The following is a 144,179-nucleotide window of genomic DNA, read 5'->3' on the forward strand; positions in this document are numbered from 1 at the left end:
GCAGAGCCTCTTTGTCTGCATGTCCGCTCGAGCGGGGAAAGCCACGCTCGAGTGAGACCCTTATTTTCAGAAAATTTTGAAAAGTGTTTTAAAGTACATTTTTGCATCCTCATTCCATCTTAGGCATTCCTAGGCCAAGTTTAAGGCATCTTAATGAGAATAATGTTATAGAACCACACCAAGTCAAGTTAAGGGGCTAAGTTATTAATCTCAAGTGTGTAACTTAGTGTGTGTGTGTTCGTTCTGTAACTGTGTAGGGTTAGCACCCGAGGATGCTGACTAGCCTGTCTATAGCCCAGTACTCTGTGAGTAACAATGTTGTAAAGATACATTCAATTATAATTATTTATGAACGATTGATTGTACTGCTTTCTGAAATGATATTGTTTACTGAATGAATGTTTGTCCTATTTGTAAACTGTATTCATGGCATCCATAGCAACTTACTGTTACTGTACTGTTATTGCTACTGTTATAGAGATCTCTGTCAGTTCCAATGTTTGGAACTACTGCTGTTTACTATTTTGATGGCCATCAACTGACTGTTCGGTCTATTAAGACCTACTGTACTGTTTTGCTATTGGACGACGTACCACGTATGACTGTTATGATTTCTAAATGACTGATATGGCATGAAATATGAGCCACTAATTGAATAACTGATTTACTGATGCAAACGACTGTTTTAATTAATGAAAGGACATTCATTCTCAACCCCTTTACGCATTTTTTATTCACTGGGCTTTAGCTCACTGTTTATATTTATATGTAGGTGTCCAGGCACCAGACCGAAGCTAGGAGCATCAAGTTAAGCTCTCGTTTTGTCGAGCCAACCATTGTGCCTCACTTCGAGGTTCCGAGTTCGTTCAAGCTAAGGCTGTTTTGGGGTGTTTCCGATTCACCCTTTTGTCTCTGTTTTGTATTGAGTGAATAAGACTTGACTATACAGTTATGGTGAAGGGATTTGGTCCCTAACCTGGATGTTTGTATATAGATGTTTTGGTTATGAATGTGGCTTGTTCATAAAAGTCTTTTTGCATTTAGATTTTCACAGCTCATTGGACATCTTTTTATTACTGTTTGGCTTCCGCCTGCCCCTTACTCTGTATTACTGTCATTACTGTTAAGCAGGCCTTTGATAATCACGGATTACTGGCTGGTTGTGATGCTAAATCCATAGATGTGGGTTTGGGTTGTGACAGAGTGGTATCAGAGCATGAGTTATACAGCACACACGTGTCCAAATGAGCTATAGGATGTCCTAGAAAAGTAATTAGGGCATTGTATGAGCATGGGAAAGTGTGTGTGGCCATGACATGAATATATGTGCTAATGTGCTAATGTGCTTAAGTCAGCAACTTTCTATGTTTATTATTACCATATTGCCTATAGTGAAATGGAGAATACAAGAAATGCCGATAAATCTGAATCATCTGAGGCAAGAATGGCAAGGTTCGAAAAAACAGTTGAACTGTTGACTGAGGCCTTAAGGCAACAACAGAAACAACAGCCCCCACCTCCTCTAGTACAACCCGAACCGAATGTTCATGATGATGTAATTGCGTTGACACAAAAGTTCAACAAAATGAAACCACCATCATTCGAAGGAGACCTTGAACCATTAAAGGTCGAAGCATGGGTTCTAGAAACTGAAAAATTGTTCGAAGTGTTTCCTTGTTCGGAGGCACACAAGGTATTACTAGCTACCTTTACTTTACAAGAAGAAACCAGACGGTGGTGGATGCACGTCTGTGACACCAACAATGCTATGACTTGGGCTCAGTTTAAAGAATCATTTTTTGAAAAATACTTTCCCCAGTGTGTCTGAGACTGCAAGGTAATTGAATTTGAACAGTTGAAACAAGGTACCATGTCAGTAGCAGAATATGAATCTAAGTTCACTGAACTCGCCTGATATGCACCACACATGGTTGATACTGATTACAAAAAGGCCAGAAAATTTGAAGGCGGGCTTAATGTAGAAATACTTGATCGAATCAATGTTCTGAAATTACTTAAATATGTGGATATCCTTGACCGAGCAATTATGGTTGAGGCAAATGTCACTGTATTGCAACAGGCTAAGGCACCGGTAACCGAATGGCGGGGTAAGAGCCGAGGCTTCAATTTCAAAAAGAGCCGAAATAACTCATTGAATAAAAAGCAAAACACAGGGTTAACAAGTAGCTCCAGTTAGGGAAATAGTTCCATACTACCCTGCTCCAAATGCGGCAAAAGGCATAAAGGGGTTTGCTACAAAATTTCTAGTGCTTGTTACAGGTGTGGCAAGGTGGGCCACATGGTCAAAGATTGCCCTTCCACGTCTCGAGGCAATAATAAGGTTGTAGCTAGTGTCGCAACATTAACTATTACACCGAAACCCAATCCCAAAGCTACTGGAAAGGAGCCTTTAAGGCAAGGCCGGGTGTTTGCACTCATATCGGGAGACGTGCAGAACACCGAGACAGTTGTATCAGGTATACTCTCAATTTATGCCCAAAATGCTTATATTCTGATTGATTCGGGGTCTACACATTCGTTTGTCTCGCATGCTTTTTCACAAAAATTAAATAGACCACCGGAACCCATGAACTATTTGTTAGCAGTATCTTCACCTGCTGGGGGATCCATGACTTGTGCTTATGTGTATCCTGCATGTGAGATTGTTATTGGGGATGTACTTTTGTATATTGTTTTACTGTCTTTGAATATTGATTATTTCGATGTAATTTTGGGAATGGACTAGTTAGCAAAATATCATGCTACCATAGACTGTGTAACGAAACAAGTTGTTTTTCGTCCACCTGGATTGACTGAATTTGTATTTAACACAGTTGGTGTAGTACCTCCCCCATATCTGATTTCGTCCATGAAAGCATTCAAATTAATCAAAAAGGGGTGTAAATGGTATTTATGTTGTATATTGATTGTACCTACTGATACTAAAGCTGATGTGGACAGTATTCCTATAGTCAGAGAATTTCCAGATGTTTTTCCAGATGACTTTCCAGGGAATTTGATTGATAGGGAGATTGAGTTCACTATTGAAGTGTTACCGGGTACACAGCCAGTTTCTAAAGCTCCGTACAGAATGGCACCTACCGAATTGAAAGAATTGAAAATTCAGCTGCAAGAATTGTTGGATAAGAAGTCCATTAGGCCCAGTATTTCACCGCGGGGCACGCCAGTTTTATTTGTGAAAAAGAAAGACGGCTCACTAAGACTCTGCATTGACTACCATGAATTGAACAAGGTAACAGTGAAAAACAAATACCCACTGCCTCGTATTGATGATTTATTTGACTAGTTGCAAGGTGCTCAGGTTTTCTTCAAAATTGACCTTAGATCCGGATATCACCAGCTGAAAGTCAAAACAAAGGACATTGAAAAGACTGTCTTTCGAACGAGGTACGGACATTTTGAATTTCTTGTTATGCCTTTCGAAGTTTATAATACGCCTGCTGCATTTATGGACCTTATGAACATAATTTTCAAACCATTCCTCGATGAACTTGTGGTTGTTTTTATAGATGACATTTTGATTTATTCCAAGAGTAAGGAAGAACATGAACGTCATTTGAGAATTGCTTTGCAGACCTTAAGAGAACAGAAACTCTATGCAAAACTAACAAAGTGTGGATTTTGGCTTGATAGTGTTATGTTTTTGGGGCATGTGATTAGTAAGGATGGCATCTCAGTTGACCCACAAAAGATTGAAGCAGTAGTGAATTGGCCTAGACCGACTAATGTTACTGAAGTCCAAAGTTTCTTGGGCTTAGCCGGGTACTACAGAAGGTTTGTGAAAGATTTCTCCAAAATTGCTCTACCATTGACTCAATTGACTCAAAAGGGAATATCATTTGACTAGACCGATCAGAGAGAATCAGCTTTCCAAGAGTTAAAGACTCGACTTGTGACTGCACCGATTCTTACCCAACCCTCAGGTACGGATGGATTTACTATTTTTAGTGATGCTTCTTATAAGGGTTTGGGATGTATATTAATGCAGAATGGTAAAATTATTGCGTATGCTTCCTGACAACTGTGACTACATGAAAAGAATTACCCAACTCATGACTTAGAACTTGCCGCAATGGTATTTGCATTGAAAATTTGGCACCACTACCTATATGGTGCAACATGTGAAGTGTACACAAATCACAAGAGTTTGAAATATTTCTTTACACAGAAAAAGTTGAACATGCGGCAGCGGAGATGGTTAGAACTGATAAAAGACTATGACTTGCAAATTTTGTACCATCTGGGAAAAGCTAACACCGTTGCTGATGCACTTAGTCGGAAATCAATTGGGAATTTGGCCTGTTTACTCACTGGACAGAAAGAACTGCTATGTGATCTTGAGAAATTTGAAGTTGAGATTGTTTTACGAGAACAAGGTGGGACATTGGCTACTATTTCTGCTCAACCAGCACTTATTGAAGAGATTAAAGAGAAACAACCCCTAGATGACTTTTTGAAGAAGGTCGTTGATGAACGAGAATCCAAACCAAGGCCGGACTTTAAACTTGAAAACAATGTGTTGAAATTTCAGGGAAGGTTGTGTGTACCAAATGATTCCGAACTGAAAATGAGAATTTTGCAAGAAAGCCACAATTCAAAACTTTCCATCCATCCAGGAAATACAAAACTGTACCAAGACTTGAAACTTAATTTCTGGTGGCTGAGAATGAAGAAAGAGATTGCTGACTTTGTGTCAAAATGTCTACATTGCCAACAAGTTAAAACTGAACACCAACGACCCGCAGGCTTACTTCAGCCCTTACCGATACCCAAGTGGAAATAGAAACATATTACTATGGACTTCATTGTCGGATTACCTCACTCCAGTAAAGGTATGGACTCAATTTGGGTTATTGTTGATCGATTGACTAAATCTGCTCACTTTTTACCTGTCAAAACAATTTATAATGCAGATAAATTGGCTACAATTTATATTGATGAGATTGTCAAATTGCATGGAGTGCCTGTATCTATTGTTTCTGATAGGGACTCGAAGTTTACATCGAGATTTTGGCAAAGTCTGCAAACAACATTGGGTACCGAATTGAGACTGAGTAGAGCATGCCATCCTCAGACAGATGGTCAATCAGAAAGAACCATCCAGACTCTGGAAGACTTACTGCATATGTGTGTTCTTGATTTCCAAGGAAATTGGAAAAGTCATTTACCTTTAGCTGAATTCGCCTACAACAATAGTTTTCACTCGAGCATTGGTATGGCACCTTTCGAGGCTTTCTATGGCAAAAAATGCTGAACTCCTATTTGCTGGGCAGAAGTTGGAGACGGGCCTTTGATTGGGCTCAAGATCGTACACGAGACCACAGAAAAGGTGAAACTGATTCAACAAAGATTGAAACCACACAAAGCCGACAGAAAAGTTATGCGGATATCCGAAGGCAAGACAGGGAGTATGAAGTGCGTGATCATGTTTTTGTTAAAGTGACACCAATGAAAGGACAGACTCGTTTTGGGGCCAAGGGTAAGCTAGCACCGAGATATGTTGGGCCGTATGAAATCATTGAAAAGATTAATCCAGTGGCGTACCAAATAGTGCTTCCTCCTGAAATGGAGCATATGCATAATGTCTTCCATATTTCAATGTTGACGGATTATCTTCGGGATCCCTTCCATGTTATTAAGCCTACCCGTGTAGTGCTAAGTGATGACTACACTTATAAAGAACGGCCTATTCAGGTTGTAAACCGACGAATCAAGAAGTTGAGAAATAAAGAAATTTCGTTAGTAAAAGTGGACTAGCAAAACCATGGTGGCGTTTATGCCACTTGGGAAAGGAAAGACGATATGATGAAAAGATATCCTGAATTGTTCCCCCTGGATCAAGTATTCTTCCAAAATAAAGGTAATCCGAGTTTAAAGAACCAAACTCTTTTAAGGAAGGAAGACTGTGACAGCCCTCACCTCTGATTAGTGTTAAACTGTGATTGAGCATGATAAGTAATTGATTTGAATGAAATCTTAATCTGTTTGTATGAGTGTGTTGCTTAAATTGCATTTCTATCTGTTTGTCGTAGAATGACCTATTCATGTTTTACTTTCGAACTGCGAATTGAAAGCCTTATCGGCGACTGATTCAGAAATTGATTAGTGTTATATGCTAATTAGGATTTATGTGATTTTATGGTAGGTTTAATTAAAATTCAATTTGGGATGATTAAATTAGAATTATTAATGTTAAATTAAATGAGCCTAGTTAATTACAATAGTGCCATTAAGTGGGCCACCTTTACAAACATTGTTTGGGGCTTGATTTATGCATTTGTTACATCATCTCATCCACCTCCAAGACCAAACCGAGAGAGAGAGAGAGGGAGAGTAGCAGAAAAGAATTGATTCAACAAGATTTGGCTTGGAAAATTAGAGGAATTGAAGAGAATTTGCAAAATTTAGTTAGCATACTTGGAATTCAAGACCTAAGGTAAGAAATTCACCCTCTTGAACATGAATTTGAGTTGTTTCTTGCATGGTTCATGGAAATATTGGAGATTAGAGTCAAGTTATAGCCTAAGAGTTAAATTGAGGAGCAGTGTGTGCATGCATGTCCATATCATTGAGTTTTGAGATCATTTACATGAGAATTTCCACATACATGGCCATATTTTGGTTGTAATCCATGAATTCACCATGTTTTAGAGTTCAATCTTGCATTTGACCATGTTTTGGAGCATTGGAATTCATAAGAACTCATGCATGTTATGTTTTTACATAGTTCATGAAAGTTTCTTTGAAATTGGTGTTCAATTGGCAAACCTTTGGACTTGATTTTATAAAATGATCTTTGAAACATGTTGTATTATAGGTTTCTAAGTGTTTTCCAGAAAATTAGCCCAGAAAAATCGAATTTGAAGCTTTTGAGGTTGAGTTTTGTGCTTGATTTATCAATTTGGAAATTCCAGATTTTTGATCCACACTCGAGCGGAGGACTTCACGCTCGAGCGTACACTCTGAGTACATGCACTTCCGCTTGAGCGTCGAGGGTCACGATCGAGCATGAAATGCATATGCCCAGAAGTTCATGTGTTTTGCAGTCCGCTCGAGTGAGGTAATCTGTGCTCGAGCGAGGGTCTGAGTCTCACGCTCGAACGCGGGTCGAGCGTCCATCGAGCGTGAAAAACGTGCAGCCAGTACTTTTTCATGAGTTTACCGTCCGCTCGAGCGAGGAAAGTCACGCTCGAGCGGAGCCTCTTTGTCTGCATGTCCGCTCGAGCGGGGAAAGCCACGCTCGAGCAAGACCCCTATTTTTAGCAAATTTTGAAAAGTGTTTTAAAGTACATTTTTGCATCATCATTCCATCCTAGGCATTCCTAGGCCAAGTTTAAGGCATCTTAATGAGGATAATGTTATAGAACCACACCAAGTCAAGTTAAGGGGCTAAGTTATTAATCTCAAGTGTGTTCGTTCTGCAACTGTGTAGGGTTGGCACCCGAGGACGCTGACTAGCCTGTCTATAACCCAGTACTCTGTGAGTAACAATGTTGTAAAGATACGTTCAATTATAATTATTTCTGAACGATTGATTGTATTACTTTCTGAAATGACATTGTTTCTTAAATGAATGTTTGTCCTATTTGTAAACTGTATTCGTGGCATCCATAGAAACTTACTGTTACTATACTGTTACTGCTACTGTTACAGAGATCTCTGTCAGTTCCAATGTTTGGAACTACTACTGTTTACTGTTTTGATGGCCATCAACTGACTGTTCGGTCTTTTAAGACCTACTGTACTGTTTTGCTATTGGACGTACCACGTATGACTGTTATGATTTCTAAATGACTGATATGGAATGAAATATGAGCCACTAATTGAATAACTGATTTACTGATGCAAACGACTATTTTAATTAATGAAAGGACATTCATTCTTAACCCCTTTACGCATTTGTTATTCACTGGACTTTAGCTCACTGTTTATATTTATATGTAGGTGTCCAGGCACCGGACCGAAGCTAGGAGCTTTGACTGAATAAGACTTGACTGTACAGTTATGGTGAAGGGATTTGGTCCCTAACCTGGATGTTTATATATATATGTTTTGGTTATGAATGTGGCTTGTTCATAAAAGTCTTTTTGCATTTAGATTTTCACAGCTTATTGGACATCTTTTTATTACTGTTTGGCTTCCGCCAGCCCCTTACTCTGTATTACTGTCATTACTGTTAAGCAGGCCTTTGGTGATCATGGATTACTGGCCGGTTGCAATGCTAAACCCATAGGGGCGAGTTTGAGTTGTGACAAAAATCTTGAAGTTATTGTTTCATTCAAAGTAATTGTACACAACACCCAGCGGCGGCAATGTATTCTGCTTCAGCAGTTGACAGAGCCACTGAGTTTTGTTTTTTGCAGAACCAAGAAATGAGAAAGTGTCCAAGAAAATAACAACTGCCACTAATACTTTTTCGGTCAAGTCTACATCCCGCAAACTCGGTATTTGAGTAACCAAAAAATTCAAAAGTGATTCCCTTGGGATACCATGATCCCAAATTTGGAGTGCCGACAAGATATCTGGAAATACGTTTGACTGCGGTGATGTGTGACTCTTTCTGTGCGGATTGAAAACGTGCACACATACAAATACTAAACATTATATCGAGTTTACTTGCAGTAAGATAGAGTAGGGAACCAATCATACCTCAGTATTTCTTTTCATCTACAGGTTTACCTTACTCATCTTTGTCGATTTTTATTGATGTGCTCATTGGAGTTGCTGCAAGCTTTGATGATTCCATTTCAAACCTTTTGAGTAGATCCTTGATATATTTCGTTTGATTTAAATGAATTCCAATATTAGTTTGTTTAATTTGTAGACCAGGGAAGTAATTTAACTCCCCCATCATACTCATTTCAAATTCATCCTGCATATCTTTTGCAAATTCTTTGCATAAGTTTTCATTAGTAGCATAAAAAATGATGTCATCAACATAAATTTGAACAATTAGCACATCTTCCTTTTTTATTTTTATAAAAAGTGTTGTATCAGTTTTTCCTCTAGAAAAACCTTTGTCAAGTAGAAAATTACTTAATCTTTCATACCAAGCTCTAGGAGCTTATTTTAAGCTGTATAAGGCTTTTGAAAGTTTGAAAACATGATCCATGTATTTATGATTTTCAAAATCGGGAAGTTATTCAACATAAACTTCCTCCGAAATGCACCCATTTAAAAAAGCACTTTTAACATTCATTTGATATAATTTAAAATCTTTAAAACATGCAAAAATAAGTAACATTCTAATAGCTTCAAGTCTAGCAACTAGTGCAAAAGTTTCATTAAAATCAATGCCCTCTTCTTGATTATAACCTTGAGCTACTAATCTAACTTTATTTCTAGTAACAACTCCGGATTCATCCATTTTATTTTGAAAAATCCATTTTGTACCAATAACGGGATGATCCTTTGGTTGAAGAGTTAAAAACCAAACTTCACTCCTTTCAAATTGATTTAATTCTTCTTGCATTGCTAAAATTCAGTTTTCATCATTTTCAGCTTCTAAAAACGATTTTGGTTCAATTTGTGAAACAAACGCTAAGTTACCACAAACATTTTTAACAGAGGAATGAGTTTTTATACCTTCCGCCGCATCACCTATGATGAGGTCTTTAGGGTGGCCATGAGCATACTTTCATTCTTTTGGTAGATTTGAATCATTTTCTGGAATAGCATATATTTCTTAAAGTTTCTCCATTGTCATTTCTTCCTCATGTTCGCATAATGGATTTTCTTCATTTTCTTTTATGTAAATCCTCTCCATGCTTGGTTAATTTTCTACAATATCATTACTTACAAGATTCTTGGAAATAATGTTGCTAGATTCATCAAAAACAACATGCACAGATTCTTCAACAAGTAGAGTTCTTTTATTGAATACTCTATAAGCTTTACTGGAAATTGAATAACCAAGAAACATAGTTTCATCCGATTTAGCATCAAATTTTCTTAAGTTATCTTTATTGTTATTCAATACAAAGCATTTACAACCAAATGCATGCAAGTGACTAATATTAGGTTTTCTACCTTTCCAAATTTCATAAGGGGTTTTCTTAAGAATAGGTATAATCATAGCTTGGTTTACAACATAGCATGCAGTGTTAACGGCTTCTGCCCAAAAATATTTAAGCAAATTATTTTTACAAATCTTAATACGAGCTATTTCTTCTAGAGTTCTATTTTTTCTTTTAAGTATACCATTTTGTTGAGGAGTTCTAGGCGCAAAAAAATTATGATCAATTCCAAACTCATCACAAAACATGATAAAATCATTATTTTCAAATTCTCTACCATAATCACTTCTAATACTACAAATATTAAGATTTTTCATTTTGAATTCTTTTACAAAGTCTTGAGAAATTATAAAAAGCTTCATTTTTGTGTGATAAAAATAATATTCATGTATATCTAGTATAATCATCAACACAAACAAGAGTATACGATTTTCCTCCTAAACTTAATGTTCTAGATGGTCCGAATAAATCAATATGCAAGACTTAAAGCGGTTTAGTAGTTGAAACGATATTTTGGAATTTAAAAGAAATTCTAGTTTGTTTTCCAAATTGACATGCATCACAAAGTTTGTCTTTTTCAAAAATAATTTTTGGTAAATCAATGACTAACTCATTTTTTGAAAGTTTGGAAATTAAATCAAAATGAGCTTGTCCTAATTTTCTATGCCAAAGTCAACCATTATCATTTATAGCAAATAAACATTTAATATTAAAATGAGAAGACAAATTATGCAAATCAAACACATATACATTCTCATGTCTATAACCTACAAATAAAGTTTTGTCTTCTAGGGTGTTCTTAATAGTGCAATGAGTTTTTTCAAAAATAACTCTATACCCTTTATCACATAATTGACTAATACTAAGCAAGTTATGCTTTAAACCTTCAACAAATAAAACATTTTCAATAATAGGAGAAGGATTTTTACCAATACTTCCTACAACAATGATTTACCCTTGCTATTGTCGCCGAAAGTGACATATCTGCCATCCTTTGGTTGGAGTGTGACGAACATAGCTTTATTTCTGTTGAGATACCATCTATCATTACTGGATTTTGTCTTAAACCATGCCTACAAAAATTTGATTTTTTCTATTGGTACCCATATTTTCTTAAGTCCACAAAAGTTAGAATTTGACACTCTTGAAATGTCTTTACGGATCCACATCTTTTTTTATTTTAACAAAAGGAATTCTTTTAACAGGACATGAAGGTGAAATATGATCTTTTGTACCACAAAAATGACATGTGAGATGAGAGTGACTAGAAGATGCATGCACAAAACCATTTTGGGGAGTCTTTACGTTTGAAAAAGGTTTATAATCAATTCCGGCTCTATCAAATGTACGATTTTGATTTTTAAGAATTTTATCTAAAGTCTCTCTATCTTGAGTGAATTTTGAGAGAATATTTTTCAAGTCTTCAATATTTTCTTTCAAAACAATTTACTCTTTTTTTTAAAGATTCATTTTCTTCTTGTAATACAGCTAATTGTTTCTTAGAAATTGAAAACTCTTTTCGAGTTAAAATCTCATTTTCCTTTTTTATTTTCATGGCTTCATTTTTTAAAGTATTTATCTTGGAAGTTAAGGATTCATTTTCTTTTGATAAATTTGAAATCACTTTTTTTTTACAGTTACTTTTCAAACTAAGTTTCATAAATTCAGCATGTAATTCATCAGAAGCTGAATGTAATTCATTAAACATAAAAGATTTTTCGTTTGCCTCATCTGCGTTTCCAAGTGCCATTAAGCATAGGTTATCAACCTTATTTTTACAAACTTCAGTTTCTGAGTTGCTTTCATCACTACTCTGCCTATGCTGCAATCATGGCTTTCTTCTTGTCTTTCTTAAATTGTTTCTTAAGTTTCGGACATTCTGATTTGTAATGTCTAGGTTTATTGCATTCATAGCAGGTAACTTCATATTCTTTTTTATTTTCTCCCCTTTGAAAATCTCTCTTGTTGAAATCTTTTATGAAAAGTTTTCGCACACCTTGTTTCTTTTTCACAAACCTTTTGAACGTCCTAGTGATAAATGTCATTTCCTTATCATCATCTAAATCATCTTCCTCATCCTCTTGATGTTTCGAGGTGGATTTGAAAACTATTCCTTTCTTCTTGTTGTTGTCCTCCTCTTCTTTTTATTCTTGCATTATGAGCTCATGAGTTAAAAGAGATCTCATTAACTCATCTAGACTTAGCTTTGATAAATTATTGGCTTCGGTAATGGCAATGACTTTTTTGTCTCCCAACTTTTTGGCAATGACCTAAGCACTTTTCTTTCAATTTCAGCATTAGTATATATTTTGCTAAGAGAAGTTAAACCATTAATAATATCAATAAAGCAAGTAAACATTTGAGGAATAGTTTCATCATGCTTCATTTTAAAGAGTTCATAATTATGGACTAGTAAACTGACTATAGATTCTTTAACTTGTTCGGTTCCCTCATGAGTCACTATAAGCTTATCCCAAATTTCTTTTGTAGTTTTACATGTGAAAATTTTATTCAATTCATTGGCATCTAGGGCGCAATACAACATGTTTGTGGCTCTGACATTAATTTGAGCTATTCTAGTATCTGATTCATTCCACTCATCTTTAGGTTTTGGTACCTTAAGGCCATCTACGATTTTGGTAGAAATTTTTGGACCATTGCAAATAATTTTCCAACATTCATAATCATTAGATTATACATGTATGATCATCCTAGTTTTTCAATAGCTAAAATTTGTGCCGCTAAACAGTAGTGGCCTATTGGATGCTTGTCCTTCATGTAAGGAATAACTAGGGTTGCCATGATCTACTCTAAGACGGTTAAGTCACACAAACTAAAGTCTTGGCTCTGATACTAATTGTTATCCAGGTAGGCAACCCAAGAGGAGGGTGAATTGGGTTATTAAAAATTTTTACAATATTAAAATTTATAAACACAATATTCAAAACTTTAACAAATAAAAAACAGAATAATAATTATCCATATAAAAGTAAGAGAGAGATAGGAGAAAAAATCAAACACTGAGATTTATAGTAGTTCGGCACGCCAGGCCTACGTCCACTCCTCAAGGAACCTCCTTGAGATTTTCTTTACTATCAAATCGAATTAATACACCACCAAGTCTTCACTAAGCTTGTGGATTTTGCATAGGACTTACTCTTATCTATTGAGCCTCACACAACAATAAATGTCTTACTCTTACAAAAATCTCTCACAAAAATAATAAATAAAAATAAGTGGTACTTAAACAATAATTCTCTCACAAAGAGTAAATATGAAAGTGTAAGAACAAAGGCTACACTTAGATCTGAAAGTAAAAGAGCAAAATACAATATACTCAAAATTTTGGAGCACACAGGAATTTTTTTCTCTTCAAGTTCTTGATTTTTCTCTATACAAAACACCTCTATTTATATACCAAAATATACCCGTTAGGAGGGAGAGACGCTCTTTGCTGACGCAAGACCCACGCTTCTCTTTGACAGCTTAAATCACTCCAAATCATCTCAGGTAGGCACATGGTTACAAAATGATGAATGCAAACTTCTTTTTCAAAACTAGCACAATATTTTTTAATCCAAATCATCTCAGGTAGGCACATGGCTACAAAATGATGAATGCGAACTTCTTTTTCAAAATTAGCACAATACTTTTTAATAAAATATTTGAATGAATAGTAAAATATCTTTATTTAAAAATATATATATATATACTGTAGGAACCCACACTTTATGTCCTCATCATGTTCATGAGCATCGGTATGATTATGACTTGTTTAGCTTGCATGTGTATGTTGTGATTTGTTTCGCTTGAGCTAATGCGATCCATGTCTTGATTTGAAGCCTTGTGATTTGTCTAAGTGTAGTATGCTTGTCTTATTCCTTCCTTGATGTGAAACTTAGGTTACGCCTTGCCTGAGTTATGCTAGCCGACGTTATTCCAATGCCGAGGTCATCCTTAGTCTAGCATTAGTATCTTGAAACCCCTTGTCGACCTCAGTCCTTGCCTTGACCACATTAGCCAAGATGTTACCTTGCACCCAAGTGATCTCGTCCTGGAAGTGGTATGACCTAGGCCGAGGTGTGGCGCATCTAGGCCAAGATGTGGCACAGCTTAGTCAAGTGTTGTCCTTCCTAGCCGAGGTCATTGTCACCTTAGTCGCCGAAGTCTTTGTTAGCCGATGTCACCCCTTGCCGGAGTGCCACTCCGTGTAGCTTGTTAGATATGCCTTGTTGTTAGCCGATGTCATAGTCTGTCAGAAAGCCCATACCGCTTTGCTTGTTGAACACCCTTCCACCATGCTTTGTCTGGCCTGTCAGCCACCTTTTCAGGATGAACCCAACCAGTCGCCGCCACGTGTCTCAGCAGAGGGTTAACCCCAGAACCGGGTATAGAAAACTATCATTTGGTATCATAAACGTGCCTTGTAGAGAGAGAGAAGCTCTAGAAGAGGGAGAAGAGTTCTTGAGAGAGAAGTAGATCTTCAAGCTTGATTCCTAGAGATCGAACCGTTAGATCCGTGTTCTAAGGTTAGATTCTTGATCCGCTCATGATGTTCTTTATGTTTATGTTATTGCATTGCATGATTGAAAATGATTTGTAAGCCATGCATCGTTTTGAAGCTCGATTCTAGAAAGAGAAAATGACATTCATGTGTTCTTCAAGAAAGTCTTGTTTTGATCCGAAAGCTTTTCGCCTAGACTCAAGTTTTGTGTTTGTTCTTGCATGATTTTCAACTACGGGTACCCAGGTCCATGTTTTCAAACTCATAGCACGAAAATCCCAGATTTGTGATGGCAGATTATGATCAAACATTCGTATTTTTCATGTTTTCACACTCATGTTCTTCATGTTCATCAACAGAGGGAAACCCAGAGTTTCCCGACCTCTTTTCCTTGCATGTGGCCCTCGGGAACACACCTCGGCAAGGAGGTGTGGAACCTCGGCCTAGACCTGGTTGGTGCCCAGCATGTTTTCCGAAAACATTTGTGTACATGAGAGACTTGTTTGAAAGCGCATTCAATAGGCTTTGCCATGTGTTGTAGGACTTGGGCTTGTCTCGACCCCGACGTGTGAAGAAACGATGTGAGTGGTATTTCTAATAAAGCTATGTTACACTTGTTTTGATAAATCTTGTTTTGCCTTGTCTTGAAAAGTATTTGATTTAGCATGAATGACTATCCCTACTTGCATATTAAACACTATCTTGCTTTGATGACATGTCTTGACAGTCCTTAGTGCTAGAGGACTATAAACTTTCGCAGCACAGCTTGTCTTGACAGTCCTTAGTGCTAGAGGACTATAAACTTTCGCAGCACAGCTTGTCTTGAAAGTCCTTAGTTGCAGGGGACTATAATGCAACTGCACTCTTGTCTTGGGAATGTCATCACCCTCTTGTATTAAGTAGATGTAATAACATCCAAAGAACTTGAAAGGCCGGCAATGAACTTGATTTCCCTCTTGATTGTAAAGTATGCTATGTATTGTTTTGAAAGAAATCTTGGATATCAATCATGCAAACCTTTATTTCTAATATCATTCACTGAGTATCCAAGCTCACCCTCTCTATATATATATGTAGGTGATGAACAAGAAGGCATTGAGGCCTAGACGTGATTGCCGACGTGTTTTGGGCGCATAGCCGACATGTTTTGGATTTGTGTTTTGCATCGTCTTGAAGATCATGCTTCTCAGCTTATTTTTCATTTGCACTTGTATATGTCGGCTTGAGAAGCCTTTTGGTCAAGATGTGTTTTGTATTTCATTTCATTCTTGTATTTAAGTTGTAAGACTTGTAAAGATGTTTGATGTATGACATTCTACTGGACTTACGCACGGCTCTCATGGACTATTTAGATTTTGTATATGTATATATATTGCTTCCGCACTTGTAAGCCCCATATTTTATACTCTGATTGTGTGTGATTTTTGTAAGACGGCCTTCGGTAACCTCGGGTTACTGGCCATCACGGCACCAAACTACTAGGGGCGGTTTAGGGGCGTGACATATACTCCATTTAAAATTTTTGTGGCTATTATAGAGATTTTGGATGAAAATAACCCACGACCCCATGTGGGTATATTAATTTTGTCAAAAGAAGACAACTCATTAAAATCACATTTGTCAAAATGATATAACTAATCAATTTTAATTTTTCAAAAAGTGAATAGTGACCAGCCAACCAATTAATCAATTTTGTCAAAATAATACAATTAATCAATTTTAAATTTGTCAAAAAGTGAATAGTGATTAGCCGAATTTTTTCAAAATCATTAATAGTAATACTTTTAAAATATTTCTATTTAAATTAAATTTGTAACAAATATGTGACGACCAAAAAATAAATAAATAAATAAATAAAATCATCCCACTAATAAAAGAGAATCTGGGGGAGATGGCTAAAAAGCGACCAAACCTCTCTCTCTCTCGTAAAGGAATATAAAAATAAAAGAGAGTGGATGCGTTATCATGAAAGGGGAGTGGGGTTCTATAGATGTAAAGAATATTTTCTAGAAAGAGAGAGATGGGTCTGATTGTTCTCAATAACTATGGGTTATCTCAATTCGGTTTTGTCATCTGCTGGCCAAGTTTATGCTGATGATGCACCTGCCAACGGTGGTGGTCTCAGTCAGAATGGAAAGTTCATTTTCGGGTCATGGCATTCATAAGGATAGGGGTGTGCATAATACCGCTGAAACCGTCAAAATCGTACCGAATCGCACCGTCAAGGTAAATTCGTTATTATTTACCAATCGAATTGCCGATTTTTGGTAAGAAAAATGGAAAATTCTAGTGACACTTTTATCAATCCGCCGGTTTCTATTTTTCTTCCAAACAGCACCGACCCGCACCGCTATTAAATCATGTTTTATAAGATTCTAAAATTTTTTTTTTACTTAAGTTTGCTTGTTGTTCTATACCTTAGAATATAGTATTACATTACTGCTCGAGGAAAATTCAAGATGTCAGTAGTCCAAAGTAAATTTGGATTCCAATTCACTTTTCAATCTTTTTTTTTTTTTTTCTGGCCATGGTGCAAACTTGCATCAGCTCACTTTTCAATCTAAATACTTTTCAACAGTAAACATTTTCAATATATTGTAAACCCTGAATGATGTTAATTTTATGTATTGTATTTGATCATTGTAGCTTCCATAGATGCTTGTAATGAACTGATGGCAAAGTCGTTAATATTATCATATTGTTGCTACATTAGCTGCATTAGAAGAAAGCTTCGCAAGATGCTTAACATCACGGTATCTTTCGTCTTTTTTTTACTCTTTGATTTAAGTTTTGTAATTTGAATTATATTTTTTATAAACCGCCAAGGCAAATCCGTCATTATTTGCCAACTGAACTGCCGGTTTTTGATAAGAAAAATGACAAATTCTAGTGACATTTTTATCAATCCGCCACCCGCCATACGATTTCTATTTTTCTCTCAAACCGCACCGACCCGCACCATACACACCCCTACATAAGGGGACGGTGAAGGTAGATCGGCCGGTCTCTGCTCCGTCGCATCTCCGAACTTCTTTTTCCTTCAAATCCAAACTTCCTGTCCACCGCAGCAGCCCTTCCTCTCTTGGCGGAGCCACCAAGGACAACGCCTCCGTTTCTAGAAGAGTAAGAGTGGCTGTAAGATTTCGACCCCAAAATGTTGAGGAGTCGGTGGTAGATACAGATTTTGCAGACAGTGTGGAATTGCAGCCAAAGCTTAAAAGGTCGTTCTTCGACTTTATCCGTAGACAGGAGTTCTGGTTTGTCTGGTCGCAGAAAGTGGGAACACCGCAGACTCAGGATTCTCGTTTCATTATGCTTCTGCAGGTGGAGATCAAAGCTGGTGATGATGTGAGGTTGGATCTTAGGGGTCACCGAGTTCGAAGTCTCAATTCTAGTGGGTTGAACTTGTCACCTAATTTGGAGGTAATACACGTGTGTGCATGGAAAATACTTGTTTACTTGCTAATATTCCCACGTACAAGGAAGTCTTTCCTGGTCTGGAGAGTTGGCAAGCTGGAAAGGTTGCATCTTGGCACAACCTTGAAGGGCACTCTATACAATGGTTATGTGTATTATGCATAGATAGAAAAGGTATGATGGCTGACATCACAACAGCATTGGCCACTGTAGATGTTACGATATGTGCTTGTGTGGTAAGTAGTTGAAAGAGATCAATCTACATGGCAACCTCTATTTTCTTGGCAGGTGATTGTTAAGTATATTTTATATATATTTATAACTTTAGTGGTGGGCCTTGTTTGCATAGGTGGTATTTGGCCCATATATCTGTTGTAAGATTGTGTTATGGGCCGTGAAATTTGCGTCCAGATCCTCTAGAGTTAGTCTCTAGAGTGATCTCCTGAAGTGGATGATCAAACGGCTGTGCTTCAGCCTCACCAAAACGACGTCGTTTTGGTGAGGATTTTCCAAAAAAAAAAAAAAAAAAAAAAAAATCATATTTTCGATTTCAAAATTCCCCCAGGCTGAAGAACGCGAACACAGATGGCGGGAAGAAGCAGAGCCGTGAAAGAAGGAGAGAGGGAAGAAGACTGAGAGAGCCTGCTACTTCGTGCATCCCGTCGCTCCACCGTCGCGTTGCCACTGTCCTGCCGCCGCCGTGGCCGTCGCCCCTGTTCCAACCGTGTGAAGAAAATATAGGTATTTAGAATGTTTAAATATATGTTTTAAGTTCAATTTTTTTTTTTCTGGTCTCCTCCAAATCAATCCCAGATGATAGGCCTATGGTTGAGAACATAAATTTTTTTTGCAATATCTGTGTTGTGCTGAATATTGTTCAATCCGTGGATTAAATCCATTAAATCTATTCATTTCAAATCCATGTATCGAAATGGAGCCTCAAGTGGTAGGGGGTTTGAACTATGAAGATATATGCCAATGTTGAGTTCTGGGTTAGGTGGACCAAAACAGGACCTGATCCTATACTTGAAGCTGGATTCTTACTTGTTGACAGACGAAGCAATATCTGTGTTGATTATTTAGAAAAATAGTTTAGATATATATATATATATATATATATAGATAGATTTAGAACAGTGAACAGTGGAGATTAAAAACTTCCAAATCCAGCTTCTTATAGTATTCTTATGCAACTAATTAAATTTCCACAATCCAATCAAAGCCCCCTTGTTGCTTGATATCCTTTAAAACTTGGCTTACTAAAACGGCATTCATGAATTAAATTTTAGCAATCCTTAGGGATTTGATATTAATTCCTCAATCATGCAAAACACAAAATTAGACTGATCAATGCTGCAAAGCAAGTAACCCAGGGCTTTGTATTATTGTACAGTCATAAGAACACAAGGTCACAAATTAAAATTGACAAAATATTACCTAAGAGTGCAAATGCTAGATGGTCATGTATATTAAGCAACATATAGTGCATGAATGCTTCAAAGGACTCATTTATATTTTTTTCTTTTGAATACCTGCTGTAGTGCACATCTTAAAACCACACTGTGGTACATAACAAAGACCATAATTTAGTTTGTATTATTCAGTTTGTTTTTCGTTGATTATCTTATTCAGTTTGTATTATTTTGCAAACATAATGTACAGTTTTTGTGCTAATATTGAGCACTTCTTTATTTTTTAAGTGACTTGCCACATTGATATGGAACCTAACAATCATGAGAATGACGGGGGTCAGTGTGATTGGAAGCCTAGAGTTCGCATGACATTTGATACAAAACAAGAAGTATATGATTTCTATAATAGTTATGGAGGAAGGTTGGGCTTCAGTATTAGAAGGGGTTATGTAAACAAGAGCAAAGAGGGGCAAATCACTTCAAGGAAATTTGTTTGTAATAAGGAGGGATTTCGGGTTGTCGACAAGCGAGATTCATTAACAAAAAATCCTAGGCAGGAAGTGAGGACTGGTTGTCAAGCCCGACTTGTTATTAAGTGGGATAGGAACATACAGAAATTTTTTGTTAGTGATTTTGTTGAACAACATAATCATATCTTTGTACCAACAGAATGTACGCATATGTTACCATCCCAAAGGAAGATATCTGCATCACAGGCAACCGAAATAGATTTAGCTGAAAAATCTGGAATCCGTCTTAATGCTGCATTTGAGCTCATGGGTAATGAAGTTGGTGGAAGGGAGTCACTTGGGTTCACAAAACTAGACCAAAAAAATTATTTGAGAACGAAGAGGCAAAACAGTTTAGCATATGGGGAGGCAGGTAGCATTTTGCAATATTTTCGTGACAAATCATTAGAGAATCCATCTTTTTTTTACTCGGTCCAATTAGATAACGAGGAGCAGATTACAAACATATTTTGGGCCGATGCTCAGATGATCATGGATTATGGCCAATTTGGTGATGTTGTGACTTTCGACACTACTTACAAGTTAAATAGTGCACATAGACCATTTGCGTCTTTTGTTGGATTTAACCATCATAGGGAAACTGTGATATTTGGTGCAGCTTTGATGTATGATGAGACCGCCGATTCTTTTGTATGGCTTTTTAGAAGATTCTTGGAGGCAATGTCAAGTAAGGCTCCAAAAATAATTTTTACAGATCAGGATGCTGCAATGGCTAAGGCCATACCTGTTGTCATGCCTAACACAACCCACCGCCTTTGCACTTGGCATTTGATGCAAAATGCATTAAGGCATGCGAATTCTATCTTCAAGGATAAGGCGACGGTGAAGGATAAGGGGATCAAGAGTGTTTTATCCACGTTTATGTACGACATTGAGGATGAGGAAGAGTTTACGTTAAAATGGGAGGAAATGCTTGACAAGTATGAAGTAAGAGATAATCATTGGTTGAAGTTAACATTTGGGGTGAAGGAAAAGTGGGGTTGGCCATATGTTAGAAATGCATGGGGTGCGGGCATGAGTAGCACCCAACTTAGTGAATCCTTTAATGCTTTCTTGAAGGATTTCATTCAGTCTGATCATAACTTAATGCAATTTTTCATGCATTTTGATCGAGTTCTATCTGAGAAGAGGTACAAAGAGTTACAAGCCGAATATGCTCTATGCCAAAAGTTGCCAAGGGTGAATATTAAGGTGAAGATTATGGAGCAAGCTGCAGATGTTTACACAAATAAAATTTTTGAAGAATTTCAGGATGAGTATGTCAAGTCCCTTGAAGTAAACATTGAAGAAATTGAAAATGATGGTGATAGTACCGTTTATACGGTTCTTGATAGTGATGGTATAAAGGTGAGGAAGGTGAGACAGGAGTGTGATGATTTAGTCACTTGCAGTTGTAGAAAGTTTGAAATGAAGGGCATTTTGTGTAGTCATTGTTTGAAGATCCTTAGAGAAAGACTCAAATTCAAAGAGATTCCTTCACAATATATTCTGAAGAGATGGACTAAAAAAGCAAGATCTGAAAATGTGAAAGATAGGTGTGGACATGATATTCAAGTTGATGTAAGATTGCATCAAACTTCACGTTATAGGTCATTGATGGCAATATTCAGATCAGTAGCGTGTAGAGCTTCGGAAAGTGAGGAAACATATAATTTGACGGTTGAGAAAGCGGATGAATTAATTGCAGACATTGAAACCATGTTAAGCGCAAAATTCAACATGCCTTGTTCAGATACTATTCAAGAAAGCCCCCCCGAAAGCTTTGAAGTGGATGGTGTAGCGGATAACAATGTAGTTCAAGCAAAAGGACTCAAGAGAAGAGAGTGCACTAGCAAGGGACGAAGGCGGATAAAAGGTGGTTTGGAGCTTGCGTTGGCAAAGAAAAATAAAACAAGTTCATATAATGCTTCTCAAACTTCCATGTCTGTTACTCCTCAAACTCCTCCCTTATTTTCGGCAAGTGCTCCTGAAGCACCTCCCTTATTTCATCAGTCGGCTCCTTTATTTTCAAGTGCTCCTCAACTTCCTCCATTCTCGCCGAGTGTTCCTGAAGTTAGAGTTTCTTCGTCTCAATTTATGTATCCCGCCTATGATGTAAGTTAGTTTAATAAGAAGTTTTCGTACAGATTTGTAGGTGACTATTATCATTTGAAATTGATATGTGTTTGTTATTGTTGCAGCCAAGTTTTCCTCATCACAATATGCATTTTTCCATGCCATCAATGTATTCCGTCCATGGAACCTATCAAGCATTGCTTAACAATGCAAGTAGTTATCACTCGCAAGCCTCAAATAGTCCCGCATGTAGTGAAGTAATTTATTTTTCACCTTTCCTCTTTTATTTTGTCTTCCATTCATTTAAAGTTACAATTTATTTTATGGTTCCTTTGATGTAATATTATTTTATTTTTTTTTAGGTACTATATGCTCGTGGTCGTGGTCGTGGGCGTGGGCGTGGGCATGGGCATGGGCATATGGATCACACGTCAACATCTTAGCATTCTTTTGTTTTGGGAATTTTTGTGAATTTTTTGTTGGATATGTAATATTGAAAACCTTTCATGAAACTGTTGCTGAAATGTTGCTGTAATGGAGTTTAAATGCTCCTGAATTTGTTGCTGAAATAGAGTTGAAATATTGCTGAAATGTTGCTGTAATGGAGTTTAAATGTTCCTGAATTAAATGTTCCTGAATATTGCTGAAATGTTGCTGTTATGGAGTTAAAATGTTGCTGAAATGTTGCTGTAATGGAGGTAGCATGTTGCTGAATTTGTTGCTGAAATGTTGCTGTAATGGAGTTAAAATGTTGCTGAATTTGTTGCTGAAAAATTGCTAAAATAGAGTTCAAATGTTGCAGATTTTTTGGTTGAATAATGCTCAAATGTTGCTGGTTGCCTAACCTGATGGAACCTTAGAAGATATGATAAAGCAGTTCACATATGCATGCTGTATATATATAAAAAGGCGATGAAATCTGGTTATATATATATTGGTGGCAGGAGTATATTGTTGGCAGTTCACAGTTCACATATATTGGTGGCAGTTCACAGTTCACATATGCATGCTATATATATATATTGGTGGCAGGAGTATATTGTTCTCCTTTCTCTTAATTACAGTTTTACAAACCATTATGATTCCTGTATGTTCTGCCCATGAAATCTGGTTACAATAATACAAAAGAAAGAGCATTGAGGAATTTTCTTGCTCATCCTTGAGCAATAGATGGCTTAAAGGATTAATGTGTTTTTAATAACTAGTGTATTATAAACAGAACGCCAAAAATGGGGCGAAACATTTGCACACCCAAAATCCTGAATCCTATAAGCTATACAACCACTGGCATATACATATCTCTAATAAACAGAATTGAACTCAATCAGCGTTTCTCTCATCCAATTACGTAGGGTTGGGTACGTAGATCTATTTCCTCCATTTGGTTGTTTCACAATCATATCCTCAGTTTACTTCAACATAGTAATGTTTGTTCTTATCACCTCAATTAATAGGACTGGAAAGTGGTCAAAAATTGATCTAGGAAATCCCCATTGTTTGAAAGAAAACTCCTCGACCCAGCTACTATCCAATAGGAATATGTCTATCCTACTACATCTCTCCCCATCTTGTGCATTACACTAGGTAAAGCTTCTACCCCTCATTGGCAAATCAACTAGGCTCAGTTGATCAATCATATCATTCAAGTCATTCATGCCTCTCTCCCTTCTTCAGCATCCCTTCATTTCACTTAGAAATCTAATTTTGTTGAAATCTCCACCTATGCACCATGGATTAGGAAAGGAAAGTTCAATCTCCTTAATACTTCCCAAAGCTGCCTTCTCTTGCTAACATCACTTGGAGCATAGACATTCACCACATAACACTCAAAAGATACACCAGCATACCATGTCATTATCTTCATAAACAGATCTGTATAACACCCATACTCCTCCATTGGTAGTTCAGACTTCAGCTACCCGTGCGCCTGCAGCAATCCTCTCCAAATTACTACATTCTAGCTGGATTATCTTCTCTACCACGTTAGCCTCATTTCCACCAAAATCTATTCTAAGTGATTTCCCCATCTGGACAGTTGCTTTTGCCTCCTTAATCAGCCTTCCCCTTCTTCTATTCGATTCATTATTAAATGATAATGAATTTGAGATTGTAGCAGTAGTTGCTCTAAAGATGGGAAAATTCTATGAAGTAGTAGAACAACTGAGATGGGAACAGAAGAGTTCATTTAACAGCTAATGGACTAGAACAAATAGTGAAAGTAAGATACGATTGGGCGTGATGTGTGCACAGTTCGAAGGAGCAAATTATCAAACAGTTGGTGTGTGAACATTCCAACTGAGTGAGTAAGACAACAATGTTGGTGTTTCCCTTCTTTTTTTTCGTTTTCCAGGTAACCAAACAGAAATAAAGGGTGCAAATCAATGAACAAACTCATATACCATTTTCGAGAGATTATTGAGTGTAAAATCTACAAGCAAAACTGAAATAAGATTGAAATACATATATATGTGTATAAAGGGTGCAAATCAACGATTTAAGCAATACATGAAATACAAAACCCTAACTTCTTAGCAAGATGGGGCGACGGGATAGGGAATGAAATGAGGGACCGAAGCTTACGGCAGAGAGAGAGAACGAAGCTTACGGCAGGACAGTGGCGACTGCGACGGTGGGGCGACGGGACGACTGCGGGACGGCTAGAGGATCCGGACGCGCCTCTCTCAGTCTTCTTCCCTCTCTCCTTTAACGGCTCTGCTTCTTCCCGTTCGTCTGATATACCTCTTCAGCCTGGGGGGGAATTTTGAAATCGAAAATATGATTTTTTTTTTTTTTTTTTTTTTTTTTTTGGAAAATCCTCACCAAAACGACGTCGTTTTGGTGAGGCTGATGCACAGCCGTTCGATCATCCACTTCAGGAGATCACTCTAGAGACTAACTCTAGAGGATCCGGACGCGTGAAATTTGGTAGTTGAAGTGGACCCCACGTGCATTGGCTGCTAGTCTTGCATGATCTTGGACCTGGAGATATTATATGGGCCAAACTTACTGTGTCAGCTATGTTAGATGCAGAGTATGTGTGTAAGTGATTGTTTCATCTCCCCAGCCCCGAGGACAAAGGTTCTGCTGGGGTCGTAAATTGTAGTGCTTTGGATTAAAATGTAGATAGTGAAAAAAGTGTCGTTTGACTCTAAAAAAATTTAATTTCTATTGTCGAAAAATTTGAAAACTTCTTGGCTTGAGGTAGGGATTTTCTTTGAATTATATATATGTTTTTGCAAGATCTAGATGATTTTCAAAATCATCCTTTGATTAGTTTTGAAAATTTGATTATTGATTCAAGAAGATGAGTGATTTTGAAAGTGGGTTTACTTCATTTTCCTTTAAAAATAGAAACTGAGGGTTTTTGAACTATGTTGATGAAAGAAAGATGTTTTTGGTGAGATGTTCTCAAATATTTGCAGATGAATGATTTTTGGTGAGAAAACCTAAAAATTGAGGATTTTTAAAAAAGATGTTAAAAATCTTTAGAATATGTTGTTATATTTATTTTGTGTGCTAAAATAAATGATTTTGAAAATTGTTTATTTATTACATATAAATGATGGTTTTCCATGGAATAAGATAATTGTTGAAATTTTGGAAATTGTTGCTTAAAAGTGTTGATATAGTTTTGAAATGACTAAATTGTTGGAAATGCTTGAAATGCGGGAATTTTGTTATCCCTTGGATGAATTGAAATGAAAGTATTTATTCATCTTGTGAAATTGCATTGGCATATCAATTCATTTGATAACGAAGAGCTTTGAAATTTGATTTGAAAACTTTGCATTTAGAAAAGAATGTTGATAAACAAGTTTTCATGAAATGGTTTTGGGGTAAATACGGTGGTAAGTCTTGGCAGGTGGTGTAAAGGATAAGAGTCAAGCCTTCCAGTTAATATCGGTAAAAATGACAAATTGGTTGTACTTGTATAGTCTACTTGCAGACACCAGCGTAGAGATTGAAATGTGGTGTAGATGATAACTGTCGAGCCTTCCGGTTGATACCGGTAAAAATGATAAATTGGTAGTACTTGTATAGTCTACTTGCAGACACTGACCTAGAGATTGCCAGAGTTGTATTTACCGCCCCCTGAATTAAATTGATAAATTTTGAACAGTTGAAGTTACATAACATCATTAAGCATGATGGTTTTCAAAAGATGAAAATGTGTTTTATTTTCAAAAAGGCATGGCATGGCATGTGTATTCATCTCTTGAAACTTGTGTAAAATGTATATACTTTATTAAGAATTATCTACCAGGCTTTATGCTCACCTTACGGGATTTTTGTGCATGAAAAGATGTGGTGGTTCCACCTAACTGAAGGCATGGAAGTGTGTGTAGAGAGCATAATGTGCCCATTTACTGTGACTCTGATTGTAAGCCAAGGGCTTTGTATGTATGGGTTTGAATAACCATTTTGTGTAACCAGGCTCAAGCCTTGGAAACTTGTAAACCCTTGGGGATATTTGTTGTTTAATTAATTATTGTTGAATTAATTATATTATCGCATGAAGGCTATTTACATCATGTAATACAAGTATGAGGATTTATGATCAGTTTTACTTTAAAGAGCCATGATTATTGTATTACCATTTGGGCATGAAAATGGGGGCGTTATAAAATATATCATACAACTTATATTTTAAACATATAATATTTTGTGTCAAATAACATAAAATGCGTATATTAAAAATCCAAAATTTTCAAATAATATTTTAGACATCATCAAAATTAAACAATATGATTAACAATTTTAATTCTTATATATTATTCAATCATAGATATGGATTCACAACAAGATGGTTACTTTACCAATCTTTTACAAGAAAGGCCCAACATTGATGAACATTATCTGATGGAATCTCAATATTTGAATCAAAATACTCAAGTCTTTGCCCAAGAGTCTCAATTTAATGCTAAAATTGAATCTTTGTCGAAGAAACCTCAACGTGGAGGAAACTTCACAATAGAAGAAGACAAACTCCTTGTATCGGCTTGGCTTAATATTAGTTTAGATGTGGTACATGGGAATGAGCAAAAACGCTCTACCTATTGGAAAAGAGTGGAATTTTTTTCCATGAGCACAAGAAATTTGAATCTAATCGAAATGAGAATTCTCTTATGAATCGATGGTTAACCATTCAACTTGCCATAAATAAGTTTTGTAGGTGCTATGCCCAAATTGAATCATTGCATCAAAGTGACATAAATGAGGATGACAATGTATTGAATATTGTACATTTACAATTATTATTATTGTGAAGTTGCTAATTATTATTTATTTATTTAATTTTCAGATTTCCAAGGTGAAAATTATGTACAAGGAACTTAAGAAATCTACATTCCAATTCGAATACTGTTGGATTATGTTAAGGGATCAACCAAAATGGGTGGTAGAGTCTGAGAAGAAAAAGCAACCAAAAAGACCAAGAATAGGGACAACCTCTTCTCCTTATACTCTGAATTCGATAAATCTAGGGGAAGACGATGTCTCACCTAATGCTTTTGTAGACTTAGAGAGACCAACCAGTAGGAGGCTGAAAATGAGCGATTGAATAAACGAAAGAACAAAGAAAGTGTACATTCGAGTATTACAAAGACTTTGGAGGACATCAAGGAAGACAAAGAAAATTATTGACAAGAAAATTGAAATGATTGACAAAGTATACGTTCAAGAGCAAGTGAAACTTCGTGTCATGCAAGAAAAACATGAGGTGGAACTTGAAAAGCATGAAATGGAACTTTTCAAAGAAGACGAAGGAGTTATTTTGATGGATCTTAGTGGCTTGCCAAAAATTCAACGAGAATTTTATCGTGCTTGGCAGATGGAAATCATTAAGAAAAGAAGAATGAATTAGTATTCATTCTCTCTTTGCTCCTTATGATATTTGGGCTTTTGTCTAGTAGGCTAAAAACTTGATATTTGGGCTTTTGTCTAGGATAGATGTTGAACTTAGCAATGTTTTGGTACACAATGTAGGAACCTATGTTACACGGACTCGTTCATTTTTGAGAGGTACCCGTGTCGACACGACACGACACGGGTACGAGTACGGGATACGGCCAAATGAAAACGGATACGGCTGATTGTTTTCTATAATATTTTTGTTACAAAATTTCTTTTTTGTTCTTCATTTGAACAAGAAGAGGGTAAGATCAGAAGAAACAAACCAACAAAATACAAAACTTCACAACATGATTTCAATGGAAAGGAAAAGAAACCTGAAATGTTGAAGCAAAGTTGAAGGCAGAGCTCACCAGAAAGCTGAAGAGTTGAAGTCGCCGGTGGCTTAGTTCAACCTTTTCTATTTCGTCAATGCATTCCCATGATTTTTGCTGGGTCTTCTGTCATTCCGATGCATCTTCTGGTGCATATGTTCAGAAGCTTGATGAACGTCTCTTCCGATGAATTTGTGGTGTTCCTCCCTCTGTTTTTTCTTTTTTTTGAACTGGTTCATCTTCCTCTGGGCTGATTCATCTTCCCTGAAAATACTTTATTGTTTTGAATGGAAAATGGATGAAAACTTGTATTGGAACTTGTAGATAGAGAGAGACAGCTGGCAGGCAGGCACCACTTTATACCTATAATGTTATATAATAATATTTGAATAATGTTATATACATGTTATATACTATAATGTTATATATTAATATTTGAATATATAATATATTTGAATAATGTTATATACATGTTATATATTAATATTAATATTTGAATAATGATATATACATCAATTGATATACGTGTATTAACAAATTAATGTGATATAATTTTAAATTTTTTTAAATATTTATAATTTGTATAATGGATAAAATTAGTAATAATGTTATAATATATATTGATACATTAATTAGTATGCCAATTAATATATGTAACTCGTTAGCATTTTATGAAGTTGTTTGGGTGCATAAAAAAGTGTAATTTTTTATTTTTTTATATTTTTATGTCATTTTATTTTTTTATTTTTTGTATATTTTTTTTAAAAGTTAAAAAATATATTTATTTAGATTATTCTAAATAATCTCTAAATATTACATATTTTTTTAATAGAGTTGTAGTAATTTTATAATTTAAAACTAATGAGTGTGTTTGGTTTCAATTTTTTAAATTCAGTTTTGTGAAAATTGAGATTTTTATTTTTTCATATTTTTTTATTTTTAGTGAATATTTTTAAAATTTTAAGTATTTTTTTTTACTTTTTAGATGCACCTTACTTAGATGTATCTAAAAAGTAAAATATTTGTGAAAAAATATTTTAAAAAATAAATAAATACATAAAAATATAAAAAAAAATATACTAAATTTTTATAATTTTTTTATATTTTTGGTATTTAATGAATTTTTTAAAGATTTTTTTCACAAAAATTATACTTTTTAAGTGTATTTATGTTAGGTGTATCTAAAAATTTAAAAAAAAAAAATTGCTTAAAATGTTAAAAAAAAATTAGTAAAAACAAAAAAAATACAAAAAACAATAAAGAAGAATTTTCCAAAAAGTAAATTCTAAAAGTTAAAATCAAACAAAGTGATTTACCTTGTTTAGTTCTAATTTTTTGAATTTAATTTTTAAAAAATTGAATTTTTATTTTTAGTGAATTTTTTAAATATTTTAAACAAATTTTTTACTCTTTATATGTACCTTAATTTTTTAAAAATTAAATTCAGAAAAATGGAACCATATGAAGCCAAACAAGATTATTTTTTTATAATGTTACATGTTTTGTATTTAAATATTTTTAACCATAATATGTGTAACATCACTATAAAAATACGTAATAGTACAATAAAAATATATTTAATATGTTTTATAAAAAAATGATTCATCCTTTAATTTTTTATCCCTCTAAATCTCCTTAAATGATGTGCCAAGTGCATGGTCCAATAGCAATTGATATATTTGAAGAGATATGTTATCTTTATACTTTTTGAGTCATAATTATAAATTAAAATAAAAAATCATAACTAAATACTATATGAAATATAACCAAATATCTCATAAGTCATAATTATAATATTATCATAATTTAAAAAAATAATAATCATACCTAAAACACAAAATAACATAACTAAGATGAGGTGATCTAAATTTTCATTAAAAAAATTTCAATTTTTATTTACTTAATGAGGTGATCTAAATTTTTAAATAATAAACAAAACAATAAATCAATCAACATAAATTATTTTCATCAAATTTTATGAAAGAAATCATCTAATATCATTCATCTTTTTAAAATTTCATCAAATCGCCGACATGAGTTTGAATTAGCCCACAAATTGGACCTTGCAATACCATGCAAAACTGAAAGAAGCTGTCTAAAATATAAATACTAACACCGTCACTGTCAACCAACAACACTACCTCCACCAGTCTACTATTGCTATCACTACCACTAGTTCCACTATACTATTAACACCACCATCACTAGCTTGGTCATCCTAAAATCATCACCAATTTCATTGTCCTACCCTACCACCACCACCAGTTCCAACCACCTCTCACATTCTTCCTTTACTACCACCACAACCACTACCACCACTAGATCCACCACCCCCCAACTTTCATCACTATACTACCAACACTATTACTGCCATCTCCACCACCACCACCAATTCCAACCACCTCTCCCATTCTACTCTTACTACCACCACAACCATCTATACCACCATCACCACTAGATCCACCACCCCCTAACTTCCATCACTACACTACCAACACTATTACTGCCATCTCCACCATTACCACCAATTCCAACCATCTCCCATTCTACTTTTACTACCACCACAACCATCTATACCACCATCACCACTAGATCCACCACCCCCTAACTTCCATCACTATACTACCAACACTATTACTGCCATCTCCACCACCACCACCAGTTCCAACCATCTCTCCCATTCTACGTTTACTACCACCACAACCACCTATACCACTACCACCACTAGATCCACCACCCCCTAACTTCCATCACTATACTACCAACACTGTTATTGCCATCTCTACCACCACTACCAGTTCCATCCATCTCTCCCATTCTACTTTTACTACCACCACAACCGCCTATACCACTACCACCACTAGATCCACCACCCCCTAACTTCCATCACTATACTACCAACACTATCACTACCATATCCACCACCCTATAACCTTCACGACCTCCACTACCCTATTACCAATGAATTGGATATATATATATATATATATATATTAAAGTAATGAGCAAATGACTAATTCAATATTTTTATGTATATTATTAAGTGTATGCAAACTTAACCAATATTATCAAGTCAATAAAAAATTTCATGTAAACTCGAATATTTCCAAATTGATTACATCTTAAAATTCAATTTTTATTTATTTTCAATTCAAAAATCAAAGCAAGTTAGTTGTTTTAATATTATTGTAAAAAAACGTGAATTACATATATATTAAAATACAACAATCACATTGATACGTATATATTTTAATAGTCACATATCTTTTGTTTTAAATACATCTAATCCAAGCAGACATAAATAGTGCATAATTTGTCTATCTAGATTAAATAAATTTTAAAAATAACAAATTGTTTAAAAAATAAAAAATACAATTTTAAAAAAATTGTAACCAAACAAGATACTAACTTTATTGCCAACAAGATGCTAACACTTTTTTTTTTTGGTTGAACTGGAACAAGGTACAAACTTGATTGCCGGTTATTTGCTATTGTACTTCAATTATAAAAATTTCATTTCTTTGTTGTCATCTACAGACAGTCACCAACAATAACATTGAAATATATTAATTAGTATATCAATTAATGTATAATTTGATGACAAGTCATCGTGGAATAACATTGAAATGTATTAATTAGTATCAATTAATGTATTAATTAGTATATCAAGTAATTAAATAAATTATCAACGTAAGAAATGATTTATCAAAAATTCTTAGGCTATGTATGGTTTGATTTTTAAAAATTAAAAATAAATTTGATTAAGAAATAAAAAATAAAAAACAAATAACATTAAAATGTATTAATTAATATATCAATTAATGTACCAATTTATAATATTATTATTTTAAAATTATTATCACATTTATTATATAAATTATAAAGACTTAAAATTTTTAAAATTATACCCACATCATCTATTAATACACTAATTAATATATCAATTAATACATATAATAGTATTTAAATAAAATACAATCATTGTATCTACACCTTTTGTTCCATCAATTGCTTTCCTTCCTTGGGAAGTTTATTTGCCAGCCACAAACTTCAAATCACTCTGATAAACAGCCCCCAAGAGTACAAACAAACCAACCAACCCCCGCGAGTACAAAGAATTGCCAAGAATACAAACAAGACTTCACCTTTTCACCTTCCACTCGATATATGTTTTTTTTGCATATAGCAGTTTAGCCCTCCAAAAAACAGAGGCTTCGGCTGTATGTATCTTTAGCCCCCAAAGAATCTGTCAAAACTTCCTTCCATTATTAATTTCATCTACAGGGGAAATGTCTTCCTCCTAATCTTCAGCCAAGCAAAAGCAAACCTTGCGTCCAGCAGCATGTCAAGGAGCAGAGTTTGATGACAAGCTATTGTGGAATCATGTGAAGGTTCTCAATGTCACTTCAGGTGGAGGTGGAAATAGAACCTGGTCCTGTAATTACTGCAGCAAAAAAGTAACTGGGTCATATACAAAGGTGAAAGCTCATCTGTTGAAGCTTTCAAATCATGGAGTTGAACCTTGCAAATCCATAAGAGATGGTGTTGTTGAAGCTATAAGGAAGGAGCATGATGGTGCTGAAGTGAGAAAAGCTCAGCAAGCATTAAATGCAAGAAAAAAAGCAGAATATGTCACTTTACCAGAAGGCTCAGACTTGCTGCAACAGAAAAAACGCAAGGGAATGGCTCTACCAGGTGCTTTGCAAAAGTCATTTAATGTTGCTCAAAGAGATATTGCTGACAAAGATTGTGCTCGAATGTTCTATGCAAGTGGCTTACCTTTCAACCTAACAAGGTCACCTTACTTTCGGACGTATTCTCAATCTTTAGCAAATAGCAGCTTGATGGGCTACACTCCTCCTTCATATGATAGGCTACGTACCACATTATTATCCCAAGAAAAAGCGCATGTTAGTAGGCTACTGCAACCTATTAGAGATTCATGGAACAAGAAAGGGGTCTCATTACTCTCTGATGGGTGGTTAGATAGGCAACGACGCCCTCTTATCAATGTTATGGCATCATCCGCAGGAGGAGCAATGTTTGTCAAAGCTATTGATTCAAGTGGAATTGTAAAAGATGGAGAATATGTTGCAAGTTTGTTCATTAAAGCCATCAAAGAGGTCAAAGAAGCAAATGTTGTTCAGATTGTAACTGATAACACATCCAACTACAAAGCTGCTGGGTTGAGCATCGAAAACAAATATCCACATATTTTCTGGACTCCATGTGTGGTGCATAGTTTGAATTTGGCATTGAAGAGCATATGTACCCCACCAGATAAATCAGCTCAATATGATCAATGTAAGTGGATTTCAGATTTAGTTTCTCAAGTGCAGAATATTCGTAATTTTATTCTCAACCATAGCATGGCATTGTCTATTTTCAATGAATATTCTACTTTGAGATTGTTAAGTGTAGCAGAAACCAGGTTTGCATCCAACATCATCATGGCTATACGTTTGAGGGAAGTTAAGACATCCCTTGAGAAAATGGTGATGGATGCAAACTAGAAAATTTATAGGGAAGATGGCAAAGTGTGGCTGAAGCTCGTGAGGTAAAACAATGTATTGTGGATGACTCATGGTGGGATAGCATAGATTACCTTAAGCTTTACTAAACCTATCATTGACATGTTAAGGCAAGCAGACACAGACTCTCCTGTTTTACATCTGGTATATGACATGTGGGATACCATGATTGAAAGTGTGAAAAAAATCATCTTTGACCATGAAGAAAAAGACATAATTGTTGGTCAATCAACCTTCTTTAATGTCATTCACTAAATTTTGGAGAGTAGATGGAACAAAAGTAATACTCCTTTACATTGTATGGCCCATTCATTGGTTCCAAAATACTACTGTCATGCTTGGCTCCAAGATAGTAGTAATGGAATTCCAAGAATATCACCACATGAGGATCATGAACTCTCCATGAATAGAAACAAATGTTTGAAGAGGTTGTTTCCTAATCAAACTGATTTAAGGAGAGTTTATGCTGAATATGGAGCATTTTCTAGTGGGTCAGACTATTTCAATCAGCCTCATGTCATTGATGCAAGAATGTTTGAGGAACCTCTTTCATGGTGGGCCAATCATGGTGCTTCTGCACCATTACTACAAGCATTGGCTTTTAAATTGCTTGTGCAGCTAGGATCTTCCTCTTGTTGCGAGAAAAATTGGAGTACATATTCTCTAATTCAAAGCGTTAAGAGAAACTGACTAGCAACAAGTAGAGCTGAAGACTTGGTGTTTGTGCATTGCAATCTTCGCCTTTTGTCAAGGAAGAGCAAGGAGTATAAAGAAGGACCCACAAAATATTGGGACATATGTAAGTTAACTCACTTTCAATTCAATAAATAGTAATAAAAGTATTATTTATGACTAGCTAAAAATAATTTTTCTATGTTTTTTTTTCCCTTACAGGTGGAGATTTGTTTGATATAGAAGGGCATGACATAATGGAGCTAGCACAAATTTCCCTTGATGATCCAGAGATGCAGACCATGACTTTTGATGATGACAATGAAAGTCAGCAAGTTGTTGAAGATTAAACCAATTGAAGAAGAGTGACAGTCAGCTAGTGTTTTTTTTTTTTTTTTTGGATAAATAGTTAACTATTTTTTTGTAGTCATCTATTCTTGGTTTAAGAGTTGAAGACTTCAAAGAAATTGTATTTTTTCATTTCAAGAACTATGCAGGACAGGACCTTTAAGGATATTATGTTTTTTGGATAATTTATTTTGGTATATGTTTTTTGGATAATTTATTTTTGTGACATGTAATGAAATTACATTTGCTAGATGTTTTATGAATTATCTATTTGGTTGGCACATGATTTTAGAGTTGATTTTATTTTACAATTTAAATAAATTTATACTAATTTTTGTTTAGCCGTATCCACGTATCCATATCTAATTTTTGGGTACTTTTTAGACGTACCCGCATATTCCTCATTTAGGAATTTGACGAGTTTGACTCTTAGATACATACCCGCACCCGACACCTGTATCCGAGTCCGTGTAACGTAGGTAGGAACAGGGTATAATGGGGTACCTGGCACGAATGATGGCAGTATTAGTTGTCTAATCTAATGTTTCTTTGGAGGATTTAGATCTTTTCGCAGAAAATTCAAGTTTATTTGTAGTAGCAATTTCATCGGTACTACTTTTATGGATTTATGGTAGTTGCAGTTGTCTAGCCCTCATGAAGAATTACTTTAAACATGGTGGTGACCAGAAGGGTGATGGTCCTTTTTCCTAGAGACATTACTTGTGGTTTGGCATGTTCCTTCATATGTTGCTGCCAGTATTTTTCAAGCTTTTCAAATTTAAAAGTTGTACTGAGTGTTATTTACAGCACACTAACCAGCTAGAGATGCCACTACAATTTTATATATATCTTAGTGACTATAGATGCCTGTTGGTGAAAATATCAGAAATTAAACTATATTATTGATAAATGATGCAAAGAAAATGAGATACAAATAGATCAGGCTGAGGCACGGATATCTCGTTTTCTTTAAGGAGATCAAGCCCACTGCGGTAGGAAGAATCCAAATACCGATGCAGCAGTCACAACACTATGACTTGTCTCCTCCAGGACACAACAGCCCGACCACTTGTCGTATGGTTCAGGCCAACTCTGCACAAGATGGTGAACCCAAAGCTCCACCAATAAAACACCATTCTTTGCTAGTAATCTCTCTTGTATAGAAAATAGTTTCTTTTTATAGATAGAAAAGAGTAGACTATATATAGGCTATAAGGACCTTACAGTTACACCAAAATAATGACCATTAACCAAGTTCATGAATTCTATTTAACCTCCATTTATGACCAAGAGGTTACCAAAGTAATAAAACCCCATTTATGAAAAAGATAAACCAATAAATAAATATAAGATATTAAAATGGTCCAACAATGTCCAAATTCACAAAGCCTTTTTATATATATCTTAGTGACTATAGATCAAGATTTTAAAAAGCGGCCGCAACCGTTACGTAACGCCGTTACGTAATGGTTGTGGTGATTGCCGCCACCCGTTTTGACCGCTTTTGCGATGTGATTGAGATTCACAGGTGTGTCGGCTATAGCGGCTGCCGTAGCAGTCGTAACGGTGTTGTAACGGCCGTAACGGTCTGTTATACACCGTTATATAACAGTTCCGAACGCCTTCTTTTGAAAAAAAGAAGAAGCTAAAAATGGAAGAAGAGGGAAGATTGAAGAGTAAGAGATGGAGAGAAGAGAGAAGATGAAGAGCATGTTATTGATTTGTTGAAGCTATAAGACCTATACTATTCTATTCAGCTGCTATCACTTAACCATTTTGTTTGTGTGTGTCTATCTATATATTGTTTAATAATAATAATAATAATAATAATAATAATAATAATAAGTGTGGTCATTATCTATTTAGTTTGATTAAAATATATATATATATATATATATATATATATAGGCTCTTATTTATTCTCTTATTTTTGTCACTGTTTATCTTATATATAATAATTAGTGATTGATTTTTTTTTGTAAAATATCTAGAAAACATAACACCTATAATTATATATTAATACATCTTGTATACATGCCAATACTTTTTGATTAGTTTATTTTATTTTTATTTACAGGTTATCTAAAAAGAGAATGAATATTCAAGTGATTCAAAAAAAAATCTTTATAATTTATTTTTTTAATTTTTATATGATTACATTAGAATGTATAATTTATTTTTTAAAACTATTCAATTCTACAAGTATGATAAATAATAATTACAAAAATAATTTTATACATCTAACTCCAATAATTTTTTTTGGTTGCCACAAGCATAATATGAATTTATGACATATAAAGTCATTAATTATTAAAATCAAATGTAAAAAACTCAGTTTATAGTTATTTAAAAATATAAAATATATTGAATCATATTTAAAAATTTACAAAAATTGATCAATATTTATTTTAAAACCCAATAAATGTGATTATGAAAAAAAAAATATGCGTATCGGTAAGTTTTTTTCAAATTGTGCGAGAAATAAAAAAATTCACGGTTCCGGTTACCGCAACCGTTACGCTACGACCTTTACACCCCGCAACCGCAACTACAACCGCAACCGTGCCACCGCCACCGTTACGACAACCGCAACTACTTTTCAGAACCTTGCTATAGATATTCAAATTCACAAAGCCTCTGCAGTACTCTGTAAAATTATATTTTACTAACTGTGTAACCATTTTTTCCCCTCTCTTTAATCTCCTTTGAGGAGTTTGACTGAAGTACTTCTACCTATTTTTTATCACTTGCCAAGGTTGAAACATTAACACCATATTTCCATTTCAGAAGTTTGAGCAGGATGTTGATTATATTCCAATGCCAATTGTTCAAATAGACCACTATTCAGATTCTGATGCAACAATTGTGCAAGTTAGCTTTGGAGACCACTGTTAGAAAAATACGACTGTTTGAAAAATACAATAATAGAAAAATGTAACTTTCATAAAAATATAATTATATTTAAAATAATGAAAATAATAATAATTTGAAAGAAGTTAGTTTTTTTTTTTTAGATGGGAAAGAAGGTAGTTGAAGTATAAAACCATTTTAATAGAAGATACTTAAAGTAGATGGCCTTATTAGAGTATATATTAAAAAAATAAATAGCAAAAATAATAAAGTAAAATTTTAAATAACTATTTTGATTACCCTTTCAAGAGATGCTCTAAGTCTCCATAATGAACGTGGATTTGAACCCAAATTAAATTGGACCCCAAACCAAAGAAGCCCACAAAAACAAACTGGGCCTCTGAATTTTCAGCCCATTTCAAACCGTACTCTTCTATTAGCTTCTTCTTGTCCTGCCTTCACCATCATCAGGGTTTTACACTCTCTCTCTCTCTCTCTCTCTCTCTCTGTAAAACACCGCCATAAACCCTAAACATGGAGTGTGTAGCTAAAGTCCACCGTCGTTGCCAACCACTCCACCTCTCCCTTCATCACCACCGCCCATCATTCTCCAGACCCATTTCTTCACTCTCCTTCAGAACCCCATCACCATCATCATCATCATCTTCACTCTCAATCAGAGCATCTTCATCACCATCACCATCACCATCACCATCATCTTCATTCTCAGACCCAAATCTCAAAAACCCTAAAGCCACCCAATTCACCCCAAACCCTTTCCCTTTCTCTCTCCTAAAAACCACCGCCATCGCGGCGGTCGCCGCCGCCGCCGTCCTCTTCGCCCGCTTCAACCTCAAACCCCTCGTTTCTTTCGCTGCCATTTCTCCGCCGGTCTCCGCCGCCGAAACGGCGGCGAGGGAAGCTGGTTCGGACGAAGAGAAAGAGCGAACCCTAGAAGAGTACGCGAGTTCTCATCCCGACGATGTTCAAGCCCTCCGGAGCTTAATGGAAGCGAAGATCAAGAATCGAAAGGTCGACGAAGCGATTGCCATTGTCGAACAGTTGATTGGACTCGAACCCGAAGACGTCGAGTGGCCATTGTTGAAAGGCCACTTGCATCGTTACAATGGAGATCTCGAGATGGCGAAATTAGGGTTCAATGAGATACTCGAGAAAGACCCTTTTCGTGTGGAGGCTTATCACGGGCTTGTGATGACAGTGTCGGAGGCCGATTCGGATTTCCAATTGAAGGAGATTGAGAAGAGGCTTGTGGAGGCAATGGAGAGGTGCAAGAGGGAGAAGAAAAAGGATGACTTGAGGGACTTGAAGCTCTTGATTGCGCAAATTCGGGTTATCGAAGGGAATTACAGTGATGCTTTGAAGATTTATCAAGAGCTTGTGAGGGAAGAACCGAGGGACTTTCGACCACATTTGTGTCAAGGAATTATATACACTTTGTTGAGGAAGAAAGATGAGGCAGAGAAGCATTTTCAAAAGTATCGGAGGCTCGTTCCGAAGGAGCACCCCTATGCTCAGTATTTCGATGATAATATGATTGCAACCAAGGTTTTTGCACAGAAGGTGGAAAATGAGAGAATGACTTCAAAAAGTTGAAGGGAAATGGGTTGTCAAATTCTATGTGGTGGATCGCATACGAATGAGGTTCTTCTCTGTTACTCTGCTCTGGTTTCTCTTTTTGTTTATGTTTTTATATAGCTGTTTGTTTCTTGAAGTGTAGCTAGGAAGGTTATCACAAACCACAGAGAAACTCAGTGGAAAGTTGTGGTTGGTTGAGTGGTTACATGGGTGTCAAAATTTTAGCAGACCAACTACTTAGGAGAGTATGTATACCAGTTTTTCTGATGAGGAAATGGTTAACTTATTGCTTCCTTGTTTTTTCTCTGGTGACATGCTTTAATTTTTGTTTTTTGATCCAGTATATTGAGGATGAATCAATGTGTCGTTGTGTTGTTCAAATTTAGTCAATTATGGATATTTGTATGGTTCATCGGAGTTAAATTGCCTTTTGGTTCTATGTATATAATTATGTATTCATACAAAGCGTCATGAATGGTGGGTTTATATAGAATGGAATAATTTTGACAGATGGTAGAAGTTTAAAATGTGAAACCGCTGCATCTTATGCTTCCAAAGTTGGTTATATAGGGTCTATACAATCAAAAGGGTTGACAGGTCTAGTTTAGTTTGATAGCCTTGTTCCGCTTAGACTGCTTTTTTGAGACGTGTCGGTAGTTTCTGTATAGACAACTTGTACTGAGTCTTCCACTGGAAAGCTGTGAGAGATACAGGACTCTCTGAGCTGAGTAGCATTCTCGTTTCCTTTGGCTTTACTCTTGCCAGAAGCTCCTAGCTGCCCCGTATCTGTAGTCTCTTTGTAAAAAGGGGCAGTTACTGGCTGGTCCTGTGGACCGGACTATTTACTAACTTTCAATGATAAATTTGTCACTATAAAAACATTTAAAAAAAATACAATTCAACCACTTACATTTCTTGCATCATATTTCAATATAAACTAATACAAATAAATTAAAAATAATTCAAAACTTACAAACAAAAGCAAAAATGTACCTATCATTTAAGCCGTGAAAGTTTTTGCTTTGGTCTTTCAAGATCATTTTTGTGATAGTGGAAGTCTATCTCTATCTTTAGGCACAGAGAAATTTTTGTCCCGAGCTAGTTAAAAAAAAATTAAAAAATTAATTAGGTGTATCATGAGAAAAAAATAATATTTTATTTTAAAATTTAATACATTATACTTATTAATAAATTTATATTAGACTATAATACGAACTAAAATTTTTAAATTTTAATTGCACGTACTAAGTTATTATTTGAGTGCAAATAGAATCACCCGACTTATGAGTAATTTGCCACTCAATCAATGATAAAAGGGTAAACAACTAATAAATCCTAATAATTGGACTTAATTCCTATTAAGTCCTATTGAAAATAAATCTTAGTAAAATTATTGCTAAAAATAATTTTTTTTAACGATTTTTTACATATGTCATTAAAAATTAACAATTAATGACTTTTTTTGTTACAATTTTTATAAATTGTCACTAAAATTTATAATTAGTGACGGTTTTCTGTAATGAAATTTTTTAAACTATTACTGAAAGTTGAAAATTAGTGACAATTTTTTTAAATTATCGTTAAAACTTATAATTAATGATATTTTTATGTGACAATTTTTAAACTGTCGCTGAAAATTAATAATAAGTGACTTTTTTTAATAGTGTTTGATGACAAACACCATTAATTATCACATGACCTATTAGACAATAAGTCCATCTGTTAAGACCTACTCTAAGCCCCTATGATAAAATGTGGATGTGGACCTAAATTAAATTGGACCCCCAAACCAAAGAAGCCCACAAATAGAAGCCCATTTCAAACCATACTCTTCTCTTAGCTTCTTGTCTTGCGTTGCCTTCACCATCATTAGGGTTTTACTCTGTGTGTGTGTGTGTGTGTGTGTAAAACACTGCCATAAACCCTAAACATGGAGTGTGTAGCTAAAGTCCAACATCGTTGCCAACTACTCCACCTCTCCCTCCATCACCACCGTCCGTTATTCTCCGAACCCATTTCTTCACTTTCCTTCAGAACCCCACCACCACCATCATCATCTTCACTCAAATCATCACTCTCAATCATAGAATCTTTATCACCATCATCTTCATTCTCAAACACAAATCTCAAAAACCCTAAACCCCAATTAACCCCAAACCTTTTCCGTTTCTCTCTCCTCAAAGCCACCGCCATCGTGGCAGTCACTGCCGCCACCGTACTTTTTGCTCACTTTAACCTCAAACCCTTTATTTCTTTCGCTGCCATTTCTGCGCTGGTCGCCACCGCCGAGGGAAGCTGGTTTGGACGAAGAGAAAGAGCGAACCCTAGAAGCATACATGAGTTCTCATCCTAACGATGTTCAAGCCTTTCGCAGCTTAATGGAAGCAAAGATCAAGAATCGAAAGGTCGATGAAGCAATTGCCATTGTCGAACAATTTATTGGACTCGAACCCGAAGATGTCGAGTCGCCATTGTTGAAAGCTCATTTGCATCGTTACGATGGAGACCTCAGGATGGTGAAATTAGGGTTCAATGAGATACTCAAGAAAGACCCTTTTTCGTGTGGAGGCTTATCATGGGCTTGTGATGACTGTGTTAGAGGCTGATTCGGAGTTCCAATTGAAGGAGATTGAGAAGAGGCTTGCGGAGGCAATGGAGAGGAGCTAGAGGGAGAAGAAAATGGATGACTTGAGGGATTTGAAGCTCTTGATTGCACAAATTTGGGTTATCGAAGGGAATTATAGTGATGCTTTGAAGATTTATCAAGAGCTTGTATGCAGTGTTATTAAAGGCGCGCCTAGATATGCGCCTAGGCCCAAGGCTCATCCAGGCCTAAGGTTTGCACCTTGTAGGGTTTCAAGTCAGGTGACTTCGATAAGGTATGCCTAGGCGTGCGCCTTGGCCCAAGCCCCATCCAAGCCCAAGGTTTGTGCCTTGTGATGTTCCAAGCCAGGCGACTTCGATAAGTAGCCTGACTGGTCCAAGGCGCAATAAGGCCCAAGACTTGTGTGTTGAGGGATTTTTTTATTGTTGCTTTAATTGGTTTTGTTTAAAATCTGACCATTGATTTAATATGGTAAAGTTATAAAAGATCTCTACTCTTATTACAGATGCTAATACAGATCTCTACTCCCAAATCAATGATAGAAAAAAAATTAGTCCTAATTCCTAATCTCCGAAGAACACTAAATGTTTAACGTTTCATTTTGTTTGGAGTTGCCCTATCTGTGCTAATTATAAGGCTGTAGTTTCACTCTCTTTAAAACCTGGGTTTTAAGGAGAAGTGTGGGTTAAGCTTTTCAACTTGGTATCAGAGTTTGGTTGGGCTTGTGCCTGGTGGGCTATTTGTCCAGCTAGTGTGTGTTGTGGTCCAAGAGGGTGTGTTGGAATGTGACCCACATCGCTTGGAGTTGTCCCATCTGTGCTAGTTATAAAGTTTTAGTTTTTCTCTCCTTAATATCTAGGCTTTAAGGATCAATGTGGGCTGGGTTTTTCAACTATGTTGAAGTTGAACCCTAAATTATTTACTTATATTATTTTTTATTTTTTATTTTTTTTTCCTTTTCCGTATAAGGTGCGCCTCGCTTCAGTGAAACTTACGCCTCGCCTTACACCTTGAGCCTAGACCCCAAGAGACCTTGGCGCCTTATGCACCTATCACCTTTAATAACACTGCATGTAAGGGAAGAACAAAGGGATTTATCAAGATTTAACCATTGGTTCAATGGTTAAGACTTGGCCTAATTGGGAATTAAGGGGTGACCATTGGTTCAAGTCCGGGACCACCACTTTGTGCATTATGCCAAAGGTTAGGTGTATACTCAATCTTTCCCCTCCCAAACACACATTAACATGTACTAATTGGGCGTTGTTTTTTTGTGAGGGAAGAGCTGAGGGATTTTCGACCGTATTTGTGTCATGGAATTATATACACTTTGTTGAGGAAGAAAGGTGAGGCAGAGAAGCATTTTCAAAAGTATTGGAGGCTCATTCCAAACGAGCACCGTATGCTCAGTACTTCGATGATAATATGATTGCAACCAAGGTTTTTGCACAGAAGGTGGAAAATGAGAGAATGGCTTCGAAAAATTGAAGGGAAAAATGGGTTATCAAATTCTATGAATGGCTTGCTGGGAGTGCAGTGATTGGATCATGTACAAATGAGGTTCTTCTTTGTTACTCTGCTCTGGTTTCTCTTTTTGTTTATGTTAATGTACACCTAAACCTACTCCACTACACACTCCACTTCACCTACTCCACTACACCACTACACCACTCCACCTCCACTTCACCTACTCCACTACACACTCCACTTCACCTACTCCACTACACCACTCCACCTCCACTTCACATCTCCTATATAATGTACATACAATACACAATCAGAAACATTACATCAATCAATAATACATACAATTTATTCTCTCTCTATCAATTTATTTTTACATGGTATCAGAGCAAACATCCTCACCTTACCCATTGCATAAGCATTGACAACAGCATTTTGAAGCTTTTGTTCTCCGCAAGCTGCAGTGTACTGCTGCAATATATATTGAGCAGAGGATGATTCAATGGGGGTGTCTTTGATGCTAAGATGAGGCAAAGGGTCATTGTTGCTAACGTGCACCGGAGCCAAAGGCGCACCCAAAACACTGAGCAGCAACCTCAGATCGGACCGTTGATAGGCAGAGACCGAGCTGGCCCTTCATCCAGTGGCCCCACCTCTCCATCCTGGAATCCCCACCGTCCGATTCATCAGGATCAGGCCCTTCCATTAACGGCGACAACGCCTCTGCAAGCCTCAAGCTCTCGGATCTCGAAATGAACACGTCCGGGCCCGCCACGTGGTGGCCGGCGGCGGGTCTCCTCCGGCGCAGAAGACCCGACCCGGGAGAAACACTCCTGGATGGACTCCTCCCCCTAGACCTCCCCGGAGACAGGCCCCTGCCGACTTCGTCTTTCAAAGTCGAGAAAAATCCTTGTTTTCTCTCCATCTTTTGGTCTCCCTCAAACAGCAACAAAACTCAGCGGGCACTATAAAAAGAGGTGTAAAAAAAAAAAAAAAAAAAAAACGAATCTGGCACTCACGCTCACTGCACTGTTCTTTCTTAAAAAAAAAAAAAAAAAAAAAAAAAAAAAAAAAAAAAAAAAAAAAAAACAAATATTTGCACATATTAATTTCCTGAAATCAAATTAATATATCTTTCACTTTGCTTAAAAGCAGGCACTCACTGCACTGCACCTATTCTCTCTCACTTTACTTTTTTCATCACCCATGTGACCCATTCTACAAAACTATATCTTTTGCCGGAGCAACCTGTACTCTTTTTTTCCTGAAATCCCCTTTCTTTTCTTTTCTTTATTTTCCACTTTCAAACCCTTTATTTTTTTATTCTCTTTAATCACCCCCATGGCTGACCCAACACCACTCTTCTATTATTTCACATTTTTTCTTTTATTTTAAGATATATATATATCTATATTTTTTATTATACTATATTTCTCCTATCCCTACTTTTATTTTATTTTTTTTATCTTTCTTTTTCCCTTATCTTATTATTATTTTTTATATTCCACAAAAAAAAAAACAAAAAAACAAGAGAGGAAGAAGACGAACTGCACACCATCTTATTTTATTCATGTCGGGGCTCACCCCGATCACAATTTTACACAAAAAAAAACAACAACAACAACAACAACAGCAGCTTTGTTTTCTTTTCTGCAGCCGGCCACCAACCGACCTCCCTTCTTCGCCTATTCCGCCGGTCTTTTCTTTTTGCCTCCGTCCTGGACGGCCCTTGATGGTACTGCCTCCGTGTTTTCCAATCCACTGAGCACGTTCACTCCCCCCTGTTCCTCCACTGCAGCATATGGCGGCCCTCCAAATCGGAACATCACGGTGGCCTTCCGCTTCAGCTCCTTATTTTCCGCCTTTAGCACACTTATCTCTGCTCGCGCATCCTTATACATGCGTTGGAGCAGAGCCAGCTGGGAGTTTAACTGCTGTACCTCATTTGCCCTACTCTGCAGCCGGTTCGACAAGTTTGTAACCGCAGTCATGGTTTCCACACATGACTTCAATGTATACTGATTGGCCTCCACATCTGACTGCACTGCCATTCTTTGCTCCACAGACCGCATAGGAAAGTTCAACGGAGCAAACTCCGGGGCGCTTGGTTGAGGTTCCAGTGCCACCGCACCAGTTATCTCTCTTGTTGACTCGTTGAGGTCGGGAAAGAGGGTGAGCAGCCCGCGGGAAGACGAAGCCATTTTTCTGGGCAATCGAGTGTTACAGAGTATCTTTCTCAGCAAAACAAAGAATTTTTCAGAGGTTTTTCTCAGTTTTTCTGTCTCAGCTTCTGCCTCAGCCTCAGCCTCCGTCTTGGTTAAATAGCCGAGGCAGCCACGCGTATCGCGCGCCACTTGACGCCAGACGACAAACGGGGGCGCCAGCCAAGGCACTCACGTGCCTCGCCATCATATCTGGCACGCCTTTTTATGGAATGGGCACGCCTTTTTATGGCACGCCTTTTGATAGATTGGGCACGCCTTTTGAGGGTGCAACTTTTTAGGGGTCCGACAAGACTCTGTAAACTGTCCCGACATTGATTCCGGTTAGCTCCTTCAAGGGTTCGACAAGACTTTGTAAACTGTCCCAACATTGATTCCGGTTAGTTCCTTCATGGGTCCGACAAGACTCTGTAAACTGTCCCGACATTGATTTCGATTAGTTTCTACAAGGGTCCGGCAAGACTCCGTAAACTGTCACAACAACTATCACAACATTGTCTGCTACAACGGTCCGACATGACCCCATAAACTGTCTGCTACATCGGTCTGACACGACCATACCGTGTCTCCTATCCTGTTTTATTTTATTTATCAGTTTACTTTCCTGTTTTGTTACTCTCTTCAAACTCAAGTTGGTTAGTTCCTATCCTCCTTGAGTTTGAGGGGGGCTGTTAATGTACACCTAAACCTACTCCACTACACACTCCACTTCACCTACTCCACTACACCACTCCACCTCCACTTCACCTACTCTACTACACACTCCACTTCACCTACTCCACTACACCACTCTACCTCCACTTCACATCTCCTATATAATGTACATACAATACACAATCAGAAACATTACATCAATCAATAATACATACAATTTATTCTCTCTCTATCAATTTATTTTTACAGTTTTTATATAGCAGTTTGTTTCTTGAAGTGTAGCTAGGAAGGTTAGCACAAACCACAGAGAAAGTCAGTGGAAAGTTGTGGTTGGTTGAGTGGTTACATGGGTGTCAAAATTTTAGCAGACCAACTGCTTAGGAGTGTATGTATACTAGTTTTTCTGATGAGGAAATAGTTAACTTATTGCTTCCTTGTTTTTTCTCTTGTGACATGCTTTAATTTTTGTTTTTTGATCCAGTATATTGAGGATGAATCAATGTGTCGTTGTGTTGTTCAAATTTAGTCAATTATGGATATTTGTATGGTTCGTCGGAGTTGAATTGCCTTTTGGTTCTAGGTATATAATTATGTATCCGTACAAATCGTCATGAATGGTGGGATTAAATAGAATGGAATAATTTTGACAGATGGTAGTAGTTTAAAACGCAAAACAGCTGCATCTTATGCTTCCAAAGTTGGTTATATAGGGCCTATACAATCAAAAGGGTTGACAGATCTAATTTAGTTTGATAACCTTATTCCGCTTACACTGCTTTTTTGAGACGTGTTGATAGTAGTGTCTATATATAGACAACTTGTACAGAGTCTTCCACTGAAAGCTGTGAGAGATACAGGACCCTCTGAGCTGAGTAGCCCTCTATGTTCTATTTGTAAAAAGGGGCAGTTATGGGCTGGTCCTGTGGACCAGACTATTTACTAACTTTCAATGATAAATTTGTCACTATAAAAACATCTTTAAAAAATACAATTCAACTACTTACATTTCTTGCATCATATTTCAATATAAACTAACACAAATAAATTAAAAATAATTCAAAACTTACAAACAAGAGCAAAAATGAATCTATGATTTATCCCTTCGATAAATTTCTTAGTATCATTACTAGTACCAAATGATCATTCCACAAACACAAACATACATTTGAAATGTGTCAAAATTTTATCATTATCAAAAGGAGGGCAAATACAAAAAGAATAAAAAAAAATTTACTCACAACTTATGAGTAAATAAGTCCGGTCCATAACCCTGCTGGTAGTTATCCCTTGTAAAAATTGGTTGGCCCAAGCAATTTAGACACAGTTCACTATATAACTTCATGCACGGTGTCTCTCTTAGTACCTGACTGCCTGCTTTCTCAAATCCTGAAGAGTGATGACATTCAGCAGACTCATTTTCCCTTCTCCTTATTCTTAAAGCCCAACTGGATTTTCATTCTTGCCTTGTTCCTTTTTTAGGTAACTAGAAACCCCTTCTCTCCTCTCGTTGGTCTATATAGTACTTGGACGTTACAAAGAGAGGAAGGATTGCATGAAAGTGCGTACTTTTTTTCCCTGCAGATACTAAGCCACTAAGCTTCTCAGTGGAGTTGGGGTTTATTTGCTTCACATAGCAATGCTTGTTGATAGTCAAAATTTAGATTTCTTCTGTGGGCAAGTGAGATTTTGTTACACTTGCTATCTCTAGTGGTGCAACCTGGAATGCATACAAGACTGAGTACATTCATTGTAATTATTAAGGAGGATTATAAAAATTTTATCAGCATATGTAGAAGGCTGATCGAGGAGTTTCTCTTTATGGAATGTTTCAATTTTTGTGGATCCAATTTATTGAGAAGAATCAATTTGTCATTGTGGTTTTTAAATTGAGTTAATTAGGGATATTTGTATGGTCCACTAGGGTTGAATTGTCTTTTTGGTTCTATTATGCGTGTAATTCTGCATTCAAACCTAGTGTCTTGAATGAGTTCTAGTTTATATAGAATGGTATAATTTTCACATATGGTTGTTAAAATGTGAAATAGCAAAACAGCTGCATCTTATGCTCCTAAAGTTGGTTATACAATCTAAAGAGCCAATGGATCTAATTTAATTTGATTACCTTGTTCCACAGACTTCGTGGTTGAGACCTGTCAAGAGGTCCCATATATAGGCACCTTGTGCATAGTCTTCTACTTTTTGTTACTCAAAAACACTAATACCCTAACAATTTACGAGATGGAACGCACGTTTTGAGACATTGTACATTTTTGTTTCAAAACACAAAATTTAGCAATCCAAAGCAAGTTTAAATTTTTTCCATTATATCTTGAAGTTTCCTATAAAAGGAATAAAAATCAAATATAATGAACTAAAATTTAGAGAAAATGGAGTTTTTGCATGATCAAATATAAGACAAATGAACCACAATACTTCTAGAATTGTGTTTTTACATGATTAATTTATAACAATATTTTATTGAATGTCTAACTATTAGAATATAGTAGCTGTTATATATAGTAGTCACTTTAAATTCTAGTAGCGTGATTTATACAACTCTATCTCCATCATACCATATTTTAGAGCATGTGGTGTATTTTGTTTTCATTCCTATTCCTCATACCAAAACAATCTGTGTCTTGAGGTAACGTAGCTTCTACTAAAGCTGTGAGAGATTATATATTAATAAAAGAAGAGAAATACAAAAGAAGCTCCAAGAACAACGGGGACAAGATGTTTACTGAAAAAACAAAAGAAAATACAAGAAACAGAACTAGCTACATACAAAACTCCAATCCCTAAAAATAAAAATAAAAAATAAGGGAATCAGTGTTTTATTATATTTTAAGTTTAATGTATGTAACACAGGCCATAGTCTCCACTCCCCAGATCTATGTTTCTTTTGTAAAAATTGGTTGGCCTAAGCAATTTTGACAGTGCACAATATGACTTCAAGCATCAGCTCTATTTGATCGAGTTTATGATTGATTGTCAAAAACTAGTCTGGTAAAAAAAATGAAAAAAAAAAACACTCATTATTTTCAGATAGTTCTCTTTTTGGGGGAAGAAATCATTTTTGAAAATTTTAAAATATTTTTTTTAATATTTATTTTTGTCAAACTAGTTTCTTACTTTTCAAAAAAAAAAAAAAAATTCAGAAAACAAGTTTTGAAAACTCAACCAAACTGCCTGCTTTCCCAAAATTATCTACTCTCTTGAAGGGTATAATGCCTCCGTTTGGAAAGTGGGTTGGGTTTTTGACTTTTTGGTTTTTTTGGTTATTTTAGCCTGGGCTTAAAAGCTTGGTTTGTGAAGGGTTTTTGGCTTTTTGGTTTTTTTGAGTTTTTTTGTGAGAGAAAAATGTAATGATTATGGGTTGGATGTGATGTTTTGTTTGTTATGGCTAAAATAACCTATTTTGTTTTTTGTGACTAAAATAGCCAAAAAAAGCCCAAACTATGGCTTCCCAAACGAAGCCAATAACATTCTGCAACACTATCTCACAACCAACTTGCCACCCTTGATTTGATGGCCCATGGTTCTTCTCTCTTAAAGCCTAACTGGTTTTTCTTTCATTGTTGCCTCTGTTCCTTTTTAAGCAACTTGAAAGAAACCCCTTCTCTGTTGTTGGACCTCTCACTACAAGTGGCTCTTACAAGGAGAGGGAGGATTGTATGAGAGAATATACATTCTCTCCTGATACTAAAGCCACTAAAATCCTCAAGGAAGTTGAGTTTCGTTAGTTTCATGTATTAATTGTTGTTGGTTAAGTGATGCAACTTTGAATGCATACGAAACTAAGAACATTAAATTGTAAATATTAAGAAGTATTGTGGAAATCTTATCATCATATGTAGAAGGTTTCTGGCCAATTTATCAATGTCTTAGATTTAACTTCTAACTGGCAAATGTAAAATGCTAGGTGGGTAATGATATTTACAACTTTGTGACCACATAGCCCAGCACTTGCTGATCCTCTTAAGCATTTTGGGTCTTGTATTGTACGCCCTTGTTCATTTCTAGATAAATTTGATTTGTTAATATTTGAGTTATTCCCAGATTTCTTACACCACCAAGTTCCGTCCTTAATTAGAAGCCTTGTTGTTGGGACAAAGGCTTAGTTTGATTTTGTTATTGCTCACTTGGTTATGCGGGTTCAACACAACTAATTTGTAACGCGGTTATGCCAAGTTACTATAAGGTATGTTTTCAAAACATTCAGGCATGAAACAAATTTGAATCACATCGCTACCAATCATGTAAAATTTAGATTCAGATGTATAGCAGTTCTTTGGTTTTGCTTTTACCAATGGATTGTTGAGTTGGTGAGGCACATTCTATTTGGTTTGGATTCTCATAAATGTAATGGATATAATTTTTTTATTTTTTTAATTAAATTTTGTATGCTTGACCCAATTTTGTTTCCATCATTATTTATAATTCTTGAATATTTCTAATCGTAATTTTTCATCTATGTCTATGTTGGTTAGTGGTTTGGTATGGTTGGAAGAATTGGGCCTCTTTTTTTTTGAATGAAAAAAAAAAAATGTCTATGTTGGTTAGTGGTTTGGTATGGTTGGAAGAATTGGGCCTCTTTTTTTTTGAATGAAAAAAAAAAAAAATGTTATGAGATGTCATCACTGCATTCGTGGGCCTAGGTTTGGCCCCAAGTAGCCCAAGGCATGCAAGCCACTAATAGCCAGCAAATGGCAAAGCCACAGCCCATGCCAATAGCCAACCAGCACTGCCAGCAGCAGCAAACAGGGCTGCTAGCAGCAGCAAAATACAGCAGTAGCAGCCAATAGTGCAGAACTTTGGCGCGTCGTTTCGGCATTCAAACGAAGGAGTTTCGGGCTGAAATTTTTACTGGAGATAGGTCTTAGGGGAAGTGTTTTCCCGACCAAGTTTCGTGATTTTTCTCAACTTGTAGAATTTATGAAAAATCATTATGACTCCTCGGACATGTATGATGTTTCCTCCTGCCAGAGGGCAAATTGCTTAACAAGCATAGAGAAAGTATCCTTCTCTACCGGCGTGACTCAAGTTTGATTCCGGAGGAAGGGGGGAATTTGCTGTTTTTCAGCTGGCTTTCTACTAAGATCTCGTCGTGTACTCCGATCGAAACCTAAGCTCGTCTATGGCGTGTGGTTGAGCTCCATTGGTGTCTCGGTGGTAGGTCCTTTCTTATAGGTTGAGTCAAATCAGGCCAACAACCGGAAGAATTGAGCATTTGATTGATTATTATTGTGGTAAAATATGATTGTCAAATATGACAAAAATTAAAATAGGATAAACACAACCACATTTACGTGGTTTGGTTATAAATCTTTATCTACTAAGTCTTCGTTTGGTATGTGAGTTGATTTTTTAACTATTTTAGTCTGAAGTTAAAAAATTTTATTTGGGATGGGTTTTTTAGCTCTTTTTTTTTTATTTTTATGAGAGAAAAAATAAAATGATTATGATTTAGATGTAATATTTTGTCTTATTGATTTTTTAGCCTATTTTTCTATTTATAATTATTTTAGCCTAAAAAATTTATGCCAAACATAACTTAAGTTTCATTATGAATTAGAGATTACAATGAATCTATCACGTTTCATTATGTATTAGAGAGTAAAGAGTCGGCTATTTCTCTCAACAACTATCTCCTTAAAGCTCACAATATTATAATAATCTTGGATTCTCAAAATAAGCTTATATGGGTTCAACTTCTCTCCAATTGGTGATCGAATTGGAGCATGTTGTTGGGCTTGTGGGGGTTATCACAAGTCTCGTTTCGATAATCTGAACCAACCAATGTGTAGAACTCGTCGATTATTTTATCCTGGTAAAACCTTACATTGATTAGATATCGATAGTTACTTGATTGAATCAGATTTCTGTCAAAGGTAAATATAATTTTCAAAATAAATTATTGATAAAAATCTGATACAATCAAGTAACTATTGGTATTCGATCAATATAATTTTTTACAAAAATAAAATATTCAACAAATTTTACATACTAACAATTCGGATCATCGAACCAGGACTCGTCATCAGGGTCCAACACCACTCTCTAGTCCACAAAGACAAGCTGCCCCTATCGTATATATACAAGGATCTGAAAGTAATAAACCAAGTGAACATTGACTCTTTTAATAACGAGTATATGTTTGGTTATGTTGAAGACATCAATTATTTGCTCATGTCTTATATCATTCCTCTCAAAAAGTTTGCCAAAAATAATACAAAAGGCTCATCTAACGCTTGAAAGATAATAAAAGAGGGTTGATGGTCATTAAGAAAACAAAAATGATATATGTAAGGTTGATGATATAATGTTATTTTTGTAATTATGAATTAAATTGATAAATATTTTTATTTTTATTAAATAATGTAAATGAGATACATCATTAAATGTGATTTTTTCTTTTTATCTATAAATTTTGTTTTGTGTTTTCTTTATAATCTTATTCCACCCAAACTCTCCGTTTGTTTCCAGAGATGGAATGGAGGGGATTGATAGTGAGGGGATTAATAGTGAGGGGATTGTTAGTGAGGGTCGTTTGTTTTCAGAGATAGAATGAAGGGGATTGATAGTGAGAGGATTGATAATGAGGGGATTGTTAGTGAGGGGATTGATAGTGAGGGGATTAGTAGTGAGGGGATTGATAGTGAGGGGATTAGTAGTGAGGAATTGTTAAATTATTTTTATATAAAATAATAAAATAAATAAAAAAATATAAAAAATTAAAAATTATATTTTAAAAAAAATTTCCAATATATAAAAAATAAAAAAAATAAAAAATTTCTAATCTCCTTACTATTTTTCTAATACCATCTCTACCTCCTCACTATGAATCCCCTCCCCAAGGGTATTAGTAATACCAAGGTATTAGGAATACCCTCCCTATCTCTCAAAACAAACAAGGTATTAGTAATACCAAGGTATTAGTTAGTCCCAAGGTATTAATAGTCCCAAGGCTATCTCTCAAAACAAACACCCCATATACTAATCCCAAGGTACTAGTAATCCTAATCCCCTTGCTATAACCCAAAACAAACGGGGCCAAATTGTCATATTATATGATCATCCTCAAGTCCTTGTCAGTCATTCATCAAATTGATTTATGACAGAAATTTTTAGCTTATCACAATATGAATTCTTTAGTGGTTCATTTATTTATTTTTTTCTTTTTTGGGTGTGCCTTGAGAAAATGGGTTTTTTTTCTTCTTAGGTTAAGTTTGGGAAGTTTAAAATAATCTATCTTTTTTCTATCACATCACCTCTTTATTTTTCTACACATCTTTTTATAAAAAGACAAAAAGTACATTTATTTATATCATCCCAAACAACCCCTTAATTTTTAAAATGAAAATTGGTTTTAGTTCTTTATAAATTTTTATTACATGACACCCGTAACTGAAAATGTTAATGGTTTTTTGACTTAACAAGTTTGTAGGCTATTGATATTTTAATTTAATTTTTTTTTATAAATAATCTATTTCACAAATCTTAGCCGATGATTGATTCAGAGTTATTTTGAAAAGATAGTTAAAAGTCATCTTTTAACTTTTAAATCATTTTAAATGACATCATCTCTCATATTTTTTATACATTTTTTCAAAAGAAAGTTAAACAAATAAAAAATTAACTTTTAATCATATTCCTAAAATAAAACTCAATATATTAAAATAGAGTTTGACTTTGGTCCAGTCCACCATCAGACTGGACCGTGCTGTTGGGCCCGTGGAGGCCCACCATGGGTCCCGTTTTAAAAATCTGAACCGTTCAATGTGTAGAACTCTTCGAGTATTATACGCCCGTAAAAAATCACGTTGATCGGATATTGATAACTATGTGATCAAATTAGTTTTGTATAAAAAAAAATAGACGGTGAATAAATTAACGGTTGACAAAAAAATGATTAGATCACGTAGCTATCGATATTCGATCAACGTAATTTTTTACAGGCATATAATACTCGAAGAATTCTACATATTAAACAGTTCAAATTTTCAAAACAAAACCCGTAATAAATCTCCATAAATCTAACAATATAATTCAATCTGATGATAGACTGGACCAAAGCCAACCCCATTAAAATAAACCTACTAAAACGCAAAAATCGTTGCGTTAAAACCCAAGTGGAGGCCTGCCTATACTTGTCTAGGCCTTTTTAAAATGTCTTAGGAGTTGAAATTTCTTAATTTTCTTTTACTGACAGGATACTAAACCTACCCCATGGTTTCCCCTACTATGCCTCAATTATTAGGGGTTATAGTCTACTGTCGTTTTGCCATCTAATTTAAAAAGTTATATTTTTAAAATTTTTTAATAAAAACTTTTAATAATTTTTTAAAAAGTTTGTATCAATTTTTTTTTTCCCTTTCTACATTTGTCTAGTTTTGAATGATTTAAAAAGTAAAAAACAAAATTGAATTTTTTAAAAAAATACTAAAGTTAAAAAGTTCTAAAAAAAAAACGCCCTGTTTTGTTAGTCTTTAGTCAATTTTTTTTCTTAAATTTTTATTACTTTTTGATTCGTAAACCTTAAAAGTATAATTTTTTTTATTTATAAAATTCTAAACAAAATTCAGTGAAAGTAAAAACAAAAAAAAACGCTAAAAAGTAATTCCGGACACAAGATTGACACACGTCCAAGTGGCCATAATTGTGGATATGGACCCCCAAACACACTAGTTAAAATGATTTGTTTTTTATTTTTTAAAATATTTTTTCTTTAAGAGTTTTGTTAACAACCGCTCATTCAACAGTTATTGTGGACTAAATAATATTAAAAAATAATATGAATAATGCTTGGGACCTCCTTTTGGGGCCACCCCTCACCCCCTTTGTCACGTGGTGGGTGGTGATTGAAGGAGTAGGAAAAAAAAAAAAAAAAAAAGAAAATGTAACCAATGAGAGAGAGGGGGTCAAAGGGGGTGGGGGAAAAGGAGGAATGAATCATTGTTGAAATAATATTTTCATACCTATTTTATGTATTTTCACATATTTTTATATATTTTTAATAATTTTTTACGTAATTTTATATTTTTTTTACAACAATGATAGAGACCACTAATTTTGGAACTCTAAAAAGACCACTAATGACATGACACTCAATAAAAAAAGAAAAAAAATACAACACCAAAGTCAAAATATCACATCATTCATGGTGAAATCCACTACCACATCATTAGTGATAACACTAATTAGTACTCTCACTCATTTTTTTTTTTTTTTTATGTACATATGGTGGTGGTTTGCATTTCCCTTTCTTTAACTACAATTATTAGCTTAAGTGGTTCCATCCTCTCCACGTAATTAATCACTTTTTTACCCCAACTTTTTCTTTAGCTTGCAGGAAAATATTGTATGATGTGACAGACCATGCATTGGGAATTGTTAGATTATTGAGGACAAATGCATGAAATTTGGGGATGTTGATTTTGATGTGTTTACCTTGATTTAGGTCTCGTTTCAGAATAGTTTTTTTTTTAATTTTTTAGTTAAAATATGAAGTAAAAAAAAATATGTTTGGAATGATTTTTAAATTTTTTATGAAAAGATGTGCAAAAAGTAAAAGAAAAATAAAATCTTTAATTTTTTGATATGAATTGTTGACTTTTTAATTTTTTTAATAACTTTTTGATTTTTTTAACTAAAAATGATAGTTGCCAAACAAGACCTAGTCCAATGTGCAATGGTCACAATTTGATTCATGAGGATGGGATTAAGGGGATTTGAGAGATGATGAAGGACTTGTAATGAAAAAAAATGCACAAGAAGTTGAACGGTAAAGAAATTTGTTTTAAGATGAACAATAAATTCAGACATCTTAAATTTAACTTTTTTATTTTGATCTTTATTGATTTACACGTGATTTGTGGGCAATAGAATGTATTTGGAGTGATAGATGATCGTGGCGTAGTGGTGCTCGGCGACAGATGACTGACAATTAGAGTTATAGATGAAAGAGAAAGAAAGAGGGAAAAGAAGAGAAGAATAGGGATGACAAATTGGGAAAATGAAGTTATAGATGAAAGAGAAAGAAAGAGGGAAGAGAAGAGAAGAGAAGAATATGGATGACAGATAGGGGAAATGGCTAGGGTTGGTTTTGTAACTTTACGAATGAATATACTAACAAAAATTAGAATATAATAATGATTGATAATTAGGTCAAGTTTGGCTACAAAGAAAAAAGTACACTTATTTCATCTTTTTATCTTTTTTGGGTCACATCAATCAACATCTCCTCTTTATTTTTTGTACACATAATACAAAAAAAGTCAAAAAGTGCACTTATTTAGTCTTCCCAAACTAGGCCTTAATGAGAATTAAAAGTTACATGCGAAATAAATAAATAGCAAAAATAATTTTAAATATAATATTTTATTGTTTTAATCTTATTATACTAAAAAAATATAATTACACATATGTATATTCAATAAATAAAATTGGGGGGATAGATAGAATGGAGAGGGAAAGCAAAATCTATTCTCATTCTACTTCTTTATCAAGGAATGAAAAATCCAGATGGGATGGAGTAAGGGGTGTCGAAGGGGAGGGAAGTTGCCATCCTAGAAGAGAAGGAACAATTTGATAAATTCAAGATAAATTCCAGCCAACATAATTAGTCTGTTTGACCAAAACTCTTGAATAAAAGGTTAGCAATTCAAATCTTTTTATTTGTGTGTGAGTCGTATTTTTCAGTATTTTGTTGAGTTTTTCTCTCCCACTTGATAGTTTCTTTGTTTATTAATTATTTGTTAAATTTAATCTTCATAACAAACATAATTCACAAGGCTTCATTGTAATGCCAAATATATTAATAAACAAAAAACAAAAAGAAATTTTTTTAATTCAGTGTAATCAGACCAGACCAAACCAAACCAAATCAAACCTTAAGTTTCATTAAATGGAATCAGTTACATAAATCCTTCTTTTTCACTCGACTCTATCCAAGGTCATTTCGTTAGTCAAATTAAGGAGATTCATATCTCTATTTACTACACTAGTACACATCAATTTAGGTCTATACCCCTTATCCTAATACTACCATCTACTGTTACTGTATCCCATCTCTTCACTACGATCTCTGTTGGTCTCCGTTGTATATGACTAAATCATCTCAACTCATTCTCTCTCAACTTATCTTCTATCGGTACTATTCTTACCCATTCTCAAATATACTCATTCCTAACTCTGTCTTTTCTAATTTTGTCACGCATCCACCTTAACATGTTCATTTCGGTAACACTCATCTTATCTACATGTTATTTTTTAGTTGCTTAACAGTTCATCCCATACAACATCGCTAGTTTAATTATTAATATTGATGAAATTTACCGTTAGTCTATAATTTTTTAATACAATGATCTACAATTCCCCCACTCCCTCCCTCCTAACAAAACAAAACAAAACAGAGAGAGAGAGAGATTTCCATCCATTTTCTAATCTTGCCACACATCCACCTTAACATGCTCATCTCAGTAACACTCATTTTATCTACATGTTATTTTTTAATTGCTTAACAGTTCATCCCATACAATATTGCTAGTTTAATTATTAATATTGATGAAATTTACCATTAGTCTATAATTTTTTAATACATTAATCTACAATTTCCTCCGCCCTCCCTCCTAAAAAAACAAAACAAAAAAAGAGAGAGATTTCCATCCATTTGTAATTTTTTTTTCTTCCCTTCCCACCTCTATTATAATTTAGAAAAAATAAAAATAAAAATCTACCAAAATTCTTTTCTGTACTTTCATTGAATTGTAACTTTTTCATTAAATTATTTGAATATATGTACAATGTCCTTTTTTTTTTGTTTTTTTATTTGAATATATGTACAATGCCCTTGTTCCAATATGTTTCACCCATTATGGAAATGGTACAATCCGACAATCTTTAATATTTGTAAAACATAAAATATTTGCCAAAATAAATCAGGTTTTCCAATTACCAAAAAAACCACAAAATCTGATTTAATAATTATTACATACAATTTTCACTGCTCAGACATTTTCCTTCACTTTGGCATTTTACCACACACGGGGTACCTTTGTTCAAAAAGCAATTGAGAAAATAACTCATCAAAGCTTCGTTTGGTATTTGATTTTATGTTAAAAAAAACATAAAAAGATAAAATTAATTACTTAAATTAATAAGATAAAATATCACATTCAAACTATAATCATTATATATTGTCGTGTTTTGAAAAGTTGGTAAAAGTTGATTTTTTTGGTTTTTTTAGTCTATTTTGTCTTTTTGTGGATAAAAAATATAAGAGGTGATGTGACTCAAAATTGGTAAAAAACTAAAAGCTAAGCTTTCTAAAACCCTTTTATCTCTCACAAAAGTCAAAAAAATAAAACCGAACGGGGCTAAAAAGCCAAGTTAAAAATGTCTCAACACAAAAAAATCAACTAAAAAAATCAATACCAAAGGAAGATTAGCTATTCATTTTATGAGAGCCATTGGAAGTCTAAGAGCATTTTCAAGAGTATTTTACTTATTTATTTATAAAATATTATAAATTATATTTTACCTAACTTTTGAAGACAATCTACATTTATTTACCTTCCGTTTATTTGGATAGAAAATATTTTTTGTATTTTTTTGACATTTGATATAATAAAAAATAAAAGTCAAATGAAAACATTTTTCATGGTTAACGGAAAATAAGTTTACTTGGGTAAAAAATGTTTCTCATCTTTAAAAGCGAAAAATATTCTCCGGATTAAAATCTTACCAATTTCACCACACTATCACTACTACTCTCACCTCCAGCACCACACCACCATCGCCGTGACCACCGCCACCATCACCGTCGCCATCATTGTCACCACTACCACCCGACCGCGCTACCACCTCCAACTTTGTCCCTCTACCACTACTACAAAACATAGCAAAATGTTTTCTCTGAAAAGCATTTTCCACCCAAATAAATGGAGCGTTAGTGAATTTAGGTTAAGAAAAAATGGTTAGATTTTCTATAATCTGACTTTGTCTGTCATGTTCGAGAGGCTCATAGTGCTTACCACATAACCCATTTTGATGAACCGAACAATTCATTTGTAGGGTCTTTGCATATCATTCGCGTAAAAAATTAGATCGATCTAATAATTATAATATTTTCATTATATCTCGTTTGTTTATTAAAAAATAAACAATAAGGCTATGTTTGGCATAGGATTTTTTGGCAATTTTAGTCAAAAAAAAATAAAATAGATTAAAAAGTCAATAAGACAAAATATTACATCTATACCATAATCATTGCATTTTTTATTTTATAAAAGTCAAAAAAAACTCATTTCAAATGAGACTTTTTAGCTTATACCCAAAAATTAAAAAATCAACCCACATTTCAAACGAAGGCTAAGTATATTTTTGCACCGAAAGCACTTAATAATTTCTGGTATAAATTATTGTCGTGTTTCTACCTATAATATATATATATATATATATATATATCCATGTACGACCAAGCAGTAATGGTGAAATTGATTACACCATTATACGGTGTTCATGGCTTTTCTACATGGACTCAACAGCTGTCTCTAAAGTTGTTGCTCTTTGTGTAGTCGGTTAGGTGCTTCATTTTTAGGTGCTTCATTTTGAAGAACACCCAAAATTGATGACTTTCCATACTTGAATCGGGTTGAAGCTTGTTTTAGGATGATAGGAATGAGCCTATCTTTTGTCAAAAATTGGTAAAGCTAAGCTAGCCATGAAGTACACTCTACAATTTGGCATTTGATTTGGTTAATTTTGACACAGTGACAACTGAAAGGACACTACCCACATGCAACTTGTCTACATCTACAATAGTCTTTCTGATTTCAGATTTTAGGCCAAATGTTGTACAATTTTTGTTAATCTTTTATTTTAAATTTTTATAACACGACTTGTACCTTTGATAGTAAGGCTTCGTTTCAAAACAGATTATTTTAATAATTTTTTGATTAAAATATGAGGTAAAAAAATTAATATATTTGGAGTAACTTAAATTATTTTGCAAAGAGATATTATTACGGTACAAAAAAAAAAAAAAAAAAGCTTAAGACACAACATTTTTATATCTCCACTTTTTAGTACGTTGCCCTTTTTATTTAAATTATTTTTGTTAAATAAACTATAAATAGTAAGTAGACTAATAATATGACACAAAATATCAAAAAAAAAAAAAGAAAAAGGGTCTTTGCATCTAGCATATTCTCAAACAAATTAAAAGTAACCTTAATAAATTAGACAAAAAAGAGATTTTAGATTGGGTAGCACCAACCTTTCCATAGCTTTGTTGGCTAAAACGCGTTGCACTTTACTAGAGAATTAAAAATTCATCTCTTTATTTATTTGTCTATTCTTATTCCACGTATATTTATTTATTTTTTTAAATTCTATCAATTGTATGTTAATTTTAAAACAGAACATTTTTATGTCTCCACTTCTTAATACTTAGCTCTTTTTAGTTTATTTAGTTTTTACTGTCTCATAAACAAAGTGTAAGTAAAAATTACACTGACTAATCTAACATAGATTCTAAGTCTTCGTTTGGTATGTCAAAAAGTCTGATTTTTTTGACTATTTTAACCACAAAATAATAAAATAAGTTAAAAAGTCAATAAAACAAAATATCACATTCAAACCATAATTATTTTATTTTTTCTCTCACAAAAATCAAAAAAGCCAAAAAACTTATCTCAAACGAGACTTTTTAACCTCGGCTAAATAGTCAAAAAAATCAAAAAATCAATTCACATCTCAAACAAACCCTAAAAAACCTTGTTAGATTGAGCACTACCAACCTTTTCCATAGTTAGCTTGTTAGTTAAACACCTTGTAAATCACTTTACTTATGTGTTGGTCCTCATTTTCTTTCCATTAATTAAATGTTATATTTGGTGTTCATTGTATAGGCATGTAATATTATACACTTAATTTTTTTAATAAAGGGGGAAATTATTCGGTAATGTGACACCATCACCTTAGATTTGGTCTCCACCAAGCAATAGTCACCTTAGACATACCTTTCTAGATACTGGACTGCCTGCTGTGAGCATTGGTGAGGCTCACTCCGAACCAATCCAGTTAATTTAAATTTTTCATTTTGTAAAATTTATTAAACATGTTATTTATATAAATAATTAAAATAATTACACATAAATAATTATATGATCATATCATATTTATTTATTTTAAATTGAAAAATTTATTATCAAAATCATGTTTACCGTCTAATCTATTTTAGATAAATATAATTCAATTATGTGATTTTTTGTTTTCAATCAATACAGTTGTTTACAATATTAATCTATTCTTGCATATTTCATTTTTTTGAAACAAATTCTTGCATATTTTATAAAATGAATAGTTTGGATTATGTCAATAAACCTGGAGTAAGCCACACTAATACTCACAACCAATGTTTTGAAATCCGAACTGGTGAGTAAATTGATAAAATGATTAAGTGAATGGGTTATTGGTTCAATTGCCGAGTCAGACCGTGATGTCATAATTATTTTATAAATATATTAAAATTAAACATTACTTAAATTATATAAATATGATACCTTCGCATATTAAGAGCACATATATTTAGATATAAATATATTATTAGTTATCTTTATATTAATTATTTGCAACACAAATTATTACATTTGGATCTTGAAATGAAAATGCACTAAAGAGGTAATAAATAATATAATTTTAGCAGTTATGTACAAACTAAAGCAGTGGTGCAGTGGCTGTAACTCTTTTCACTTAGCTCTGGTTTGGCTATCATTTTGAGGTTAAAAAAAAAAAAAAAAGCATAAAATGACAAAATAAGCTAAATAAGTTAATAAGATAAAATATCACATCTAATCTATAATCATTACACTTTTTTCTCTCGCAAAAGTCAAAAAGCTAAAAAATTCAAACCAAACAAGACTAAAATAGTTTCAACACAAAAATGTTGACTATATTAGCCAATGCCAAACGAAACTTTAGTCTCAAGTGCTTTAGTTCAAGCCCCATGCGCTTATGACCGATTCACACTAGTTAATAGTTATATTTGGTTTCTATGCAAAACGGGTTTAGAGGTGCAATTAATAAGAATTTACACCGGTCAATAGGTCAATTAGTTAAATTGACCGGTTCAATCCGATATTTAAAACATGAGTTTAGGAGTGCAATCGAATCAAAATATGGATCGGTCAATCAGTTGAATTGGTTGGTCTGATTCAGAATTTAAAATATTGTCACAACAGGATTTGTTGGGCTTGCTCAAGAACAAGCCTCCCAAATCCACTTTTTCCAAAATGTATATACTGAAAAACGTAAAATCTTGGATTTCAATCTCCAACTCCGCTTTTTTAATGATTTAGGTCTTATTTGCTAACTCAATATAGTAGTCAAAAAATTATTATAAAAAATTAATTCACTCTCTTTATTTTTTACATTTTTTTTAAATAAAAAATTTATTTAAAAAGTTAATTCTCAAATCATCCCTTTGTTCTTTTCTTTTTTCTTTTTTTTTCTTTTTTTTTATATTCAAAAATCATCCCTTAATTCATTATCAAAATTGACATGACGATTTAAAAAAAAATTCAATCTTACAATCTATATAATAAAGCAGGACGGATTTTGAAAATATCCTAGAGACATTTGTCCTACTAGGACATTTTAAGGGTCATGATTCATTTGTATATTAACATGGACAGCTCAGATGAAAACCTTCTCTCTCACTCTACCTAAATTTCCCGCCTAAGAGTCCCAAACTTTGCAACCACCCATCCTTATCTATCCTATGATTTATGAATTTGAAAAAGATGAGTATCAACATTTTTCTTTATCTATATCTATAAAATAAGAAAACTCAATATCTATCCATCCCATGATTTATGACACCCATCCACTCCCTACAAAACAAAAAAAAAATTAATTGGTTAGCCCATCAAGCAATAAAATTTAAAATTCAAAATTGACGACACTATTATCCCATCGTTTATGAATTTGAAAAAGATGAGTATCACCATAAACAAAACAAAAAAAAAAATTAATTGGTTAGCCTATCAAGCAATAAAATTTAAAATTCAAAATTGGCGACACCATTATCTAATTTGAAAAAGATGAGTATCACCCTATTTCTTTATCTATATCTATAAAATAAGAAAACTCAGTATCTATCTATCCCATGATTTATGAATTTGAAAAATATATCTGTATCTATAAAATAAAAAAACTCAATCTATATTTATCCCATAATTTATGATTTTGAAAAAGATGAGTATCACCATTTTTCTTTATCTATATCTATAAAATAAGAAAACTCAATATCTATCTAAGAAAACCCAAATTCAAAATTCAAAATTGTTATGTTATGTAACCAATCTATCTTTCAAAATTGTTATGTTATGTAACCAATCTATCTTTCTATATGTATGCTTCTCTATTTGAAAATAATTTCTATATAAATTAGGTGCAAATATTCTTTTTCACTCTTTGTGGTCATCTTAAAATTTTTCTTTATAGGATTCAGTTAGGGACCACCACCAACAGAATTCAGGTACATATTTAAATTTTGTGAATTTTTTATTGATTTTATTTTATGTTGAAAATTCTTAATATTTTTTTGACGTATTTTTATTGGGTTTTGTTGGTTTATAGAAATATAAAGTAGACGAATTGGTAGATAAGAGTGAAGGATAAAAAATGGAAGAATAGTAACGTTTTGTAATACCATTTTTTGTTTTAATTCTAAAATTTAAATCTTTAATATTTTTTTCTTTGTTCAGTCCAAATGGATTTCTTCAGCAAACGACAATTGGCATGGGAGGATGCATTTCGGAGTCTTTACTACATGCTTCGGAAGAGTGTGTGTGAGATTTTTTATGGTAATTACCTTTATTCATGCTTTTGCAATTTTGTTCATCAAATCCATCGATCGTAAGAATTTTGTGCAATAGGTGAATGATGACTTCATCTGTGTATTCTTCGTGATCTTCCATTTTAAAAGTCTGTTATATCTGCCTTTATCTACCTGCCAAAATAAGTACTTACATTGATTTGCTCTTATAATTGGAACTTTTCCAGTGTGCACTGCACAGTTTGTGGTGATGTTCATTGGTGATGATGGTTCGAAGGAATACAAGAAGTTTAAGGTCATTGTTAAGAGAGCATGTAAGATTTTATATCCTTATCTATCGTACCTCACCTATCCCATTTTTAAATTTCAAAACACACCCATTCACTCCCTACAAAAAAGAGACCCACGCTTATATCCTTATCTATCGCACCTCACCTATCCACTTTTTAAATTTCAAAACACATCCATCCACTCCCTACAAAAAAGAGACCCACGCTTATCGAACTCTCTCTATAAACTCTCCTCTTTTTTTCTTTCAGTCTCACTCCAAATTTTCAATTTTCAAAACACCCACCCTCAGCCATGGTGATGCTCATCACCTCATCCAGTCATTACCTGTGCCACTTTCTCCAGTCATCTCCACGCCAGTTCTACCCACAAGCAGGGTATGAAGAACTCACTCTCTATGTATCTATCTCTCTCTGTGATTGTTCTGTTTTTTTATTGTTGTTTTGTTTGTGAATCTGCAGATGGATAGAGCACGATCCGATGGAGATTATGGAGAGTGTGAAGATTTGTATGAGCAAGGCAATTGACAAAGCCACTGTAGATGGGCACAATGTTGACAGTGGACTTAAGGCAATCGGACTCACCGATCAGAGAGAAACAACGGTCGTTTGGAGCAAATCTATTGGCCTCCATCTCTATAACACCATTGTTTGGATGGATGTTTGTACCAATTCCTTATTCATTCATTGATTCATCCTGTTTCTTTTTTCTTTTTTTTCCTTTTAATTATTATTATTATTTTATCATTTTGTTCGTGCAAATTGAAGATCTAGAATTGTGTTTGTATTCTTATCAATACCCATTTCTTGAGTTGTCTGATTTTTTTTTTTCTCCTTTGTGAGGATATTTTGTTCTTTGAATGTGATTTTATATTGTGTGATTTTATCAAAAACTATTGCATGTCTTCATTTAGGGATTTTTTTCCTTCCCGTGAATTCATTACCTACTCTTTGAAAAGAGAAAAAAAAAACAAAAAATTTGAATACATCCCTCTCTAATTTTGATTTATATTTTAATGTCATCATTAATTACACCGTACCTTCAGGTACGGGCATACGCTAGTCCTTCTATAGAACAAAACAAAGGGTAGTTTGCTAAGGAAGCTCTTGGCATGGTTACACAGACTGAGGTCTCGTTTGGGAACAGACTAATTTAGTAATTTTTTGACTATTTAGCTAAAATATAAGTTTAAAAAAATTAGTATATTTGTGATGACTTTTTAACTTTTTATGAAAAGATGTGTAAAAAATAAACAAAAAATTTTTTTTTTGATTTTTTGATATGAATTATTGACATTTTAATTTTTTTTTAATAATTTTTTGACTTTTTAACTAAACCAGTCTGTTCATGAGATTTTATTTGTTGAACCTACTTGTTGGCTACAACTTTAGGGTCTGATTTGCAGGAGGCTGGTTCCTCCAGGGTGGTTAGGCTGTAGTCTTGTTTTTTTTTTTGGCTTTTTTTTTTTTTGGTTCACCAAAAAAAAAAAAAAAAAACAAAGGGTAGTGTCAAATCTTCTCAATCAAAACGAAGCCTAGAGATGGAACTTGCACCTATATCAAACAAATGATACGCAATAGGTGAAAATTTTATAACAGAAGATTCCTTTGCTGTTGGGTCCCTTGTCATTTCCCCTAACTTTACTGCATGAATTTTGGGCCTCCTCTAAGTCAAATCTTATCAAAATCTATGCAACCACACATATTTTTGTCCATTTCTTAAGGAAACAGAGAAATTTCCCTGTCCCTGTATTAGCATAAAAAATTACATTAATTTCCTCTCACTTTAAACAAAATACAGTAAATTAATTACGCTGAACTTCTTTAAGATTTCAATTTATATGACACTTGTCTCTTTTTTCATTAGAAATTTGTTAATCGCATTAATAAAAAAATAATATTATCACCTCTTTTATACTGAAATAAATATTTTATCTTGTTTATTTTTTGTATTTTTATGTCATTTGAATTAATTTCAGTATCTTTAATTTTACTGAAAGGGGGTTAATATAATTATATTAAAATTAAGACTTCTTATATTTTCTCCAAATTTCAAGAAGAGCAGTATAATTTTTCCAAGTAATAATGATACAAATAAAATAATACATTGGAAAATGAATAATTTGGTTTTATTAACATAGCAGCCAAGCTACGGACATTGAGAGATGGACTATAATTAACTCATAAAATGCACATTAGGTAAGAGACACTGTGACTCGTGTCTTTCGTGTCTTAGAGTTTTAGGATTATTGACTTTTCAGCATGCACCTAATTGCCTCTCTAATCATCATCACATGAATTAATTGCATTGGGGGGAGTTTGTGGCAAGGTTGTAGTGTCCCAGTCTTGCCTTATACCAATATAATAATAAAAAGGAAAATGACTTAGACCCCAGCTGGGGTGCTGGGGGTCGTCCCTGATTGGTGTAAAAATAATTTTTTTTTTTTCCAGCCAATCACACGTTGTCAAGTCACTGGGGGTGCCACTGGGGTCACTCCCACTGGGGTCGGAAGCAATGCCCTAATAAAAATTAGAGATAATGTAATATATTATAAATAATAATTTATAATTAATGAGAGTTAAAATGATAAATAAATATTAATTATAATATTTTAATATTTTAAACTTATTATATTAAAAAATAATTTATATATATATAAATATATTTAATAAATATAATCAAGTATGAGAGTGGAGTAAAATGGTGTGAGGAGTAAACCCGTCTTCGTTCCCACCCGACTTCCTCATCAAGGTGAGAGAAACCCACATGAAACGAGATGAGATGCAAGGACGGAGCAAGATTAGAAAAAAGAAAAATGATTGGGAGCACTAATTAGTGCTCCCACTAATTAGGTGACAGTGGGTCTCGTCATTAATGATGTGATGTTTTGATTTTGGAGTTATATTTTTTTTTTTTTTACTTTTTTAATGCATTAGTGCTATTAGTGGTGATGTTTTTAGTGGGATGAATCATTGTTGTTAGAAAAAATTATCTGGTATGTTTGGTTCGGCTTTGTAAAATGATTTTGAAAATTTTTTTTTAAAAAAATTTATTTAGTATGTAATTTTTCTAAAACAATTTCTAAAATCACTTTCTTTCTTTTATACATCAATCAATCACTTTTTTCTCTCATCTCTTCTTCTCAATCACTTTTTCTCACATACACATCCACTGAATTGTAACAAAATATCAAATCATTCCAAAATCTAAAACTCTAAAATTACTTTAAAAAATACATAACTAAACAAATCAAAAAAATTTCTAAACTTTCTCCATAAAATAATTTTTAAAAATTACTCTCTCAAAACCAAACCAAACATGTCCATCATCTTCATGAATGTTTCCGTTTGGGAAGTGGGTTGGCTTTTTGGCTTTTTGGCTTTTTTGGCTATTTTAGCCTGGGCTAAAAAGCTTGGTTTGGGAAGGGCTTTTTGGCTTTTTGGCTTTTTTGACTTTTTTTGTGAGAAAAGAATGTAATGATTATAGATTGGATGTGATGTTTTGTTTGTTATGGCTAAAATAGCTTATTTTGTTTTTTGTGACTAAAATAGCCAAAAAAACCTGAAAAATCCCTTGCCAAACAGGATGGTCAAATACATAACCCTGTGCTTTTACTTTCTTTTTTTGATGTACCACTTTTATCCCCCAAAAAATAAAAAATAGGAGAGAGAGTAAGCATTGTTCATATTTGCCAATAAAAAAAATGATTTATACCCCCATTGGAGTCGACCCCAGTGAGATGGAGACCCATAATTGGGTGAAAAAAAATATATATATATATTTTTTTTTCAGTTGGCAGCCAGTGGGGACGCGCCACGTCACTTGGGGCGCGACCCCCACTGGGGGTATAAAGCACAGCCGTTGCCAATAATTAGTATCTTACTGCTCTGTATTGGTGTCACTCCTGTACATAATGTACAGTGGTGCCTATTGTACGGCTGGTGGAATTTACTTCAAATTCAATTTTGAGGATTCGAGTAATTTATTTTAAAAAAAATATTGAGTAGAACATCTTTTTAAAATGTTAAATTGATTTGTATAAAAAAATAAATATATATATATATCAAACTAAATATAAATATAATTTGATGAAAGAGTTATCGATATTCAATTAATTTATTTTTTATATGTATATTTTTTTAATATTTTTAATTGAACGGTTCAAAGTATTAAAATATGATTCAAAATGAGTTTTACAAGCCGCATAGATGTGTTTTGTATGTAACAATGACACCAAATCATATGAGACCAAGGCACCGTTTGGGAAGAAGGTTTGTAGGTTTTTTTTGGCTATTTTAACCACAAAAAATAAAATAGATTATTTTAGTCACAACCAACAAAACATCACATCCAACTCATAATTAATATACTTTTCTCTCACAAAAAAAGTCAAAAAAGCCAAAAATCTAAAAAGTCCTTCCCAAACCAAACTTTTTAGCCCAAATTAAAATAGCCAAAAAAATCAAAAAACTAAAAAATGAACCCACTTCTCAAACCATCCCCAAGTCATCTTGAGTTAAGAATAAGGATATACATATATAAAAATTTATACAATTTTCTAAGTATGATGTTTGACCCATAAATTCATGTCTAATATTGATATGGCCATGTTAATTTGAATTTGTCTTGCTTTTTTGTGCTTTAACTTCTTCTTCTTCTTCTTCTTCTTCTTTTTCTTTCTTTTTTTTTTTCTTTTTTTTTTTCAACAAATGATTGGGATTGGCATAGTAGTCAGAGATTATAAAGGGCGGTGATTGTTGTTGGAAATAATGGTTTTATAAGTTTATTTTGGGTTAATTTTGAATCTCAATTTGAGTGGATTTCACACATCTTTTGGGATAAGTCTAAAGAGGTGACGTGTTTCTTACCGCATGACAAGTCACATAGTGCAAACAATTCGTCAAAACTATTTATGAGTAAATGGAAAGTTGACGTCGTTTTCGGGTTCGTGAAATGGACAATTAAAGAATAAAATATGAGTTTCTTTGTAAGGCTTGTCCCACATTGAAACTTTAAGAGAGCTTGCGTATGTATATAAGTTCTAGGTGACAACACTTGGGTTAGACCCCAAGAGGCACCCCAAGTTTGTAGAAGAGAGGAGTTATAGACAAAGTGGACCTTAGCCAAACCACCACGCGTGCGCTGCAGTCGTCCGCCCGGCCAAGCCATGTCTTGTGTGGGGTCGGGTCAATTCTAACATTAATTTTTTGGACAAAATTTATTTGAATTTTTTCAAAAATTCTTGCGGGAAAATTTATTTTTTTGAACGAAATTAATTCAAATTTTGCGCCAAAATTGAATTTAAATTTTTATCTAACAGTGTATCTCTTCCAGACCAAAAATTCCTAAACAGATTAAACTGCCCAACAGTTATCTGTCCAAAACTACCAGCAGATCTGTTCAAATTCAAACTACATCTGTTCATTTTGGAGACTACATCTATTCAGGTTGTTTTGCACCTCTTCGGACATATCTGAAAGTCACCAAATTGCCTATAAATAGAGATCATCTTCCAACAGTTGATATATCCTGAAAAGTCTGAATTTCTCTTGTTTTCCTTCCGGTTTTGCTCTCTTTGCATTTATTTTCATTCTAGTTTTCATGATAAAATTCTAAGAGTATAGAACACAGGTTTTGTTCGCCGTACAGATTGTTTGGAGTGCTACTACAATTTGTGTAGATCACTATATCTTGGGAGATAGACGCCATTTATCCGTAAGTACCGAAGCGGCGCGAATTTGTCTTAAGGACAGAGTGTCACACACTCGACTTGATCGTTTTTATTACTTATTGATTTTGGTAAAATAAATTCTGTAAGTAATTTATTTTTATTTGTTTAATTTGTTTCAAGTTATTTATTTTACACAGAAGATTGTTCCAACAATCTTAAGACAAACTCGAATTATTCTTTTTATACAGAATTTTTTATTTGTTTCCTTTTCTTTTTCTTCTTCTTACAGAAATTATTTTTTATGGTTTTACAAAATAATATTCTGGTTGGAAAAATAAATAGTAGTAATATACTGTTTGACAAATAGTAGTAATATACTGTTTATTTTCTTTGACAACTAATAGTAATATACTAGTAGTCATTAACAATTCAAAATATTTATTTGTGAAGTTGATCAGAAATTAATTTTGGTTTTCAGAAATAATTTCTGAGTGTTCATTAATTAAAATTATGTTTTCAGTATTTTAATTTTTGAAGTGTTACAGAAATATTTTTTTGTGTGGAATTAATTTATTTAAATACAATTTTATTTTATTTTCAAATTAATTGGAAATAAAAATTACAATTCTTGTTTCTTTTATTTTTACAAAATTTAATTACGTGGTTTTAGTTTAAATTTTTTGTGTAGTATAAAATTCTAATTATAATTTTGTTTTATAATTTAGAATTCATGACTATTGAAACTGGTCAAACTAATGCTCAAACAAGTACTGGTATAGTGGCTGCAATTGCTCCAATACCTCATCTTGTGTGACTATGCCAGTTAATCACGGTGAGAAGTCAGAGAAGTTCTCAGGAACTGATTTTAAAAGATGGTAGCAAAAAATATTGTTCTATCTTACTACTCTAAACTTGGCACGTTTCCTTCGTGAAAATGCTCATACTCTGAACGAGGATGAAACCGACCGGCAAGTGGTTGCTGCAGTTGATACCTGAAAATATTCTAATTTCTTTTGTCGGAACTACATCTTGAACGAATTTAACAACACATCATATAACATCCACAGTCCTATCAAAACGGCAAAGGAACTTTGGGAGTTTCTAAAGAAAAAAAAAAGTACAAAACAGCAGATGCTGACTCAAAGAAATTTGTGGTTGGCAAAATCCTGAATTTTATGATGGTTGATTCAAAGACTATGATTAGCCAAGTTCAAAATCTTCAACTCATTCTGCATGACATTCATGCAAAAGGCATGTCTCTCAGTGAATTCTTCCAAGTTGCTGCCTTAATTGAAAAGTTACCACAAGGTTGGAAGGAATTCAAAAATTACCTCAAACACAAGCACAAGGAAATGACTTTGGAAGAATTAATTGTGCGTTTGAAGATTGAGGAAGACAACCGCAATTCAAAGAAACGGGCTGGTAAGCATCCAATTGAGTCCAAGGCAAATGTGGCAGAACATGCTCCAAAAGCAAAGAAACAGAAGTATTCTGGAGAAAGTTCTGCACAAGGCTCTAAAGGAAGAGAAACTAAGAAGTACAAGTTTAATGACAAATGTTACATCTGTGACAAAGAGCGACATCGGGCCAAAGATTGCCGTAACAAATGCAAAGGCAAAGGAAGATCAAGCAAGAAGCCTGCTCAAGCTAATATGACCGAAGTGGACAAAATTTTCAATGATGTAGATGACATAAATCTTTCTATAGTTGTTTTCGAGGCAAACCTAAAGAATGGTAGGTGGACACTGGTACTACTCGTCACATCTGTGTTGACAAAAAGATGTTCACATCTTATTCTCTAGTGGACAACGGTAAACAACTTTTCATGGAAAACTCTTCGACTTCTAAAGTTGAAGGACAATGATAGATTATTCTAAAGATGACATTTGGAAACAAACTCACTCTCAGCAATGTGCTACATTTACCAAACATTCGCAAGAATCTAGTCTCCAGATCTCTGTTGAGTAAAAATGGGTTTAGGATAGTGTTTGAGAGTGATAAATTTGTACTTACTACGAATGGAATGTATGTAGGAAAATGTTACATATCTGATGGCCTTTTCAAAATGAATGTAATGACTGTTGTATCCTCTGTAATTAATAAAAATACATTTTCTTCTTACTTGCTTGAGTCTTCAATTTTGTGGCATGGTAGACTAGGACATGTTAATTATGGATCTTTGTGTAAATTAATTAATATGGAATGTTTACCTAAGTTTGACATTGATTTAAATCATAAATGTGAAATTTGCATTGAGGCAAAATTAACTAAAACTCATTTTCATTCAATTGAACGAAGTACGGAGCCACTTGAATTAATTCATAGTGATATTTATGATTTTAAATCAATTCAAACTAAAGGTGAGAAAAAATATTTTATCACTTTCATAGATGACTATATTAGATATAGTTATGTTTATTTAATTCAAACCAATGATGAAACTTTGGAAACTTTCATTCAATATAAGAATGAAGTTAAAAATCAACTTGGTAAGAAAATTAAAAAAACTTAGAAGTGATAGAGGTAGTGAATATGAATCACCTTTTGGTGAGTTTTTTAAAGAATATGGAATAATTCATCAACTCACCGCTTCTTACTTACCTCAGCAAAATGGAATTGCTAAAAAGAAAAATAGGACTTTAAAAAAAAATAATGAATGCCATGTTAATAAGTTCTATATTACCTTAAAACTTGTGGGGAGAAGCAATATTTTCTGCTAATTATATACTTAATAAAATACCCCGAAACAAAATGAATCAAGCACCTTATGAAATGTGACATGAGAGAGTACCATCCTACAAATACTTAAAGGTGTGGGGGTGTTTGGCTAAAGTGGCTATTCCTAGTCCTAAAAAGACTAAGATAGTTCCTAAAACTATTGATTGCATTTTCATTGGTTATACCAAGAATAGTAGTGCATATCGATTTTTGATTCATAAGTCAGAACATTTCGAAATGTATTTAAATACTATTATTGAATCTCGGAATGCATCGTTCTTTGAAAATATATTTCCAAATAAGACTGGATAGGAGACTAGTTCAAATAACAGATCTTATGATGCTATTACTAATCATGATCAAGAACAAGAGCAAGAGATAGATCAAAATGAAGAAGAGGAACCTAGGCATAGTAAACGTGCTAGAACCTCAAAGTCTTTTGTTCCAAATTTTCTAACATTTTTGTTAGAAAATGAGCCTTTAACTTTTAAAAAAGCTATGTCCAGTCCTGAAGCTCCTTTATGGAAAGAGTCTGTCAATAGTAAAGTTGAATCCATCCTACAAAATCATAATTAAGAATTGGTGGATTTGCCACCAGGTTGTAAAATTCTTGGGTACAAGTGGATTTTCAAAAGAAAAATAAAAGCGGATGGATCAATTGACAAATACAAAGCAAGACTTGTGGCCAAAGGATATAGACAAAAAGAAAGTCTTGATTACTTTGGCATATACTCATCAGTTACTAGAATAACATCAATTGACAAATTTTCTAACATTTTTGTTAGAAAATGAGCCTTTAACTTTTAAAGAAACTATGTCCAGTCCTGAAGCTCCTTTATGGAAAGAGACTGTCAATAGTAAAGTTAAATCCATCCTACAAAATCATAATTGGGAATTGGTAGATTTGTCACCAGGTTGTAAACTTCTTGGGTACAAGTGGATTTTCAAAAGAAAAATGAAAGCGGATGGATCAATTGACAAATACAAAGCAAGACTTGTGATCAAAGGGTATAGACAAAAAGAAGGTCTTGATTACTTTGGCACGTACTCACCAGTTACTAGAATAACATCCATTAGAATGCTAATTGTCATTGCATCTATGTACAATATAGAAATTCATCAAATGGATGTGAAAACCGCTTTTTTAAATGGTGAGTTAGATAAAGAAATTTATATGAAACAACCAGAAGGATTTTTTGTTCCAGGAAAAGAAAAGAAAGTGTGTAAATTGATTAAATCATTATATGGTTTAAAACAAACGCCAAAACAATGGCATGAGAAATTTGACAAAGCAATAATGTCAAATGGATTTAAGATTAATGAATGTGACAAATGTGTTTATATTAAAAACACAAACAAAGATTATGTTATAGTATGTTTTTATGTAAATGATATGCTCATCATAAGTAGTAATAATAACATGATTAAAACTACCAAGAAAATGTTGAATAAATATTTTGACATGAAAAATATGGGGATTGTTGATGTAATACTTGGTAAGAAAATTACCAAAATATCAGAACGTTATGCTTTGTTACAATCACATTACATTGAGAAAATACTTGACAAATTCAGCAAAGATGATGATCATCTTGTTAGAACACCTGTGGATGTTAATCTATTTCTTTCTAAGAATGTACAAGAAAGTATTTCTCAATTAGAGTATGCCTAAATTATTGGAAGCTTAATGTACTTAATAAACTGCACTCGCCCTGATATAGCCTATGCAGTAATTAAATTAAGTAGATATATGAGTAATCCAAAAGTAGAACACTGAAAAGCAATTATAAGGGTTCTAAGATATCTCCGATTTACTCGTAACATTGTACTAAATTATACTAGATATCCAGCAGTACTTGAAGGATACTGTGATGAAAATTGGATATCGAATACTAAAGACTCAAAATCCACCAATGGGTATGTCTTTACTCTTAGGGGTGCGGCTATATCTTGGAAATCTTCCAAATAGACTTGCATTGCTAGGTCTATTATGGAATCTGAATTCATAACTTTAGATAAAGCTGGGGAAGAAGCAGAATGGTTTCGTTATTTCCTTGAAAATATTCCAATGTGAGCAAAACTGATGCCTGCCATATGCATACATTATGATAGTCAATCAGCAATAGGTAGAGCACAAAGTTATATGTATAACGGTAAGTCAAGGCACATTCGTCGTCGACATAATACCGTGAGACAACTACTCTCTAATGAAATTATTTCCATTAAATATGTGAAGTCTAAAGACAGTATAACGGATCCATTAAGCAAAGGGTTAGCAAGAGAGTTAGTTGAGAATTCATCGAGGGGAATGGGACTTAAGCCTATTAAATAAGAGTTACCACAACGACAACTGTCACAACCCAAACCTGCCCCTAAAAGTTTGGTATCGTAACCGCCCAATAATCTTTGGATTTCCAAAGGCCTTCCTGTACAATGAAAATAATCGAGGCTTGCGGAAGCAAAAGACAAAAACACCAATAATCCAATGAGCTGTGCATCTATATGAACAAATATTTACATGCAAAAATGTTAATTTACCCACTTACATTACATAACGTATAACATAATATCTTATACAAAACATATGTACGAGTCAAAAGTACACAACAAAATCAAAAGCTTGACAACGGCCTTCCTGGCCTAGCCCCAACTCGGAGGCACCCAAAACACTTGGTAGGCTTCAAAACGGTAGCTCGGTAAAAAACCCTCTACACTTGCCCTCCAGAACGCTCACCTATAAATATTATATAAAAACAGTGAGCTAAAACCCAGTGAATAACATTAAAGCAAAGGAGTTAGTGAACGAATTCCACATATAACATATCCGTAAAACAAATCATGTCACAATCATTCATATCAGTCTCATATCAGAACATAATATAATGGTACATCTCACAGGACATAACACATAGGTCGTCTTTCGACTAGAGTAATCAGTTCCGGATACTGATTAAACACATATCACTACAACGAAGTGGCTAACGAGATCTCGTATCACGTGTATGTCATGGACCCGCACTAATGTGTTGTCCCCCATGACTTGGGACTATCCATGGATGCCATATTAGATTCACAAATAGTATATTCGTTCACATGATCAAAATAGCATTTCAGAAATTATAACTTATCGATAACAGTTAAAACATGAGTCATATCAACATATCTTTACAAAAATGTTCCTCACAGTGGGCTTCTAAAACTGGTTGCACGGTCTTCAAGTCTTGACATACAAATACAAACATTCATAGCACAATTTCTCAATACACATCGATATCGAGTCATTTAGTTGATTCTTAACGTTATTCGGTTATCCGTTATTCGTTCGTTCAGTTACTTCTATTCTTTTCTTACTTTATTTCATGCTTATGGAATGTTAATGGACGTAAATGACATGTGAAAATCAAGTAAATGAAGGCTTGGAAGTCAGAAAACAGAAAGAAAACAAAATTAGAAATTTTGCCCTATTTAGCCGCACGTGCGGTGGCCTGGCCGATCGTGCGATGGGCTTGGCCGCATGAGCGGTGGAACTTCAGAATCAATTTTGGCCCAAATCAAGGTTGGCCGCTTGAGCGGTGTCCCAGGCCGCTCGAGCGGTCTAGGTGAAAAACCAGTCCGAAAATCTGCTTTGAAAGGGAACTCTTTCTTTTGCGAAATCAACTTTCAATTCATACATTTCAAGGCTCAAAACACTTGAAAACAACTTGAATTTCCCATTTCTAACTTCAAATAAAATTCATAACTTTAAATCAAACTCAATGTTTCATGTGAAGATCAAAGCTTTGAATTAAAGGGCAAAATCAACAAGTATGCATATGTTAACAAATTCATGGAGTTTCACCTCCATCACCAAGAATCATGCAAGAAAACAAGTTTATGAACGTGAATTAAATGATTTGATGCCATGAATGATTTCAATTCCTCTTTTAAACTCATGTGAGTTCTAAGCAACAATTTACACTACCCAACTCTTTAATTTCACTTAGCTTCAAGAGATTTGGGATGGATTCTTACCTTAGATGCTTGATTTGGTGAAGATTTAGCTTAATCCCCTCTTTGTTCTTCTTCTTTTCCTTGGCTTCTCTCTTTCTCTAGAACTCTCTTCCTCTCTCAGATATTTTTACTTCCTTTTTGTTTGAGTCAAACAAAGGCCCATATCTATATCTACGAAGAATTATCTAAAGGTTGAGCCAAACATGGCTTAACGAATCAGACGAAATCAATTTTTAATTAAACTTCCCAAGTGGCTCTAAAAATTCCCACTAGCATATCTATGTACGCAATTTCGGTTTTTGAACCCATTATGGTCGTCAATTTTAGCCCCAAAGTTGTAGCCTCAATAGATATTTTTCCAATTCAAACGGATATTCTCCAATTAATTCATATTATCGCATAATTAAATAAGGATAATTGTGACATGCATTTTGGGGCCATTACAACAACCCAACCTAGTTGATTGGAGATCCCAAGATCTAGGTTCAAAGGGACAACCGAGTTGTGTATGACTCATAAGGATCACTGGGAAGTCAAACTCCTGTCTATTTCTATGATGAAATAGTGATGTCTACAGCGTTTTAGGTTAAGTAAAACTTTTAATGATTCTTATATCTAGAAATACCTAATGGAGTATGGCAGGATATTCTTCATAAGAATCACTTATATGAGTGTGAACTAGGCTGGTTCTATGAGATTTGTGAAGGGCTACAATTCTCTAGAGCACTCATGAGAGATTAAGTTATTTAGGGTCAAAATGAACACAATAGTGAGAACTAAACTGTGTCTGGTAATATACTATATAAGTTCTATTGTCTTGGTATACACAAACAGCTGAACAGTTCAAGACATCATGTTTACTGGTTAGCTAGTAAATCCGATAGTGTCTCACAAAAGTTACCTATCCTTTGCAGAATATTTCCAATTTCTGTACTCTCAATAATTAGATCATGTTGTTGCATTTTCTCTCTGTCAAATTTCATTCATGTGGGGGATTGTTAGAAATAATGGTTTTATAAGCTTATTTTGGGCCAACTTTGAGCCCAAATTTGAGTAGGTCCCATATGTCTTTTGGGGTGGATCCAAAAGTGACGTGTTCCTTGTCGCATGACAAGTCACACGGTGCAAACGGTTCGTCAAAACCATTTATGAGTGAATGGGAAGTTGATGTTGTTTTTGGGTTCGTGGAATGGACAATTAAAGAAAAAAATGTGGGTTTCCTTTGAGCCCAAATTTGAGTAGGTCCCACACGTCTTTTGGGGTGAGTCCAAAAGTGATGTGTTCCTTGCCTCATGACAAGTCACACGGTGCAAACAGTTCATCAAAACCATTTATGAGTGAATGAGAAGTTGACGTCGTTTTCGGGTTTGTGGAATGGACAATTAAAAAACAAAATGTGGGTTTTCTTGTAAGACTTGTCCCACATTGAAACTTTAAGAGAGTTTGTGTATGTATATATGCTCTAGGTGACAACACTTAGGTTGGGCCCCAAGGGGCACCCCAAGTTTGTAGAAGGGAGGAGTTATGGACAAAGTGGATCTTGGCCCAAACAACCACATGTGCATGCCGCTGTCGTCCGTCCGACCGGCCAGCCGAGCTGAACTGTGTCGGGCCCGGGGGTGGGTCGGGTCGGTTCTAACATAAATTTTTTTGGCAATTTTTTTTTGAATTTTTTTAAAATTCTTGCGGAAAAATTTATTTTTCTAAACAAAATTAATTCAAATTTTGTGCCAAAATCGAATTTAAATTTCTATCCAACATTGTATCTCTTCTAGTCTAGAAATTCCTAAACAGATTAAACCATTTTTAACAAATTTAAACTGCCCAGCAGTTATCTGTCCAAAACTGCCAGCAGATATGTTCAAATTCGAACTGCACCTGTTCATTTTGGAGACTGCATCTATTCAGGTTGTTTTGCACCTCTTCGGACAGATCTGAAAGTCACCAAGTTGCTTATAAATAGAGATCATCTTCCAGCAGTTGATATATCCTGAAAAGTCTGAATTTCTTTTGCTTTCCTTCCGATTTTGCTCTCTCTGCATTATTCTTCATTCTAGTTTTTAGGATAAAATTCTGAGAGTATAGAACACATGTTTTGTTCGCCGTATAGATTGTTTGGAGTATTACTACAATTTGTGTAGATCATTATATCCTGGGAGATAGACGCCATTTATCCGTAAGCACTGAAGCGGGGCGAATTTGTTTTAAGGACAGAGTGTCACAAACTCGACTTGATCGTTTTTATTACTTATTCATTTCGGTAAAATAAATTCTGTAAGTAATTTATTTTTATTTGTTTAATTTGTTTCAAGTTATTTATTTTACACAGAAGATTTCCAACAATTGTTTATCTTTCAGAGCCAATTCAGTGTTGGATAGAGACGGATTGTGCTGAGGCATAGGTGGCCTCTCGTGCGATAACTTTTGCTGGTGAATTGGGTTTACAGAATGTCCACCTTGAAGGCAATTTACTCACCATTGTCAATGCTCTTTGGGATGGCTCGTATTTGTTTTCTTCTTTTGGGTATATCTTGCAACAGGCATATGATGAGAGGCACCAATTTAGTTAGTTTTGGATATCCCATATTTCGCGTCTTGGGAATCAAGTTGCACGTGGTTTGGCTTGCATGGCATGCCAATTATCTGGGCTATCAGTATGGATAGAAGACATTCCTTCACCTTTATGATCTTTAGTTTTTTCTGAAGCTTTGTAGTTCACTAGTTTATCCCATCTAAAAAATAATATAGGTGAAAATTGTGAAAGGGTAATGTTAAGGATTCCAAACATTTTATCAATATTTTTACTAAATGTCTCACATGGGTGTAAGACCCACACGTTTAATAGAAATGTTGATAAAAACATTTAGGCCATGTTTGTTTGGGTGGACATGAGCTTGGGATTGGACTAATAGTCCAATAAAATTATTAATCCGATGTTTGGTTAAACAATTGAAGTACGGACTAATTATTTTAAACTTGAATATTAGTTAAGGTAGGATACATAATCCAACGGATTCGTAGTTCTAGGACTATTAGTCATGGGAATACTAATCCAGTCCGCTCAAACAAACATGGCCTTAGGGTCTAGCATTCTCCATTGTGAAAATATCTACTTAAAAAAATAGATATAATGTCTTAATTGGTGATGCCTTGTAATAGGGTATTTTAGACAATTGTGAATGACAAATTCAGGACTATTTTTAGTACATCTTATGGTGTTGCTTTTATTTTGAGAAATTTGTATAAGAATATTTGGTATAATTTTTACTTATAGTTTATAATGTAAAATATTTTAAAAAGTGGAAAAAAAAATTATTATGAATTTTGGTGAGAAAGACTTTTAAAAATTTTTAATTTTTACTTTCTAATGATTAATTTTTATTTTTATGGCATTCCAATATAGAATAGAAAACAATCTAAACAATAGAAATGTTTGCTATGGATATCAGTCATGCTCATATAAAAATTACACTATTAGTCCTTTTAATTTGAGCTAATTTTTACTTTGATCCTTCTAGTTTCAATTTAAACCATGGACTTTTAATTTTGTTACAATGTGATCATTTTGTAATACTTTGATAACATTTTGAATGGAAAAAATCACATACAAAATTAAAGAGACCAAAATGAAATTTAAAAGAAGCTATAGGGACTATTAGTGTAATTTATTCATTACATTGATGATCCTTTTACACTAATAGTCCTTATAGTTTGTTTTTTGCACGTGATCTTTTTCTCTTCAAAATTCTAACATTAAAAATAATCCCCTTTTGGTAACACCAAAAATAAGCAGCTTTTTGGTTTATTTGGATCACACCACCTCACTACATTTCTGTATAAAAAAAATAAGTTTTATCCAAAACAAGCTGACAAAATTAAAAGTGTTCAAATTAAAAGTGCAAAGACTAAATTGACACCTCACTTAAACTATATGGACCAAACAAGGCTGAAAAATAAAACAATGCTACTAAAGCTTGATTCATGTTTTAAATAAAAGTTCATTTTAAATATAAAAAATAAAATAAAATATATTTTGGAACTTGCTAATTTTTGAGTTCAACTTGATACACTTTATGCAATTATAAGACCGTAAAAAACCAAGTTATTAGTTTGGCTCAATTGAACCTCATTTGAGTTCAGTTCGAAAAATAAACCAATCAAATTTGAATAAATTTTGAAGGTCATTACAATTCTCAAATTAAATTTAAACAATTTATTATTTAGCGTGACTCAACTCTTCTACAATACTAGATACTAATTATAGTAATCTCATATAGAAACAAAAAGAACTACATTTATTCGTAATACTTAAATTGAATTTGAACTCAGTTAGATATGTATTTGAATAACTTAGAAAAGAAAAGAAAAAAGAAAAGTGAATAAATTAGAAGTTTTTTTTTTAAACTTTTTCGTTTACTTTTTCTTTTCTTTCACAATTTTTAAATTCCAATACAATATTACCAAATTTGAATTTGAACATGACATTACAAAATAAAATGATCCAAATAGAAAAAGGTCCAATATGGGACACATCATGTTAATTTTGATAGTAATCCCACTTATGAATTAAAGGAAACTAGGGTTATTTATAATAATTAATTTGAATTCATAAGATTATGACTGGGTTTTTCTGCAAATGCAAATTTACAATAAACCTTATTTTCTAATATTTAATAGTAAAGTAACATATTGTTAACACAAGTTCTTACTTTCATTAACCAATTAAAATTTATTCTTAGGTGTCTGTAGGTTTTTTTTTTTTTTTTTTTTTTTTTTTTACATGAAACTCATATACACCTCCTGAATTAACTTTCACCTATTTACAAAAAAATCAATTAGGCAATTTACATCATTAGTCCCTATAGTTTAAGGAAAGTATCACTTTACTCCCTATAATTTGAACAATTTGAACCATACACTTTAAATTTTGTTGCAATGTAATTCCTTCGTCACTTATCGTTAGAATTTTGAATAGAAAAATACCAGACGCAAAACTAGAGGAAACTACTAGTGGGATGAATAAATTATAACAATCAGTGGCGCTACATGTGACAATTAATATACTAACTAGTGTACCTATTAGTGTTATACCATTATTACTGACTCCATCTATTATACAATTTACAAATACCTAAAACCTTTAAAATTATACCACATCATCTGTTAGTACACTAGTTAGTACACTAATTGGTGCATATAATATTATTCTATATCAATAGTTCCTATTCTTTTAAATTCTACATCGGTCTCTCTAGTTTTGCATGTGATTTTTTTTTTGGTTCAAAATGTTAACAACACATTACGAAGGATCACATTGCAACTAAATTAAAAGTGTAAGGTTCAAATTGAAACTATGAGAATTAAAATGAAATTTTGCTCAAACTAGAAGGACAAGTGATATAATTGACCTAAATTAATATTATGTTAACTTGAAGTATCATTTTGAATTAGTGACAGAGTTTGCTGTGCTTGAATTCAGTTTCTTTTTAGAAATTTCTAATGCATATGGCATAGTTGTCAAGGTAACTTTCTAGCAAAAATACAGATTATCTTATAGTAACAGATGATATGACATAAGTAAACTAACAGATTATGTCAAGGCAAAAATACAGATTATGAATTTCTAATGCATATGGCATACTAACAGATGATGTGATATAATTTTAGAAGTTTTGGGTATTTGTAATTTATAGAATATGTGAGGTTAATAATAATGATATAATACTAGTTGGTACACTAATTGATGCATGTAGCACCACCGTTTCTGATAGAATAATCATATATGTATCAATTAATGTACTAACTAGTATACTAACAGATGACGTGGCATAATTTTACAGATTTTGAATATTTGTAATTTGTATAATAGGTGAGGTCAGTAATAATGACATAACACTAGTTGGTACATTAATTAATACATGTAGCACCACCGTTTCTGATATGTCAATAGTAATCCCTAATTAAATTCACCAAGTTCATCTTAAATTGTACATTTGAATCATATGCATTGAAACAAGGGATCAAATTTGAATTCCACCCGAACACCTTGAAATAAAAAATAAAAAATAGACGAATATAATTTTTATTTTGTTTGTTTAGGTAAAATTATGTTTTTGCATTAGTATGAAAGAAAAAGAAAATTAACGGAATTTTTTTTTTGAACATAAAAAATGAATATGCCCTCTCAGCACCACATAACGTAATGCATATATGAATTATGCACAGTTTAATTACCATTGACCCAGATATATCGTTATCAAAAAAATATTTATTAATTTTTTTTTTGAATTCTTTTTTCATATTAAACTTTTTTGACAATAACAAAAAACAACAAAAACAAAACAAGTGTAAATTAAATTATTTTTAGGAATAAAAAGACAAAAAAAAAGATACCTCAAACGACCAATTGTCAACACTTTTTGAATTAAGCCAAACAAGCATGCACGTGAGGTGGCCGAAAGTAATTCAGCAGACAAATGCTAAGGCATTTGTTAAAATATTAAAAAAAATAAAAAATAAAAAAGTGTTTTAAATTTAATGATAAGTGTCACAGGATTTATTTATTTTTTTGTACATTTCTTTTAATTTGTGATTTTTAATTTTTTTTTTTAAAGAAAATATATTATTTTTTATCCAATTAAAACGCAAGAATGCACAAAATGGATAAACAATTTGGGGGCAGATAGAGTATAATAGTAATCTCATATGAATCTGATTTTAAACAAAAAGAACTACATTTGAGTTGTAATATTTCAATTGAATTTTGAACTCCATGCACAAAACACAAAGAAGGATGGATGCCTTTGGATTTTGAATTTATGAATGAATTTTTAGAAGCAAAAGAAAGAAAAAGCAAAAAGTGAATAAATTAGTCCTTTTTTTTTGTCTTTATTTATTATATATATATATTTTTTTTCATTCTTCTTTTTCTTTTCTTTCACAAATTTAAAATTCCAACAGATTGTCATCAAATTTGAATTAAAATTGAAATCATCTAGACAAAAATGGTTCATTGTGGATACATAATGTTAATTGGACAGTAATTCTACTTGTGAATTAAATTACACTGAATTTGACAGTAATATATCAAATGTCATAATTTTAACATAATTATATTGAACATTTTTAAGATTTTAATTCACGTAGCATTTAACCCATTTTCATCAATATTCTAACCATATGAATGGAAAAATAAATTTGTCATATCTTTTACCTCGAAATATATAGTTTATTATTTATTCTTGTATATTCATATTATTTATACTAGCCTATCACTCGTATTATGCACAGGATAATTTTAGATATTTATATTCGTTTTAGATTTTTTTTAATATATAAATTATGTTTTTTAAGATTTTTTATAAAAATAATTTAAGAATCTTATCACTAATCATAGTGTATTGGAGAAGTTGAAAAGGGTACTGCAGTAACTATACACGGATTGTATCTATAATTATTTGCATGAGGGGATTTTAAATACTGATCATGAGATTTTGACCAAATCAATAAATGCAGGTATGTAGAAAGACACGTAGATTGAAAAAAGTTAATAAATGCTGATCAGTGGATTTTGACCAAATCAATAAATGTTGAGTTTTTTTTTTAAATAAAAAATTTAGAAAATTCAGATTGAGATATTGAAACTCCCACAGGCCTTGGAGTTAAAAATTCCTTTTTGCTTAATATATAGTATAAATTAGTTTTCATCTCTTGAATTTTATTAAAAGAAAAATTAATATAATTATGTCAAAATTATAAAATTGAATATATATTTTAAAATTTTATTAGAGATTAATGTAACCTATCCAATAAATATTATGATAATTTGAAGTATCATTTTGAATTAGTGCCATGGTTTGATGCGCTTGAGTTCAGTTTCTCTTTCAAACAATAATATGGCGTTGTTGTCAAGTTACCTTTCTGGTAGAAATACAGATTATGCCATTAATTGTTGATACCCTTTTTAAATGATATATTAGCCCTTTTTTTCAAAATTTAAAATGAAGCATTGGATGACTTGTGAATACAAATCAAATACAGAATAAGACATATTTTTACGAAGGTAGGTTTTACATGTGAGTCTCACATATGTGAACTTAAATCCTTATGAGGAGGTTGTGTCATATTCCGTATTTAATTTCAGTACTTATAAACTTACTCTTTTTGATGTGTCAATGGTAATCCCTTCATCATTAATTATAACCAACTCCCTAATTTCAATAATATGCATCTAAATAATAAAAAATGGCATAAATTCACAATTCAAATTCTGAAATTCATCTACAATAATGGTTAGTGAGTTGAGTTGAGTTTTATATGGTTGAATTTGTGAAAAATTCAAAATTGGCGCATAACTTTATTTTTTGGTCAATAGATTGAAGAACAATTATATAATGAGAAATATTTATATCATCAAAAAGACCATTAATTTATAATAGTTAGAAAGTCAATAAAATTGTCTTTTGGCAATGGATTTTTTTAATTGGCTTTTTGACTTGAAAAATGTTTGAGGGCCACAAAAAGTGTGGCTCAAATAGCTCAAAACTGCCAAAACGACGTCGTTTCGTTTTGACAGTTTTGAGTCATTTAAGCCACACTTTTTGTGACCCTCTATCATTGCTCTTTTGACTTTGCATGGCTAAAAGTTTGTTTGGATTGACTTTTTAAGTTTTTTTTTGAAAGAAAATTTAAAATGATTATGGGATGATCTAAATAAGTGTACTTTTTGACTTTTTATGAAATATGAGTTGAGTTTGGGTTGGGTTTGAAGTGATGTGTTAGAGAGGTGATGCGATTTAAATAAGATGATGTGACTTAAATAGGATAATGACTTTTTGACTTTTTTCAAACATGCCAAACTAAACCTAAATGTAATATTTTGTCTTATTTACTTTTTAGCCTATTTTATCCTTTTGTAATTAATTTAGCCGAAAAATCTATTGCCAAACGAAGCCTTCACCAAGCCTATTCAAACCAAACCGCCACTACGAATCGCATATAACCCCCATAATAAAAAAGAAAGCAAATAGTTGTTTAGGATGATCTAAATAAGTGTATTTTTTGTCTTTTTACAAAAAATGTACAGAAAAGTAGAGAGGTGATATGATGAAAAAAAGATGAAAAGATGAATTATATAAGAAATGCCAAACCACCCCTAAATATCACAAAAGATATCAAATTTCTCTATTCAGGAGTTAAATCCGAAATCTTATATCATAAACGAAATTACATAACTATTAACGAAATTACATAACTATTAGGTCAAATGCCATTATTAAATTAGCCCATAACTTACATATCATTGTACCTATAAAAAAAAAAAACAATAAAAAGTTAGGAATCTCAAGAAAACGGTTTCAAATTTAAACACCACCTCAGTATATTGAAATTAAAAAAAAAAAAATCTAGATTATTTTTCATTTGTTTTTGTTAAAAAGTATTTTTTTTAATGTGGCATTGAGTACCGAAGACAATGAAAATTAAAGGGAAATATTTTTAATGATTAACAGAAAAAATAATCAATTTAGACCAAAAAAAAAAAAAAACTTCGGGTATGTTTGGTTTGTGTTTGAGAGATGTGTTTTAGAGATAAAAAGTACGAAAACATGTTTGGTTTAGTTTTTTTTAAAAGATGTTTTGGAAAATTATTTTGAGATAGAGTTTTGGAAAAAATGATTGATTTGATATGTGTGAGAGAGAGATTTGTTTGGAAAACTTGTTTGGTTTACAAGTTTTGAGAAATTTTTTTAGGAAAATTTGTTTGGTTTGATTATTTTTGAAAACTTATTTGTAGAGAAAATTTCCCAAAATTTTTTCAGAAAATCAAACCAAACGAGCCCTTCACTTTTTAAAGATAAAATTTAATTTTTAAATTAAAATCTTACCAATTTCATCATTATTATTGTCATCATGGCCATAGCTACCAAAGTTGCCACCACCATTCTACTATCATCGTGGTTTATTATTGTCACCAATTGCTATCACTATTACAAAATACATTATTTTTAGAATCATAACAAAAAATAATTTTTTTTAATTAACGTGTGGTCATAGAACATATTTTAAAAATAATTAAAAAAATTATAATTTTATTATTCATTATTTCATACAAAATATACAATATTTTTTTTAAAAAAATTCAAATATATATTAAAAACACATGTTTAAAAATTAGTTTGGTTTGAAATTTTCAAAAACCATTTTATGAACTTTCAGTTAGTATATTTTTATTTTTAGTATATTTTAATTTTTTTTTTAGTTTTAACATTCACTTAATTTAAATACACTTGAAAAATATAAATTTTGTGCAAAAATCTTTCAAAAATTCATTGAATACAAAAAATAAAAATAAAAAATATTTTCATATTTTATTATATTCAATATTTTATTTAATATATGTTCAAATTTTATACTTTTAAAATATATCTAGACCAAAAAATTGATTAAAATTAATTAAAAATAATGAAATACGAATTAAAAATTATTTTTAAAAACTCAAAATTAAACATAATATAAATATATTTTTTATTTTTTGAATAGTGAAAACCAAAACTAGTTTTTGACAGCAACAAAAACAACAAAAATAAACGGACAGTTTCAGGTGAAAAAAGACAAAATAAAAAGATACTTGAGCCAACCAATTGTCTAACAAATTCTGAACTAGGCCAAACGAGCATGCACACGACGTGGCCTAACTAAATTCAGAAACGTGGCAGGTAGGACAAAGCGCTGTGCACCATACGAGACCCTCGGACTTGCCCGCCCAGAAGGTCAGGACTCAAGGTCCAGTTACTCTCTCTCTCTCTCTCTCTCACATCACGATTTGAATGTTCAAAAAAACCCAGCAAGGGCTTAGAGTTATCTCCTTCGATGTTTCGATTCTGGCCTTCATTCATTAATATCCCTTCTCTCTCTTTTTCTCAACAATGCCTTTCGTCTCTCATTTTCTCTCTCTAAAAGTTTTTGTGCTTTCTATTTTATTTTGTTTTTCTCTCTCTAGATAGATTTTGAAGATCTGTTGTTAGATTTTGTATGTAAGTTGTGTGTGAATTTAGCTGAAAGGCTAGGGTTTTTGCTCTCGTGATCTTCGTGAATCTTTTCTATCTCTACTTGGAAGCACTTTCGAGGATTTTCTCTCTGGAATTTCCTTTTTTCTCTTTTGACTTTGTGTTTGTTGAATGAGTGGAAAATGGAGAGAGTTCGGCAAAAGAAGAAGTTGAAAGTTCCTATCACCAATGAAGGTCAGTCTCTCTCTCTCTCTCTCTCTCTCTCTGTCCCACGCGCACTCACAAAACCATAATGTATGTCTGTTTGGTTGCTGGGAAAACCGAGGAATCAAGAGAGTTTTTTTTTTTTTTTTTTTAATTATTAAATGTATGTCTGTTTGGTTTCTGAGAAGTTGAGAAAAAAGCAAAGAAAATGACTGTTTGATGATTTTCTTTTATGTATTTGAAGAGCTAAAAATTTCTCCTCAAATTTTTGCTCGTTTTGGTGATTTTGAGAAAAAGCAGAGGAAATGATCGTTTGAGGATTTCTTTTATGTTGTTTAAAAGCTATGAATTTCACCTCAAATGTGGCGGATAATTGATTTGCCTCATTTTAGTGATTTTTTTATTAAATAATTTTCATTTTTCAAATAATGGAGGCTTGAAATTTTGAAAATTTTGCTTTCTTTTCCTTCATTTTCTGACTAACCAAACGGATCATTTGTGTTTGTTTCTGCTTTTGTTTGTCTCTTTGCTCTTTAGTTTGCTTGAGTTTAGGCTTTTATTTTGCTAACAAGTTTTGTTTGCAAGTGCAATTGAGTGGTGCCTCTGTTTTATTTGAGGATTTTCTTTTTATGTTTTCGAAAAGCTAAAAATTTCACCTCAAAGAAAGCAGACAGATTGATTTACCTCATTTTAGTAATTTTTTTAATTAAATAATTCTCATATTTTCAAAGAATTGAGGCTTGTGATTTTGAAAATTTTGCTTTCCTTTCCTTCATTTTCTCAGTAACCAAACGGGTACTTGGTGTTCGTTTCTGTTTTTATTTGTCTCTTTGCACTTTGGGAAGCGTGGAGCTTATTTATTAGTTAGTTTGAGTTTTGGCTTTTCTAGTGCTTTTGTTAAAGTTTTGTTTGCAAGTGCAATTGAGTAGTGCCTTTGCTGTAGTGGTATGAAAATGATTTCGTTTGTTCTTTTTTAGTTTGAGGGTTATCATGAGAAATAATTGCAGTCTATAGCGCTTTAGAAGCTCCTATGGTTAGTTTATTTAGTACTTCTCTGATTCTTGATTTAGAAATTTAGCATATATCAAAATTTTCTTTGATTTCTGTATTTTTTTCCTCTCATTGTACTTGCTTGTGTTTCTTCAGAAAATCTGAATTGTACAAATTTTTATTTTATTTTTATTGAATTTTAAATTTTAAATTTAAAAATTTTGAGTTTTTGGAGTCGAGTTGGATAATGTAATCATTTCAAATGAACTTAGTGTGTTAGATGCGATTCTCTCTTAATTTTGTGCTTTCTATTTTCTTGTTTCCTGCCATTGTTTCATGGCTTTGGTTTTGGTGATTTGAAATTTCTGTACACACAATTTGCAAGCCTCTGTATGTGTGGTCATATGTATATATCATCTTGGAATTACCATTCTATAATGTTGTCTATATTCATTTACAGGAAACAGGCAAACTCAAAAACAAAGAAGTGTACCAAAATTGGCATCAGACTATAGTTCTTACATTGGTGGTACCACCAAGGAAGATTTGGTGAGTTGATTTCTTGTTTGTATTTATATTTGAGCATTATGATTTGAATTGGTGTATTGTCATTTAGAAATCTGCTGATTGGCATCAGACTCTAGTTCTTCGTTCTTTATTTTTTAAGAGGAATTTTGAATTAAAAAAATTCATTTTCTGTTTGTAGTTCACATGCGAGTTGGGGAGGAGCTCTTCCAGACGAGTTATTGGAACGCCAATAAAGAAGTTATTAGCAGAAGAAATGTCAAAAGAAACCGAGTCCAAGAGACGGCCAGGTAGTGTCATTACCAGATTGATGGGTCTTGATGGGTTGCCACCTCAGCAGCCTCTTCATAGACAAGATAAGAGGTTCTCGGAAACTTACCGACATAGGAGCATATCAGTAGTATCCCAAAGGGATGGAAAACCTTATGAATGCCAAATGAATAGGAAAAACTCCATGGAGCATCAAGAATTTAAGGATGTGTATGAAGTTTTGGAAACATCAGAAGTTGATAGGGGAAGTCACCCAGCGAAGGGGACTGTAAATCCAAGGTATTCTGAAGCAGAGATGGCATTCATTCGACGCAAGCTGATGAATGTGAAATGTCTTTCTGCTGATGAAACGCTTGATGATTCAAAAGAATTTTGTGATACGTTTGACAGGCTGGATACTAACCAGGACCTATTGATGCAATATCTTCAGCAACAAGATTCTTTGTTTGCAAAGCATCTTTCTGATCTGAAAGGTTCTGCTCCCAGATCACATTGCAGTCACATAGCAGTGCTAAAGCCAACAAATTCGGTAAACTATGAAAGCAATACCATTGGCTGGAAATCAGAGAAAGAGACTTCACGGTCTGACACTGGCTCTCATTGGAAACATCTTAGTAGTCTTTCTACCCACTCCTACAATCATCGTGGTGCTCAAAAACCTCTTAAGTCATCAAAAATTCAATTAGAAGGGAAGCATGAGACAGACATCCTCCCAAAAAGGATTGTTGTTCTGAAACCGAACCTTGAAAAGGTGCGGCATGCTAGTAAATCTGCTTTATCACCCTCTTCTTCACATTGTCATGTGTTAGATTCTAGGAAGCTCTTGGAATACCCGAGTATTGGCACTGGGGAGACAAGAGCATGGGTTGAGAAAAATATATCTAGTGATGCTGCTTTTTCAAGGCTGATGTCTAAAGAACCGAGAGAAATAGCGAAGGAGATTACTAGGAAAATGAGAGAGAGCTTTTGCAGTGATCTGATAAATTTGTCCTCCATTAAGGGATATGCTGCGGATGAGAGCTCATATAATGTTTCTGGCAGTGATTCTGCAAGTGAATCAGAGGTGTCAATGTCCAGAAAGTCCTTTCACTGGAGTAACCGGCAGAAGTTTATGTCATTGAATTTAATGGAGTCATCTGTAAGTAAGGAGGCCAAGAAGAGACTTTCAGAGAGGTGGAAGATGTCCCAAAAGTATCAGGTTGTTGGAGAAGTTGGTAAGGGTAGCACACTGGGTGAAATGCTTACCATTCCAGATAGGGAAATGAGGCCAGAGAACTTGGATCCAGTGATTGAACTGGATGAGCCAAGTGACCGATTTGCTGGCAATCATGAAATTGCAGAATGGGATAATCCTTTGGGTATTAGTAGCAGGGATGGGTGGAAGGATGGATGTGTCAGATATTCATCCAGATTGAGATTTGTTCCTGCTTCATGTGTTGGCCCTAAAACAAGCAAGCAACGTCAAGCTCTTGACCAATACATTTATTCAATGCCAAGAGAAGCGATGAATTCTGGTAGAAACAAGGCAATTAAGGGAAATTTAAATAAGAAAGAAGATTCTTTATCCAGAAACTTAAGATCTGACAACAAGAAATGGCAGTCCCCTTGCTGCACCTATGGTGATATTAGTGACTCTTTGGAGGAAAAGCACTTTAATCAGTTTCAAATGGGGATCAACCTTGGAAAGAAAGATCCATCTGGTCAAAAGTCTTTGGCTTCTGCTAATAATGTCAACAGTACAAGTTCGATTACCGATGTGGAGGTGGACGCTGAACATGAAGATATGACCATGTCTTCTGAATCCCCTGATGAACTGGCCTCAAAACTGTCACCTTGTTTGTTAGGAAATGGAAATTCTTCTACTCCTGGTCCAGAGGATTCAAAAGCTCAGGTTTGATTCACTTTCACATAAATAATCTTTATTATGCTAATTGTTGTTGGCCTTTTTCCGTAACCTATACTGTGAGCCAACATAATTTAATTAGCATGATGCTCTTTTCATATCTTTTCATTTCTTTCCCAGTACAATTCCATTTGACGAACCTAAGTCTCGTGCATTGATTGTTGGTTTATAATGTCTTTGTTGTTGTTGTTGTTTTTTTTTTTTTTTTTCCCTTTAATTATGATTTACAATGTGTTTAGTTGTTATGATATTTACATAGCTGTTTATATCTCATCATAAATGATTACAGCATTATATGTAATTTTATTGTGTCTTGCATTAAGGTCAGGTACATTATATGTATGATATATTATGCACTACTTTGACTCTCTTTGGCATTTTCTTTGAGAAAATCTAGTTCCTAACTTTTCCTTCGAAGTAAATAATACGCTATTGCTTTGATCAAAGATACATTAACATTAAAGAGAATATTTATAGAATTTCTCTTGTTTGTTAAGAATGGCAATGGGGTGTGTTTGGGTTGACCTTTGATTCTCCCTCAATCCTGCTCTAGAATAGAAGGATCCTTTCTTGGATTTGACACAATCCAAAGTGGGTTGGGTTGCAGTCATTCTCCAGACAAACTAATGTTATAGTGGACTGCCATTATGACCATGGTTCCATTTAGCGGTATCAGGAGGCGTATTGGTATTGGTCGCAGTGTAGCCTTGTCAGCCTATCAAGAGTATCGAGCAATATGTATTGGGAATCAATTAATATTGTTGTGAATTTTTAAAAATTGTTAGCAAGTAGCAACCCCTAAAAAATTCAACAACACATATTTTTTCTACTCTTAAGCTCAATTTGTCACTTTTTTGGCGACGTATGGAGCATGTTTTGCTTATTTGATAATAATGAAATAATTATTAAATCACAAGCCAATATACTAATTGTAGCACACAAAGTGTAAAATATGAGGTTTTTAAATAGTAAGAGAAAGGAGAGGTTTTTAATTAGGTAAAATTTATTAAATGTTTTGCTTTTAATGTCATACAAAACAAGAAGCAAATATGTTATCATATCTATAACATAGAACCACCTTTTCATCATACATTCACAACAAATGTTGCCACCAAGACAAAATACACCAATAGCCACCAAGAACTCGTGAAGCAAAGTCGCACGTCGCATGGGTAGTGAAGTAGTGTGAAGTATATAACCGTGAGGGCACCCTTGACCCCACAAACTAGTTTTTGGGATTGAGTTCTACCCAATACCGTATAACAGAACCTTCTAGCACTTGAGACCATCAAAGAAAGGGGATATACAAGACGCATTAGCCCTCACACAGCAGTGAGGCTGCCCAGTCACAGTGGATAGCACAAGCAGCGACAAAGACTTAATTCAGTTCATCTATTAGAAATTTAAAGCCAGACTGCCTCACCATGATACTTCGGTTGTCGGTGTCGGATCTCTTGCAATGCGTGCTTCTTTGGATGCTGCAACCTATTCTCTTCATCGTTGAACAGAGCCAGCACATCTTTTGCAACATGGGGCTTCTTAAATGCTACAACCCATTGTCATCGATTGGAGCTTCCAGATCTCTTGCAATCACTTGTCTCTCTCTTATTTGTTGGCACCTGATCATTTTCTTGGCTATCAAAATCAAGAGGTAGAGAAGAGATATGGGGCTTCTACAGATTTTGTGGAATTCATTGACATCGTACAAATGAGGTGGAGAAATGAAAAAGAAAATGATGAAATTGAAGCTTCAAATGTTGCACATGACCCTGCATGGCCCGAACCGAGTTGAACCAAACCAGTTTGTTGTCAACTTGGCAATTTATCCGGTCTAACTAGTTCTCATTGTGAATTGGCCATCCTATTCAGGACCTTAATTTTCCTGTTCAAACTTGGCCAATTTGCAATGAACCAAAACCAAGATTTAAAATCATGTTTTCTAGTTGCTAAAAGCCTTCGTGAGTTACCTTCCCTCTACATTCTTTTGTGGAATCCTGATCATGGATTTCATGAGGTATCCACAAAGGATACCAAGGATGGTCGTGGATCAATACAAGATCAAGAAGAAGGGACTGAACTTGGTCGCTATCAAGTTAGGAAGATCACTAGTGAAACAATCTTGGGGGTCAAGCATGATGCATTCTTCCTCAACATCAAGTACCAACTACAGTGAATCATTTCATTCATGGAAAACTTGATGCTAATATGATATGATATGATATGATGATATTTGTTGCAATGTGCCTACGTGTGAGACACTATAGTTTATAGAGATTTTTCTTTGTAAAGTATCACCATTATGTGGTTTTCATAAATGAATGGACTTGCCATGCATAGTTTCTTCCACTCATGCACAATTGAAAAATGTGTTTAAATTCTTTGTTTCCTTCCAAAATACGTGGAGAATTAACTTAATACTAAGGGAATTACTAGCATAGTTGCATGGACATTTATGGAGCAACCTTTGCTTCCTCGAATTGCCATGTGTCCTTTTTTAAATTGGTTGAAATCGACAATTGGCCAAAAACTAGGAGAATTTAGTATTTACCAAAGGGAAAAAATAGAGTATGAGAAACATAAGTGACACGAAGTGTTGCACTACCACCATGGTTGCAAGCAGAGTTGTGAATCTTGTTCGAGATAGGTCGGTACGGTTCGAGATGTACCATTTTGACCAAAAAAGCAATGTTATGTAAACTAAACTTGGTGTGAACGAAAAAAGCACCTAGTCAATGGTCATCGTTCAACTACTAAATCAATCGAAATTAAAACATGATATATAGTAATGTCATAAATAAAATTTAAATATATATAAATAAAACTATGAGTACTAAAATTACTATAAAAATACATAGAAAATTCATTTTTGGACTCTGTTTGGTCCGATACAATAAACATAAATTCCTTTTTGGATGCCCCTCTGTTATGAGACGACCACCTATCAAAGTGTCAAACGACATCAACTTCGGCAATTATCAACTTCAATGATGCCCATATTGGGATGCTCCTACATTGATATCCCCATATCGGCAACTCCAACGACGCCCATATCGGGATGCTCCTAAAACTAAAATTGCGGTATGTTTTTCATAACATACGGTTTGTTTTGGTTTTAAATATTTTTATACTGATGCAAACCGAACCGACCCAAAATTATATTTAAGTAATTATATATTTTAATTCTTCGAGCATTATATGATAAGTGACTAATATAATATATTTTTGTGATAAAAACTAAGGAGGGAAACTGTAGAAATTTAATGTATAAAGAGAAATAGAGAATTGTATTATTGATTGATGTGTTTATTGATATTTATTACAATGATTCATGATTCCTATATATAGAAGAGGGTGAGTGTGTAGTAGGTAAGGAGTAGGTGAAGTGGAGGTGGTAGTGGTGTAGTGGGTTAGGTTTAGTGGAGTAGGTGAGGTGGTAGTGGTGTAGTGGGTTAGGTTTAGTGGAGTGGGTGAAGTAGGTGGAGAGTAGGTGGATTTTAACAGCCCCCCGCAAACTCAAGGGGGGTAGGAACTAACCAACTTGAGTTTGGAGAGAGTAACAAAACAAGAAAATACATAAAAATAAAAAAGGATAGGAGACACTGTATGGTCGTGTCAGACCATTGGTGAAGACACTGGATGGTGGTGTCATAACGTTGTAGAGGACACTGTATGGGGGTGTCATAACGTTGTAGAGGACACTGTATGGTGGTGTCATAACGGTGTAGAGGACACTGGATGGCGGTGTCAGACCGATGTAGAAGACAGTTTATGGGGTCATGTCGGACTGTTGTAGCAGACAATGTTGTGATAGTTGTTGTGACAGTTTACAGAGTCTTGCTGGACCCTTGTAGAAACTAACCGGAATCAATGTCGGGACAGTTTACAGAGTTTTGTCGGACCCATAAAGGAGCTAATCGGAATCAATGTAGGGACAGTTTACAGAGTCTTGTCGGACCCATGAAGGAGCTAACCGGAATCAATGTCGGGACAGTTTACAGAGTCTTGTCGGACCCATGAAGGAGCTAACCGGAATCAATGTCGGGACAGTTTACAGAGTCTTGTCGGACCCTTGTAGAAACTAACCGGAATCTATGTCGGGACAGTTTACAGAGTCTTGTCGGACCCTTGTAGAAACGAACCGGAATCTATGTCGGGACAGTTCACAGAGTCTTGTCGGACCCATAGAGGAGCTAACCGGAATCAATGTCGGGACAGTTTACAGAGTCTTGTCGGACCCTTAAAAAGTCGCACCCTCAAAAGGTGTGCCCAAACTTTCAAAAGGCGTGCCATCAAAAGGCGTGCCCAATACATAAAAAGGCGTGCCAGATATGATGGCGAGGCACGTGAGTGCCTTGGCTGGCGCGCCCGTTTGTCGTCTGGCGTCAAGTGGCGCGCGATACGCGTGGCTGCCTCGGCTATTTAACCAAGACGGAGGCTGAGGCTGAGGCAGAAGCTGAGATAGAAAAACTGAGAGAAACCTCTGAAAAAACTCTTCCTTTGCTGAGAGAGAAACTCTGTAATACTCTGTAACCAACCCGTCTCTGAAACACTCAGCAACATGGCCTCTTCTTCCCGTCCAGCTACCCAGAACATGGCCTCCTCTTCCCGTGGTCTGCTCACGCTCTTTCCAGAACTGAACGAGTCCACAAGAGAAATAACTGGTGCGGTGGCCAGTGAACCTCAACCAAACACCTCTGGTTTTGCTCCGTTGAACTTTCCGATGCGGTCGGTGGAGCAAAAAATGGCGGTGCAAACTGATATTGAGGCCAATCAGTATACTCTGAAGTCATGTGTGGAAACCATGACTGCGGTCACAAACTTGTCGCACCGGCTGCAGAGCAGGACAAATGAGGTGCAACAGTTAAACTCCCAGCTGGCTCTGCTCCAACGCATGTATAAGGATGCGCGAACAGAGATAAGTGTGCTGAAGGCAGAAAATAAGGAGCTGAAGCGGAAGGCCACCGTGATGTTCCGATTCGGAGGTCCGCCATATGCTGCAGTGGAAGAGTATGGGGGAGTGAACGTGCTCGGTGGACAAGGAAACACGGAGGCAACACCGTCAAGGGCCGCCCAGGACGGAGGCAAGAAGAAGAGACCGGCGGAATAGGCGAAGAAGTAAGGTCGATTGGTGGCCGGCTGCAGAAAAGAAAACAAAGCTGTTGTTGTGTTTTTTTTTTTTTTTGTAAAATTGTGATCGGGGTGGATCCCTGAGATGAATAAAATATGGTTTGGTGTGCAAAGCTATATGGTATGAATGGAAGTGGAAAAAGATTAAAAATAATGTGAAAGAAAAATAAAGAAAGAAATAATAAAAATATAATTGAAATAAAAAATGAAAGATGGGAAAATTAGAAAAATGGTTTGGAGAAAATAAATAAAAAATAATGGAGTTGGAAAGCAGACGGAGGAGAGATGATGATGTTTTTTTTTTTTTTTTTTTTTTTTTAATATAATATAATAAAAAGAGATATATATAGATATATATAAAATAACGAAAGTGGGGAACAAGGAGTGCACCAATAAGCTGTATAATAAAAAAGTTTGGGCGGTGGATGCAAAGTGAGGAGAGAGAGTGGAGTGATTAAAAAATGGTGGGTTGGACAGTGGAAAGATGAGAGAGAGAAGGCATGTGGGTGGTTGTCCATTGTGGAGGACAAACATCAGATAGAGAGTGGGTTATATTATATTCAGAAAGTGGGCGGTGAGAGTCATGCCCATGTGGGGCAATGGCTTTAGCAGATGTCTGTTCCAACATTAATTGTCTCATCTTTATAGAAGTGGAGTGCTGGCAGTGGTAGACTCGTATTTCCAGACGGGTGGAAGCTTTTTTTTTTTTTTTTTCTTCTTGTAGTAACGAGCAAGTCTGTGGATCCTGCTCTCAACCAGGATCAACCTAAACGTGGAATCCTTATCCGTCCTGTTCCTCTCCAGATGCTTCCGGATTGCGACTGCTTTCTTAATGAGGTGGTACAGGTCCTCAGGTATTTCAGGGGCCAGACCATGGGCCTTGAGAATACGCAAAAAAACTTGCTTCCAGTGACACTCTTCACCTGGGCAATCCCATGAGAATCACGAAGAATGACACCAATTTGAGAAGGGGTCATGCCTTTCTTAGCAAACTTGCAGATGTTATCCTCAACATCCTGAGAAGAGATCTTCAACCAACTTGGTGGGGTCCTCTTGTATGGTAGAGCTCGTCGCCGAGACCGTCGGCGGATGACTCCGGCGAGTCCAGTGAAAGAGATACGGAAGTTGTACGGTCTATTGAAGTTGAAAAGCAGTAACAAAATTGGACCGTCGGATCATGAATCACAGCTGATCTTAAGGTGATGGTTGTATAGCAACATGGCGGGCCTTGTTAGTGAAAAAATTCAAGGTATGTGTAGAAGTCCGGCGGGCGGCCAGGTGAAGCAGAATTACTAGCTTCTTAACCTTGCTCTGATACCATGTAGAAATTTAATGTATAAAGAGAAATAGAGAATTGTATTATTGATTGATGTGTTTATTGATATTTATTACAATGATTCATGATTCCTATATATAGAAGAGGGTGAGTGTGTAGTAGGTAAGGAGTAGGTGAAGTGGAGGTGGTAGTGGTGTAGTGGGTTAGGTTTAGTGGAGTAGGTGAGGTGGTAGTGGTGTAGTGGGTTAGGTTTAGTGGAGTGGGTGAAGTAGGTGGAGAGTAGGTGGATTTTAACAGAAACATTTATAGAGCAACTTTTATACATTTCCTTTATTGATTTTCAATGTGAAATTCTGCAAGGTTCTATAAAACCCCTTAAAACCTCATGCAAATCCCTCTTTTACATCAAATCAACAAAACCGGTAAAACCGAACCGTAACATATGATCTGTATCAGTTCCTCAACCATCAAAATCGAAAGGATCGGTTTGGTGCTAAACTTACCCTCAACACCATGCTTCTTCACCATTCTCTTTTTCTTCAGTTTTCCTCTAGTATCATATCGGAGAACTTCTCTCTTTCACTCTTTCTTTATAATCATTTTGTGTACTATGTCAAAGGTTAGGTGTGTATCTAATCTTTCCCCTCCCAAACACATTAATGCGTACTAATTGAGCCTTGTTTAACTCTTTCTCTATAACCTACAAATATTCTTTCATTTTCTTTTCTCTTCTATCGAGAGTCGTCATTTGTTATTCCACTGTAAACTCTCATCTATAGTTCGTAAGTGCGTATATCCATATACTCACATAAAAAAAGAAAAAAGAAAAAAGAGTACACGTATCCATAATCTATTACATAGGCTTTATATAGTCTCTTCTCAAAGAGTGGGCTAGATACATATATTACTGGAGCAATTTATAAAAGATTTTGTATATTAATGAATGATTTCAACAATAAAATCCCATATTGTATTCATTAAATAAAAGGTTTATATCATGCTCATTAAGTTAAACTAATGTCAATTATATTTTAAGTTTTGTAAGTAAATAAAAATATTTTAAACAAATATATAATATTTATAACAATAAATTTGAAACAATTTTCAAAACTGCACTAGTATCGGTGTGTACTATACCAATAACAAATGTTGTAAGCAGTATGATATTCACAACGTTGGTTGCCATTGCAACGATGGCTCCCCTTCACTCCCCAATTTCTCTCTTGCTTTCTCCTCCCTTTTTCTCTTGTTAAAAGAATAAACTAAATCTTCTAGATATATAAAACCTTAACATTTTGTGAACACCGTTCTCTTTGCCTCTTGTTGAAATGATTTTTATTTGACATTTAAGTCATTTGAAACATTGGTAAGAGAGAAAAAAATTCTATTCTAGTATCATTCTCAAAATTCTTGAAACCAAATCTTTTATTGTTCTGCTTCATATTGTTTTTTTCCTATTTTGATATGTTTTTATTATTTTGACTACACCCTTAATCGCAATAACTTAAGAAGCATGAATATTTTCAAGAAGGTGTCATGTCTTGTCCAACATTGTGTTAGATTCCGACATGACACGACACTCATCAGACATTTCTCAACACATGTCCAAACACGTCCTATAGATGGGTAAGATGTGTGTCCCTGGATTGCATGTGGCAAGTGTTGTCGAGTGAGCATGCTGTGTGTGAGGGAGGGTTTGAAACAAAGTCTCACATCGCCTGGGTACGAAAGTAATGTGCGGTATATATAAGTGTGAGGACACCCTCACCTTAATAACTAGCTTTAGGGCTTGAGTTCTACCCAAGATAATATGCACAGATTATTCTCAAATTAACATGGTAGTTGAGAGAGTTTTGGGTGCAAGTTTCTTCATTGGCATTTGGTATACTGTCCCTGTCTGGTTTATTTTTCTCTGTTTGGTTGTTTGCTTCTCTTTCTGTTCAATTTTCTGTTTGTCCCTCTACGTACAAGATGGGTTTGCACGTGAGGGAGGGTGTTGGATAGTTTGATATATATTGTTGGGCTCATTTGCTAAAAACTTAAGCTTTGGAGATAATTGGCGATTTAACACTTTCGAACCCCTTGTGTTTGATGATATGTTTGCTTTTTGTTTCCTAAGATTTGTTTTTGATAAATTGCAGTAATTGTGATGATATTGCTAAATTTTCTAGATGGTTTCTTGCTATCTCCTTCCCAATTTCCACCTTATCATTGTTTTCATTTGTTATGCACGCTCCACGTTATTAGTATACATCATCATTACTAGTGACTTTTCACCCTATTTTTTAAATGGAAAATGAATCTTATGAAGTTACGATCATCGATCCAAATCAGGGATGGATGCAAGATTTTAACATAGAGGGGGCGAACATATATTCTAACAAAAATTTTAAAAATGAAGTATAAATTACAACATCAATTTTTACGGACATGAGAAGTACAAAATAGCATAAAATATATATTAATAAACATGTTCTCCTATACTCATATTGAGTTATAAAAGATCAATTATAAGACAATATATCGACACTAGTTGTGAGAAACCAAGGTTGCGTTTGGTTGTGTTTTGTAAATGTGATTTGAGAGTATGAATTGTATTTTGAATTTGTGTGTAGAAAATTTGTTTGGTAAAGAGTTTTGAAAATAGTTTTGGAAAAGATGTTTGATTTGAGTGGGGAATTGTTGATGTGATATTTGATATGTGATACAAAAATTTACAACTCATAACTAAATATACAACTCAAAATTATTTTAAAGCACATTAAAAATTAAAAAAATTTTAGAAATTTTTTTTTCCAATTATATAAATCAATTGCCAAAAAAAAAAAAAAAAAAAAAAAAAAAAAAAAAAAAAATTCCTGTACAGCAGAGGACATCCAGGTGGATGTCCCCATGGACGTCCGGGCGGTAGTCCCTAAGGACGTCCGGGTGGTCTTCCCCTGGCCAAAATTTGAACAAAAAATGCGGCTGTAATACAGAGCTCTCTGCAGAAGTTTGGAAAGTTGATTCCAAACACACAACCAAACATCATACTGAAATACACACGTGGAATTACATTTTGAATTCACAACCAAACAAAGCCTTAATTTTATTATTATGTTTTGTCGAAATTATTAAATTTTATACTTTGCATCCCACCTTTCATATATAAAAAGGTGTAGATCGTGCAACCACTTTTTTTTTTTCAAATCTAGAGGCAGCCAATATGTATAATTTAAAGATAATTAATAGTTAATTCTAATAGATAAAGGGATTTTTTAGGCGATCACCCCCTCAAGGTCCATCCTTGATCCAAATTGATGATTCAACTGACGAGACCTCTCACCGATCCCACTTTGGGATCCTCATTTTAATGACCATGCACGTTCTCATCTTCTGAAATTTTATTGTCAACCCTACCCCTCTTAAACTTGTTCCATTCCCATCTGAATAGGACGAGTCAGATCTGCTGACTAAAACCTTGATGCCATATTTCCTTTTTTGCCTCCTTTGCATCTATATCTCTCTACATTGTTTCAAATTTAGTGCCACATGTTTATCCTGACATTTTACTGATGTGTATATGGACACTGCTGGAGGCCAAAACTTGGAATTGTAAATTTTTTTTTTTTTAAGTGAGAACCTGGATTTATTTATTTATTTTTGGTTAGAACATGGAAAATGTAGATGTAATTACATTATCACTTACCATGTACATCATACTTCAGAATTTGTCTAGTGCAAGCACATACATGAACTTGAACAACCTAAGTTTCTTTTGTAAATTTCTTTGTGTTCTGGAAATATATTATTTTCTTTTGGGGAAATTGCACATAGTTAGTTACAAAAAAATATAAGTGCAAGTGGGACAATTTTCACTTGCACCAGAGCAAAGGGTCTATGCTTTAGTGCAAGTTAGGCCACAATTTTCACTTGCAGTAGAACACAGACTCACATGCACCTCCATGTTTTTTGCAATTACTTTCACTTTTTTCCCACTGATTTGCAATTCTCCCCTTTTTTTGTTCTTGTTTTCCTTTTCCTTTAGTTCTTTTTGGGTAATAAGAACTCCTATAATAAAATTTTGTCTTCAGCAGCGGGAACCTAGAACCATTCCTATTTTATTTTTTTTTGGTTGGGGGTGGGGGGTGCAAGCTAAATAATTTGAGAGGTATCAGAAGCTATTCAAAAGGTAGGAAATAGAAAGAATATACAATGTGATTCTTACATTGAGATGCAACTGTGCCTTCCTTTCTCTTGGTATTTACATTGCACATCCATCTTAGCAATACTGAATCCACATTTTAACAACCTTAATGTTTCCTTTCTTACAAGAGTGGAGTGGGCTGACTGCATGATATACTGTTGGTTTGTTTAGCTTTCTTTAACTATTTATCCGCCATGAGTTTATCAAGAAGTGGGACATTGCGTCTTTTTTCCCCAATATATATACATATATATATATTTAAATTTTACGTAATCAGTTAAGTGTTGAGAAAGCTTTAGAGAATTTTGTCCTGATTCTACTGTGCATTTGTTTGTTTTATTTTCTTTTCTCTTTGCTTATTTTTATGAGTTCCACATTGGTACGGAGAAAGATCTATTGAGAACTCCATATGGGTGTGCATGTGCAGTATAAGGGATGTATGAGATTCAAATTCTTGATAGACTCTAAAACCATTTCCATTGCTCATAATAGTTTTTGTGATCGACTCTAAAATGTGTTCCGACGGATATATTTCAATCCCACTTTTGGTCCCTGTATATATACACATCCAAGGACACACAGAGCACACACAGTCACATGCATTAACAGATAAATGTTCTGAATGCAAGTGTACTGTTGAATTGTTTTATATTGGTTTGAGGTTCATAACAAAATTTGCATGTGCACACATTCATGTAAAACCATGATAGGCCCTTTCCACATTACCTTGTCATCTTTGTTTTCCTTTGTTTTCTTGTGTTAGTGGTGCATTAGGAAAGCAAACTATGGAATGCATGTTGGATATTTGATCTTGTACCTGCAAATCCGGGTTTTCCTTCAAGATCTTTACCACTTGCATATGTCAAATATTTGTAGGTGGAAGGTCTGGAGTCTGCATCCATGCTAACTGAACTAGACCACAAGTGTCTTGTAGATGATCATAATGCATAACTTAAATATTAATTTGGAGATTCTCAATATGATTGAATTGTGCTTTGCATATCTATGATTTCAGTAGGTACATACATTATTAAGTGCTTGCCAAATACTTCCTGCGAAAATTCTCATATAATTAAATTCACGAAGTTTCTTTTTATGATGTTCCAGGAACCTCAAATTGAACCATCCAAAGAAGATCCAGTTCCATTGCGGTGCCCTGTACCTGAACCACCATCTCCAGGTAGCTCAAAGGACGCAGATCATCCGAGTCCAGTGTCAGTTCTGGAAATCCCTTTCACAGAAGAAATATCATCTGGTTCTGAATGCTTTGAGAGAGTCAGTGCAGACCTTCAAGGTGACTAAATGCCTGTACTTTATTTACTCTTTTATGGAATGTTTTCGTTTTTATTATAATTTGTATTTTCTGTAGAATGTAACGGTTTAGGTGCATATTGAAACTAAACTGTTGCACAAAGGAGAATGAAGCAATCATGTGAAAAAATAATAACAAAAATATTCACTGTATTATTGAAGCATCGTACAATTTTGAAGAGATGCTATAGATGCAACATATTAGCTTATGTAATAGAGTGAGCTGGTTTTTGTCCCATAAGCAACCTAAACCTAGATATATACAATTTATTTGGGGTTCGTATGCAAAAATCTTTTTTGGCGTACCTTCATTTAAATCAGAAGCCATGACATATTTTCCATTAGCTCAGTCCAAATCCTTGACCTCGCCTTTTGTTGCTCTTCAGCTTATTGAGTTTGTTCCATAATATTGCAGTCATTGTATGTAAAATTAACATTCTGGCCAGCAACATTGATCTCCTCAATCAGATCTCAACACCCCCTTCATTGGATTGATCTCATTTCATTGGTTTGCTACTGATTCCATTAATATACATTTTACTTTAACATTACTTTATTCTCTTTGTTCTTGGTAGGGCTTCGAATGCAACTCAAGCTTCTCAAGATGGAGTCTGGAGCATATACAGACGAGGGGATGCTCATGTCAAGTGACAAAGACGATGAAATATTTGAAGATGACAGCTTCGAATGTTCTTACCTAATTGATGTGCTAATCGACTCTGGATTTGAAGATGCTGATCCCGATATGATCATTGCAACATGGCACTCTCCAGATTGTCCGCTGGGTCCCGGGGTATTTGACAACCTTGAGAAGAAGTATTGCAACGAGACATGGTTGAGGTCCGAAAGGAGGCTGCTATTTGACCTTATAAATACTGGGCTCGTTGAGATTTTCCAGTGGTTGATTAATCCACACCCTTGGGTGAAGCTATTGACAAGGAAGGTTGGTCCCCCCGAGTGGCAGAAACATGGTTTGAAATATGAGGTGCGTGATTTTCTGGAAAATGAAGAGAAGAAAGCAAGAGAGGAGGTGACAGAGAGACTGCTGGACAGGGAGATGCTGTGGCTGGATTCTGGGGATGGCATTGACGCGATAGGTAAGGAAATTGAGAAATTGTTGATAGATGACCTAATAGCAGAGGTTGCAGATATGTAGGATGTGAATCAGAAACTGCATTTTAGGTTAGGCGCATGGAAAATGATAGGGTGTAGCAGATGATGAATAAAAAGATCATTACATCATGAAAATAAATACTCAAATGATCACCATGTATTGACATTTCTTTTTCTGAAAGTATAGATTGAAATCCAGATGTTGACTGAAAATTGTAGATGAATATAGGGGTTTTGGGAGTTTGATTTTGTTTACTCACCTAACATGTTCGTGAATGTTATCCACCTTCTCCATTGACCTTTTTACTAGGGTCCATTACTTTATCCGGGATCTATTGCCAATGGGAAAAGAGCATTTTATGGGTGAAAAGATGGATTCAACATGTAGACTCCACTTATGTGAGTCTCACGCCTTTGTCCCATCGTATGAAAATTTTCTATGTTCTTAGCATTGCTATAAACAAAATTGTTTTCTGAGTTTCTGAATCAATTTGTTGTTTCAATAATTAGAAAGTACTGGCCCAATAGTTGTACAGATTAGGTTTTTTTTTTTATTCATTTATATACTGAACGTGCCAAAGCTGAGACCAACGATAAGTTTAAGACTAGTTTGGTTGGGGATTTTGATCTGTTTTGAGATGGATCTAGTTTGGTTTTCCATTCCTGATTGGGTTCTGCTAAATACACAAATTTAATTTCTATACCCCACCTACTGTGTGCTTGGTATAAGATTTATTTATTTGTTTATTTTTTATAAAGGTGTGGAGAGAAATTTAGCAGATTTTGACATTCTTGTTATGTTACTACCCTACTGCTTTTTTTGGATTTTGAAATTTAGATTTATGATGGAAATGGAAAATGAAATTACTTGTATATGTTTAAAATTTAAGGGTAATCGTGGAAAGACTAGTATCTAACTATTTCTTTCTTATTTTTCTATTTTTTTTTTCTCTGTACAAATTCAAGATCAAAACATAGGAACAAGTTTAGTGAATTGCTAGTTTTTGGTTTTTGTTAGTCTATATGCTCTTTGTATAGCTTTGCATTCTTTGAGGGTTTTGGTCTTTGTCCCTTTTAGCAAACAATCACAATACATACTTGGAATTATGAGTGTGTGATTGAGATTTATCTATGTATGGACTCAGAATATATTATTTAAATTTCAACCTTTCACTTATTTTTTGGTTAATTCTTTAATACCCAATTCTGAGTATTTAGCCTTTTCCTTTAATAAATTTCCCTCAGGTTTGGTTAATTTTTTATTTTATATTTTAGTGAATCACTCTATCTAGTTGACTGAATAGATTACATGGTGTGTGCCATCTGGACTTGAATTTCTACCCATTCCATGTTAGGTATTCAGAAAACATACGTGCGCAAGGAACTTTTGTATAGAAAAATATTTAAAAAATTGGAAAAATTACCAGTAAATCATATGCGGTAAAAAGTTAAACCATTTAGTCTTACAAATTTTCTTATGCACCATTTAGTCCCACTATCTACATCAACATCTTTAACATCATCAAAACATTAGCTACATTAGCAACATTAACTGCACCAATCGACAATATCAAACATTAACAAAACATCATAATCTTTAGCACTGGGATGGAACCTAAATCCAAAAGTGACCCTTTTCAATTTCGCACCCCTTTCATCCCACCATTTGTAACCCGGAATTTGACGAAACTGTTTAGTTGCAGGGTTACGGAGAAACAAGGGTTTCCCAAATTGAGATACACTGATACAAACTAGACCATTACGGATACCCACAATGTCTGGATCAGATTCCTGGGTCAAAAATGAGAAATCGAGATTGGTGGGTGTATGAGATCTTGTGGCGGCGATAATGGCGGGTTTTGGGAGAGTGGCGGTGGCGGTGGTTCCATCGTCTCTGGTTTTCTAAGAAAAGAATTTGAAGGAGTTTGGAATTTAGAACACCAAGACATCCGAAGTTGAAATCGATCCATAAGAATATTTTTAAGTTTACAAATTAAGAACTTATCTATTCCACAACTACCAGAAAAAACAAAAGAAGTGGGTTGTGAGTTGATGTTGTGATGTTTGATGATGATGTCATCGTGTCTCTGGTTTTCTAAGAAGAGAATTTGAAGGAGTTCAGAATTTAGAACACCAAGACATCCGAAGTTGAAATTGTTTTTCATTCAATACGTTTAGGGTTTTTTCTGATTTGGGTTTTTTTTTTTATTTATAAAAAATATGTATGAATTGTATAGATGACTTTTGATGATGATGTTTTGACGATGGCGATGAAGCTTGATGATGGCGATTATGTGTGTTGTTTTGATGATGATGACGTTTGATGTTGTTTTGATGGTGTTGTTGTGATGTTTGTTGTTGTGATGTTTGGTGTTGTTGTGATGTTTGATGTTGTGATGTTGTGTTGTTAATGATGTGATTACGTTTGATGATGATGATGTTGTGATGTTTGATGTTGTTTTGATGATGATGTTTATGATGTTTGATGTTGTTTTGATAATGATGTTTGATGTTGATGATGATGTTTGATGTTGTTTTGATAATGATGTTGTGATGTTTGATGTTGTTTTGATGATGATGATGTTGTTTTGACGATGATGATGTTTGATGTTTAATGGTCATTAATATTGGGATAGGACCTAACGGTTCATAAGAAAATTCATAGGACCAAATGGGTTACAAGATACAAATTTGGGATTTATTAGTGCATCCCCCTAAAAAATTATTGTGTAGTTCATATTTAATTCATGCATTACGGAACTTAAATTTAAGATGAATTTGAGTGGCATAATAAATTTTTTGATATATTTTTAGATGAGTTTTGTGTACCTGACTTGGTTAAGTACATAGCTGAAAAATAATACAATAATTACTGATAGATTGTATTCAGATTTTAAGTTTATGAAGAGATTTATAAATAAAAAATAGAAAAATAAGAGAATAAATGAAGGCTCTATTTGTTTTAAAATAAAATATTTTACTGACAAATATTTTACATGTAAATTTTTACAGGTAAAATAATGTTGTTTCCTTTTATTTTTTGGTGTTTGGGTGTAACTTCAAATTTAGTTGAGTTTCTCTCGTATTGCGATCGCAATATGAGAGAACTTGAGGGACCTATAGGGTCCATCACAAGTTTGAAAAAAATTTAGGTCAATCCGATAATCGTTACATTTTCATTTTATAGCATTTGTTGATGGTCTATTTCAAAAATATATTTGTCGTCTATTTTTTGGAAACAAATGCAAAATGAAAAAGTTATGATTATTGGATCGAACTTATCATTATTGGATCGAACTAATTTTTTTCATGAATATTATACATTGAATACCCTACAAAATAAACAGTTTGAATCAACGAAATAGAACTCATGATAAGCCGTATAAACTCCTCAAGTTCTCTCATGTTGAGATCTCAACATGAGAGAAACCCAACCACTTGCAATTCCAGTGCCAAGTCAAGATTATTACTCAACATGAGGCAATTCAACAGTCGACTTGGATAAATAATAAAAAAAACACTCGAACAGTCAATTGACCTTTTTTTTTTTTTGGCATAATGTATACAAAAAGTCCTATAAATTGAATAGTTTAGATTAACGAAATGGAATAAAGCCCTCTAATTCAATCCCTCTAATTCAATTATGAAACTGAAGAGAATCTGTCCCTGTTTATATTATAACTTATGGGTTGAAGTAATTTTCTACTATTGTTAAACTCAATGGTTTACATTGATCCACATCATTTTGTATAAAAGTTTTATATAATTTTTATTTATTTATATATCATTACTCAATTATTAATTATTTAAGATTAAATTATCTGTGATAACATAGGCCAAGATAGAAAAATAAAACGTGGTCATATTGTAGTTGTATGTAACTACTGGGTATGAACAAAAGATCAAAGCCTGTCATTTATTTATTCATTAATATTACATACTTAACAATTTTATTCAGAAAATTAAATCTCAAGCACATTTTCATATTATGGGATAAAATTTATAACAAACCCCAAATCTCTATGGCTGCTCCAGTCTGGGTGGACGACGCGGCGGCACTGGGGGGCTGTCGGATGTCCAGGTAGACGGCCCAGATGGTGGTATACGAATCCCTTTAGGGATATTCCCTTTAGGCAATATCCCGAAATGATGTGGTAACTTATAATCTAACTTTTCCACCATCTTCCTTGGTGGTGGCAATGCCCAATCAGATAATTCAAAAAATGAACCGGATACCTTGGGCAGTATCTCAAATTGCATCTTCTTGCTAGTTGACTGAGCCCTTATTCCTTCAACTGGGCTCACCATGGTGACTGAGCCCAAACCTAACATGACTAGCACTAGGGTTAATCTAGTTCTCATCATCTTCTTCTCCTTAGTATAGATTTTTCAGTGTTGAAGCAAAGAGGATACTACCCATTATATACATGAACAATAATGACCTCAATAGTAGTATGAATTTACCATTTTACCCTTGTAATTTCAAAGAATAATATATATTAAGGTAATTGCTAGTCTTTAATGTTAGGATTTATCGGCACGTGCTATTAAATTTTCAGCTTGACTGGAATCCTAATCCGACATGTCATTTACTTCTTTCTTATACTATAATTATTAGCATTGTTTAAGTTGTAGATTATGAGACGGTTGAAATTCTTTTATATTTGCATCTTAATATCGGAGAATTTGAAAGGTACATAGGCAGATCTGACTTAAAGCTAAAGCCATTAAAGTTTACACTTTAGGCCTCACATGATAAAAGGCTCCATTTTTTCAAAATTCCACAAGGTCCCATTGACAAGTCATAAGATAATTTTATTAAGGATGAATTATAAATACACTCTTTGAGATTTGCTTAAAATATGAATTGTCCCTTATAATTTGAAAAATTATAAATACCTTATTGTCAGAATTTTTTATTTAACAGAATTAACTGAAAAAATAAAATTTCTAACTATTCTCCTATATAATAATAAAATCATTTAAATTGTTAATTGAAATAAAATTTTAACATCATTAAAAATTGTTATTAACTTGATGATTTATTCATAAAAGGATTTATTTGTTATGAAATTAGAAACCTTCGGGGACATATTGTAATTTCTAAAACTAGAGGTGATAATTCGTAATTTAAATAAACCTTAAAGGGTGTGTTTGTAATTTATCCTTTTATTTAAAGAGTGCTCTAAATTCATGTATTAAACTCTCTTGAAATGGTTGTATATTTTCTTAAGATATATGTGTCATAAAAAAATGTGCAATTATTTTAAATTGAGAAAGATTATATGTTACTGAATTTTTATCACCAAATTGTGTATCACTGCTTATATAAACATTTATAATTAATTTTCTTATTTAGAGATATAATTATTAAGGATTTAATAAAAATAAATATTATCCTAACTTATACCCAATGATATAAAGTAGAAATAAAATCAGATGATATATAACGGTCTTCTTTCTAATTTTGTTAATTAATGTCGTTAAGGCATTCAAATAAGACTGTTTTTATTTTTGAAAAGGCCAAAAGGCCTCCATAATATCCCCAAGTATATATATATATATATATATATAGAGTGGTGATTTAGAGCACTAAATTTGAAGTTTTAAAAATATCACTAATGATGTGGCAATGTAAAAAAATAAAAAAATAAAACAAAACAAATCAAAGGTCAAACTATCACATCAATGGTGGGGTCCACATGATGTCACATCATTAGTGATGCATTAGTGATGTTAAATTAATGGTATGAAGCATTTTTCATATATATATATATATATATATATTATTTACAGGCATAATACAAGTTCTACGGATTTAGAAAAAGCTTCATCGATTTAGTTTATAAATGAAAAATAATCACTTTGCTTGGTTTCCAGTTTTCCAAAACACTTTTCAAAAAATTTTACTTTCTTATTTTTCGTGTTTTTTTGTTTTTACTGAATTTTTTTAATATTTTAAGTAATTTTTTTACTTTTTAGACACACCTAACATAAATACATCTAAAAAGTAAAAAAATTGTAAAAAAATCTTTTAAAAATTCACTAAATACCAAAAATACAAGAATTCAATACATTTTTTTGTATTTTTATGTATTTTTTAATTTTTTAAAATATTTTTTCACAAATTTTTTACTTTTTAGATACATTTAAGTAAGGTGCATCTAAAAAAGTAAAAAAAATGTTTAATATTCACTAAAAAGAAAAACTAAAAAAAGTCAATTTTTAAAAAATTTAATCCAGAAAACTCAAATCAAACACAGTGAATGAATCTATTTTTAAAAGGGTCACATAAAAAAAAAAAAAAAAAAAAAGGCGCCTCCACACATTGTGAAAAATATCCCATCTATAATTGTAAAAGGACTCACTTTAATAATTTTTTTTATAAAAAAAATCTACCAATTTAGAATAGGTTGAAGTTTATTATTCTTCAATTATTTTTTTTTTCCTCCCTAGCACAGACATTCATTTTAAATCTTTAAGCTCTAATTATTGGATAGTTTATATCAATTTTCATGTCTTTTCATTTTATAACCCTCACAAAAATTTCAAAAAATAATAATATTATTTGAATTTATATTTAAATATTAAAAGCCTCCTAATAACATTTTGCTTTAGGCGCCGTCGAGTGTTTGGATGCCCCTATCTGTAGGGTCCATCACGGATTCTGTTGCGATAACCTAAACTATTTATTTTGTAATGTCCTTAATATATATCATTTATGACAAAAAATTAGTTCGATCGGATAATTATAATATTTTCATTTTATTGCATTTGTCTTTGATGAAAATGGAAAATAAAATATTTTTGAAAGTAGGCCATTCATTTTTTTAGAGACGAACACGAAAAAACGAAAATATTATGATTATATAATCAACTTAATTTTCTTTATAATAATATAATTGAGGGTCCTATAAAATAAACAATTCAGATTATCAAAACATGATTAGTGATGGATTCTATATAGGTTTGTCAATTTTTTTCATATTAAGATGGAAACATAAGAGATTCTTAATCCATCATGAAACTCGAGTCCTGGGCTAGTGTTAGTAAGAGTTGCTATGAGACAGATAATAAGATTTGATTGAGAAAATTGGTGAAAAATTTACTCTAATAATTGTCTAAGATATTAGGTCTAAGGGATATTTTTTTATTGATGAGAGGTCCATATTTTGTAAAATAGTTTGGTGAGAAATCCTGGAAAATATTTTGTTTCCAATTTTACCCATTGATTTTTTTTATTTGTTCGACTTTTTTAACTATCTGTTCGAATTTATATCTATCTGTTCAAATTTATATCTATTTGTTCAAATTATTTTATGTCTGTTCAAAATTTTTTGACTATCTGTTCAAATCTATATCTATCTGTTGAATTTTTTCCCTATCTGTTCAATTTTTTCCCTATCAATTGAAAATCTGTGGATTTTCTCTCTTTATCTGTTTAAAATCTGTGGATTTCTTTCTCTACTGTTTAAAACCTGTCTTGATTTTCCCTATCTGTTGAAATCTATATGTTCAAATTTTTTTTTTCTGTTGAATTTTTTATCAAAATTCTATTTGATAATTTAATTTTTTTTTCTATCTGTTGAACAAGAAGTCAAACCAAACTCTATCTGTTGAATTAGGGCCAAAAGATCACTTATCTGTTGCAAATTCCTAGCTAAACCAAACCTTATCTGTTCAAATTTTTCTTCTCCTTCTCTCTCCCTATCTGTTGCAGTATGTTTCTTCATCATCATTATAATCATCATTTTCCTCAACAACAACAACAACAAGAAGTGAATTCAAAATGTCCATTCTAAAGACCTAATTGCCCAATCTGATCACTAATAAAAACCCTAACAGAAGCAAAACTTAATAATCAACAACAAATTACAAAATATTGACATACAAATCTAGAGAGAGAGGGAGAGTGACAATGTAGAAGTCAGATCTAGGCTTGAATCTTTGAAGGTGGCGACGAAGGTTGCGAATCGAAGTTTGGATCTTGGCTAGGACTTCAGATCTAGACCAAGGTACTGAGATTATGTGTGAAGATTACAGTTTCTTTATAAAATAATCAATTTACATAAATTAATTCAAACTATAATAAGGTAATTGTGCTCTAAATAAAGTCTGAGGGCTAACCCTAGAAGGCTAGGCAACAAAAGCTAGAGAATGAAAGTGCAAATAGATAGATTGAGAGAGAGAAAGACAGTGAACCTGAAGCTTGCCTTTGATGATGGTGGAGAGATTGAAGAAGAGATCGTTTAAGGACTTCGTAAGTTTGTCTCCTTCCTCCACTTCATCTGGATCTCTGTGGTCGAAGTCACCACATCGAGGTTTCGCTGCTGTTGGTATGGCATTTTGGGCTGTAGCTCCACTATTAATGGTGGTGTAAGTAAGAATATTATTCTCTGGCTAGGGTTTTGAGAAATGATTTGTAAGAGAGAGAGAGAGAGAGAGAGAGAGAGAGAGAGCATAATAGGGAGATCGGCGGAGAAGGGTAAGGGACGCTGGTGGTGATCATATCGACGATGGATACGAGTTGACTAGTGTCTTCATCACCAGTGGATCGATGAAAAAATGTAGAGAGAGATAGGGTTTTCCTGATCGTAGATGGAGAGAAAAAGGAGTAGAGAGAGGGGTTTGAGAGAAAGCACCGTGTATACTCCATATACATACATGGTCATTTTGGTCATTTTGTTTAAACTTGTCCTTTTGGACTGGATGCATGAAGTACTCAAAAAATCTTACAAAATGAACGGTTTAGATCATAAAAATAAGCCCATAATACACCTCAAATTGAAGCACAACAATCACTGCTGTGCTTTTAGCACAACGGTGACCTCATTTCCTCTTGGACCAAAGTAATGTTAGAGACCTTAAAAGTTTTATCAAATTTTCTACTAAATGTCTCACATGTAGGCCCCAAGTGGGTTCCACACCCATGTGAGATATTTGGTAGAAAATTTGGTAAATTTTTTAGGGTCTAGCATTTCTTTGGACAAAGTATTTCAACGTTTAGAACTTTGGCCAAACAAAATTAATATTTAAATTTATGGACTAAGTGCCCGATTTGATTCCCATCACTAAAAAAAAGTTATAAAGAATGGACTCGGCAATTAGAAGATATGAAAAATTATATCAAATTAACAAGGAATTATTCTGTTTTTCATGGATTTCAATTAAATTGTGAACCTTTCTAATTCTATTGATTGTTTTATGTAATAAGAAATAATAAGTATATAACCAATAAAATTACAGGAATATATTACATGGAATATGGAATGAACTTATGTGATAATTTTTCTAAATTAACAATTAGAGTAATGATTGAGACCTTCACAAGACCCCCACAAATTTAGATTATTTATGATGTGAATCCCACATATATATAAGTGGATCTCATACATACATAGAGGGACAAGATCACTTTAAAAGTGTGAGAGTCATCCTTGTAGGGGTCTCAAACATTTCCCTTAACAATTATAGTCCGATAGTGCAGAGGCTCAACAACCAATAAAGCTTTTATAATTATGGATTTTGTAAACTTGTTTACGCAAATTTAAAAATAAATAAAAACAGAAAATTGCACTCGTAAAAACTATTCAGTGTGGAATGAAAAGGGCATAGATGCCCTCAAAGGTTTTTATTTTTATTGCTTATTGTTTATTTATCAATGTACAATATTACAAATTTATAATGAAGCCTGATAAATACAATTAATGAAGATCAAAGAAAACATATAATAAACACAAAAAATAAAATCAAAATTGAGATAGAGAAACTCAAAATAAATACATAAGAAATAAAATTCACATATAAATAGAGAGATTTGATTTCTAACTTCAAAATAAAGTTCAAGGCCAACAATAAAAATATGGGATTCATGGTTAGGTTGGGTACATATTGGTAAAATATTTGGTTAGGTACATATGCTTTATCCTTTTTTTGTAGTAGTTTTTAATATCTTACATAGAGGCTTTTCATGGTTTTGGAAAATGTTATATAAACAGATTTTCTTTTTAATCTAAAAATTTCAATGACATTTTTTAAATTATAAACTCAAATGGTGTTTGTTTTGAAATAATATGACCACAATGAGCGTGTAACATCACTCGTATATATATATATATGTAAAATGCATACATGGACGAACTAGTACTAAAATTTTCTTACTTTTAGGCGCAACATTATGAATCTCACATCCATTTGTTAATTTAAATGCTACTATCTTTGTATTTAATGATGAAAAAATCTTATGAAAAATTCATTTTCATATAACATTACTCTTTTTTGTATATATTACATATGAAGTTCATGTGTATAACATTTTTTAATTTATCTATATTATTATATATGTGAGAGGGTAATTTTTGGGAAAAATTGGGCCGAGCTGCGAGTTGGGCTTTGAGGCCCAAAACGCGAAGGACTGAGTAAAAAATGCCGTAAAGGATACTCCGGCCCAGGAGAGCAAGGTTACTCCGGCAAAGTTACTCCAGCCCAAGGGGGTGAAATTACTTCGGCTCAAAAGTGATAAAGTTACTCCGGTTCAAAGATGATAGATTTGTTCCGGTTCTGAGGAGATGTTGACTTACTACGGTCAAAAGAGATGAGGTTACTTCGGTTGAGAGGTTGTAAATGTACTTCGGTCCTGAAACAGCTTGGAGTTATACCGGTCAAGAGTCGTTGTTTCGGTCCAAACACACCATGGGTTGAACAGGGGCAGCCAAAGTAAGGAGTTAGAGGAGAAGACCGAGCTAAGGATAGTTCGGCCCTCTGTGGCTCGGTATAGCCAATTTTACTTCGGTCAAATGGAAGTTTGGCCATAAAGAAAATCATCCCACTTGGTTTAAGCAGTGGGGGAGGGTGTAAAAGGATAAGCATTATCCTTAGGAGAATGAATCCTAGGAGGACTCTGCATGGAGAAGTACAAGTCCTACTAGGATTGTGCCACGGGAAACTTATAAAAGCTCACAAATCATCACCTTGGAGGAGGTAATTGAACACAACCTTTCTGAGAACATAGAGCTTTGTCTATTTGTCAAGTTTTCTGACTTAGGCATCGGAGAGGTTTCCGGCACACACCCGCCGGCTAGCTCACGTTTGTGTTTTCAGGTGACAAAGCGACGTCGTACGGAGGAGCGTGGACTTGGTCAACAGGATTATACGAGGAGAATTATTTCCTCCCCGTACAATATGTGAATATTGGACTTGGTCTCCAATACTCCAAACCTTCTCCTCATGTCATGTTATAGACTTTTATATGCTAAAATTAAAAAAATTATTATACTATAACACAAGAGTTTGAACCCAAGACTTTAAATTTCATTAAGAACACACTTACTATTTAATCAACTTATATATTATGATATTAATTTTTTTATTATTTATTTTTATTCGTACTTTTCTGAATTGCACAGACATCACGCATGCCACCCCCTAGTAGTTATATATGTATGTATATGTATATATTTTTAAGTACATTTTTTTCATACAAAATAATATGATGTTTTGTGCTCATTTTATTTCAATCAAACAGGCTCATAATTTTGCAATATCCAATTCCAACAATTTATTGTCATGTTATTTAGATAATTATAAGAAAGAAAGAGAATACAATAACTAATGGGACTTCTTGGGAGGTGCATGGACAGGCCTAATGGGGGTGGACTGTTTACCAGGTGGCCCATATGGAGGTACATGGATGTTCTTGGCTACTTTCCCAAATGGGACTTCTTGGGAAGGTAATGTGGGGTGGGGAAGGATTGGATTTGCCTATTGACCAAGATGGAGGTACTATGATGTTCATGGGTAAATTTATAAAACGAGCTCTTTTGGAATGGCCATGGGTCGGCTGGGATGGAATTAGTGTGATGGCCAAGATGGAGGTACTGGGTTGCCTTTGGGAAGCTTTTCAAAATGAGGCCTCTTGGGAAGGTCATGTAGGGGAGGGCTAAAATTGGTTGTGCCTATTATTGAAGATTTCCTAAAAAGTTCAAAACTTTAATTATTTATTATTATATTTTATTATTTATTTATTTTAATAATCTTATTTATTTGAATTTTAAATATGTTTGGTTTCAAATGCAATAGGTGTGTCTGTTCCTAACAGACACCATATAGCTTTTTTATACAGGACTCTAACATTGAGAAAAATATACAACGTTCTCTATTTTCTCTCTCTCTCTCTCTCCTTGTCCTCTTTACAGTATTTTTATATTTCATATTTCTGGGCAATTGATACATTCTTGGCAAATTCTTCTGATGCAACTGTGCATTGTATCAGATCCTATAAAGTTTTGGGTTATATCTTGGAGTCGTTTGTGATCGTTAAAACTTGCACTGAAGGAGCGCATAAAAACTTTAGAATAGCGTCTTTGACGTGCCTCTCACAATCACACTGGCTATTTTTTGAACCATTTTCTTCATCTTTTATTTATTCTGTTATATATATGTATATATAATTTTATTGAATTGTAAAAACCTATGTTTTAGAATCTGTTTTGCTTTTAATTTTATTCTATAAATTGATTTAAAATAATTATTGTTCAATACCCATAACAATCTAAAGTCGTAATGTCTGTAACATATTTAATCTTTTAATTATTTGTGTTTTATAATTACATTTGTTGGTCTTGAACAAATCCGTTATACAAAAAAAAAAAAAAAACAAAAAAACAAAAAAACAAAAAAACAAAAAAATAGAATTTTTGTTTCCCGTCAATTTGGTAAAAGAATAATGCTTGGGAGCACTAATTAGTGCTCCCACTAATTAGGTGGCAGTGGGTCCCGCCAGTAATGATGTGATGTTTTGGTCTTGGAGTTGTATTTTTTTATTTTTTTAATGCATTAGTGCTATTAGTGGTGATGTTTTTAGTGGGATGAATCATTGTTGTTTGGTAAAATCTAATTTTTGATTTTCTAAATCAAATCGGTAAATGTGCCTCCCTTATTTGATTACAATATAATATATACACCTGATTGTATTGTGGGGTGAGTCCCTGGTTTGATTACATTGATCCTATTCAATTTTTTTTTTTCTTTCCTTTTTTCGGAAACAGTGTAACCACTACAAGAATTTTCACTTTTGGTGACTAAATTTTTAGTTGCCAAAAATCAATTTTTAGTCGCCGAAGGGCTTTAGTGACTAAATTATTTGGTCGCAGCATTAATTGTAGAAGAATTGTCGATAAAGGTAATTGGCGACTAAAATTATTTTAGTCGCCAAATGTATTAAATTGCCGACTAAATTTTTAGTCGCCAAAAGGTTGGAAATAAAATTAAATAGCACATTTTCGGTGACTAATTTTTTGTCACCAAAAACTTCAGTTATTAGTTGTGAAAAAAAAATTTAGCTACTAAATATATTAGTCGTCGAAAGTAAATACTTGTGTTTTGGCTACTAAATATTTAGAGCATCTCCAACGGTAGTAGGCATTTTACCTATCTAAATATTACTATAAAGTATATATTTTATTTTGCCTATCAACTGTTTTATGTTTTTACTCCAACCATGCTCTTTATTTTAGCTATTAATCCAAATACTATTAATTTTATAGAATGCCACGTCAACAACAAAGATGGAGGGAAATGATCCTAATGATTGAATACATTTTGCCTAGCGTTGAAGGCTAGCTACATGTAGCTAGTGAATATGAGTTGAGCCAAAATGCCTAATCATATGCCTAGTGCGTTGGAATTGAAAAAAGTGAATCACACTAGGCATTTTAACTAACAAGTATTATATGCCTAGTGCATTGGAGATGCTCGTTGCCTAAAATCTCACATTTTTAGCTACTAAACTTTTAGTCGGCAAAAGTGTTTATTCTTCAGCTTTTGTTTTTAGCCACGAAATATTTTGGTCGCAAAATATTTGATTTTCTTTTGCTACAAAATTTTTAGTTTCCAAATGTTTGATTTTTTTTTTTTTTTTGCTACAAAATTTTTAGTCGCCCAAACTATTTTCCCAATTTCTTTTTAACTACTAATTGTTTAGTCGCCAAAAACATAATATTATGTTTTATCGCAAAATTATAATTTCTCCACAATCTGTCAATATTCTATGCAATCTGTAATACATATATAAACAAAATGATACATGTACTATCAATCATTCCACAATCTGCATCCGTATACAAAAAATAAATAACTTTAAATGTCAAAGTCTATACAAACCAACTATTGTCCAAACTAAAATAATAATTCCATATAAAATATAGAATCATACAAAAATCAAAGCCTTCTGTATACAAAAAATACATTTACTACCATGCGAAATGACCATTTGGCATGGTACAAATTATCATCGTAATCTGTACCACAACAAAAGGTGATGTATGTACCACGACAAATGGTCATATATGTACCACAACAGAAGGTGATCTATGTACTACGCCAGTAATTATCTGTTGGTTGCCAAAAGTTTTCTGTATCAATAATAGTGAACTACACAAAAGCCGAGGACGACAAAAGTATTATATTAGTTCTATACAAAAGTGAAATTTCTTCTCCATTCACCAAAATAATGTATTATCCACAAGTCCATGCAACAAAGCCATCTACAAAAAACAAAACAAAAAAAAATTAGAATTGGTTACAAAATATCAATTCAGTTAGCCATAGGGAACATGTTCTCTTCTTCGAAATAAAAGCATATATATATGTATTATACAATATTTATTCCAACCAACTGCACAAACAATCTATTATGTAATTTCTTCATCCAATAAATATACAAAGGTAATTATTAGAATATGTGGATGTTATTTTTATAAAGTTGTTGCTCTTTAAACTAAGTGTTACACGTTTTTTGACTAAATGTAAGGCTCTAACTACCAACCTACGCGTTCGAAAAAAGTTTCATCTGTTGTCACAGGTCCTATTTGTTATGGGGAAGCTGTCCATGACAGCCATACTATGGTTCGGGGGCTGTTTTGAATTTTCGACCTTGGAATTCCATTTTTTGACTAAGTTTAAGGCGTTTTTGGCTCTAACTCCCAACCTACGGGTCCGAATTACATTATGTCTGTTGTCACAGGTCCTAATTGTCATGGAGAAGTTGTCCGTGATAGCCACATGGTGGTTCAGAGGCTGTTTTGAAATTTCGCCCTTGGGACGCCTTTTTTCGATTAAGTTTAAGGCGTTTTCGGCTCTAACTCCCAACCTACGGGTCCGAATTACATTCCATCTATTGTCACAGGTCGTAATTTTCATGGGGAAACTGTCTGTGAGAGCCACACAATGGTTCGGGAGCTATTTTGAATTTTTGCTCCCGGAACGCCCTTTTTCGACTAAGTTTAAGGCGTTTTTGGCTCTAACTCCAAGGCTACACGTCCTAATTACATTCCATCAGTTGTCACAAGTCCTATTTGTCAAGGGGAAGCTGTCTGTGAGAGCCACGCGATGGTTCGAGGGCTGTTTTGAATTTTTGCCCGCGGAACGTCTTTTTTCAACTAAGTTTAAGGCGTTTTCAGCTCTAACTCTAAGCCTACACGTCCTAATTACATTCCGTCAGTTGTCACAAGTCTTATTTGTCAAGGGAAAGTTGTCCATGAGAGCCACATGGTAGTTCAGGGGCTATTTTGAATTTTCGCCCTCGGAACGCCCTTTTTTGACTAAGTTCTAGGTGTTTTTGGCTCTAAATCCAAGCTTACGTGTCCTAATTACATTCCGTCAATTGTCACAAGTTCTATTTGTCAAGGGGAAGCTGTCCGTGAGAGCCACACGGTGGTTCAGGGGCTGTTTTGAATTTTTGTCCCCAGAATGCCCTTTTTCGATTAAGTTCAAGGCGTTTTTGGCTCTAAATCCAAGCCTACGTGTCCTAATTACATTTTGTTAGTTGTCACAAGTCCTATTTTCAAGGGAAGCTATCTGTGAGAGCTACACGGTGGTTCGGGGGTTGTTTTGAATTTTCGCCCCTGGAACGCCCTTTTCTGACTAAGTTCAAGGCATTTTTTGCTCTAAATCCAAGCCTATGCGTCCTAATTACATTCTGTCAATTGTCACAAGTCCTATTTGTCAAGAGGAAGCTGTCCGTGAGAGCCACACGGTGGTTCATGAGCTGTTTTGAATTTTCGCCACCGGAATGCCCTTTTTCGACTAAGTTCAAGTCGTTTTTGGCATTAATCTTGTTTGAGAATTTTCCTCAGCATTGGATATCACAGCTTTCATCTTATTTTTTAATTGACTTTATTGTATTTTTCTAGACGGATGATGATCATTATTTAGAATATGTTGTTTCTAGCATTTGAATATCTAATGATTATGACATGGATGATCCCTTATTTTATTTAATTGCGCCTTTTGATCATGTTTATTTGTTATGTCCTAGGTATATGGCATATATTATGGAAACTAATGAAGAGAAGAGAGTTAAGGTATTTTTCATGTGTCTAGTTTACTGTGATATCATTTATGGCCTTATATTTAAGCAGTTCAAACCGTATACATTCTTTTCATTCATTTATGCTTTAGAATTAAAGCTTGCTTATTTGTCCGTGTTATGGAATCTTACTTAAGGGTAAAACAATTGATGTCGGAAGACCACATTTTGAAACAGAAACTTCAAGATTTACAATTCTGGATGCTCCAGTAGGTTACCCTCTGCCATGTTATACGCATACATATTTATTTGTTTTTTCTTTTATTGTTCAAGGCAAAAAAAACATAGACCATATATCATTTGCAAATTTCGGTTATTTCAAGGGCCCAACTGAAGCCTCTGTTGATGCTGTAATGTTCCTTGCTATTTAGTTCCTACATAATCCATCTAATTTCTTGCTTTTTACGTAGCTAAATATTTTATGAAGGTTTTGTAGTGTTTTCATCAAATATAGGTCATTTTCTTTAGGGAATTTGGAGACCTTACTTGCAAAATATGTTTTTGCTAGCTACCATCATGGATGGGAATGTTTTTATTTCTTTTTAACATTTAGAGAAAGGAATTAAGGATCCCACTTTTTTTTAACCCTTGGAATCTTTCTGATTCTTATAAATATGTAATTGTCTGCCCAACACCTTGCCTCTGCCTCCTAGTGTGGGTCACTTCTTCTCGAAGGAAAACGAAAAACCAAAAAGGGTCAATTTACTTGCAATGTCTCTTAATGCATAGCTTTGATCTAAGAAATGTAATTGCTATTTACATTTTAGTTCTTTCTAGAGCATCATCTTCAAATATAAATCCTAGTTTATTTTAGTTCTTATCATTGATTAGTTTCTATTTCTCATCTTCCTAAGGTACACCTCACTTTGAAAGAACTTGTGAGGAAATCACTATCAGCAACACAGGTAAACAATCATTGAGCCCCCGGAATGCCCTTTTTCGACTAAGTTTTAACAAGGAATAATTCTGCTTAGTGTTCTACTACAAGAAGACGAAAGTAGCTGTTAGTCTTTTAGGTTTTGTGATAAAGCAAGCTTGGCTAGATCACAATTTATCAACTTCATAAAAAGGGTCATTTTCTTCTTCCAGGCTCAAGGTGTTCAAGTTTTGACTCTGTTTCTTTGCCTCTGGCCCGTAATGTTTACCTTAGGTTGTCAAGCTAAACTTTCTAATGAACTATAGGGAATATGAACAGTAATCACAACTTAGAACAATAGTTTCATGCTTTTTAAAAAATAAATAAAAAATTAAAATTAAAATTAACCAATAAAAAGTGTTGTTTTTTGAATGGCAGCCATTGTCAAATACGTGATCTCTGCCAAGGCAGACATAAAAGCAAAGTCTATGGTACATTTTGTTCAAAAAATCTACGGTACACAAAAAATCAATGGCTAGGATTGAGCCACATCATTAAAAGTGACCTGCTAAACAGGTCACTTTTTATAGTTATGAGTTAAAATCATATTTCTTCATAACTATAATCAAATTGATCATAACTTAGTCATAACCACATCTCATAACCAATACCATTTTGTTCATAACTAATATCACATATTTCATAACCACATCTCATAACCAACACCATTTTGTTCATAACTAATATCACATATTTCATAACCACATCTCATAACCAACACCATTTTGTTCATAACTAATATCACATATTTCATAATCATAATGACATATCTCATAACCAACACCACTTTGATCATAACAAATATCACATATCTCATAACCATTGATCACATATTTCATAACTACTACCCACATAAATCATAACCACATCTCATAACTAGTCCCTTTGAGTCATAACCAACATCACATATCTCATAACCACTAATCACATATCTTATAATTAACACATTTTTGCTCATAACCACACCACCTTGATCATAACTAGCATCACATATCTCATAACTACTAGTCACATATCTAATAACCAATATCACATATCTCATAACCACTAGTCACATAACCATTACCCACATATCTCATAACCACTAACACATATAGCATAACCAAACACCATTTGACACCACTGTGCTCATAACCATTACCCACATATCTCATAACCACTAACACATATAGCATAACCAAACACCATTTGACATCACTTTGCTCATAACAATTACCTACATATCTCATAACCTCTAACACATATAGTCTAACCAAACACCCTTTGGCACTACTTTGCTCATAACCATTACCCGCATATCTCATAACCACTAATACATATAGCATAACCAAACACCCTTTGACCCCACTTTGCTCATAACCATTACTCACATATCTCATAACCACTAACACATATAGCATAACCAAACACCCTTTGACCCCACTTTGCTCATAACCATTACTCACATATCTCATTACCACTAACACATATAGCATAACCAAACACCATTTGACACCACTTTGTTCATAACCATTACCCACATATCTCATAACCACTAACACATATAGCATAACTAAACACCCTTTGACACCACTTTGCTCATAACCATTACTCACATATCTCATAACCACTAACACTAACACATATAGCATAACCAAACACCCTTTGACACCACTTTGCTCATAACCATTACCCACATATCTCATAACCAACATCACATATATCATAACTACTAATCACATATCTCATAACCAAACACTCTTTGACTTATAACTATACCACTCTACTCATAACCAAAATCACATATCTCATAATCACTAATTATATATCTCATTACCTTTACCCATATATGTTATAACCATATCTCATAACCAGCACCCTTTGTCTCATAATCAATATCACATATATTATAACCACTACCCACATATAGGGGTGTAAATTTGGCCCAAGAGCTCGAGGCACACCCCAAGTCTGCTCGTGCCCTGGGTAGGTCCAACTAGGCTGGAGCCTAAACCCAACCAAAGATATGTGTTCTAGAGCCTGGCCCGACCTTGGTGTTATGGAGTGTGACCCATCCCGTGAGCTCGCCCCGAAATTTTCTTCCCCATCTGGCTCGACTTGACTCCAATGGCTCCCCGCCCCCCTTGTCAGTGCAATGGTCAAAAATTTAAATCAAAACAATTTGAAAGAGTCATATAACTGTTAATTCCACCAACAATCAAATTTTATTTTATTTTATTTATATATATATATATATATAAATTAACTCCTCCCTCCCAAGTCCTATAAATACCACCCCTCTCACATTTTATTTCTCACAAACAAATCTGTCTCTCAAACTCTCATTCTCTCTAAACTCTCAACTCTCTTAATTAATTTTGAACTGTTATCCCTAAGTGACAATTGTAATTGATCACCTATCTCTATTTTAGCTTTATTTTTAGTCACGGTATCTTCATTAAAGATAATAGAAATAATAATATACAAACGATATACTTTTTAAAATATCTATATACACTTATAGACATATATATATATATATAATTTAACTAAATTTTAATAAAAATATGCTAAAAAAAATTATCTATGACGTGATTTTATTTTGTTGTACTAAATAATTTTCCTCCTAAATTTTTTTCGCAACTATTCTTCATTTTTTTCTCCACACAATTTTCTTTCCCTTGATTTGTCTTAGTTGTGCCAGAGCTCTCTCTACTTCTTAATTAGACTTCTCTATTCGCTGAAATCATCGAACGACCATTGTTGATAGTTCTTCCTCACTGGATTCTTCTTCTCTATACTCTTGTGTCTCTGCAATAGATCCTTGAACTCGTCGCTATTTTCTCTGTCTACTTCAACACTATTCATTTTGGTGATATTTCTCTATCTAGTAAATGCATTTATCTCGAAACTCTAGCTCTTTCACATTAATATGTCATACATATACAAACCTTTGGCTGTAGTTATGATTTTATCAATTTGTACATATGTTATAGAACTGTTGAAAAATGAATATCACGCATTTTGTTGTACTATTTTGCTATCTCAGCTCCCTTCATCCGTTAAACATCTCTCTCATTCCTTACTATCACTGTAGATATCTCCAATGTTCCTTATCGGAAACAACACCATCTTTGACATTATTTTCACAGGCGATAAGTCCGTTCAGTCTCTCTTTCTCATATTCCCTTTCCTTTCGCTCTATTGGTTAATCTTCTCTAACTCTCATTTTTTGTTCCATGGCTTAAGTCATGGATTAAATTATTTAATTATTGTCATTACATTCTGTGTTTATCTGTTCCATGGCTTAAGTCGTGGTTTATAAATGGTTGTCTCAGTTTATAAATTTGAGGAAAAAACGTGAACTCAAAAAATGAGTTTACGTTTTCAGTTTTCAATTAATTTTTTTAATTAATCTTTTTTTTTCAAATATTTTTTTCCCAATTAAATTTTTTTCAATTAATTTTTTTTGAATTTTTTTTTTGAATTATTTTTTTCAATTAATTTTTTTCCAAATATTGTTTTCCTAATTAATTTTTTTTCAATTTTTTTAATTAATTTTTTTCAAATAATTTTTTTTCAATTAAATTTTTTTAATTATTTTTTTAATGAATTTTTTTTCAATTATAATGTGTGTGATCCCATTGTCATAAATAATAAATATAAATATAAATATAAATATTTTAGGCCTGAGCAAACATATATTTTAGTTTATGTTTTTAATTTTTTTTAAACATTTTGTTCAACCAAATGCGTTTGTAATTTATGTTTTTCTAAAATAAACAAAAACCAGTTTATAAAATTTTTGTAAACATAAACCAAAAACGTAAAAGTTACAAAACGCTACCTAAAATTTTGTCTATTATGTTTACGCCAATTTATGGTGTGATTATACATTTTGTAGTTGATGAGTAAAATACCTTTTTTTTATTATTAATTTTACTTAATAAAAATAGATGAGGATTTATATTAAAAAAAAAAAATTTGAGTATAAATTGATAAAATTGTAAATTAATAATTTATTTTATTATAAGACTCTAAATTAATTGATTTTTTTATTATGATTATTACATAATTTCCCCCAAATAATTTCCTCCAAAAATTTGGAAGTGAAAATCAAAATTCCCTCATTCCATGACAAATCCCTCAGACTCCCAAACGTCTTCAAAAATTTCTCTCTCTCTCTCTCTCTCTCTCTCTCTCTCTCTCGGTCGTTGCCACTGCCCTTGCCACCGTCGAGACCTGTTTTGCTTTCGCCGCCGCATCCTCCACCACGGAGAAAAGCTCCCAAAGCTGTTGACGAAGATCTCTATAGGATCTCGCCGGAGCTCCTCCTCGCCAAGCACCGAAGAGTGAGTTTATTCCTCTGTCGTTTTCTTTTCCTTGTTTTAGCAAGCTACATGCCTCAATGTATGTCTCTCTTTCTCTCACTTGCTCTGCAACTTGTTTCTCTTCCTTTCTCCATCTCCATTCTGTGAAACCCTAGACCGAAATCCCCTTCTTCGAAGCTGCCCCTTTCACCTTTGTGAACTCACTGGGTTGGTTTATAAAATTAGGAAAATATGATTTGAATAGGTTTAGGTTTTTTATGTTTGTTAGTTGTGTTGATTCCATATATATATATATACTTGAAATTTGGCTTGTGTGTGAGATCGGATGTGTGGGTAATTGAATTTTGTACTCATGTAACTGATATGAGACTAATTTTTTATTTGAAATCTGTTTATTTGATCCATTTGAGTGTAAAGTCCATTTGTTTAACTAGGTAAATAAGCCTTTTGATCCATTTGTTTTTTCTGTTTTAAAAAAATGGTACACCCAGTTTAGTCCCTATTGGATGGAGGTCTTGAATAATTTTGTTTATCTAGCTTTCTCAGATTATATTTAACTCTTTGTATCACCTTGATGCTTTTTTAATAAACTTTGATTATTTATCAAAAAAAAAAAACATTATATTTAACTCTTTACTTCCAAACAAAAATTCTTCTAATGATACTGATTTTAACCCGTGCAGATCAAGGATAAAATTGGTGAGCAAATAGGTGAAACTGAAGGTATGATGTGTGATTAAAAAGAAGTTTTTCTTAATGTTAGATGACATTTATGAAAATTTGCTTCTGATCTGTTACTGCTACATGCTGTTTCAATGGTGATTTTATTTTGATGGGAAAACATGACAACCATCTGAACAGTATGATAGCTGACCTGGAATTATCATGAAGAAAAATTTATCTAAATTGATAGTGTTTTCCTGTTTCAAGCTAATAAACTACCATAACTACATTTAATCCCAAACAATTGCCCGATTTTGAGTAGTAGTCCCCTCATTCACAAATATAAATAAAAATCTTATGAACAAGGTAAGTTGTTCTAACTTATTGAACCTAACTTACAGGGAAGTGTAGTGTTAAGAGCTATATCATTTCAAAAAATGTGGTATTGACATATCATTTCATGATCTTTTTGGCTATTATGGAGTTTTAGTGTTTCATTTGTCTTTGGAATTTCAGAATGATGCAGTGAAGAACATAGTGACTAAGTTACACTCTGTTAAAGCTAAGCTTGATTTGGTGACACAAACAAAATGCAAATTTGTTTTGGAGAATAGAAAGGTTCGTATATTAAATTCTGATTTCTATAGCTTGAGTGGATGTACATAGATACTAAGGGTAGAAAGTTTTTTTTTTTTATTTTTTATTTTTTATGTCATTGTTATTACTATTTATATTTTTACTGACCTTTAAGTGTTTTGAATTGCCTAAAGAGTTAATGTTGTCGTTCAGAGAGAACTTCACAAACTTGAGTCTGATCGTTTTTGCATACATCTGGAGTTCGATGTATTTTTTCCTTTTATTTTTTGGTTGTGTTTGTTGTTTGATTTTGGTTTAGAAATAATCATGCAATGTTTACCTAAATTTAGTCAATATATTGAAATAGCAGTAAAGTTTTATCCATATTATTGCTATTTTTCAGCTTTATTACAAGTCCATTTGAGTGTAACTTATTTAACTACTAAATTGGGTGTATCAGTTTGAGTGTAAAGTCCATGTTTTTCTGTGGTAGAATCATAGGGGGAGTTGTAGTATCAAAAATCAAGTGCATAGTAATTTTTCAGAATTTTATATAATTCTGTTTATGATGACATGATCCAAACACAACATACAAGTTCTATCAAGATCAGAAAATCCAATAAAAATAATCCAAATCCAGTAGTCCAATAGTTCAATAGGCCAGATACAAAGTTTTCAAAAAAAAATAATCCAATAGTCCATCCATTTAGAAGCTACTTAGCTTCACCTTTGACACAGGAAACTACTAGGAAATTAACCAAGTTATGATCTATCAAATAATCCAATAGTTCATCCAATCAAATAATTTTTTTTTTGTACATATTTTTATTTATTTTTTTGTTGAAGTGGTCAAACGGTTGGTTGTGGTACATTTGTTTAAGTGTTTATTTATGTAATGGTTATTGAGACTTTGAACAAGGTAGTAGACTTTCATCTCTGTTATTGTTTATGCAATTTGTTAATGTCAAAAGATGTGCAAAATAATATTTTTCGTACATAGATTCTTTTTTTTCTCCCCACAATCATTAATTTCCTTACGCATTGTCTTCTTTACTAACTCTATTTCAATGTTCTGTTTTTGTTTGTCATAGGTCCTCAATTTCTCCATCTTAACGTAGAAGTAAAGTTATACCTCCTCCATCCCTTCCTCTCTAGCGGTTGCATTAGCAGGTGTGTTTTTTAATTTATTTGCTTTTAATTAATAGCAGGGCACTGGCATGTGTGCTATTTTATTTATTTGTGATGTCTTTTTTTTATTTATTTGTTTATTTTAATTGATAGCAGGGCACTGGCAGGTGTGCTATTTTATTTATTTGTGCTGTCTTTTTTTATTTATGTTTATTTTAATTGATAACACGGCACTGGCGGGTGTGCTATTTTATTTATTTGTTTCAAAATTTGTGCAAAATTTGTTTGAGTTCAAAATTTGTGCAAAATTTGTGTTGCTTTGTTATATAGATTTTGTCACAAGGATGTAGACAACATTTAGGATTAATTTTGATTGTTTGAGCTCTTGCTGTTTGTAAATTATAGCTCTTGAGGATTAAATTTAATTGTTTTTCAATTGAGCGCATGGATGTAGGCTCTCACCAAAGAATTCCCTACTAATGTGCGAGCACAGATCTGATCCTGCAAGAAAATAGTTAGGAACACTCTTATAAAATTTCATTTGCTTGATGAATGGAGGCAGAGTTAAGTGAATTTGTGCACTTGCTTGGCTTTATCAAAGTCCCCCTTCCCTCTTCTATCAATACTTTGCTTTATAATTGCAAGGCTTCAATACAGTTCTCAATCTGTTGAGAATAAAAGCTGATTGTGGAGGTCCTCATTGGTCTATTGGTGATGACATAAATGCCAATATGGATGCTGGGTATCTGTCTTCAAAGGTCATTTGTCTCATTGAATCTCTTCTTCGTAATAGTTTAGTGGATCCTGCATGATCAAAGTTTTCTTTATAAAATTTCTCTTGTTGGTCTTGTACTCTTGAAATCATGTTCATGCTCTGAATAAGATCTAAAAAGGATTTTCAAGTATGATAAAATGTTAAAAAATTGTTCTTAAACTCGTGAACATATTAGAAAAAATTCAGATGTTTGGAAAATTTTGATTTCTCTAACATAATGGAAATGCATAACTGTTTCTTGTTATATGCACGCATATTTGAAGTACTAACTGTTTAGCAAGAAGGAAAATGCAACAAAATTAGCTACTGATAGTTTCTAACAGTAGATACAAATGGTAAACTAGTGTAGTGGGTTTGTCTTCACTTGGTACTAGTGCTCGGGTATATTGACCAAGTGGAAGCCAAATTGAAAAGGTATGTTTGATAAATTACCTACAAGAGATGTTTCATCTTCAATGAATTGATTGCTTGATAATCTGCCTGTGAGAGATGTTTCATTCTCAAAGCTAGTGTATGGGGTAGATGGACAATATGGCTACAAATTTGAAGAAAAAGAAAAAATTAAGCATGACTTAGAACCAAGGCACGATAAAGATTGCTTTGTTTACTACTTATGGTTGGTCATGTAGTATTTGAATTCTCTCTCCCCACTCTTTGTTTTCCTTCCTTCCTTTTTTTTTTTTTTTGTGCACCATAATATTTTGCTAGGAAAGTTGGAAGGAATGAACCCATTGCTATGAATGACATATTGGTATTAAAATGGCTGATGTTTGAGCTATATGACTTGGCTATTTCCAGGATAAAAGTTAGGAAGAACATCCGTTTGACAAATTAGAATGCATATTTTTTTTAGCATAACTATCTATTCTAACGTTGCCAGAAAAGAATAAACAAGAATCTAAAATGCTTGATTGGTTCTCTCTTTTATTGATTCTCTTTAGGTGTCATCCAGATCTTCTGTTCTCAGATATCATTAAATTTGGCTGTGGTTTACTTTTTTTTCATTGGTGACATTAGGAACATATTGGATGGTTAAATAAAAAAATTAAAAGTGAGACACATGATGATATATTGCTTGCCTTGGTTTATATTTATGTACATACTATGTTTCCTTTGCTTTCACAATTGTTTGTTCCTCTGTTATTTTGATTCCCTGTTTTCTAAGTCTTAAGACTTGTAATTTCATTTATGATTTCCCTAAAAATGGAGCAGGGTGGTGCTTTTTTCCCATTTCCATGATATTCTTTAGTTCTTTTTAGTGTAGTACCTTACCTTCCTATGTATAAATCTATGAAGGTGCCTTCAACTCTTAACTTTTGTTTAATTGGTTGTTGAGTTTTTGAATGTGGGTTAAATTTATCTAGCGAATATTGCTCCAATAGTGTACTAACATGCCACCTCAACTTAATGTTTCTAGGATGATTTCTTACCAAGAATGTCAACCCCTTGGAACATATATTTAAATTGCTCTTCAGGTGAGTTGTGTTCCTTTTATACGATGACTTTGAGAAGCCTTTGAATCTTTGTTTTACTTTTACTATTGTCTCTTTAACTTGGCCTTAATTCATTGGCCTTAATTCTTTGGACACACGGTTAGAGATTTAGACAAAAACATGTGAGAAAAAAGGCGAAAACGGGCCGTTTGGGGGGCAAAAATTGGAAACAACCTTGAGATCACCATGGTCACCTTAGCCTAAATTAAACAAACTTGTGAGAGCAAGTGGCATGTCACTAGGAAGCACGGTTAGAGAATTAGAGACAAAAATGTGAGGAAAAAATGTGAAAAGTATCATTTTAATTTTCACCTTTACTTTCTTGTTCATGTTACCTAGCTACTTTCCATAGATCTTTTTCTTTTTTTGTCCAATTTTACAATCATTTGATGTGCAAATATTTTCATAAAAACATAACCTGACATTTTTTTTATCTTTTTTTTTTTTTTTTTTTGTATAGATGGATGAACTCGTGCAACAAGCTGAAATTGTACAGGACTAGTTGGCATTTGTTTCATTTTTTGAAAGATTATATATTTTTGGATGTGTATGAAAAATATTTGGGTAGACCATTAGTTATTTTTGAATAAATGCGTATGGATAAAAATTTAAAACACAATAACAAGTACTTGTTATGCTGTAAAATTTTAAGCTAGATGGATGTGAATTGGATGATTATATAGATTACATGACATTTTGGATTGGATGATTATGTAATTTTGATTTACTTTTAGATGAAAACTTAAAATAGCTGATGATTTTAATTAAAAAGGTTTAAGAATTAGATGATTTATGTATTTTGTTGGATGTTCATGATTCAATTGATTTTGTTGGTTTGAATTATTCTTGCAAATTAGAGGTTATATTGAATGGATTGAATGAATTATTATATTTTGATAAACAAAAAGAATTGAATTGGCGACCAAAAATTGGTTTTGTTTTTTCTCTTTTGGTGACCAAGTGATTAGTTGGAAAAGATAAGTAATATTTTTGCTGACTAAAGTTAGTCATGTCAGAGCACTCACATTTTAGTGATCAAAATGTTGGTAGGCAAAAGGTAAATTTAGCTATTAAATAAATAGTCGGTAAAATTATTAATTTTGGCAACCATAGTGTTGGCATTCTTGCCATAGCCTAATGCAATCTCAACCAACCAATTTTCAAAGAGATTAATTGACATCAAAACACAATCTGACACTTGATTGGTAAGAACATTAGATTAGCATAACACAAAATACATTATCAAACACAAACAAGATTATCAAAACCCATGTAGCCATTAGAATACCAAAAAAAAAGAGTTTAAAATCATTTGATCCAATCATACATATTGTCAATACAATTCAATTGTTATATGGAAACCATTGCCAAGAATCACAACCCAATCCAAAAAGATAAACTCGATCTACGAAGAGATTGCACTTGTGCATATTTACATGTGTGCAAATCTAAGAAATGGCATGCAGTTCTGCGTATTTAATGCCCAATTTGATGTTGGCGAGCCTCTTCTAGTGCTCCTTCAACAAGCTCTTTGATTCATACTCTTTATCTTCTTGCTTATGATTTCTCTTCAACCTGCTTTCACAAAACATACAATGACCAAATATTTTTTTGATCACTCGTCTTTTGAAAATCTAATTCGAAGACATGCATTTAATAAGAAAAAAAAATAACAAAAGAAAGGTCTAGTCACTCATCAATATTACTCCTTTTTTACTAAATAAAAGTGCCAGGAAAAAAATTCAAATAAGAAAAAGCAAGCCAAAGAAGAAATGAAATAAGATTCAATGAATAAAATTCAACAAATGCTTCTCCAAATTAAACTCAGGGGTCAAAACTCCATTCTACATCACTTGTGAGTCAAGATTTAACACTTGAACTTAAAAAAAGCTATTTTTTATTTGTTTCTTGGGTGATGGAGCCAAGGTTGATATACTAATTTGTATGCAAACAATTAAACAAAAGCTAAATTTGTTCAATGAGGATTGAGAAGATGTAAATTTTATGTGAAAGGAAATTACAACAATAGTTAAAATTCTTGGATTCTTTGATCACATGTTCAAGTTGACTGGGTTCCTTACCTCCAACTCTCCCATACTCCCAATCCATTTTGTCCATGTATACAAGAGACTAATCAATAATAAGTAACACAATTGGTGGATGGAATATTTTAGTGTGTACAGTAGACTAACCAATAAGCTAGCTTCCGGTACACATGTTTGACAAATTAATAATAAAAAATATTGCTAAATGTTAAAGTTTGGATGCAAAATACAATTTTCTATGTGGAATCAATTTAGAATTAAAGTAATAAACTTTAAGCATTTGGGAAAAAATAAAACCAGTAAATGTTATTTTTCTTAGCAGTACCTATTAAATTAAATTGATGAGGTCCAGTAATGCTCTATAGCAACAAAAATCAATGTGGTTGTTGTGTACCTAATGGGTGATGATACATAGTTATGTTTCTTATGAAACATACAATTACAGGGAGAAGCTAATCGAAAAAAGCATTCAAACCTCATATCCATAAAGATAACCCAAAGCATCATGATTCATGAACTTTCAAAGGGTATTACCTAAATTTTCACATGTTACTTAATCAGTAGCAACAGTTTAATAACATCAAACACAATTCTACATTATTCGTTCACATTGCAACTACTATAAAATTCACCAAAGCCTTATAAAAAAAAGAAAAAAGAAAAAAAGAAAAGAATTAAATAAATTCTCTCACTAAGAACCCCAAGATGGCCTTGAGCACAACCAGAAGAATTTAGCCTATGCACTAAAGATTTAGAGGAACTGAGAATAACCACCAACATAGAGGAACTAACACAATGGAGACATATAATCTTTAAGCAATTCTAGAATATATGTACATCTACCTGCCATTATTGAGCCAATAGAGGAACTAACTTGTGAATGACCCTTATTCAATTGCAGGGAGAAGGTTTGTGAATGACAATCTGATATAATTAATTTATATAAAAAAAATCAGATATAATTAAAATAGCAAATGGAATAAAAAAATCTACCTCAATATCTTACCATATTGTGACCAAAAGTAACTAGATGAATTTCCTGCAAGAGATTGTCTTTAATTTTAAAAGCATTTGGTTTAGTGTTCAGTTTTAGAGTAAACCACAACAAAATTTTAGAATCCAAAACCTGTACACAAAAAAAAAAAAAAAAAAAAAAATAGAAGCCAAATATCAAGGAGAAGATTAAGATTAGGCATAGGAAAACACACCACCAACCTTGGCCAACTATTATGTTTGTTCTATAATCCCTCTTTAAAATCAGTAACTCTCCTTGGTAGCTTCCTTTGATATTCTAAAGCAAGAGTTCAAAACTCAAATCTAAAGGTATGTGATAAAACAAAGTAGACAAACACATTTGAGCAAAAGAAAGTACTAGTTAAGTACTATATATATTTTCTGTTAGACTTATTGTTTCTAGGGTAATTCTTTTAGTGAATAAACATAATGCCCGAGTCAAGTTTCCTCATTGAATCTTAAGAGGACATTTTTCCCCCCCATTCATAGTCGTATGAGTTGGCAAAAGCCAGGAGTACTTTGGCGAGAGAGAAGTCCTGAATCACAAGAAAACTTTAATAATAAAAAAAAATGGGGAAAAGAAAAACTTAAAATTTATTTAGACAATAGTATAAATCTCTAGAGGCTAGAGAACACTTGCATATTTTAAACCCATTTCAAAATTTAAAACCCATTTAGACTATAGAAACTCATATAGTAAAGACAGTAACAACTTTAAAGTTTCTGGGTTTACATCCATAAGACTCGTGGAAACATGGTGTTTGTTAAGAATAGGAACATATTTATATTTTAAAAACAAATGAAAAAGAAAATAGAAGAAACTGGGGAAAAAGCTCATCAAGCATATAGAAATCATCATCAAGCAAATAAACTTAGCCTATATCATTAGGATTAGGTAAATTTGCAACATCACTCAACAAAAATCCTTTCCAGATGTTGGTGAAAACATAACTATTTAACAAGCCCCCCCCCCTCCAAAAAAAAAACGAACGACTACACTCAATAAGATAAAGAAAATCACAGGGATAAATGGAAGAGTACATCAGAGATGTTTCTCAGAACAATGATAAACTAAGAGAATTCTTTAAAACAAAAATTTTGAAAAAAGTAATTGTCACTCAAAATAATTTGCTTACACAAGACTTAGAAGAAATGAAAGAACTAATATAATGCTTTCAACTCAATCAAACATAAAATCAATTTGTAAATATACCATAGAGGAATCAAATATTTTCATATTTCGATTTCGATTTCAATTTTCGAATACTACACAATTTAAGAATGGTCAGGGTTTCAAAAAAAAAAAAAAAAAAAAAAACAGATTCTAGCTACAAAACCTTACTAAATCTTCAGTTCTTCCCCCAGTCAATGAGTTCGACGATCGTGCGGAATAAGGAAAGGAGAAGGGTTGCAGAACCGGTGGTGAAGATGGAGAGAGAGAAGAAACGGAAAGAGGGAGGAAAGTGAAATTGCGAAAAAAGAAGAAGAAGAAGAAGAAGAAGAAGAAGAAGAAGAAGAAGAAGAAAGTATATAATCACGGGAAAGTCTATAGTACATTTTGTCCAAAAAAAAAAAGACGAAGAAGAAGAAGAAAGTATATAAAAGTTTGGCAAAGATATCCGTTGCCACATCAGTTACAAATATACATCAGGAAAAGAGGAAGCAAACAAGGAGGTTAAGATATCCATACTCAATGCAAAGAATATCTACAATCTAATACAGGAGATACAACTTAGGCAATAAAGGTTAAAATGAAACTGTCATTTACAAATTTCTAAGTTCAATCAACAACAAAAAACAATAGACAATTGTAACTTGCAAAACGTAATGGAAATATCTAAAAATAAAAAAATAAAAAAATAAAAAAACAATGATGAACAAAGTTAAAAAATGAGCAATATACGTTTGCTTTCATGTCTATAATGTCAAACCTATTATCCATGTAAACATATTATTCACTCTATCAAAATTTCAGTTGTTTTTAGATGGGCTTCAAGCCAGGCCTTTCTTTTGTTCAATTGAGGGGGTTGGATTTTGTTGTAGCTGATGACAATAGGTATGGAATTAAGTTTGTGTTGAGTTTAGTGAATAACAATGACAGGTTTGGAGTAAAGAAACATTATGTGAACTGCAAAGAAATCAAGGTTAGTACCTAACACGTGATAACATGTACCTACAAATTTGCAAATCTTCATTCTCTTTTGGCACTTTTGATCTGCCAATTGGAACCATCAAATTGCAAGTTATATTGATTTTATTCATGATAAAATGAAGATGTTTTTTTTTAAACTGAACATAATTTTTTTTTAGAAAAAACATTTAAATTGTTATTAAAATATTAAAAAATATATTCACTGAAAAATAAAAATGATATATAAAGGTTAAGTGTTTCTAAACTTGAGTGTACATGGTTAAATGGGGGGTGTAAAGAATTGTTTTTTGGGTATAAATAGAAGCACCCCACACATGATAAAAATAGAGAAGATAATAAAAACTCCAAATAGATGAGAGCAGTGAGGTCCGGTCTCAGAGTACCTACACAATTTTGTTAGACTTGGCCTAGGCATTTAAAGCAAGCTCATCTCTACAAGAAACACTAAACGTGGTCATTGTATTGATTAGATTAAGTAATTAATAAAGGTTTATTTTGAACCAAAAGGGAAAATCCAATGAAATCATATAGTTGATTAAGAGTGGTACGAAATATTGCAGGCAAGGAAAACAAACTAATAAAAAATAAGTTGTTTTTCCTAATTAATAACAGTAAGTGATCAATGAAAGTATGTTATTATTGGTTTGGGCATATTATCAAACACATGGTGAGCAAAAGATAAAATTGTAGCAAAACAACAAAACAAAGACAATACATAGGTTGAGCTAAATATTAAATAGAATTGGGGCAATAACAAGCATCAATCTAATATAGAAGCATAGAAATCAAGTAATGACATCTCCATAGAAGACAAAGAAACAGCAAAATGAAAGCAATTAAAGGAATGTGAATATGACTGAGAACCAGTGTTAATTTTGAATGAGAAAAAATATCAGATATTCATTCTTTACGGTTACGGCTTTGAAATCAAAGCCCCAATGGCACAACTATCTTGGGTGGCTATGGATATTAATTTTGACTGATAAAAAAAAATTAATAACAGATATTCAATGGTTAGGCTTTTGAAATCAAAGCACCAATGCACATTTAGATAAAGCTTAGAGTTAGCAACAAACCTGAACTATGAAAAAGAGTTCTCGGAAAAATTCGATTCGACTGGAAGGGAAGGGAAAAGACGATGACTAGGTCTTTGGTCACAAACCCATGGTGGAGACGTCCAGAGAGTGAGAGCTTCTGAAGAAGATGTCGACATGGCTGAGGCCCGGATCGCCGACGAGGCTGGTGGTCCTTGGAAGCTTCGGCTATGGAGGAAGAGAAGAGGGAAGAGAAGAGGGAGGAGAAGAGCCAACAAGAAGGCCAAGCACGACTGATTCAATTTTGTTTCCCCTTCTAACCGGCTACACAGGTTGCCTATTTGAGAGTTAAATTGTTTAAGTAATTTAGTTATGACCTGGTTATGAGGTAATATGGTATAAATAAATAACTGAATATAACTAAGTTATGAGTCAGTATGATAGTGGTTATGACTAATATAGTATTGGTTATTACATAAAATCATATAAGTTCATAACTAAATGTATGGTACATCTAAATGTACCATAGCATCACCCATCTTTTATAGCTTGCCCTGCCTTTAGTGTCTAGTGCAGCATGCTATGTTGGACATGCCAGTTTCAACTTTGGTAAAGGATAGTTGTTGTGGTTGCTCATATGATTTTCTTTTCCTTTTTCCTTCGCTGTGCAAAAGCCAATTATATCATATGGTACTACACTTGAAAACAAACATGGCTCTATAAAGATACAACTAAAAGGTTTAAACATGTTTAACAACATAATAATATATGTTAATTCCTCCTAAACACATGAAATGACTGTTGGAATATTGGTTTTTTATAGGCTTATTTTAGGCCAACTTTGAGCCCAATTTTAAGTGGGCCCCAAACGTCTTTTGGGGTGGGTCCAAAGAGGTGACGTGTTCATTGCCGCATGGCAAGTCACATGGTGAAGACGGTTTGTCAAAACCATTTATGAGTAAATGGGAAGTTGACGTCATTTTCGAGTTCGTGGAATGGACAATTAAAGAATTAAATGTGGGTTTCCTTGAAATGGGTTGTCCCACATTGAAACTTTAATAGAGTTTTGTAAGTATATAAGCTCAGTGTACTAACTTGGGTTGGGCCCCAGGGGGCATCCTAAGTTTGTAGAAGGGAGGAGTTATGGACAAAGTGAACCTTAGCCCAAACCATCACACGCGCGCGCCGCCGCAGACAGAGCCGTGGCGGGCGCGGGTGTGGGTCGGGTCAGTTCTTATATTAATTTTTTGGACAAAAAATTATTTCAATTTTTCCAAAAATTCTTAATGAAATTAAATTCTAATTTATACCAAAATTGAATTTAATTTTTTGTCCCAATGTGACATCCTCCAGTCCAATTTTCGAAACAGATTAATCTGTCCAAAACAGGTTTTGAAACTATTTTTTTTTTCTCCAGACAGATTTTGTATTCCAAACAGATTTAAATCTGCCTTGGCAGATTTGAATAGATTTAATCTGATGATCAACAGGTTCAAACAATTCCTAATAAATTCAGATTGTTTTACAGTTTAAAACTATTGAAACTGCCCAGCAGTTACAGTTATATACACCAGCAGCAGTTATCTGTTGAAACTGTAACAGATCTGTTTGAATTTCAAACAATATCTGTCCATTTTGAATTTACACCTGTTCACTTCCTTTTTTTACCTGTTCGGGTCAGTTTGGTTTGCCTATAAATACTAGTATTTCCAGCAGTGTTTGGGAATAAAAAACAGTCTGAAAATTTCTTTTTCCTTGCTGTCTCGTTTTGTTCTTTTGCATAAATTATTCTTTATATTATTTTAGGAAAAATAAAGAGAGTATAGAACACAAAGTTTTTGTTCGCCATACAAATTGTTTGGAGTGCTACTACAATTTGTAAAGATCATTGTATCTTGGGAGATAGATGCCACTTAACCGTAAGAACCGTAGCGGGACGAATCTGTCTTAAAGACAGAGTGTCACACACTCGACTTGATCTTTTTATTATTCTTTTAGTTCGGTAAAATAAATTTGGTACATTATTTATTTTATTTGTTTGATTTAGTTTCAATTTATTTATTGTACACAGAAGATTGTTCCAACAATCTTAAGACAGATTCAAATTATTCTGTTTATAGAATTTTTTCGTTTGTTTCCTTTTCTCTTTTTTCTTCTCATAGAAATTATTTTTTGTGGTTTTACAAAATAATATTCTGGTTGGAAAACAAATAGTAGTAATATACTGTTTGACAGATAGTACTAATATATTGTCTATTTTCTTTGACAACTAGTAGTAATATACTGGTGTCATTAACAATTCAGAATATTTATTTGTGGAATTTTGTCAGAAATTAATTTTGGTTTTCAGAAATTATTTATGTGTTCATCAATTAAAATTCTGTTTCAGTATTTTAATTATTGAAGTGTTACAAAAATTTAATTTTATGTATGGTATTAATTTGGTCAAATAAAATTTTATTTTATTTTCAAATTAATTGGAAATAAAAGTTACAATTCTTGTTTCTTTTATTTTTACATAATTTAAAATTCTGTGTTTATGGTTTAATTTTCTTTGTAGTCTAAAATTCTAATTATAATTTTGTTTTATAATTTAGAATTCATGGCTACAGAAACTGGTCAAACTAATGTTCAAACCAATACTGGTATGGTGATTGCCATTGCGTCAACCCTTCCTTATGTTGGGACTGTGCCAGTGAATCATGGTAAAAAGCCAGAGAAGTTCTTAGGAACTGATTTTTGCAAAGGCAAATGAAGATCAAGTAAGAAGGTTGCTAAAGCCAAAATGACCGAAATGGATAAAATTTCCAATGGTGTAGATGTCATAAATCATTCTATAATTGTTTCCGAGGCAAACTTTGTCAGAAATCCTAAAGAATTGTAGGTGGACATTGGTGCTACTCGCCATTTCTGTGTCGACAAAAAGATATTCACATCTTATTCTTCAGTGGACAACGGTGAACAACTTTTTATGGGCAACTCCTCAACTTCCAAAGTTGAAGGACAAGGAAAGATTGTACTTAAGATGACATCTGGAAATGAACTCACTCTTAACAATATGCTGTATGTATCAGACATTCGCGAGAATCTTGTTTCCGAATCTTTGTTGAGTAAAAATAGGTTTAGGCTTTGAAAGTAACAAATTTGTACTTACAAAAAACGGGATGTATGTAGAAAAAGGTTACATGCCTGATGGCCCTTTCAAAATGAATATAATAACTGTTGTACCCTCTATTATTAATAAAAATACATCTTCTTCTTACTTGCTTGAGTCTTCAAATTTATGGCATGGTAGACTTGGACATGTTAATTATGGATCTTTAAGTAGATTAATTAATATGCAATGTTTACCTAAATTTGACATTGATTCAAATAATAAATGTGAAATTTGCGTTGAGGCAAAATTATCCAAAACTCTTTTTCATTCAATTGAAAGAAGTATGGAACCACTGGAACTAATTCATAGTGACATTTGTAATTTTAAATCAATTCAAACTAGAGGCGGGAAAAAATATTTTATCACTTTTATAGATAACTATACTAGGTATCGTTATGTTTATTTAATTCGAACTAAGGATAAAGTTTTGGAAACTTTCATTCAATATAAGAATGAAGTCGAAAATCAACTTGGTAAGAAAATCAAAAAACTTAGAAGTGATAGAGGTGGTGAATATGAATCACCTTTTAGTGAGTTTTGTAAAGAATATGGAATAATTCATCAAACCACTGCTCCTTACTCACCTCAGCAAAATGGAATTGCTGAAAGGAAAAATAGAACTTTAAAAGAAATGATGAATGTCATGTTAATAAGTTCTGGATTACCTCAGAACTTGTGGGGGGAAGCAATATTTTCTGCTAATTATATACTTAATAAAGTACCCGAAAGAAAGTGAATCAAACACCTTATAAATTGTGGCATGGGAGAGTACTATCCTACAAATACTTAAAAGTGTGGGGGTGTTTTGACTAAAGTGGCTATTCCTAGTCCTAAAAAGACTAAGGTAGGTCCTAAAACTGTTGATTGCATTTTTATTGGTTATGCCAAGAATAGTAGTCTATATTGGTTTTTGATTTATAAATCAGAACATTCCGAAATGCATGTAAATACTATTATTGAATCTCGGAATGCATCTTTCTTTGAACATGTGTTTCCGAATAAGATTGGACAAGAGACTAGCAATAAGAAAAGATCTTTTGATGCTATTACTAGTAATGATCAAGAACAAGATCAAGAGCAAGAGATAGATCAAGATGAGGAAGAGGAACCTAGGCGTAGTAAACGTACTAGAACCTCAAAATCTTTTGGTCCAGATTTTCTAACTTTTTTGGTAGAAAATGAGCCTTTAACTTTTAAAGAGGTTATGTCTAGTCCTAAAGCTCCTTTATGGAAAGAAACTATCAATAATGAAGTTAAATCCATCATGCAAAATCACACTTGGGAATTGATGGATTTGCCACCAGGTTGTAAACCTCTTGGATATAAGTGGATTTTCAAAAGGAAAATGAAAGTGGATGGATCAATTGACAAATACAAGGCAAGACTTGTGGTCAAAGGGTATAGACAAAAAAAAAAAAAAGGTCTAGATTACTTTGACACGTACTCACTGGTTACTAGAATAACATCCATTATAATGTTAATTACTATTACGTCTTTGTACAATCTAGAAATTCATCAAATAGATGTGAAAACCACTTTCTTAAATGGTGAGTTAGATGAAGAAATTTACATGGAACAACCAGAAGGTTTTTCTGTTCCAGGAAAAGAAAAGAAAGTGTGTAAATTGGTTAAATCATTATATGGTTTAAAACAAGTGCCAAAGCAATGACATGAGAAATTTGACAAGGCAATGATGTCAAATGGATTTAAAATTAATGCGTGTGATAAATGTGTTTATATTAAAAACATAGACAAAGGTTATGTCATTGTATGTCTTTATGTGGATGATATGCTCATCATAGGTAGTAATAATGACATGATTAAAACTACCAAGAAAATGTTGAATAAACATTTTGACATGAAGGACATGGGCATTGCTGATGTAATTCTTGGTTTGAAAATTACCAAAACATCAGAAGGTTATGCTTTGTTATAATCACATTACATTGAGAAAATACTTGACAAATTTTGCAAAGATAATGATCATTTTGCTAGAACATCTATGGATGTTAATTTGTTTCTTTCTAAGAATGTACAGGAAAGTATTTCTCAATTAAAGTATGTCCAAATTATTGAAAGCTTAATGTACTTGATGAACTGCACTCGCCCGGATATAGCTTATGCAGTAAGTAAATTAAGTAGATATACGAGTGACCCAGGAGTAGAATACTGGAAAGAAATTATAAGGGTTCTAAGATATCTCCGATTTACTCATAACATTGGGCTAATTATACTAGATATCCAACAGTACTTGAAGGATACTGTAGACACCCCATTTTTGACCGCCCTTAAGACTTGGGTGCCATTGATTGATCACTCGAGGATGAAAATTATGCTATGCAAAAGTTTTACTTCTTCGGCAAGGAGAGTGTTAAATCCCAACCTTACACCCCATTTTGGACCAAAAATATTTTGACCAAATGATTTTAGACCTTAAAACCCTCTCTTTCAAAATATTTTTGAAAATGTTTCTACGATGTTCCGAGACTCGTATTTCGTTAAATGTTGCACTTTTCGATAAATCGAGCAAGGACAAAGTGAAAATAAATGAAAGAGAGATGAAATCTTTGAAAAATATTTCAAAACACCTTATTTAGGGGTTTGGAGTTGAAAAAAATAGGAGGGGAGGGAGGAAAACTAGTTGAGGAGAAGTTAGGCATGAATCTGGTTAGGACCAAAACTGAGCAGTCTTCACTAAAATAGGCATATCTTTTTTCACACTTGGAATTTTGATGTGAAGCTTCCACCATTGGAAAGAAGACTTCCGAGGCTTCAATTTAGACTCGATAATGACCTGCAAAGGAGTCTGGAGGAAGGAGATATGCCCATTTGAAATTAGACTTGGAGAGTAGATTTTTCTAGCCGGCCACTGGTGGAGTTTCCTGGCCATGGATGGGATTTGACGGCTATGTGTCAGCCATGAATAGATTTTGTTGGCCATGTGTCGTCCAGGGGTGACTTTTTTCTACCACCAATGGTGGCCGGTCGGCCACTGGTGTCAAAAGGCAATTTTTGTGCTGATATTTTCCCTCAAACTATTTTCACAATGTTCCAGCTGTCCATTTTGAGATATTTTCAACCCGAGCTCACATTTTTCTATATATAGAGGACCTTCTCTATTGTTTTCAAGGTTGGAAAAATTTTGGAGCCTCTCTTTCTACAATCCTGTCTCTCTAGATTTCTATCTCTCTTGAACTTTTGTGCATACAAGTAGAGATATACTTCTAATTTGCCTATCAACCCTTAACCAAAGTTTCTTATCTTTGGGCTGAGGTTACTTGGGACCCTCTTTGAGCTCTAGAAGGTGGTCTTGGCTTGATTTAGTGCCTCATTTGTGCCTAGAATTGTCCTTTGCTTCAAGAGGTATAACACTTGTCCTTTAAGTTTGTTTTGTACACTTGTTTTGCCATCTTTTCAAACTATTTTTGGGTTGATTTTGTACTATCAAAGACTCTATTTTTATGGTTTAAAAGTGTTGGTTTGACGTCATTTTGAGTTAGGGGATGGTCCACCCTTCTTGCTCTTGCTCCTTTGTTTGTTAAGCTTTTGTGCTATTATTCATCCCTTTTAAACCAACTTTTTTGGGCCTTTTAACCACTGAATTTCAAAGGTCTTTTTGTGGTAAAAAAACTCATTTTGAAGTCCAAAATTGGAGGGGTTAGCCTCCTCTCCTTGTGTCTTGGTTGCATGCCTAGTTAGCCTCATGTATTAGTTTATTGTTTTAACTTTTTGTGGCTTAAGTCCAGCATGTTTTAGACTATATTTATGTTTAATTCATTTGAGCCTTGTATGGCATGGTTGTAGTGTAATTTCCTTCACTAGCTTGATGTTTTAGGGCTTTAATCACCATTGTTTTGAGTGGATAGCATGTTTTAGTGTTGTTTTGCACTTAATTTCAGCACTTTAATCTCTGCAATCTCCCTCAATTCTTCACTCTTTTCTTTGCTTTGAAAGTGGTTTTAAACCCCTTGTTTGCCTAAGTGTGAAATGGAGGTGCTACACCTAATGG

General features: G+C 33.5%; 3 protein-coding genes, 1 long non-coding RNA gene and 2 pseudogenes across 5 annotated transcripts; all 6 read left to right on the plus strand.

Moving 5' to 3' along the window:
• The first annotated feature begins 19,675 nt into the window (after positions 1–19,675).
• Positions 19,676–20,855, plus strand: LOC145800412 (protein FAR1-RELATED SEQUENCE 5 pseudogene; annotated as a pseudogene).
• An 11-nt stretch (positions 20,856–20,866) lies between these two features.
• LOC145801635 (protein FAR1-RELATED SEQUENCE 1-like) lies at positions 20,867–22,328 on the plus strand. The gene is made up of 2 exons (XM_082893377.1): positions 20,867–21,994; positions 22,081–22,328. The coding sequence occupies exons 1-2, from the start codon at positions 20,915–20,917 to the stop codon at positions 22,294–22,296; spliced, it is 1,296 nt and encodes a 431-aa protein (XP_082749503.1). The 5' UTR covers positions 20,867–20,914; the 3' UTR covers positions 22,297–22,328.
• A 15,654-nt stretch (positions 22,329–37,982) lies between these two features.
• LOC114260024 (protein SLOW GREEN 1, chloroplastic) lies at positions 37,983–39,557 on the plus strand. The gene has a single exon (XM_028200074.2). It carries the CDS (start codon positions 38,115–38,117, stop codon positions 39,192–39,194), a length of 1,080 nt encoding a protein of 359 aa, XP_028055875.1. The 5' UTR covers positions 37,983–38,114; the 3' UTR covers positions 39,195–39,557.
• A 140-nt stretch (positions 39,558–39,697) lies between these two features.
• On the plus strand, positions 39,698–43,444 carry LOC145801128 (protein SLOW GREEN 1, chloroplastic-like; annotated as a pseudogene). Its single transcript, XR_014342054.1, has 3 exons — positions 39,698–41,948; positions 42,455–42,459; positions 43,060–43,444. The product of XR_014342054.1 is annotated as a protein SLOW GREEN 1, chloroplastic-like (transcript).
• A 20,032-nt stretch (positions 43,445–63,476) lies between these two features.
• Positions 63,477–65,072, plus strand: LOC114268322 (uncharacterized). The gene is made up of 4 exons (XR_014342056.1): positions 63,477–63,991; positions 64,191–64,277; positions 64,503–64,628; positions 64,713–65,072. It is a non-coding gene; the product is annotated as an uncharacterized LOC114268322 (long non-coding RNA).
• A 22,170-nt stretch (positions 65,073–87,242) lies between these two features.
• Positions 87,243–104,754, plus strand: LOC114260023 (uncharacterized). Its single transcript, XM_028200073.2, has 5 exons — positions 87,243–87,870; positions 89,291–89,379; positions 89,537–91,516; positions 103,225–103,411; positions 104,004–104,754. The coding sequence occupies exons 1-5, from the start codon at positions 87,819–87,821 to the stop codon at positions 104,582–104,584; spliced, it is 2,889 nt and encodes a 962-aa protein (XP_028055874.2). The 5' UTR covers positions 87,243–87,818; the 3' UTR covers positions 104,585–104,754.
• The last annotated feature ends 39,425 nt before the right edge of the window (positions 104,755–144,179 follow it).

Source organism: Camellia sinensis, chromosome 10 (assembly GCF_055761805.1).
Source record: "Camellia sinensis isolate YWXY chromosome 10, ASM5576180v1, whole genome shotgun sequence".
Taxonomy (NCBI): Eukaryota; Viridiplantae; Streptophyta; class Magnoliopsida; order Ericales; family Theaceae; genus Camellia; species Camellia sinensis.

Excerpts from the sequence above, each read along its gene's own strand:
- LOC145801635 (XM_082893377.1), top strand. The coding sequence starts at position 20,915 with ATGAGTAGCACCCAACTTAGTGAATCCTTTAATGCTTTCTTGAAGGAT. Across the intron at positions 21,995-22,080 it reads TTATGTATCCCGCCTATGAT|CCAAGTTTTCCTCATCACAA; the intron begins GTAAGTTAGTTT and ends TTATTGTTGCAG.
- LOC114260023 (XM_028200073.2), top strand. The coding sequence starts at position 87,819 with ATGGAGAGAGTTCGGCAAAAGAAGAAGTTGAAAGTTCCTATCACCAAT. Across the intron at positions 91,517-103,224 it reads CAGAGGATTCAAAAGCTCAG|GAACCTCAAATTGAACCATC; the intron begins GTTTGATTCACT and ends ATGATGTTCCAG. Across the intron at positions 103,412-104,003 it reads AGTCAGTGCAGACCTTCAAG|GGCTTCGAATGCAACTCAAG; the intron begins GTGACTAAATGC and ends TGTTCTTGGTAG.
- LOC114260024 (XM_028200074.2), top strand. The coding sequence starts at position 38,115 with ATGGAGTGTGTAGCTAAAGTCCACCGTCGTTGCCAACCACTCCACCTC.